At 54.1% G+C, this 122,650-nt stretch overlaps 8 protein-coding genes across 9 annotated transcripts; 3 read left to right on the forward strand and 5 right to left on the reverse strand.

Annotated features, from left to right (window-relative positions):
• Window positions 1-14,815: 14,815 nt before the first annotated feature.
• On the forward strand, window positions 14,816-31,471 carry FOXN4 (forkhead box N4; the record flags this gene model as incomplete). Its single annotated transcript, XM_084272158.1, has 9 exons — window positions 14,816-14,898; window positions 26,715-26,878; window positions 27,713-27,828; window positions 27,926-28,039; window positions 28,477-28,604; window positions 29,231-29,327; window positions 29,433-29,640; window positions 30,294-30,677; window positions 31,221-31,471. 9 exons carry the CDS (start codon window positions 14,816-14,818, stop codon window positions 31,469-31,471), a joined length of 1,545 nt encoding a protein of 514 aa, XP_084128284.1.
• Window positions 31,472-33,740: 2,269 nt separating this feature from the next.
• Window positions 33,741-58,559, reverse strand: ACACB (acetyl-CoA carboxylase beta). Its single transcript, XM_084271827.1, has 53 exons — window positions 58,493-58,559; window positions 57,711-58,120; window positions 54,913-55,045; window positions 54,337-54,475; window positions 54,066-54,175; window positions 53,805-53,886; window positions 53,394-53,492; window positions 52,987-53,096; window positions 52,616-52,726; window positions 52,239-52,448; window positions 51,894-52,064; window positions 51,446-51,607; window positions 51,163-51,326; window positions 50,567-50,717; window positions 50,381-50,484; window positions 49,749-49,830; window positions 49,112-49,257; window positions 48,884-49,034; window positions 48,599-48,733; window positions 47,993-48,139; window positions 47,537-47,725; window positions 47,059-47,159; window positions 46,895-46,983; window positions 46,689-46,813; window positions 45,850-45,963; window positions 45,656-45,769; window positions 45,159-45,248; window positions 44,936-45,054; window positions 44,566-44,703; window positions 44,078-44,177; window positions 43,874-43,981; window positions 43,651-43,707; window positions 43,206-43,247; window positions 42,906-43,121; window positions 42,643-42,798; window positions 41,859-42,062; window positions 41,157-41,312; window positions 40,867-40,989; window positions 40,421-40,690; window positions 39,983-40,080; window positions 39,693-39,813; window positions 39,395-39,505; window positions 39,110-39,253; window positions 38,905-39,025; window positions 38,667-38,763; window positions 38,381-38,477; window positions 38,010-38,145; window positions 37,503-37,680; window positions 36,961-37,073; window positions 36,247-36,401; window positions 35,859-36,029; window positions 35,075-35,211; window positions 33,741-34,947 (listed from the first exon to the last, which is right to left on the reverse strand). The coding sequence occupies exons 2-53, from the start codon at window positions 58,109-58,111 to the stop codon at window positions 34,821-34,823; spliced, it is 7,125 nt and encodes a 2,374-aa protein (XP_084127953.1). The 5' UTR covers window positions 58,112-58,120; window positions 58,493-58,559; the 3' UTR covers window positions 33,741-34,820.
• A 422-nt stretch (window positions 58,560-58,981) lies between these two features.
• On the reverse strand, window positions 58,982-62,761 carry UNG (uracil DNA glycosylase). The gene is made up of 6 exons (XM_084271812.1): window positions 62,444-62,761; window positions 62,255-62,350; window positions 61,473-61,570; window positions 61,008-61,096; window positions 60,642-60,820; window positions 58,982-60,110 (listed from the first exon to the last, which is right to left on the reverse strand). The coding sequence occupies exons 1-6, from the start codon at window positions 62,729-62,731 to the stop codon at window positions 59,970-59,972; spliced, it is 891 nt and encodes a 296-aa protein (XP_084127938.1). The 5' UTR covers window positions 62,732-62,761; the 3' UTR covers window positions 58,982-59,969.
• Window positions 62,762-63,608: 847 nt separating this feature from the next.
• Window positions 63,609-65,428, forward strand: ALKBH2 (alkB homolog 2, alpha-ketoglutarate dependent dioxygenase; the record flags this gene model as incomplete). Its single annotated transcript, XM_084272103.1, has 3 exons — window positions 63,609-63,819; window positions 64,311-64,509; window positions 64,635-65,428. The coding sequence occupies 3 exons, from the start codon at window positions 63,609-63,611 to the stop codon at window positions 64,942-64,944; spliced, it is 720 nt and encodes a 239-aa protein (XP_084128229.1). The 3' UTR covers window positions 64,945-65,428.
• Window positions 65,429-68,419: 2,991 nt separating this feature from the next.
• USP30 (ubiquitin specific peptidase 30) lies at window positions 68,420-78,984 on the reverse strand. The gene is made up of 12 exons (XM_084272093.1): window positions 78,875-78,984; window positions 77,781-77,963; window positions 76,490-76,593; window positions 75,568-75,666; window positions 74,828-74,870; window positions 74,455-74,549; window positions 73,679-73,738; window positions 72,589-72,675; window positions 71,933-72,013; window positions 70,785-71,004; window positions 70,086-70,194; window positions 68,420-69,121 (listed from the first exon to the last, which is right to left on the reverse strand). Exons 1-12 carry the CDS (start codon window positions 78,972-78,974, stop codon window positions 68,857-68,859), a joined length of 1,446 nt encoding a protein of 481 aa, XP_084128219.1. The 5' UTR covers window positions 78,975-78,984; the 3' UTR covers window positions 68,420-68,856.
• A 2,995-nt stretch (window positions 78,985-81,979) lies between these two features.
• SVOP (SV2 related protein) lies at window positions 81,980-100,511 on the forward strand (the record flags this gene model as incomplete). Its single annotated transcript, XM_084272167.1, has 16 exons — window positions 81,980-82,014; window positions 85,160-85,320; window positions 86,823-86,908; window positions 88,028-88,126; window positions 90,088-90,159; window positions 90,372-90,496; window positions 92,734-92,797; window positions 93,948-94,073; window positions 94,617-94,745; window positions 95,332-95,405; window positions 95,726-95,802; window positions 96,841-96,948; window positions 97,891-98,002; window positions 99,053-99,134; window positions 99,365-99,454; window positions 100,038-100,511. 16 exons carry the CDS (start codon window positions 81,980-81,982, stop codon window positions 100,242-100,244), a joined length of 1,647 nt encoding a protein of 548 aa, XP_084128293.1. The 3' UTR covers window positions 100,245-100,511.
• A 2,590-nt stretch (window positions 100,512-103,101) lies between these two features.
• DAO (D-amino acid oxidase) lies at window positions 103,102-109,628 on the reverse strand. Its single transcript, XM_084271846.1, has 11 exons — window positions 109,568-109,628; window positions 108,495-108,700; window positions 108,266-108,380; window positions 107,880-107,956; window positions 107,444-107,509; window positions 106,891-106,945; window positions 106,481-106,585; window positions 105,891-105,973; window positions 104,617-104,734; window positions 104,031-104,129; window positions 103,102-103,518 (listed from the first exon to the last, which is right to left on the reverse strand). The coding sequence occupies exons 2-11, from the start codon at window positions 108,686-108,688 to the stop codon at window positions 103,387-103,389; spliced, it is 1,044 nt and encodes a 347-aa protein (XP_084127972.1). The 5' UTR covers window positions 108,689-108,700; window positions 109,568-109,628; the 3' UTR covers window positions 103,102-103,386.
• A 2,577-nt stretch (window positions 109,629-112,205) lies between these two features.
• PUS1 (pseudouridine synthase 1) lies at window positions 112,206-119,864 on the reverse strand. Of its 2 annotated transcripts, none has more exons than XM_084272204.1 (6): window positions 119,767-119,864; window positions 118,718-118,945; window positions 117,271-117,408; window positions 116,220-116,322; window positions 115,244-115,941; window positions 112,206-112,640 (listed from the first exon to the last, which is right to left on the reverse strand). In XM_084272204.1, the coding sequence occupies exons 2-6, from the start codon at window positions 118,934-118,936 to the stop codon at window positions 112,590-112,592; spliced, it is 1,209 nt and encodes a 402-aa protein (XP_084128330.1). In that variant the 5' UTR covers window positions 118,937-118,945; window positions 119,767-119,864; the 3' UTR covers window positions 112,206-112,589. The 2 variants fall into 2 exon arrangements, with proteins under 2 accessions (XP_084128330.1, XP_084128329.1); XM_084272203.1 differs by lacking the exon at window positions 119,767-119,864 and adding an exon at window positions 119,166-119,277.
• Between the last annotated feature and the right edge of the window lie 2,786 nt (window positions 119,865-122,650).

The raw sequence follows: 122,650 nt of genomic DNA on the forward strand, positions 1-122,650 counted from the left end.
TAGCCTGTCACAGCAGGGACCTCCTGCAGTGCCAGGAAAAGAGGGTTTTCTGCTGGCCAAGCTAAAGCTAACAAAAATACCTAATGAGTAGAGGAGCTGAGGGGCTCGTGCATTGAGCTACGTCTAAAGTAGCATGTGCACACTGAATGCAGGCATGAAAAATTCATCCCAGAGATGCTATCGGATGTACCTTCAAGTGGCTGGGACTGAAAATAACCACCCAGCTGCTTTTGGTAACTGGTTTTACTTCAATTAAAAATCTTTGAGGGAGAAACTGTACCACTCCCCCTCCCTCCCCCGTTCTAGAGAGAGAACAGGGAAAAGGAATTCTGCCCGACAGCCTGAACGCTGCCTGTGGCTTGTGTCCTGTGAGGTTGGCTCTTCCCATCCCCTCTCTAGCACCGGTGTCTCTCCCAGCTAACCTCCATCCCTCCAACTCTCACCACGGTTTCCCACCTGAGCTGCTCCCCCTGAGAATTCATCAGGAAGATGAAGAGGTCTGGGGAGCTCTGTGCAACTACACCTCTGGAGAAGGATGCAGTGAGGTAGAGAAGCTCTGCCCTGTGCTGGGAGCAGAGGAACTGCACATGCTGGGAACGAGGATGAGGATGATGGACATGAGGACACACACCATACTGCAGCCACAACATGCTGCAGGAGAACCCTGAGCAGTGAGGCACAACTGATGTCTGGTCTGGAAAAGGATGCCAGCACCCAGGCCAAGGAAAGCAGTTAGAAAGGCAGAGAGCCTCCATAAACATTGGGTAAGCCTTGTTCTTTTTCTCCAGGACAATCCTCGCCCGTAGGCTTGATGACATCTAATTTCCATGCTTAAGTACCTGTTAATTAAACACACAATGTACAGTTACTAAATGCAAGCTGTTTGAGGTCTTAAAAAGGTGACAGCTCTGGTTGTTCCAAACAGCAGGACACTTGCCTGGGATTCCTAAGCTTGTGTTTTGTGAAAAAATGCCCAGTTTGATTATGTGTGTCACATCTCCTTCGGGAAGGGCTGTGCTTCTATTTATCCAGCAAAGCTGAAGAGGGAGCTGCAGCTGATGCAAACGCCTTAAAGGAGATGCCCTTTGAAAGGAGTATTTGTCACCCTTACCAGAGCAAAGGGAAACCTCCTTCTCAACAGCCAACATTCAATCAAAGCCTTTGGTAATTGGGAATCTCGGTTCTGTGATCTTTCATCCAAAGAGGAGTGTAGCTGATGGATCACCTGCCTGGAGAACTCTGGCAAAGCTCAAGATTTGAGAAAAATTGACTTTGCCTTGCAGCCCACAGCTGACTTGCTACCTGCTGCAAAGGCAGAGCACAGGGAGGGGTTTACAAACTGCTGGAGGAGGGTGGGACACTGTCCCCTTCATCAGCACAGATCAGCGTGCTCTGTCCCTGTGTGGATTCAGCACGTGGCCACTGACAGCACGTAGAGCTTCACGCACAGGATGGGCTGATTCCTTCTTGATTTGGAGGCATCTTTACAGCAAAGCACAGAAATGTGCCCAAAATGGGCGCTTCTGCACTGGAGGCAGCCAGATGCTCTGTCACAGAGCAGCGACAACGCCCTTGCTGGAGTACCCAGGGGTACCTGCACCTTCAAGTGAGGAAGAAAACTTCCACCAGGGAGTTTTGGGGGAACTCTCAGGAGTTTCTTATGTCTGCCCAGCCGCTGACTGCAAATCTGTTTAAACCCACCGTAAGCACCGCGCGAGAACCTGTCACGGACAGTCTGAGCTCGTTAGCGAACGGAGAGCTGCTCATCACCACCTCACCCCTACATCAGGGCTGCTCAGTGGAGAAGGGGACGCGGTGAAAAGGTTCACCAGATGCACGATCAGGTCAGATTCCAATTAACGCTCGTCTCATCACGCAACAGGCGAGTTTTAAACAACACAGAGCTCAAAGCAGCAAAACCCTGCAAAAGCAAAGCCTGGAAACAAAAACTGTTGTTTCATTAAACTTAAAATACAATTTGACTCTGTCATACCGATGTACATGAGCTATCTGCATTAAATTGTGTTTAATTTAACTCTAGAACTATAGGGCCCAATTAAAAATAATGAGGCCTGTCTCCAACTGTCAGGCTCAATTAGAGATAATGGGAACTGATAGCTCCTGGAATAGATTCATTTTTGTCTGATAGACGAACTGGGGCAGGGGTCTTGGCAGGGGTCAGTGGAATAGACCCGGCAACAAAACATGGGTCATTCAAGCTTAAGGAGTCTTAAGGAACCTAGTTATTAAATAAGGAAGTAGGAAGTAAATCAAATCCAAAAGCACATGAATAACCCCAAGAGATTCTTTTTTTTTCGCTGTTGCACACCCATATATCACAATCCACCTCACCATTAAGCTGCCCGTTCTAAGCCAGCAGGATATATATATAATGTGTAAAGGTTGGACCTATTTGACAGCACAAAACTAGGAAGATAAGTGTCTGACTTCATATTCCAGCACCAATCTTGGGGAGTTTAGTAGGCTTGGCATTTTTTCTCAGGTAATGCTCCAAAGAGAGGAGCGAAATAGCATCTTAAGTGTGTGCTCTAAAAAAAAATCAATCCAGGAAAGATAATTTGAAGGCATTAAGAAACCTGCCCCAACAGATGCTACAAACACTGAATGGATTATTTCCTATTCAGCCACAGCAAGGAAAAGGGGAGAAATCCATCAGCTTTGGCTAAGTGCCTTCAAAGATGTAATCGAAGAGCCGGGCACATTCAGGAACGCGCCCGAGAGCAACGAAGCCGCCTGTCCTTGAGGAGACATGAATGGGCCACACGGCGCCCGACAACCCTGCAGGCGTGAGACAGTAGCTGTCATCTTAGATGAGTAATTAATCTTGAACAGGGAGGGAGACGTGGAGCCCTGTTGACTGTTTATTGGGCTGGCGTGACAGTCGGTGCCTGCCAGCGCCGCTCGGACCCTGCCTGGAGCTGGTAACCTCTCCAAAGCTTGCCCGTGCACCCATTGTCAGCAGCAATGACTCTGAAGCTCGTGTTGGGCAACCCTGACGTGCTGTGCCTTGGCTGGCCTTTTGTTTCTCTGGGAAGACACTTTCTTAATCTAATGATCTCTTTCTCAATGCCTAACGATGCTCGCGCAACGTGCTGCCCGCCGGCAGCATTTTATCCTCAGCGCCCCTCCCCTGCCATACACATCCAGGCCTGCAGAGTCATGCTCTGCATCCCCAACCTGTTCTCAGGGACTTCCAAGGGAAGAAGGAACAGCTGAGTGTTTGAGCCCCTCCAGGGTGGGGTTTATTCTGAAATAACGTGGGATTTTATAATCTGGACCATTCTTTTTCTCTGTAATCCCCTTGTCTTAGACCAAGAGCCTCACGGGGGGACCCTCAACAGCCACATGAGACCACCACAAACTCATCACTGCTAAAATACAACATAGCATCACTGGCCATACAAAGGAACAGCTTTGTTCCTTTCCCCCAGTGCCTTCCCATGGCCAAATGTGCTGGGATTCAGGCAGTCACCCAGGCTCTGGGGACAATCCACTTGGGCTTGGCCCATACCTCTGCTTCCTGCTCAATGGTCACACTGGATGGGAATCAACATGGGCAGAGACCTTCAGAGCCTGAGCCACGACTGTCTCTAGGTCAGTGCAACAAGCAGGAAAACGGGGCAGAGATTTGCATCAGGGGCAGTTTAGGTTGGATATCAGGAACTATTTCTGTACTTGGTGACATGGTGTTGTACCTAGTAGGGCTGGACAGATAGTTGGACTCTATCTTGAAGGTCTTTTCCAACCAAAACCATCCTGTGATGGTTTCAATGACAATCCTCAGCAATGACAGAGTTAAATAACACAGGGATAGGTGTATGGGCCCATACTGACACGAAGTCTCGACTGGGGAAGGTTACTGATCACTTACAGAGATTTCTGTGGCCTTGCACTCACACACATGTATACATATATATACACACACATGCATGTACTTCATCCTCCCCAAAGCACTAGGAATACATTAACTGTCACACCATTCAGCTGGATGAATCAAATGTTTCCCCAGGTTCATTCTCACTTGAGCCCCATGACTTTGGTCAGTGCCAGGAGTTCTGTTCTGTCCCTTCTAGTCTTGTTTCTACTTTACGTGGGGCTCAGTTCAGGGCTTGGAACTCAGCAGTTCTTGCAACGTGCTGAAAAAATGAGTTACTGACTTACTTAGCAAAGACATCCAGCACTAGTAAATGCTTTGGAAAACATGGATGTCTGTACTCTGCAAGACCACAGGCACAGTCAGCGAGAGCACGAGGAAAAGAGATGTTATTTCCCAACCCCCAGTTTACATCCATGACTGGTATTCCTGCTACGCTGCTCATAGTCATTTAAATAAGATTTCTACTTTTGTTTCCAGCTCAATCTTTGCTCTTTAATTCACAGCTTGTTTCCTTTCCCACTCACCAGCTTGTCCCAGCTCTCTGGAGTTCCCCTTGCAGCAGGTTCCCACAGGAGGTATGCAGAGCATCGGCCTGGAGTGGGGGCATCGGAGCAGGCAGTGCAGGCAGGATGTGGAGAGGCTTCTGAAATTGCTTCAAAATGGCTTTGAAATTCCCTTCAAAATTGCTTTTCCCATCCAGGAGAGAGAAACCATGAGAGAGAATAAATCAGCCCATTCCCTCAGCTGCTCCAGAACGCTCCTCTGCTGTGTGTGTTGGGAGGGAATGAGAACCTCTGGCATTAGTTCCTGATATTCAAGGGAAATGCTGGGGAAAAAAAGAATGAAAAAGGATGAGGAAAAAAGGCATTTGGACCAGATATCTTGTTTTATATCATAACTTGAAAGGAAGGCAATAACCCCCAATTTTACACACTAGAAGACATCCTGTAAACATCACAATATTTGTTAGCTTTTAGTGAACACTGAAATGTACCTATTTTTCAGTTTAAAGAAACCTTTTTTTTGCTACATTCCTACATCCCTGGGTAAAATCCAACCATGCACCTTCCAGTCAGAGCCCTGGGTAAGAAACTGAACCGCTTCAGACAACAGCAGGCACTGTGACAACCCAAGTCCTGACCACGGATACAGGTCTGTGCTCACAAAACACTGCTTGAGCAAACCCTCATGATTACCTCATCTACTAAAACGTTAAGTATTTTAAAATAGATGTTTAGCTTCACAGGGGGACACACAGCAATCAAAGTCATGTGTAGGAAGGCACTGAAATAACCCACACAACCAGTGAAGATGAGACATCGAAACCCATCTGCCAGGCTGGCCAGTCATAACATTCCAAGGCTGAGGAAAAGGAAAAAAATAAACAAACAGTAATTCCCCTCTCCCCACAGCTTGCAAAAGGTGCTACAGCCCTGTTTGTAGAGCAAAGGCAAACCCCAGCTGCTAGATTTCGATTTCCACCTGTGGAATCCTGCACAGAAGATAACGTTATTTATGGGTAGCTCTGCCTCCTGTGTGAAACCTGAGACTCTTTTGGCTTCAATGGCCAGGACCAGAGCTGTGGTTTCTTTTCAGTTTCACAATAAAATCAGCTCACTGTAGCCTGACGGTGTAATCTTTCTTAAAGGGCTGGGAACGGGGCTGCCTGGCTTTCTGCAGCAGGTGCCTCCCCAGAGTCGGCTTCTATCGCTCCACAGAACGCCCTTAATTTGGAATAAAGAGTGAGATGCTGCTGCTATCACTTAAATCTGAAGACTGCCACTGCTAGAATAATCAGACATTTATCTTACACCACCGTTTGAAGAGAATTCAAAACACAAAGCAGCTCAGCAGGCGGCCGATGAATTCCCCCCGGCCCCTTCTTAAAAAAAAACCCCAACCCAACAAAAAAAAACCTTATGGAGGGAAGAGAAAGGGACACATCATTCATCTTGAAGATGCCAGGGATTTATTTTTCTTTCCTTCTTTTTTTTTTTACCCCCCCCCCCTTGCTGTTGAGTGGTCCCAGTTTTGAACAGGCTGTATCTGGGAGCGCACCGGGGCGCTTTCCATGGTGGTTGAGCCGGTCACCTCCGTACTGTAGCAGAAACCACCCAAACAATTGGTGTATTTATTCCCCTTGTGATAGTAACCCAGGAAACAAATCTATGATGACACTGTTACATGCGTTCGTGAACTTCGTGGCCTTGTAGGTCACTGGACAAATCTCTCCAAACTGAACTGTTGACAGTTCTTTGCAGGGTTCCCCACAGGAAACTGAAGGTTAATTGACCATTCTTTCAAACCATGAAATGCTTTTGAAAATGTTAGTTTTAAGGCTCGTAGCCTAAAAAAATCTGATGAAACAGCGTGTCTGCGCCGTGGTGTCTTCTAAGCACTGAAATGAGGAGTTTGGGTCAGGGGAGGTGCAGATATCTCCTGTAAATGCTAAACAACGCTCATCTAAATTGAGATATTGCTTAGGAGAGAGATGCTGAGGTGACAGGATACCTGCTAGAGAAGCTGTTTGCAGCAGAACTGCCTCCTTCTTCAATACACCCGCTTGACGATGACCTTGTTAAGAGAAGGGATCTTAAATCTGCAGGCTTGGATCCTTGGAAGACTATGCACACGCTTATCTTGGCTCACAAGAACAGTCTCACTGTCCAAAGGAATTATCACAGGGATACTTCCACCTGTAAAGCCAGAGGAATGCAAACAACTTGAATCCTCAGAACCAGAAAACACTCGGAGTTCTCCAGCAACAGGCAGGAGAAGGAGATTTGCTTTTATGAGGTGTGCTACATGTGTAAAGCGAGCTGCATATCCACCTAAGATTTACAGCAGCTAGGAAGAGAATGGGAATCAATCGTTCTGTCACAGCTTAGGAAAATCCTTTATCATACTGTGCTGGGGCTTTGCACGTTTAGAGCATTACCCTGACATCCCTGGGGTGTTATTCCTCATTTGAGATAAAATGCAGCAGTGCTGAAAACATCACAGAAACAGAAAGCAAGAGAAAACAACAACAAAAAGAGGTTTTAGAGTAGCTTTTCTCCAGAAACCTTGAAGAATATTTGAGTATTTCTAGGGGTAAGATAAATGATTGAGATTTCAGTTCTGCAAAACTTCAAATCCCCTGCTAGACTCTGGCCTCTCTCCAGCTGTTGCCTCATCCCTGGATTTCTACGTAAGAAACCTCAGTTTAAGCGTGGCCAGACTGTGATCTTCAGGTGATGCTGTCTCCCTGTGCAGCTCAGAGTGTAACACACTGGGCAAACTTAATTCCAGGCTGCCCAGGTCGACTGTTACAGCAGCCATGCTGGGGAGCAAGGTGGCCTGGACCAGGCTCTCTGACACAACTGTTACACTCTGGGTGTCCACCACTGTGCAAAGCGACCGACTCTTACTCTTTAGAGACCAAGACTCCCAAGTCTCTCAAGAATCCCAGGCTAAGATTCAGCTGTGGCTGCAACAGAGGCAATGAATAACCCCTCAGTGATAAACGTCCCCATGTACTTACATAGTCAATATTCACTGCTTCTGTGCCAAAAAGTCATGTGTCCCCCCAGAGCTGGTCACTGTAAAGTCTTCCTTCTTTCTTCTTTCCCAGTTCTTCACCCACAGAAAGGGAAAACCTGATGTGAGCACAGGTATAGATAAAAGCATTGTCATTACCTCACAGCACAACCCCCAGAGACCTGCTGAAAACAAGGAGGAGTATTACTTTAGGCGAGGCTTGTTGGTATAGAAATAGAGACCTACAAGTGATTCTCTCTCTGCAGTCTTCTTCAGCTGTAAATAAGCTGGCTCCAAATACAGCTGTAAATAAAAGGCTCCAAAAGAGCAATAAAGAGATCAAAACAGACAGTTTTGTCTGGGGTGCATGCTGCTGCTGAGATAGTCTGTTGCAATGACAAACTCCACTGTAAATTATATCCATCAGCCATTGATTTCTTCTACACTTAAAAGAAAAAGGGCAAGTTTAAAAGCATGCATTTTATCCCCAAAATGCAAGCCAAAAGCATTCATATCATGTTTCCATAGCACAAGGATTTGCTCTAACTTCAGTGCCTAAGTTTAGGACACTCAAAATTCAGGGTGATGACCAGTTTTTACTCCAACCCTTTACACCAACAGGCCCAGAGAAGGGGAATTACCTTCCCCAAAGGCTGATAGCAATTGTCACCCAGGGCACAACAGCTACAGCCAGCAGAACGGTGTGAGGAAGCAGCTTCAGCTTCAGTCCCCATCTTTCTCATCTCACACCAGGAGCTGTACTTCTCAAAGTAGCTGTTTTGCCACTGGCTAAGTAAAAATACACTAAGCCTGCCTTTCTCAGGGATGGCTTCCTTGTTAATGACATTCTGAGGGTTACAATTTGCTAATGCTCTGCGATAAGAGCAATTATGTTGGGCATCTGAAGCAGTGGGAAACATGCCAGCCAACCAGGTTCCTGCTGTCCTAACACTCACTTCATGGTACCGTGCACAGGAGAGCGCTGCACCACGCCGTCAGGCTATCTACAGACCAGGGCTTGCCCCAAAATAGACATGCATGGAGGCAAAATACTCTTGTAGCCCACTCACAGAGATAAAATTGTGCTGTGCTTAGCTTTAAGTGGCTAAATTACCATCAGGCTGCCAGGTTTGTGTGTCTGAGGGGGTCTGGTTCTGTGGTGCTGCCGCCTCTTAAAGCACATACAATGATGGCTCTGTGTTAGTGCTGTTCCAGGGGCATTTAGGAGCCCCAGGCCCATTTTTTCCAGGCACTCTGCAAACATACAGTAGTGAGATGGTTTCAGAAAGAAACTGCATATCAAATACAGACTTTTATTTAGCATTTTAGAGAAATTCTAAGGTGGATGTAACGAGACCTGTTGAGGTAAACAGAGCAGCCAGCCCCAACTATTTCTTTTCCTCATTCATTTCCAGAATTACTCAGTAAGGCTGCAAGCTACATCTTAACGCAAACTAAAATTAAGCTGGGGTACCAGCAAAGAGGCTTCTCCTCCTTCTGACACCCCTTACCTTCCTGAGCCCAGGCACACCACAACGGATTACAGACCGTGATGGATTTTGTTCCCGAGCATGTATAGTTTCCCAGCAGTTTCATCTTCACAGCTCTACAGGGCAGCAGTGTCATCATCTTCACGAGGATGATGATGAATTTCTTACAAGCCAGACCCACAGCATTTTACCCAGAGCAAGCTGAGCTTCTTCCTGCTGAGAAGAGAATGGGAGACGTTAGTTGGTGTAAGGAGGATGGGGATAGACAGAAGCTGCCTAACTCCTCCTAAAGGAATTGCTGTTTGTCTGTGGCTGGGAATCATAAAATCACAGGGCTTGGAAAGGGACCTCGAGAACTCATCGTGTCCAACCCCCTGCCAAAGCAGCTCCCTAGGACAGGGCACACAGGTCGGTGTCCAGATGGGGCTGGAATCTCTCCAGAGAAGGAGACTCCACACCCCCTGGGCAGCCTGTCCCAGGGCTCCCTCACCCTCACTGGGTAAAAGTTCTTCCTATAGTCCAACTTGCAGCCATTGCCCCTTGTCCTGTCCCCACAGACACTGAAAAGGGGCTACCCATTTCCCCCTGCATCCCATACTTCAGATATTGATAAACATTAATAAGGTCCCCCCTTAGTCTTCTTTTCCCCAGGCTGAACAGCCCCAGCTCACTCAGCCCTTCCTCACAGGGGAGATGCTCCAGGCCCTTCAGCATCTCCATAGCCAACAACAACAGCAGCAACAGAGTAAGAAAAGTAGGGATTGCCTTAGAAAGCCAAAGCAGGAACCCTGAAGGGAGCTAAAAGCAGGTTTCCCTTTGCTTCTCCTACAGACTACCCACGTTTCCAACAGCAAAGGCATCTTTAGAAGGCAGCTTCACCCAGCTAGCCAGGCACTAGGACCTCCAGCAGGCTCCCCTCACCTTCGCCCTGAGGAAGGCCTTTCTGTCCGTTACATCCACGCATGTGATCAGCCTCTGTGCCTTTTGTGACACTCAGCCCCACCATCTGCACGCTCCCCAGCGAGCACTAAACCCCGTCCCTCTGGGATTCATCTGCAGTTCCACACCAAACGATCTCTAGGTATAATTCGTTACGATACAGTACTCCCAAATAATTAAAAACAAACCCCAAAACACAAAGAAAAAAACCACCCCAGAAAAGAACAGTCGGTGCTTTTGCATTGTAATAAATGGAAGAGACTTGTAAAGTTTCCTGTATGTGGAATGGGTTGTACAAGAAGCTGCTCAGACATCAGTTTAATTCGGATACAAACGTGCACCCCAGGAAAAGAACCTTTAGGTGATAGGAATAGTGGCTTTTTATTTCTAAGGGAATGGATTCAAAGGCAAGCTGAGGCTCTGGGTGCTGGGAGGGGGATGCAGTGTAACTCGCTCCCCGTCTCCCTCGGGGAGGACAGAGCATTTGCATGATGAAGTTGCAGTTTAAAATGTAAATAGAGCATTTCACTTTTGTACAGAGGGGAAGGGAGGGATGAATTGTAAAGGCGCTGGGTAAATAAAGGAGGAGCTAAGGAATCCACTCTTTCACATAAAACAAAGCTGGCTTGAAGTGTGCAAGGAAATTATTCCTTTTTAAGGAGCACTAACTGCTTTTAGAAGCTCCCTGTTTGGCTGAGCACAGGGCACAGCTCTTCACTCACATCACTTTCTCCCCACGTCTCAGACACTCAGCTGAAGATGGGTGCAAACTGAAAATCAGAACACACGCTGAGTGAGGAGTCAGAAGGTGGAGGGTCAGGACACGCTGAGGTCCTTCCACAGAAAAAGATGGTGAGCAAACCCCAAGCTGCTTTTCAGCCGTGCCAGGTTCAACACAGGCACCCCGAGTCCCAGTCCAGCCCAAACTGAGCCAAGGTGGGGGAAATGTTTTGCTTATACAGCCTGTCCAGATGGAGCACAGAGGTAACCAAAGCCTTCAAAGAGTTTGCAGAAATCCCTGCATTTCAGGGCTCCTCCACTCCCCCTTACTATTTTACATTTAACTTACCTCCCAACGCACACATGGGAGTGTGGAAAAGAAAATAAAGCTGTTTTATGATGACCTCAGCTGGTAGAGAAATTAATTCAGTCCCAGAAGAAGCTACTGCAGTTTCAGGGACAGTCTGTAGAACTTCAGGTTAGTATTAGGAGAAATCCACACAGAAGGAAGCCGATGCCTTCGCCAAGCAAATCCCTCTGCTGCCTCCCTTGGTTTACTGTGTTATGTTTTTGCTACAGACCAGTCGTTCCTAAGAAAGGAAGAATTCAATTGCTGAACATTAGGTCATTTTAAAGGTGATTTTATATGCTGGCACAATAAATCAGATGGAAACTGGATGACCAGAAATACCTCATACTCATTTCTCTCCTAATATTCCCTGTAAAAACAACTTCAGCTGTGTCAGGTGAACTTGCCCTATTCCTTAATGTAGACAAGACTATAAATTAAAAGAGCAACTGCCTGTATCATCTCTTTTCAAATCATATAAAGGAAACCAGCTTACCTACATAAGAAAACACTGCACATCAATGTTCCTTTCCTCCTGGACAGCATTGTGGCTCCAGCATAACATTAACTGGTGAGAAAACACCTAAACCAAGGAAAAACTCACTACCATCAGTCTCTCCAAACCCATATATCCACTTGCAGTTTACCTGCCTGCAGGTAAACAGAGCAGCCACAGAGTTTCTGGCAAAACATATGGAAGTGACAGCAAAAACAGGCACAGTAACTTCTAAGGGCAGCTGCTTACTGAGGAAACTCTGCTTTTAAATCTGTGTGATAATTCTAACAGTGCTTTTTAGCTGGTAACTGCCAGGCACCACCACCCTCCCACCTCAGCAGGCACAAAAACCCAGCCTTCAGATACTTTCCTGCATGTCTCCTAAGGAGCACTACACACCACCCTTATGGAGTCAGAGCTGTTGAGGTGGGAAGGGACTTCGAGAGGTCCCTTCTCCAAACCCCTGCTCAAAGCAACACCGAAGCAGATGGATCTACCCAGAGTAGATTTGCCCAGAGCTCTGCCCAGGTAAATTCTGAGCATCTCCAAGGGCAGACTCCCCATCCCTCTGTGCCCCACTGAGATATTGGTCTACCCTCTTTGTGAGAGCTTTCTTTGTAATACTGAGCTAGACCTTTCCTTGTTGCAACTTGCTTCACACTCTCTGAAGTCACTGAGGACAAAGCTCTTTATCCCCACATGCTCCAGCTCCACTACTGAGCAAGGTGGGTATAAGCCCCCCTCATACTCCTCACCTGTTCTAATCTGGCCCTTCCAAGCAGGAGTCATGCAAACCACCTGGGAAAGGAAACGTAGTGCTACAAGGAACCCAGTGAAGCGAAAAGTTCAACACAATGGCTGGAGCAGATTCCAGGAGAGACTAAAAGAAATGGCATGGCTTATCCTCAGCCCTCCTGGAAATACTGTGCTACAGGAATGCAGTAAAACACAACAAGAGAAGCAGTTTTTAAATTACCAGGTAGGTATGTAACAGGTGTAAGTGGGCCTTGCAGTGAGTTCTGGCCCAGCCCATCACTGCAAGGAAGGGAACGTTTGCAGCTGTGCCAAACCCCAGGCTGTAGGCTCCAGCAGGACTGTGACTTTTCCTTTTATTCTGCTTTTCAGTTCTCCAGATGTGCCTGGTAGAGGCCTTGATGCTGAGAAGTATTGATTACTCCCCATTTCTATTGGCAGTAATTAATGGAGAGAGTCTTGATGAGGGTCTGTTCACTTTGGTGAGCATCAAGGGCAGAAAAGATCCCCCACCTTCCCCTTCCGTTCCCTCTACAGCCGTGCAGCAAAGCCTCAGGCACAAGGCCATACGTTTCCCCTGAGCCTCCTGGGTGTTCACTCCACAGGTACTCCTGCAGTATGCCCACGCTGAAGCTGTGCCACGCAGAGCCCCAGGGATCTGATCACAAAGTGCTGCTACACAAGGGGCACCTTCCACTGCCAGCGAGGCTGGCGCCTGGTCTGGCCATGGGCTTACAGGAGGGAAAGCCCGGCCAAGGAAAGTCCTGACCGAATGTTTCTGGGGCTGATCCTCCACCGACACGGGCTCTGAGCCTGGCTCTGTGGCTTCACCACCTCCTCTCAGGCACCGGGAGCTTCACCACCCCCAACTCACCCCTGTGCTGCCAGCCCTCCCTGCCTGAGGGGCACCTAAAAACTCCCTGGCGAGCGAGGCAGCAGACATACGGCTGTCGGAAGGAATTCTTCCACCTCTTATTCATATTTTATGTACGAAACAAAGGTCCCCAGGCCTTCCAGGCACCCCTCTGCCTCACCACACACAATCCCCTGGGCACCCTCACCCTGCCCGGGAGAGAAGCGCTTCGCTCCCCCTTCCCCGCAGCGGGGAAGGCCCCTCTCCCTGCCCCGGCCCGGGAAGCCATCTTCTCCCCTCGCCCCGGCAGCCGGCCGGCCCTTGGCTGCGAGGACGCGCTGCCCGCCGCCGGGCCCGCCTCAAGGAAGAGCTGCCGGCCGCTCCCGGGCACCTTCCCGCGGAGGGACAGCGGGGGGAGGCCGAGCCCGGCCGCGGCGGGCCCGGCGGCGGGGAAAGCGAGCGCGGGCGGGCGGGCGGGGAGAGGCGGCCCCGGGCGCTGCCTCCCCACCCCTTACCCGAGCGGGGTCGGCGGGCGCAGGGCTCCCTCCGAGGAGCCCGGGGCGGCTCCAGCCCGCTCCTCCCCGCACCTTTATTCCCCCTCGCCCGCGCAAGCCGCCGGTGCTCGTTTGACCGCGCTGGGTGGGTCCTGTCCCCTCCCTCCCCCCCCGCCTTTCCCCTCTCAGGAAAGTTGCGAGAAGTTGCGCTGGGGTTGGGTTTTTTTCCCTTTTCCCCCCTTTTTTTTAAGCCCTCCCCTCCCGTCCATCCCGCTGTCCCTCCCTCCTTCCCTCCCTCCCTCCCTCCCTCCCCGTAACCGGGTCCCCCGGGCGCTTGGCGGGGCGGGTCCGGGGGGCGCCGGGCGCTGCGGCGGCTGCCGGGAAACGCGGAGCTCCCCCGGCCCTGCCCCGGCCCTGACCCTGCGGGCGGCCCCGGCCGCGCATGCTCCAGGCTGGACAGCTCCTGAGAGGGAAATTTAAAAACGGGCTGGAGCCCGGCCCCGCCGCCGACTCGCCGCGGCTCCGAGCCGCCGCTGGCTCCGTCCCCGTCCCCCGCCGGGCCGGCTCCGGCTCTGCCTTCCCCCGCCCGCGTCCTTCCCCCCTCGCACCCCGCAGAGGGACGCCTCGCCTCGCCTCGCCTCGCCGGGCCGCGGCTGCGGAGCTCCGGCCGGGCCCCCCCCGGGCCCCGGCCCGCCAGGTTTGTGGAAGGAGCAGGCAGCGCTCGGCCGGGGAGGCGCGGGGCGGCGGGGATCCTCCTTCGCTGCCGGGATGCCGCCGCGAAGGGCTCGGCAGCATCCTCGGGCAGCTCGGCGGGTACCGGGGCTCGGTTTCCCCCGGGGTCCCCCCTTTTCTTGCCTTGGGGGCAGCCTGGGCGGGCCGAGGCCGTCGCACCCTGCCGCTGTCCCTGCTCGCGGGGGTTGTGTGGGAGCTCCAGGGCGGCTCCGGGCCGGGCGTGCTGCCCGGCCGGCTCCCGGCACCCCGCTGCCCCGCAGGCAGCCGGTGCTCCCTCTCTCAGGGGCCAGGTTCCCATCCCGAGCTTTCTGGGGGGTCGGTGTGGGGTTTTGGTTGGTGGTTTCGTGGTTTTGGTGTTGGTTTGGGGGGTTTATTTTGCCCCCGTAAAGCGTTTTACTGCGTTGCCTGATCCCAACAGAGCCAGGGAGCTGAAGGTGACTCAAGCCGGGCTTTACCTTCCCATCATCCCGGGTCTCGGTTGGGATTTTGTTGCCTCCTGGCCGCTGCTGAAGTGCTGGATAGCTACCCCTGCCTGAACGGCTTCTTTCTGCTCTCTTCTCTTCCCCAAGGAGATGATAGAAAGCGATATCCCGTCCATAATGTCAGGAGTCGTTAGGAGCTCAGGGCACAGCCACCACCCCGCGCAGGAGTACAGGTGAGGCATCTCTCCCTCTCAGGCTGCTCACCGATGAGTTCTCACTCTTTCCCCCCCCAAAACCCCACCCCCAACCCTTAGAAATCAACTTTTAAACTATTATCTGGAGAAGGCGACTCAATTACCTCTCCACTCCAGGTTTCTAAGCCAGCGACTGGCTACCAATGATGCTTTACTTATCTAGAAGGGCTCCTGTAGAAAGTGTTCTGATACTAAATATGTTTGATAAAACCCCCTTTGGAGTCCCGGCTTGACCTCCCAGTCAACTCTCTCTGCTGCGTGAGTGTTGCCAGAGGAGGATATTCTTGTTAAATGGTAATTATTGAGGAGTTCCCTTTCAGACTGCGATTTGCATTGTTATGAAGCAGACTAAATCAAGCGCAGGAGAGGCTAAAAGAGCTTTTAATTAAAGCAAGTGCTTATGTGCTACTGCTCCAAAGCACTGGCAAGTCAAAGGGCTTCTAATATGAGTGGGAAGAGACCTGGGTTTGCCTTTGAGAATTTACCTATAGCACTCTGCAGGCATTTATCCTTCTGAAGTGGTGTTAGAAGTCGTGGGGTATCTCCTGCACGAGCCACAGTGCGCTGGGTTACGTTAGGTTACATCTCATCACATGATGCAGAGCTTCATGAGACACAGAGCCGCAGAGCACGACCCAGCCCTCACAGCAAGAAGGCACTGAGTCAATACATTGCTTGCATCTTTTCAGATGGGGGACCAGAGGCTGCATCTCCTCCCTCCTCCCAGCCTGAGGGTGCTTTTCACCCCTTTCTGTGGTGGGAGAAGGGCTCTGCTGCAGGTATTCTTCCATCAGCCTGCCCCTGTTCAAAATGCAAACGCTGCCCCGCAGCCGCTCACAGCTCGACAAGTGATTTGTTAGACTCCCCTGAAGCCCCCGTGGAAAGAGGTTTGGGGAGCTCTGTTTTGCTGTTTCTCAAAGTCCTGTTTACTCTGGGTGGTTTTGTTGGCCAGGTAAATATTTGTAAAGAAATAACTGGGTTTTTAATGAAGGCTGTGTGAGAGAGAGAGACTTCTGGGCACTTTAAGCCTGAATCTTCAGTGCCCTGAAGAACACACCACCTTAACAAAGACCCTTTTTATGGAGAGAACTATTCTTTAACTGATAGCTGCAGGGGAAAAAAAAAACCCCACTCTCTTTTTTTTTTGGGGGGGGGGGGTGGTGGGGGAGAAAGATAGGGTTTATCTTACTGCCAGTAAAGGAATTGTAAGAGTTTCTTCTTTTATTCAGAAGTCAGCTGCCTTTCAAAAAAACTACTTGCAATCCTCTCCCAGACATTTTGAACTCAGAGATCCCAGCTTGCTAAAGTCTCCCTACCCCACTTGTTGATTTCTTGAAGGCAGCTTTCAAATGAAGTGGTTTTGCCTCATTTAATAGAGGCAAATTCGGGTAAAAAATGCATAAAATCTGAACTGCACCATAAATGCAGAGCAGTATTTGTCCTACTTCATGAGAAAACACTTTGGATTATGTAAAAGAAAATCTTTTAGACTGAATGATTTTAAGAAAAGAATAGACCTGTCAAATTCTATCAGCTCTGTTTACTCTCCTGCTGTCACCACAGTCCAGGACTGGAACCCACAGTCCCGAGTTCTCCATGGGGGAGCATCAAGGCTCTGCAAAATGGGGAATGGCCTCCAATTAGTGAGTGGGAGGCTGGGGCTTGTGCTGAGAATACTCTTCTGTCTCACTTGGAATCTTTCAATGGGACAGTTGGACTTGGAGGAGACCGGGGCTTTCCTGCAAGAGCACAGGGGGAAAGGCTGCAAGGGGAGGGGAGGGTTTGGGGGTGTGAGCAGGGGGCTGATACATTTTCCTGCACTTTGTGCTTTTGGGTCTTTTTTTTCCTTTGATTTGTTTTTATTTTTTTTAAAGGATGGGAGGGGGGAAATCCCTGATTTTAGTAAATCTTTGAAATCTGGGGATCTGAAGCATCTATAGTAAACACGATGTAGCAGGGATGGGGATTAGGCTGTGAGGCAAAGAGTGAGGACTATTTGCACTGTAGCAAAATGATTTTAGACAAATATCTCTCCCACTGATGCAGCTGTGGGATATGAAACATCCTGCTGCCCAGGAGTGATTATGGCCCATCAGATCTTCTCTGATTCCTATGACTTTATGGTGCTGCTGCTGCCCTGCTCCCAGTGCAAAGTGACACTTCACATCAGCAGATGCTCCCCCAAAAAACCACCACTGCCTGCAATATTTTCATCAGGCAAATATTTCTATAGAGTTGGTTAGAACTCAATTTACCTTTCAGGGAATAAAAGCAGAGAGTCATAACACGCTGGGGTTTTTAACCCTGGTCACTCTACTCCTGTTAATTATAATTAATAATCTATCGCTTTGGTTTAGTGCAAATATTTTGATGTTTAAATCAAAGCAATGGGCAGGCTAGAAGTTGGCTCTGCAGAGGTGCTGGGGGCTGTGTCAGCACAAAGCTGTGTGAATCACACAGACCCAAAGGCCACCAAACTGGTGGAGAGCTCCCATGGCCTTTATTGGGCTGGTCTCTTGAGAAACCAGGTTCTTCAGCTCATGAACGCTGTGGTCTTCAAGCAGTTGAAATCTGCAATCTGTCCAATTTAATCTGGTTGTGAAAATCCACATTTAAGGAATCAAATCATCACTCTAGGCAACAATGTGGCATCTGTATTCAGAAAGAAAGAACTAAAATGTGTGATTCTGTTCGAAGAAATAGCACAATTCAGATTTAAAGCTGACACTAGATCAACAAGATAAATTAGCTTCATGTTTTGCAGCTCAACTTTTATTTAATGGCCATGTTTCTTCTTCTTTTGTACCACCTTGCTGTGTATTTCCAGCTGACAGAAGCTTTGCATGGTGTCCTGAAGGCCTTGCAGTGCCTTTTCTGTCAGTGTGAAACAGGAATCCAGCTTCAAGTAGGGATCTTTATGATCAAAACCCTTTAGCCAATTGTTAACCAGGCTGGGGAAGGGGCTGGAGGGCGAATGATATGAGGGAGCTGGGGATGTTGAGCCTGGAGAAGAGGAGGCTGAGGGGAGACCTTCTCCCCACCTCCCCTGCCCTGCCAGGAGGGTGCAGAGAGGTGGGCGATGGTCTCTGCAGCCAGGGGACAGGAGATGGGACAAGGGGCAATGGGCTCAAGCTGCCCCAGGGCAGGGTCAGCTCAGCTGGGAGGGCAAAGTTCTTCCCTGGCAGAGTTGTGGGGCTGTGGCACAGGCTGCCCAGGGAGGGGCTGAGTCCCCAGCCCTGGGGGTGTTTAAAAAAAGAGTAGATGAGGTGCTCAGGGAGCTGGTTTAGCACAGGACAGGAGCAGTTGGACTCGATGATCTTAAAGGGCTTTTCCAACCCTGTGATTCTGGAGAGTGAGGCAGAGCTCAGGGCTCCTGTCCATCACCGCTGGGGACAGATGGATGGACAGACAGAGCCTGGGAGTTTGCACCAAGGAAATTTCTGCAGACAAAAGGTTATAGATGCATAACTAACGGAACCTAATCGTCCCCCAGGAAAATGTCAGTGCCCATTCCCTTGACACCATGTGTGTCTGACAGGGAGTGAGATAATGACTCCATGTGTCGGAGGGATTTCATCACAGGAGCTGCTTCATTCTTCCCCAAAAATGTGAGAAACCTCCTAGGAATCAGCCAGACTCAGGCTGCTGGGCATTGATTTAAGTGGATTAGCTCAGCAGTTTCCTATGCAGCCCCCGAAATGGGGTAATCAGTATTAATAAAAAATTGTGGCCCTTGTTCCTCAGATTGTCTGGCAGCTACAGGCAGAGATCAGAGTCACAGGGGTGGGAAGGGACCCCCAGAGCCCATGGGGTCCAACCCCCTGCCCAAGCAGGGTCCCTAGCACAGGTCACACAGGTCGGTGTCCAGACGGGGCTGGAATCTCTCCAGAGAAGGAGACTCCACACCCCCTGGGCAGCCTGTCCCAGGGCTCCCTCACCCTCACTGGGAAGAACTTCTTCCCCACATTGGGGGGAACTCCCTGTGCTCCAACTTGAGCCCATCGCCCCTTGTCCTGTCCCCACAGACACTGAGAAGAGGCTGCCCATGTCCCCCTGTGTCCCACCCTTCAGACATTGATCCCCATTGATCAGATCCCCTCTCAGGCTTCTTCTCTCCAGGCTTAACAGCCCCAGATGGGAAGGATGGGTTTGTATGCAGGTGGCACCTTGCAGGTGAAACCAGCACCAGGTCCCAATCTTACCTCAAAGAAGGTGCTTGACCTCCCCTTTCAAACAAGGGGGAAGCTCTTTGCAGAGAGAGTGGTGAGGGGCTGGAAGGGGCTGCCCAGAGAGGGGGTGGGTGCCCCATCCCTGGAGGTGTTCAAGGCCAGGTTGGCTGGGGCCCTGGGCAACCTTGTGTAGCTCCAGGCCTGGAGGTTGGTGTCCCTGCCTGTGGCAGGGGGTTGGAGCTCTGTGATCCTTGGGGTCCCTTCCAACCCAGACCAGTCTGGGATTCTGTGATTCTAATAAACCGCAGCTGAAGTGATGTTGGAGGGAGGGAGACAGCTCCTGGGTTTTATGGAAAGCCCTTGTGCAGTGCCTGGTACTTCAACATGTTTTTGGGTGGAGGAGAAGCTGGTTTTGACATTGGTCCCAGGTTTGGCGTTTGGGGATGGGTTTGGGTTGGTTTATTTTTAACACAACAGGCTGTGGAGTCAGACACTGGTTGTGAGTCCAAACATAGGGATGGTTGTGTGGGTGACACACAGCAGGGACTGAGCTGGGTGCTGACGGTGCTGCTGACTTCCTCTTGGGCTTTGGCAAATCACACAGGTCACTTGTAACTCAGTCTCCCTCCATCCCATACTGGAATGATGTAAGGAGGCGTTGTGAAACCCAGCACTGGGACATATAAAAGTCTCTGGGAGCACATCTGCAGCCTGTCTCTGAAGGAGGGTTGTGAAGAATCCTCTTCCCTCCTGAACCATGGTGTAAGAAAAGGAGAGCAGCAGCACCTGACAGGGTAATCGTGTCATTTGCTTTTCCCTCCCTGGGTTTGGTTCCTATGATCCAAAGTTTCTTGAGCTGTAGCTGAGGTGGGACCGAGGGATGTGCCTGGAAAGCTGCTGCATTTTGGTTCAAGGTCAGAAATTGCTCAAGGAACTTGAAGACAGGGAGGAGAGAGGTGGGATGGTGGTTTGGGACTGGGTGGGTGGAGGAATGAGAGCTGCTGGCCAGAGCAGGAGAGGGGCTGATGTGGAAACAGGGAGGAGAGAGGCAGGTGGCTGTGAGCGTGGAAAACAGGAGCTGGAGCAGGGAAAAGCACCTGCAAGGGAGGAAGGTGGGAAGAGGAGTGTGCAGGGGGAAGGAGCAGAGCAGATAGAGTGAGGAGCAAAGGGAGGTGGGGATCTTGTCAGTGAAGCAGAGAGTGCTTCTCACCAAGCAGCCAGCCAGGAGCCACAGAACACAGGTGTATTGTCATGACGTTTGGTGTATGAGAAATCACCCTGCTTGTCCTGGGCACATTACATAATCCTGGGCAAAAGAAAACAGATTCTCATCCCCACCTGGAGAAGAGATTTCTTGGGAGTCTTCCTGTTCAGTCCTCACACTGGATAAGCCATTGCAAACAGCTAATTAAGGATCTGTCAGCCCTGATGGCTCCTACTCATGGAAGAGTTGTATTACTTAAGCACAGGCAGGAGGCTCAGGTGTCAGTGCTGGTGATGGTAATAAAAATGGTCCATAGAGTGAGAGGTGGGGGTTGAAGCTGTGGAGTTAGCCTTGCCCACAAGCTGCTTGATGTGGGGCTTTAGATCTTTCAGGGACAGACTCCACACAAGCAGCCAGAGTCCTCTGGGGTGTGAAGGGTGCAGCCTGCATAGAAACACGTGACTCTGCACATCACATCGTGCTCTGAAACACCCAGGTACTGGCTGAGCTGTCTGGGGATGAAACCCCTCAAGGTCTGCTTGTGGCTGCTGAGCTTTGCTTTAGTCTCAAGAGGTGGCTCAGGCAGGCTGCCCTGTGATGCTGCTGAAGTGGTCCTTCCACGTGATGGCCTGTGCAGATGTACAAGAGGAGAGTTCACCTCCACGGTGGTTTCTGTGCTGATGAAGTACTGCAGGTCTGGCTCCTTAGGACAGCGCAGTGTGGGGAAGATGGTAAGGTTAAACCCACAGGCAGGGACACCCCCCCAGCCCAGGGTGCCCCCAGCCCCATCCAACCCGGCCCTGAGCCCTGCCAGGGGTCCCAGGGCAGCCCCAGCTGCTCTGGGCACCCTGTGCCAGGGCCTCCCCCCTCCCCAGGAAGGATTTCTGCCTCCCAGCCCCTCTCCATCCCCCTCCTGCAGCTGAAAGCCAATCCCCTGAGCCTGGCCCTCCCTGCCTTGGGCACCAGCCCCTCTCCAGCTCTCCTGGAGCCCCTCAAGGGCTGGGAAGGGGCTCGGAGCTCTCCCCAGCAGCAGCCTTCTCTTCTCCAGGCTGAGCCAGCCCAGCTCTCCCAGCCTGGCTCCAGAGCAGAGGGGCTCCAGCCCTCCCATCATCTCTGTGGTTCCTTGGGACTCTCTCCAATGAGCCAGTAAACTTTGTGTGGGCTAGCCAGTGCCCAAGATCTACATCCCTGGTTAGATAAGTATACTGGGCAGTGCATGGTAGAGCAGACACCAAAGACTAATGCTACCACTGAGCAGCACACCCACCAGAGCTCTCAGGGCACTCCTCACAGCATCCTCTGATGCATGGAGGAGCACTGGGCCTGAAACCCTCAGCATCACCTGGGTTCTTACCAGTGCAGGTGCCTTTCTGGGATAGAAATGGGTAGGAAGAGAGGGGTGTTTTCCTGCAGAGGTTTGAGAGGAGAAAGCTATAAATAGATTTGCATGATTTCACGATTTCAGCACCCCTTTACAAAGCATACTGTACCTGCAGCACAGTCAGGGTGACTGTCCTGCTTCTTCCTGGGGTTCAGTGGTGGCTCAGTGCATAAAGCAGACAGCCCCAGGGAATGTGCAGCTGGGGACACTTTCAGTAGGGTGCATTAATTGCAGCCTATCACTATTTATTTCATTTACATGCATTGAAAGGAAATGGCTGCGTTTACCACAGTGCCCCATTGTGCCAGGGGTTGGGAACACCCACCCCAAGGCTGGATCTCTGACTCCTGAGCTTTACCCTCAAACGTGAGGTGAAAAGGGTGATGGAGGGGAAGGCAATCCAAGTGCACACTGCACTGCAGTATGGACTTGTATATATTTGGAGTTGGCTTGGCCCAGGTGCTTTTCCAGGTCAGGAAAAGTGAAGCCTGGGAGATGAAAATGTGAGGTGTTAGTGTGCCTGTCTCTCTTCCCAGAGGCAGCTGGATTAGTGTGTTTTCAGGAAAAGCAGGACACATGTTGAGCCTGTGTCCTGGGAGACGGGGTGGGTTTATCCTGCAGAACACATCTGGGCACCCAGAACACCTCAGCCAGGCAGTGACGGGCATCCCACAGCCAGGCAGCGACGGGCATCCCATGGCCAGGCAGTGACAGGCATCCCATGGCCAGGCAGTGACGGGCATCCCTTGGCCAGGCAGTGACGGGCATCCCATGGCCAGGCAGTGACGGGCATCCCATGGCCAGGCAGTGACGGGCATCCCACGGCCAGTCAGTGACGGGCATCCCATGGCCAGGCAGTGACGGGCATCCCACGGCCAGGCAGCGATGGGCATCCCTTGGCCAGGCAGCGATGGGCATCCCTTGGCCAGGCAGTGACGGGCATCCCACGGCCAGGCAGTGACGGGCATCCCACGGCCAGGCAGTGACGGGCATCCCATGGCCAGGCAGTGACAGGCATCCCACAGCCAGGCAGTGACAGGCATCCCCTCAGCAGTTTCACCTTCATTACAACGTCTGAAATTGCATCGGTGTTTGAAGCCAACCTGGAGAATAACCCTTTAGTGTGAAGTGTTCTACTCTGATTCAATGTACTTCTCTCCCTGTCAGTAATGAAACTGTTATTCTGACCAGTGCCAAGTGGGTAAGAAAAAGGGATGAGCCAGAGGTGGCTTTAAAAGAACTGTAAATGCAGATTCAGAGAGCTGTGCCGTGCTGGGAGAGGGAAGGGGCTTCTCTGTCTGGGAAGGGAGCTGCTCTGCACACTTGTCCTGTCATTTTACATCTCCCACCCTGTTTAACAAGGAGCCTAAGGGCTGTTCTGTCAACTTACGAGTTCAGTCACCTGCCTCGGCCCTGCTGGGGCCCAAAGTGTTTGTGCAAGAGGGAGGGGGTGTGGGGGTCTGGGTGAGGAGGGTGCTGAGAGGGGTCTGGGTGAGGAGGGTGCTGAGGGGGGTCTGGGTGAGGAGGGTGCTGAGGGGGGTCTGCCTAGGGAAGGTGCTAAGGAGGGGGGGGGTCTGTGTAGGTGGGTGCTGCGAGAGGTCTGCATGGGGAGGGTGCTGAAGGGGTCTGTGTGGGGATGGTGCTGAGGGGGATCTGCACAGGGAGGGTGCTAAGAGGGGTCAGGGTGAGGAAGGTGCTAAGGGGGGTCTGCCTGGGGAGGGTGCTGAAGGGATCTATGTGGGGACGGTGCTGAGGGGTGTCTATACAAGGAGGGTGCTGAGGGGGTGTCTGCCTAGGGAGGGTGCTGAGGGGGGGGTCTTCCTAGGGAGGGTGCTGAGAGGGGTCTGCGTGGGGACGGTGCTGAGGGGGGTCTGCCTAGGGAGGGTGCTGAGGGGGGTCTGCACAAGGAGGGTGCTGAGGGGGGTCTGCCTAGGGAGGGTGCTGAGGGGGTGTCTGCCTAGGGAGGGTGCTAAGGGGGGATCTGCACAGGGAGGATGCTGAGAGGGGTCAGGGTGAGGAGGGTGCTGAGGGGGGTCTGCCTAGGGAGGGTGCTGAGGGGGGTCTGCCTAGGGAGGGTGCTGAGGGGGGTCTGCACAAGGAGAGTGCTGAGGGGGGTCTGCCTAGGGAGGGTGCTGAGGGGGTGTCTGCCTAGGGAGGGTGCTAAGGGGGGATCTGCACAGGGAGGATGCTGAGAGGGGTCAGGGTGAGGAGGGTGCTGAGGGGGGTCTGCCTAGGGAGGGTGCTGAGGGGGGTCTGCCTAGGGAGGGTGCTGAGGGGGGTCTGCACAAGGAGAGTGCTGAGGGGTGTCTGCCTAGGGAGGGTGCTGAGGGGGGGGTCTTCCTAGGGAGGGTGCTAAGGGGGGGTCTTCCTAGGGAGGGTGCTGAGAGGGGTCTGCGTGGGGACGGTGCTGAGGGGGGTCTGCCTAGGGAGGGTGCTGAGGGGGGTCTTCCTAGGGAGGGTGCTAAGGGGGGGTCTGCACAGGGAGGGTGCTGAGAGGGGTCTGCCTAGGGAGGGTGTTAAGGGGGGGGTCTGTGTAGGTGGCTGCTAAGGAGGGGTCTGCACGGGGAGGGTGCTGAGAGGGGTCAGGGTGAGGAGGGTGCTGAGGGGGGTCTGCATGAGGAGGGTGCTGAGAGGGGTCTGCACAAGGAGGGTGCTGAGAGGGCTCTGCTGCGTGACAGAGGGTGTCAGTTGAAGCTTCTGATGCATCCAACCATGCCCAGGCCTCACCGGCCATCCCCACGCCCCGCAAGATCAGGCCGTGAGTGCGCCTCAGGTGTGTGCGAGGCCGAGACAGAGAGGCCTTTGCTTCCTGACAAGCCAAACCCGGGCAGGGTGCTGAGCACCACTGCAGCTCCCGCCGTCCTCGGGTGCAGAGATGGGGGTCCCAGGCAGAGGAGCGGCGAGGGCCTGTGGCGGGTTCATCGTGACAGGAGGCGTGTGCGCTGGGCGCTGACCCTCGCTGCCCGTCTGACCCCGCTGTTTGTTGAAGGGGCTGACTCGCCCGGGAGGACTGGCAGGGCCCGGGGTGCCAGATGGCATGTGGGTGTGTGTTGTGTGTCGCCTGTCAGTCACCCAGATTAATGGGCAGTTGCTAAAAAGGAGGAAAAGGAAAAAAAAAAAAGGGTGGGGGTGGGGGTGGAGGGATGGGGGAAGGAAAGGGGGGGGTGGGAGGGGGATGGGGAGGAAAAACAATTAAGCAAGAATCCCAAAAACAATGGAGGCCACGTGCCGGCGGGCAGCGTTCGTTGGCGGCACAATGGGTTATCGGCCTCCCCCGTGAATGGGCCCAACTGTTGCAAACGCCATGAGCCTGCCCAGTTTTCAAATCATCTCATGCCCCCTGTTTACTTCCAATCCAGCCAATCTCCAGGCCGGCAGGGCCGTCACCTGATGGGCTTTCTTAGGGAGTGAAGCCCCAGGCCCCACAAACTAACTGCGCAGCGGTAACCATGGCGATGCTAATTATTGCACTATAACTACAGTAGGAGAAAGAAAACAGGGTAGAGGCTGGGAGAGAGGTTTGAAGAGGGGTTGGGGTGGTGGTTTTTTTGGCCAGGATTTGAGCTTTTGGCTCCCGGTCATGTGTTGTGGGGTTTGGGTTTGTTCTGTTGGGGTTGGTTTTTTTCCTCCTTTCTTCTTCTCAGAATCTTTCTACAAACAAATAAAGTGCATTCTGCTCTAAAGGTCTCCCAGAGAATAGTTTAGGGAACTTGGATACGTGTTTCTGGAAAACATGAATAGAGGGAGCTGAAAGCTCCCGGGCAGGCAGGCACTGGAGCTCTGCCTTGCTCTTTTAAGCTGATTTAGCATCATGTAAAACATAAAAGATGCTTCAGCAAGAGACCAGCTTTATTTAAGGCTCCTGCACCCTCATTTGGCAGCGAACACACGTTGGTACCACACAGCTGGCTTTCACACATCTCCCAGAGAGCTCTTTAAAAACCTTTGTTTTGGGAGCAAAATCAACTACATCCAAATAAACTACGTTCTTCTGAAAGACCAAGATGTTTTCCTGGACCTGAATCCCTTTGGATTTACCCTGGGTACCTAATGATAACTCTCTGATGTGTTCTAATTACTGCTTAACTCCTCCAGATACCCGTGAATACTGTTTAAAAGTAGCGTGGCCCTTGGTTTACAAAGGTTCTTCTATTGATTTTAACAGGAGGTTTGACCACCTGTGAACTTTTATGTGACTATATGTCAATGTTTCAGGTTTGCCCCTCACCCTCTGTCAGATGCAAAAGAAAACGGGGGGGATGTGGCACCTGGAGCATGTCAAGAGGGAGATTTAACCCAAAAGCAGACTGTTGTGTCTTGGTTTTATGAGCTGAAGGCAGGCTGGCTGTTACTGTGCATTCAGTCACCAGCTCATTGGTCTGACCCTTTGGTACATCCCAAATGCCTAAGAAACCATTTGGTACCCTTCATGGGCCCTCACCAAGTATGGATAGCTCCCTGTGTCTGAGTGGAGGAGGTCTCCACTCCAGTTCATTCCATAAAGTTTTGCTTGTGCAATAACTCTGTGCTGATCTGTCCCAGGGAGTGGGGGCTGGAAAAAGCTCTCTCCAGGTCCTTGGGGATCTGGGCACAGAGACACCTCCTGAGGCTGGCTGCTCACTGGATTTCAAGGTTAATGGAAGAATATCAGCTGCAAAGTCCTGATGGGTTTTCTTCTGCACCAAGGCCAAACAAGTGTGAATTTCTGGTGAAAACTGTGAATTTGGTTTGGTTTTGCTTCTAGGCAGTTTCTGTTCCAGGTTCTTATGCCTTCTCCCCCCACAAATAACTCTGAGAGAAGTTTTTCTTCACCAGAATGCTTCAAGTAGCAGGAAGGAACGTGTGATGGGGTAAAGGGCTGTGGTACCCAACCAGCCTTGAAACCAAAGGCTGCATCTGAGTTCTGCAGGTGGACGTCCAGCCTGAAGCCTTTTCCCTGCTGATGGTTCCTGAGCTTTGGCATTCCAGTCCTCTCCCCCTCTCTCCAGGGCTGCTGTAGCAGCATCCCTGCTCCCTGCTAACCTTCCATGCTCTTTTGCAGACTCTTAGCTTCTGACCCCTCCCAGCTGAGTGAAGATGACCTCCCCAGTGACTTGCAGTCCTTGTCGTGGCTGACATCTGTCGATGTCCCTCGGTTACAACAGATGGCCAGTGGAAGAATGGATTTTAGCCTTGCTGCCCAGAATGTGATGCTGCAGCAGACAGGTAAACTGTTAGGACGTTAAATAACTGCTCTTCAAACCACGCAGCCTGTCTTTCCCCCCCCCCACACACAGCCTGGCTCCCCTATCAGTAGATTCCCTTGGAGGGCATTACATTTCTCTTCCTGTCAGAGGACCTGGAGCCTGTGGTCCTCTGCTAAGGCTGTTGCTGATCCGTTTTCTTTACTCTGGGAGGCAGAGAGCCCCATTGTGGGGCAGAGATCTCAGGATCCCGCTGCCTTTTCCACCGGCTGCTGTAGCTGCCGGTGCCCTGTTGTGTGAACTGGGGCTGAGGTGGTTCAGACTGGCATTTCAGAGGTTTTCAACAGCTTTAAGTTAGGTAATTAGTTCTCCTCCTTCGTTTCAACACTGACAAAATGCAGAGTACCTCGTTTACCCCATAGCTATTTGCTTCACACAGGCTTACAGTGTGTGTTCACTGACCTCCTGCCTTTCCTCTGTGAACATCCCTTAGGTAAACAGGCCCGTTCCCTGAGGCTCCCTGGGAGGCAGCTCCCTGCATCACCTTGCTTGCTTTAGAGCAGAAATCCTCCTGGAGGACAGACAGTGCTGAATGTGTTTCTTTTGCTTTTGTAACACCTCTCTGGACTGTTAACCAGCTGGCAGCTGTCCCTCCCTGCCTAGCCAGTCCTCGGAGCAGCTGATGCTGCCTTTGGGAAATGCTCTAGGTGCTTTTGGGATGGAAAGCTGGAGAGAGGTGTGATCAGCCACTCTGGAGCTTCAGTGTGTTCAACTGTTAAAAACAAGCATCAGCTCTCTTCTGAAGAGCGATTTCCACACCCCCCAGCACTCACTGCCTTTGCTTTCACCACAGCAGGTCCCATCGCAGGCAACATCCACTCGACCGCCGCACCCGGAGCCATGATTCATGTCCAGGCCAGCCTGCCACAGGGGATCCTGGGACTGAATGCTGTTTCCACACATGGAGCAAGCGTAAGGCCAGGCCTCTGTGCCTTGTTACTGCAACACCTCTTAGGAAAAGGTGGTGGTAGTTTCGAGGCTGACACGCCTGTGGTCTTTATCCCAGCAGATGAGCCAGTACGCTGTGGGTGGGCAGCCGTCTCCCAGCTTACAGACGCAGCCACAGCTCTTTCCTCCTCCTCACTCACAGCAGGTGTTTGCCCTAGCACAGAACACACAACAGGTACTGTTATTTGCTGGCCCCTGAAGCACTTGCCAAGATCATTGTGTGGGACACAGGGGGACATGGGCAGCCTCTTCTCAGTGTCTGTGGGGACAGGACAAGGGGCGATGGGCTCAAGTTGGAGCACGGGGAATTTCACACCGATCTGGGGAAGAACTTCTTCCCAGTGAGGGTGAGGGAGCCCTGGGACAGGCTGCCCAGGGGGTGTGGAGTCTCCTTCTCTGGAGAGATTCCAGCCGCGTCTGGACACCGACCTGTGTGCCCTGTCCCAGGGACCCTGCTTGGGCAGGGGGTTGGACCCCATGGGCTCTGGAGGGCCTTTCCAAGCCCTGTGATTCTGTGATCACTTCTAGAACTCTTTTAAAAGAAAAAGCCAGACCTACATGCCCAGGGACTTCCACATCCCAACATGTTCCTCCTTTCCCTCCCACACACAGTGTAACCCAGCAGCAATCTACAACGCACCCTTCGGGCCCCAGCCACACTACCCTCAGCCACGCCTGGCCCCCCACTCTGCCCAAGAAATGCATCCGAAGCACTACCCCAAGCCCATCTACTCATACAGGTGAGTGGGGAGCAGAGCAGTGTGCTGCCTGCAGCCTGCATGGGGATGGCTGCAGCGCTGCAAGCGTGGCAGCACGAGAGCATCCCTGTCCTTTGGAAGGGAACAAACATCTAATTTAGATTAGATATTAGGGGGAAGTTCTTTCCAGAGAGAGTGGTGAGGGGCTGGAAGGGGCTGCCCAGAGAGGGGGTGGGTGCCCCATCCCTGGGGGTGTTCAAGGCCGGGTTGGATGGGGCCCTGGGCAACCTTGTGTAGCTCCAGGCCTGGAGGTTGGTGTCCCTGCCTGTGGCAGGGGGTTGGAGCTCTGTGCTCCCTTCCAACCCAGACCAGTCTGGGATTCAATGATTCTCTGAATCCCCCCATCCACCCAGGAGCTCTGTGGAAGCTGCATCTGGGGGGGCAGCACAAACAAACAAGCAAATTACTTCCCCTCCATCCACATAAAGGCAGAGTAACAGCACGGAGGAGTAAAACCTGCAGGATGATCCCTGGGTGACTTCTGAGCAGCGATCAGCCAGCAATTTGTGTCTTAGGATGCAGGTCCAAGGTTGCCAGAGCAGACAGCAGCGCATGCCAGTGAAACACGTGCAATCTCTTGCTCTCCCCTGTACTTCTCTGTCCTGCAGCTGCCTGATTGCCATGGCGCTGAAGAACAGCAAGACCGGCAGCCTCCCCGTGAGCGAGATCTACAGCTTCATGAAGGAGCACTTCCCCTACTTCAAGGTAGGCTGTGTGCCTGCGAGCTGGGAGCCAGAGCATCACAAATCCTTTGTGTGGGGGCTTGTTTTCACTGTCATCCCCCCCCCACCCCTTCCCTGCATCTCCCAGACAGCCCCCGACGGCTGGAAGAACTCCGTGCGGCACAACCTGTCCCTGAACAAGTGTTTCGAGAAGGTGGAGAACAAGCTGAGCGGCACCTCTCGCAAGGGCTGCCTCTGGGCCCTCAACCCTGCCAAGATCGACAAGATGGAAGAGGAGATGCAGAAGTGGAAGAGGAAGGACCTGGCTGCTATTCACAGGAGCATGGCCAACCCAGGTAGGGCTCACGCTGTGCGTTCACAACCCACGGCTCTGTTTGGAGGTGCAGATTGCTGCCCAGCTTCCTTCCCCCCCACCCTGCACCCTGAGGTAACCTATCTAGCACATCCAAGGCCTTCTGAGGAGTTATGCTGCCTCCAGCGTTAGTACTGATCCTGCCACGTTTAAAGCAGAGCTTTACTCTGCAAAACTCTCCTTTAAGACTTTCTCATTCCTGTTTATAAAGACACACATTACAGAAGTGTTCAGGAGCTTGGGATGAGCTGGGGGGGTTTTGGCTGCAAAATCTGTAACATACAATGAAGGATTCACTAGGTTCTTCTTTGCTTGAACACAAAACATCATGGAAACTGTTTGGAGTCTTGTTTAAGATACAAGTGGAACTTGGGGTATCCCTACCAGTGGGGGACCTCCTGAGGACGCTCAGTCCTGCAGCCACAGCTCAGCTGCCATCGGTGGGGGCTCAGGTGGCCTGTGAATGTCTCTGGCTCAGTGAGGTGACCCTGGGAGCTGGCTGGGGTAAGGGTGCAGGGGTTGTTTCTTTGTGCCACAGCTCGTCCAGCAGCACCATTCGGTTTCCCACTTGGGAAACACTTTGTCCTGGGTTAAACTGTCTCTTCTCTTCCCTGGGAACGGGTCTGGCTCGTGCAGAGGAGCTGGACAAGCTGATCACCGACAGACCCGAGACCTGCAGGCGGCCCAGCAAACAGGCGGAGCCGGAGGTCTCTGCGCTGAACCCCATGGCAGCCGCCCAAGGCCGAGTCTCCATCTCCCAGCTGCAGCCTCAGCCCATCATGACGCTCTCCCTGCAGTCCATCCCCCTCCATCACCAGCTCCAGACACAGGCCCGCATCGCCCCCGACTCGCCGGCGCCTGCACAAACGCCTCCGCTCCACACTCTGCCTGACGTGAGCCACAGTCCCCTTGCCCAGCACCCCCTGGGCCGTGCCCCTCCGGACTTCCTCAGCGTGCCAGCAGACATCAGCACGGAGGTGGATGCTCTGGACCCGAGCATTATGGATTTTGCATTGCAAGGTATGGGAGAAGGAAGCAGGGGTAGGGGACAGGGGGGGTTCACCTGGGGTTTTGTAGGCACCGAACACACAACTGGGGGCCTCAGGAAGGTGCTCTGGGGTGGGGTTAACTGGGCTAAAAGCTTGTGCTGGGTGCTGGCCTCTGCTGTGTGACATCCTTGGTGCATTGCTGCCCTGTACTAGATGGGACAGCAAACTAGCTTCATGGGTGAAGCTCAGGCACTGCAGCAGACGTAAGCAGGGATGCCCAGCTAGCTGGATCAGGGTCACTGCATCTCGCTCCCCACAGGAAGCTGTAGCTCTGCCCATGCCTTGCTTTTCCCCTTCTGTAAAAGGAGAACTTGGCTTGTGACATGTGGTTCTGGTTAGCACGTGGCAGGTCGATGCTGCCCAGAAAGCTCTGGGCTCCTGCAGGATTTGGGGGATCTAGGGGTGGGGAACAGATTCTCTTCCCACCTTTGCACTACAACTAGCAGCACAGGTCTGGGAGGTAAAGCCCTCTCCTTGGGCTGAGCTGCTGTGACTGGAGTTCCATCTCTTAAAGGTAACATCTGGGAGGAAATGAAAGACGAGAGCTTCAGCCTGGACACCCTGGGTGCCTTCAGCAACTCCCCGCTGCACCTCTCAGACTGTGAGCTGGGCACCCCCGGCCTCACCCCGGTCTCCAGCGGCAGCGACCGCTCCTGCCCAGACCTGCAGGTCACCGGCCTCTACACCACCTACACCACGCTGGACAACGTCGCGGCGGCGCCGTACGTGAACCCCCAGGGCAACAAACCCATCGCTCTGCTCTAGGCTTGGCACCCTTCCACACACCCCCACCTCGGACTGCCCAGGGGCCAGTCCCAACCCTCATACCCAGACCTGGACGTGATGAAAGAGCTCCTCCTGCAGACGCAGCGACGCCGACGTACACCAGACCCTTAGGGCAGGACCACCTCCACCCGTGGAGGGACTGGGGAAGGGGGAACAGCCCCTCCTCTTGCAGGGCTGGTGAGCTCCTGCCAGGGACCTGGAAGGCATCAGGACTTCCCCACACCTCAGCCAAGAGCAGGCTGGTTAAGGTAGAAACATGTAACCAGCGTGGTGATCTGGGTTTACACATGGACCCTGTTTGGTCACCACAACAACACCAGCCAAGGGGCCATTCAGTCCAGAACAGTTGATGGTTTAACCACCTGTATCTCTCTCTTGATGGTGTTTCAATTCAACCTGCACATCAGCAGCGAAGACCACAGCGGTTTCTGGAGCTGCTCTCACCACTAACCCTTTTCTGATGTAATGATCATTAATTTATTGTGAGGAGGTAGGAAAAAGAGGAGCAAAAGTACTCAAGGTGAGAAAACAAACCCCCAGCAGAGCTCTGTGCTCTCTAGATGTAAAAACCAAGTCCCTCCCCACACCGTGAAGGAACCACTGAACTATGAAACTGATGGCTGGCTAGAAGATTTTAGGAATTATGTCTATTTTTTAGGGTTTTTTAAAGAAAAAAAGAGAAAAGATTAGCTTTGTGTAGCCTTGTGCATTGTGCCTCTGTCTGTCCCTGTGCTAGGCAGTATTACTGTTTGTAAATTTATTTATATTTATTGTTATGAAAAGAAATTATGTAAACTGGGCACTGTTGGACTGTTTGAAATGCTGCAGGAACCTGTCTCACACCCACTAAGTTATTCATGGTCAAAAAGGCAACAGCTTCAGTCCCTGCTGTTACACTGTGTTCCCTTTAAATAAGCACTTTGGAAACTGTGCAACTCCCAGGGGGGGTAAAAATATTTCAGAGACCAAATACTGTAACGTCCCTACTGCTGTGTGACTGTCTGTCCTTCCTCATTAACCTGTCAAACTGACTCTAACAGAGTGTTCTTATATTGTCACCCCCTCCCACATCCCTGGTACCAAACTCACCTTGCAGAAAATGGGGCTGAAACACTGGAAAACACAAAAAGTGAAGTGTGAATGTGGAGTTGAGTGTTCAGGCTCCTCCCAGCTCCCTGGCCACGATCTGTACCCCGTGTTCAGCCTGTCCCTGTGTGTCTGTGGGGCTCCCCAGCCTGTCAGGGCCTGGTGATGTATCCATGAGCTCACAGGCTCCTCAGTCCCACACTGAAAACACAGAGGGGGCTGGGGGCCACATCACTGCAAAGTCCAGGGGTTAGAAAAACCTCTGTGCCTGTATCCAACCCCCCTGGGGATGTGCCCACCTCAGCCTCTTCAGGCAGGGCACGGTGTTCCATGTCATAATTTATTGCTGCAGAACCAATGTGCTTGAGGATCAGTGGCTGTGACCAGCATCATCACCATGTCTTTGTTTGTTTTTAAATAAATCTTTCTTAGCACTGAGCCTGGGCTGTTCTACACTGTGCAGCACTGTCCCTGCTCTGGGGCCGGGCACTGAAGAGGGGTTCTGGGGCGTCTGCTCCTGGAAATCCAGCCCAGGGAGGAAATAAACTTCATACAGCTTATGGCTGGGGACAAAGCTCAGCCCCAGCTGACCCCAGCCACAGTGTCACAGACCCTTCTCCCGAACCCAAGTGACAGAACAACCTCTCCTCCCTGCACAAAGCATGTCCCAGCTACAGGTGGAAGTGAGGGCTGATCTCTGGGAGCAGCTTGGCCAGGCGCTGCTGCCTCTACAGGCACAGTCCTGTGGCCAAGGGGTCTGTCTGTCCCTGGCTCCGGGAGGGGGAAGGTTCACAGGGATTCACTGTGTGAAACCCTTCTCCTGGCTGGCAGCTGCAGCCTGAAAACCTTGGTGCCCAAAGGCGCAGAGAGCTGGGGTTAAGAGACAGGTGCCCAGGGGAGGGATGGGAGGAGCTGCTCTGCACCCACACAGCAGCTGTGCTGCACGTGGCAGAGCACCAGCCCCTGCTCAGATCAGAGAACCATGGATCATAGAATCAGATCCACTGTGTTTATCCAATGACAAGAGAAAGCTCAGGAAAACTCTGTGAGAACTCTGCTCCTTTTATTGGCAGTGGTTCGGCTCCTGCACAGCATCAGCACCCCCTTCCCAGCATCAGCACCCCCTTCCCTGACACTTTTCAAAGCAGCAAGCGTCCCCAAAGTCCCTTCCCACCTCCAGCCCCAGGACAGACCCCTCCACAGAGCCTGGTGGGACCCCCCAGCAGAGGAGGTGTCCAACACCTCCACAATCCCTGCACTCCACTTGAACCAGGTGTCCCACCCTCCACCACCATCGTGCCTCCCCCTTCACCAGCCAAAGCCAAACCCATGGTGGTGACAGGACAGAGGAGAAAACTCGTGTTCAAACTGCCCCCACCATGAACCAAGCCAGCTGGAGCCACCCAAGGAGGGGGGTACAGGTCTGAGGAGACCAGAGCTCACCCTGGTCCTGTGCTTCAGCGGAGGAACCGGGTGGCTGGGGCAGGAGCCCCCGTAGCTGTGTCCTCCCTCCTCTCTGTTCTCTGCAGGCTGAAGGCACCTGGAGGAGCTGTGGTGGGAGTGGAAAGAGGAACCATCAGGTCAGCCAAACACTGGTGGGTCCATTGGCATTCCCACTGCAGCAGCACCCAGCACGGCTCAATGACGTCTGGTCTGGGGCACCAGCTCCTCATAGTCACAGCTACTGGTCGCTCCCCACCCAGGGGAAGGATGAGACAAATTGCTCCTCACAGTTCCTGAGTTTATTATAACATAACACCAGTTTGAAACTGGTTCTTAAGCAGGGTTTAGGTTTCTTCGTGCTGGTGCCCAGCCACTCGGAGACCTCCTGCTTCATCCCGCTCCCTGTGGTGCCTGTGCTGTGGGTTTGCACTTCCAGCTCCGCCCGGTCTCACGAGACATGTCCAACACTGGTGCTTGTTTTGAAGACCAAGGCCAGGGCTTGCAACTCCACAGCAATAAAAGACTTCAGATCATTTTTAAAACCAGTTTCTGTACCAGGCTCCAGGCTCAGGGCAAGTTTCTCTTCTGCCAGGCTGCACCTCTGTTGAAGCGCCAGAGGGAACCTTGCATGGATGGAGAGCCCATCTTCATGGCTTAAAATACAAACACCAGCATCCTTTATCTAGGCACATGGGTAAGAGTCCCAGGCTCCAGTTTGGGGGCTGATGGACGGGGTGGGGCGGGGAGGTTTGGCCTCTGAGCAGCAGCGTGTCCCCCTCCAGCCCCACAGGCCGCCAGCTCAGGAGGGGCTGTCGTTATCCACCCGCGAGAGGAGATGGGCGACCTGGGCCTTCTGCGCCCGCGTGATGTGCTGAGCCATCTGGACGATGCAGTCCACGGCCACCTCGGGGTTGGCTTGCACCAAGCTGCAAGGCAGAGGGGAGAGGACAGCTGCCTCAGGGGCGAAGCAGGAACTGCCCTGTCCCCACCAGCCACCGTCCCTGACCCAGGGGACCCCCTGTCCTGGGCAGCCCAGCTCCTGCAGCCGCTCACCTCCGGATGTGCTTGAGCAGGTAGTCCCGCCTCAGGTACTTGATGTTCTCCCGGATGGCCGACTGGGCGCTGTCGTCCTCTTGCATGTGCTTCTCCAGCCACTCCACCACCGCCTGGTTGTTGTCCCAGAGGTAGCCCTGGGGAGGGAAGCTCCGTGGGCTGGGGGTCTTGCTGCCTGCACAGCCTGATTCCTCCCCACATCCTTCTGCTGCATCCTTGGGCTGTGTTCCTCCCGTGACACAAAGGGATTTCTCTTCTCTGTCCTGCACAGTGCAGCACACTCCCCCCTCCCCAACAGCTGCTAGAGGTTCAGTCTAGAAGGAGAACCTGAGGAAAGCTTGGTGGGGTGTGTAAAGTGCAGAAAGCCAGGGCAGAGGAGGTTTCCTTTGCATGGCCTCACTGTGCAGCTCTGCTTGCATGTGGCACTATGTGTGTGTGTGTGTGGTGCTTGCACTTGAGAGCAGCTCAAAGGGAAAGACCCCCAATCTCTCCTCTGCCCTGGGGAGCCCTGTCTGATGGTAGAAAACAAGGAGGCCCATGTTTATTCAGGGGCCACCTCACTACCACTGAGCTCCAGCACCCAACTGAGGTCACCGTGCTGGGGAGCCAGCCCCAGGCTCAGTGCTGCTCAGCCACCCACCCCAGCACAGGCTGCAGAGAGGTAATTCCCACCACGTGTTTCATCCCTCAGGGAGGCACCAAGGAAAGGGCTGAGCAACAGGAGAGCAAAGGGACAGTCCTTGGGTCCCCTGGGTGCAGGGGTGCCTTGGGAAGCCAGGGATACCTTCACAGCTCCCTCGGTCTCCATGAACCAGCGCCGCAGCATGGACTGGATGTGGATGTGGCTCAGCTCGCTGTTCGCCTTCAGGACCTCCACCTTCACCATCTCCTCCAGCAGCAGCCGCCGCAGCCGCCAGTAGAGGAAGGAGCGGGCGTTCTTCCACTCCAGGATGTCCTGCAGAAAGGGGGGCACAGCCCTGGCTCAGCTTTGCCCCAAGAAGAGGGGCTGATGTGGAGCAACTCACCGCTCGCCCCGGCGGGTTTGAAGGCAGCTCTGGAGCAGAGAGCAGCACCCAGGGCAGGAACGGTGCTTTAAGCTGAGCCCAGAGCCCTGGGAAAGGACTCTGCCCCCCACCTTCCCAGCACCAGCCCCCACCGATGCCCTGGCTCACCGTGATGACTCCTTTCTCCTGCATGCGGCCCGGGGTGTCGTGCAGGTCGGCGAAGTGCACGGCCACCTGGTAGTACATGGGCAGCAGGAGCTCCTCCCGGGCCTTGAGCTGCTTCTCCAGCTCCTTGCGCTGTGCCTCGGGCAGCTCCGGGGTCCCTGCGGGGGACACGGTGCTGAGGAGCCCACCCACCACCCCTCTGATGGGGTCCACAGCCCGCTGGGGGTCTGGGCTCCTACATCAGGCACCCCTGCCAGGAAATGGGGTGCCCTGTGTCACACCCCTTTGCTTCAGGATGTCTGTACCCCCCTGCCCCAAGAGAGGCAGGAGGTGGCATTTACAGGGACTTTGTGGGACCGTGTTGTAGCAGGGTGGAGGGGTCTGGGGCCAAGGACCTCCCAGCACAGCCCCACCAGGAGAGCCAGGCCTTAAGGGCAGCTCTGTAACGACCACGTGCCACCTCGTTGGGCGCTGGCTCAGCATGGCCATGGCCACCCTTCATCTCAAAGCGTGGGAGAAGAGTCCAGCACCATTTATGGACCCCTCAAGAGATGTGGGTGTTTTGGAGTACCCCCCCAGCCCCTTGGCAAAGAAGCCATGAGGAATTGCCATGGAGGAACACAGAAGGATTTCCTGATGGTTCCCACCATGGTGTTTGAGGGCTGTGTTTTAACATGCTGATGATGATGCCCCCAAGCCAAAACGCCCTTCCCTTACCCAGCTGCTCTACGAGCTTGGCATAGACAGTGTCAATCCTCCTCATGGTCTTCACCAGATCTTTCTTCCTGAACTTGATCTCCACTGTTCCTCCAGGCTCCAAAATGCCTCCCCTGGAAGGAAACTTTGGTCAAGCAGACAAATAAATTCTGGGACACGAGGCCCAGGGAACACTCTTGTCTGAGAATTAGAGAGAGAAGAAACCTGAAAGTGTTTGGTTTCCAGCCTGGGATTCTTGCCTACCCTCCCACTCCTTCCAGCTTGCTCCAACATGCCTTAATCCAGAGAAAACGCCTCCTGCCCCCCTCAAAACAACCTTCTACTTGCTCCCAGCCTTCACTGGACACAGGAGGACATCCCCAAGGACATACCTGCTGTGCTGCTCTGTGAGAGCCCTGGAACTTTTAGCTGGTGGCTTTGATTAATTCAAGGGTAAAAAATACACATCTCAAGCGAGTGGAGGTGTCTGCCAGTGGGACTGTGACCCCGCAGACCCCAGGCACACAGGCTATGGAGGATGCACGAGTGTTTGGGGTGCTGACCTGCTCTCCTTGTCCGCGTAGAGCTCCACGTACAGGGGGTTGATGGTGGAGTCGATGACCACCCAGGAGCCTCCCCGCAGCTCCGCGTGGGGCGGGATGTAGACCAGGACGGGCTGCTTGAAGTCCCGCAGGCTGTCGACAATGAAGGCGCCGAACTTCAGCATTTGGTCGTACATGTCTGAAAGCCAGAGGGACTCAGTGCCCGGGTGTGCCGACACCCCGGGCCAGGCTGTTGTCCCTTGCCTCCTCCTAGCTTCCCAAAGCCACCTTCTCCACTGGAAAGACCAAGACAAGCACCCCAAAACCCACCCAGCAGGAAGCCACCAAGCCCTGGGAGCTGGGACCTGGTGATGCCCCGTCACCTCCCCAGCCAAACCCCATGTCTCAGAGCGGTGCAGGCAGGATCCTGGCAAGCTGGGTCATGCCAGGACCTGTGGGCTGGCAGGGGTGCCAGTGGCATGGCACACCCCAACACGGGGATCCAGGTGCCCTGAGATGTCCAGGTACCTTTCATGCCGCTGGAGAAGCCTCGCCAGTTGGCAAAGATGATGAGCGGGAGATGCTCCCGGTTGAAGTCCCGAATAGCCTGGGCTGTTTTAAAGGCAGAATCAGGAAACCAGACCTGCCCAGCCTGCTGGAGGATCTGCAAGAGATGGGGAGCAGCAGGGCTGAGACCGGTCAGCATCCCACCGGTGCCTCCTCACACACCGTGCTGGCACGCTGGTGCGAGAGCTGGAAGAACACACACTGGCCAAGCGCTCTTGGTGCCACCGGTCCTTATGGAAAATCAGGAATGCCAAAGAACTATGGGAAGCTCTTCCCCTGCCTCCCCCCTGGCTGCTGCTTGCCCACACTCAGGTCTCCCCCCACACACACACCTTTGCCTCCGAGTCCAGGTTGGCGGGGTCTGCAGGGATCGTCACCTCCACAGTGCGGGTCTCGACGGCGATGACACCCACCGGGAGACCTCCCAGCCTGCAGAGAGACAGGGGGGCCTCAGCCGGGGCTGGTTCCCCTCCACGCTGCACCCCAATCCCACCAGAGAGGTTTTCCCCCCGTCCCCATCCCAAAACCAGTGCCAGGGCTTGAGTGCACTGGACAATGCAACGCAGCCCCCTGGCATTGCTCTCCACCCTGGGGTCCATCCCCTGCCCCCAGCAGCACCTCGCTCTGCCAACCACAACCGTCTGAGCCCACGGCCTCATGATCTCCTGGAAGCTGCCCTGGTCGAAGAAGCCACTCTGCCAGGTCCCCTTGAGAGCTGCAGAGCAGAGGGGAAACCAGTGAGCGCTGAAGGGTCCCTGTGCACCAACCCCTGACAGAAAGCACTGGGATGGGGGGCTGCAGCCACGAGACGCGTGCAGGAGCGTTGCTGCACAGGGTTTGGGCCACTCTTGCTTACTGGGATGGGGCCTTCCTGCCAGCATCCACCTGGGGTCGTAGGGCACTTTGGAAGGGACAAAATCGATCTCTCTTTCGATGGGGTCAGTCACAGCTGTGACAGGCACCGGGCTCAGGTTGTCCTGCAAGGGAGAGCCCCACGGGGCAGGTCACCAGGCAGGTGCAGGGTACCACCCCACGCTGCCATCCCGCAGCACCCTCCTAACCTTGGGCATGTAGGAGAGCCACCTCAGGATGGTGTAGACCCCCTCAAAGTCATCAGGGACGGTGATGTGGGAGACGCCGTTATTGTGCATGATCTGCACCCCTCCCAGCTGGTTGTTGGAGGTGTAAACTTCCCGTCCCAACACCTGGAATCATGAACAGACACACAGATGGTCCCTGCTAACCCAGGAGCTGCTGCTCCTCGCTCTGTTGGTTGTCAGAGCTCTGTGTGGGCACGTTCCCTCTGGTCTGAGGTGCCAGGGGGGACACGTGGCTGGTGGTGGTACCTTATTGAGAGCCGTGACGCCGGTGAGGATGATGTGGGAGTTCTCCACCTGGATGACACGCTGGCCCAGCCTCACCAGGTAGGCGCCGATCCCGATGGCACGGCAAGTGACCTGGACACGTGCACAAGGACACAGGGGGTTACTGGGAAGACTGGGCTGCAGCAGAGTCTGTGAGTGCCAGGAGAATGATGCTCCCTGGCTCCACAGGAGTTACACCTAGGAGTTATTCCTCCCAAGGGTGATGTTAAAGCAAGGAGAGAGGGGAGGAGTGTAGCAGGGGAAGGGGTCACAGCTGTACCATGCTGATGGTCACTATTTCATCATAAGCACGAGAGGACTCCCCAGCGATGGTACCAGCAGCTCGCAGGTTTTCCACCCCAAATCCGTTGTCCTTGCCAATGATGTCCAGGAGGACATACCTGTGGATAAAGCAGAGCCACGGTGGGGTGGGCAGGATGGAGGGAAGTGCTCACTTGTGCGGTGTGTCTGGCAGGATGCTGAGCCAGGATGCGGGAGCTGGATCCTGGGGGGGGGTGTAAGCCTGGGTTTGGGGTGGCTCTGTGCACCCCATGGGACAGCAGGGCTCACCTGGACTCACCCCCTTCCTCCACGTGCTCACAGTGCACCGAGTTCATGGCGCTGATCCTTGTGTAGTCCTGGGGAGTCAGGTACAGGTACTTGAACCCCTGAAATCAAAGAGGAGGCGGATGAATTACGGAGCCACCTGTGCACATGCCCATGTGGGACATCGCCCCTCTCCAAACCCACCCTGAGCATCCACAGCAGCTCCAGGATGAGGACCAGAGGGACCAGCCATGCCAGCACAGGCACCTTTATCTCCACCCCACTGGGGAAAGCAGAAGGAACCATCCCTGTGGTGCTGGGGGCAGCTGTGGGCTCCCCCCCAACCAGCACCGATCCCACACATTCATCTCCCACTTCCAGATTTATCTCACTCCTTCCTTCCCCAAATCAGTCCCCTGTGGTTTGTTGTTGCAGGAGGAGAGGAGGGAGGTGCCCACACACCTTGTAGGGGTCTGCAGGGTCCACCCAGGCCACCTGGAACATGTGCTTTATCTCATCAGCGAAGCCGATGCGGGCCCCGCTGTTGGCAGCGATGTAGATGCGGGGGATGCCCTCAGCCCGCGCCAGCTCTGAGGCCCTCAGGAAGACCAGGTCCTCCTCAGGCCCAAAGGAGCCAATCTTGTGTGTGATGTCATTGCAGATGAGGATGATGTCACGCCCCTTCGGATACTCGGGGGTCTTCAGCTTCATTTTGAAAGCAACCATCCCCACCTGCCCCAAAACAGGGATGGAGCCTGAGCTGCAGGCGGCATCAACCGACAGACAAAGTGCTTGAGTGAGGAGCATCTCCTGGGCGTTAGGCACAGCTGGACCAGGGCAGCTGGACCAGATCAGCCATTCCCTGCAGTGCTTCCCCTCACCCCATTCCCAAATCGCCCCCCCGCTACCTCGTTCCCTCCAGGGACCCTGTTCATCTGCACGAGGTGCCCCTGCGAGTCCAGCACCAGCTCAGTGTACGTCAGGACATCCTTAGGGTACAGATCCGAGGAGCCCCACAGCTTGAAGAGAGCCTGCAGAGAGAGACACGGTGAGCAGCAGGAGCTGAAAGCATGGCCACACTCCTTTTGATGCCCCCCAGGATCCCGCTGGTCTTCTTGGCTTGGGACACACTGCTGGCTCATGGGGAAGAAAAGCAAAGGCAATAGTTTGGAGCCTCTTTGTGCTCTGCTGGACTCACCTGCCTGATCATCTCGGGGAAGTCGTACACGTAGGTGGTGCCCAAGGACTGTGCCTGGAACCGCTTGGCCTGCAGCAGGTCCTTGGTGACGTAGGGGGTGTTGATCAGCATCCCGTGCTGCGGGCCTTGCTTGTCCCCGTAGGACTGGAACATGATCTGGAGAGAAGGGCAGAGGGTCAGCTGCCTGCCCTCCCTGGCTGCCTGCCCCCTCCCTGGCTGCCTGCCCCCTCCCTGGCTGCAGCTGCAACCTGGAGGTGCCAGAGCCTGCGGGGCAGAGCAGAGCTTTGCCTGGCCAAGATGCTCGTGCCTGGGGCTCTACTCAAGTGAACCCCATGATTTTCCACCCCGTTCTTTGGCGTTGAGAGGACAGAGCACAAAGCTGCTGTGCTGCAAGTACTGGTAAGACCCTAACACTGACCTCGCCTCTGAGTCCAAACTCTGCCTGACTACAGACCAGCAGCACCCCTGGGACTCAGCGTGATGTTGGAGCATCACCCCGAGGGTCCCAACTGGATGCAGCAATGGGGGGGGGAGTTGAACTGGGACGGCCCTGGGAATGCTGCCACACAGTCCTGGGAGCTCTGGGATGGATCAGCATCGCAGGGGCATGAGGATTTTTGTGGAAACCAGCTCAAAGCTGCTCCAGAGCTGCTCGAGCAGTCGTGGTTCCCCCGCTCGCCACCGCTGCCTGCGGTTACTCACGCTGCCGGTGCTGGGGTCCCGCACTTCCTTGTAGAGGCTGATGTCCAGGTAGTAGCCGGACTCGGTGATGAGGAAGAGGCGGATGGGGATGGCGGTGCTGGTGGGCGTCAGGCGGATGTTGATCTTCACCTCGGCCTGCAGGACCCGCAGCTTCCAGAGGCGGCTGCCGTAGCGCATCACCATGGACCGCACCGACTCCTCGATCTGGGCACGGGACAGCACGCGGCTGGGTCCGTGGCTCTGGGGACACCGCTGTCCCCAAAGCCAAGGCTGGAGCAGCCCTGGTGCATCTCCACCCCAAACAGCCATTTCAGATTTGCTTTGGGCAACCCCTTCTCCCCATCCACTCCTCCATCCCCAGGGAGTGGCGCTGCCATCCAGACTCTCCACCAGGAAGAGGGAAGATGGTGCTGTGCATCCTCCCGAATGGACACAGCCCCGCTCCTTCAGACCACAGGGAAGAGCTGCCACCCACCCTCGTGCCCTCCAGTGAACCCCCTGGTCGGCCAAAAGGTCACAGCAAAGGGTGAAACCTCAGCACTTCCCCAGCAATCAGCCCACAGCGAAGGTCTGGCACAGAAATTAAGCTGCAGGAGGCCCTGGGGCTGCCGAATCCATCCCCCAGCTGGGGTTTGGGTGGGCACTGGATGGGACTGGGTCAGAAAGCTGGCATGGGGGGTGCCAGTACCGAGCATGGGGCAGTACCAAGCACAGGTACAACACATCCTCCACCCCCAGATCAGCACCACACCGACAGCAGGAAGCAGGACACCGAGAAACCCACCTTGGAAGGGTCCATGACCACGGTGGGGACGAAGTTGAGGAAGATGTGGTTGCAGTCGGTGCGGACGGTGGTGTTGTTGAAGGCCACCTCCAGCTCATCCATCGCTTCCAGGAGCAGCCGCTCGCCCTCGTTCTGCAGATACTCAAAGGAAGCCTCCTGTGGGGTGCACGGGGCGGCTCAGGGGTGGCCAGCGCAACCCTGGCACCCCAAATACCCACGCAGCTGGGGGGTGTGTGTGGGGGGAGCTGCCAGCACCGCCTTGCCTTGGTGATGAGGTCGGAGTGGCGCACGATGGCGCGGATGAAGAAGCGGTAGTCGGTGGCCTCGGCGCCCGCCTGCACCTTGGCAGCCCCCAGGTAGAGATGCATCTTGTGGTTGGCGCAGGGAATGGCCGTCAGGTCGAAGTTGCGCATGCGGCTCAGCTCCAGCTGGAAGGCCAGTGCTGGCTCCAGGTGCCGGTAGATCCGGTCCTCAGCAAACTGGTGGGGTGCAGGGTGGGGGGCGGTGAGCAGGCAGCCGACCAGCCCGCATCAGCCAGCCCCTCCTTTTACTGCAGCTCTTACCTCGTCCCTCGCTCGGAAGGTGAAGAACTTGGGGAATTCCCTCTGGAGCAAAGGGGGAGAGAGAGCTCACAGTGAGTAATCCTGGCACATGGAGGGTTTTCCTGCTTTTCCGTGAATTTGCTAGAAAGGAAAAGGCTTGCAGGGTTCCCCCTCCCCAAAAGGAAAGGAGCTGGGAGTGACACACAGCTTTTAAAGGCATCTTAAAGCTGTGGAGTGGTCACACAGGAGCCAAAAGCTATGGAGTGGTCACACAGGACCCCTGCTTTAGTGGAGACTTTAGCCTAACACAGATGAATCACTCCTTGAATCCCTCATTAATTAACTCCCAGCACGCAGTAGGTGCATCCCCCCCACGCAATGCTGTGCCTATAAGGTACTTCTAGATGTTTCCAGGGGTTTGGGGAGGTGGAAGCACGATGTGAGACCTGGTGGAGGCTGCACTCACTTGCTGGGCAATGAGAAACGTGATTCTTCGGAGACCACAGTCAACCAGGATGTTTCTCTGTGGGGAAACAGAAGGTTCCACCAGTCGTGAGAGATTTGAGTCTCCACTGAGGGAGTGCAGGGTTTTGGGGAGCACTGCACAGCGGGGATGAGGCAGCTCCTTGGGATATGGTGCCCTGGCTTGCAGGGTCTGCAATGAGGTGGGGTCCAGCCCCAGAACAGACCTTGGACTGGGCAAAGGCTCTGAAGATGGGCACCAGCATCTCATCCTCTGCGTGCTCAGCCCAGCGCAGCGCGATGTTGAGGATGTGGATCGGCTCTTCACGGATGTTCTGGCAACAAAACTCCCCAGTCAAACCTGACCAGCAGTCCCACTGCCACCCCAGCACCACCCAGCGTGGGGACAGCAGCAGCAGCAGCACACCCACCTTGGCATCCTCCTCCTCGTAGACGGTGGCGCGTGCCTCGCTGAAGAGCGCGCTCTCCGAAGGTGGGTCGGTGAAGCACGAGATCACTTCATCAAAGTTCCTGCCCAAACAGTGGGGATGGGGAGACAGGTCAGCCCCTCATGCCCACCCCCTGGCCGATGGTGCCATGGTCCCAGGACATGGGTACCAGCATGGTGGCCTGGGGACATGTGCCAGCTTGGCTGGGCAAAGCCACAGTTCAGGAAACGCAGCTCTGAGCTGCGTTTAAGGACAGAGATGTTTAATCTGTGCCAGACAAGCTCCCACCAGGCTCCACGTGTCCCCAGATGACATGTCCTGTCCCCACCGTGTAACTGAGACCACCCCTGGCCCGAGCACTGCCTAACCACCACCAGCTTTGGCTCTTCCACCTGCTTTTGCTCTCTAATGACTGCAGCAGCACCCAAAAAGCACCCATGTGAGCAGCCAGGCACATCCCTGCATCCCACCTCGTGAAGTCCTCGAATCTGTCGAAGGCCACCATAGCTCCCATCCGCTGGCTCAGGGGAGAAAAGCCACTGTCCATGAAGAGCTCGGTGCTGTGCCGGGCCAGGTCAGGGTTGGAGATGCTGATGGGGACAGACATCCTGCACGGGGGAGCAAGGCAGCCACATCAGCAGTGGGTGGAGGCATGGCTGCTGGGGCCCACACGGGACCCTCACCTGGAGAGGCCTCATCCTGCTCTGCTGGCAAAGGCAGCAGGCAGCAGGCAGCTCCCTCTGAGGGTCCCTGTGCTTTGCAGGGAGATTACAAACCCAACAGCTTTGCCAAAAGGACCGTGTCCAGGGGAGCAGGGCAGGCGTGTGGGGACCCCCGTACCGGTTTGGGTGGGAGGAGGGCAGCATGAACTGGAACTCCACCAGGCAGGTGCCATCCGAGAGCTGCCGGTGCTGCAGGCTGTTCAGCTCGTAGGCGATGTACCCGCGGCGCACGTACACCTGGGAGGGGGAGCAGGAGGCAGCACCTCATCCCTGCTCCCACCTCACACGTCCATCCCACCCCTCGGGGCTCACGTGCCCCCCGCTGCCCCCCCAGCCCTCACCTCCAGCGCCGCCATGCGCACCACCTGGTTGGTGTGGTAGAAGAAGACAGGAAGCACGTCGAAGATGGTGGTTTCTGAGAGGATCAGTTTCTGGGGGGAGAAAGGAAACTTTAGGGCAAGGATGAAACGGGACCCCCTTGTCCCATCGCAGGATGGCAGAGGCATGTTCCAGAGGGGTTCCTCAATGTGGGGCCATGCAGGACTGGTCACTGGGGTGCCATGGGACACCAGCACACCATGGGACACCCAGTTCCACCATGGGACACCCCCAGATCCAGATGTGGAGCCAGATGCCAGTGCCAGGAGCGGCAGAAGGGGACTGGCAGCACCAGGGTGCAACCCCTGCTCTGCTCCACCCTGGCAGTGCAGCAAGGCTTTTACTGCTCCTGCGACTGTTTTTGAGACTAAGCCACCTGCAGCCAGACCTCCCCACCACAGCCAGACCTCCCCACCACAGCCCCCCCAGTTCCCCTGTGGAAAAAGGGGCGATTCCCAACCTTGAGGTTTTCAGGGCAGTACTCGTGTCCGTACATGTCGATAGCGGAGAGGAAGATGGACTCCACCTGGTTGTGCCGCAGCTCGTAGGAGGGCAGGTGAGAAGCAATGAGCACCTGCAAGGGGAGAGGCAGCTGGAAGCGTGGGGACAGGGTGGGGACAGGGTGGGCACAGGGATGGGGTGGCTGTTGCTGACCTGCCGGGCTCTCAGCGCCACTTTGGAGTGCTCGGTCTTGCTGAGCTGTGTCAGCTCGTGCAGGATGGCTGTCAGCTCGTCTGTCAGCGTGGGGTCACGGCCACACAACTGGTCCTGCAACACACACACTGCCCTGGCTCAGCTCGAGCCCCCTCACAGATCCTTGGAGGGACCTCTGGAGATCCCCCAGTCCCACCCCCCCAGAGCAGGGTCCCCTCCAGCAGGCTGCACAGGACAGCACCCAGCATCACAGGGTTGGAATGTCTCCAGAGATGGAGGGAGAGTCCCCAGCCTCTCTGGGCAGCCTGGCCCAGGGCTCTGACACCCTCCTAGCAAAGAAGTTCCTTCTCAGAGTCAGGGGGAACTTCTAGTTTGTGCCCACAGCCCCTTGCCCTGTCCCTGGGCACCCTGAACACAGACTGACCCCTCCTCCTGAGCCCACCCCCCACAGGTTTCTCAGCACTGAGAAGATTCCCCTCAGTCTTCTCTTCTCCAGGCTGACCAGCCCCGAGTCCCTCAGCCTCTCTGCATAGAGAGATGTTCTGGTCCCCTCAGCATCTCCACAGCCCTTTGTAGCTTTGTCCCACGTCCCCATGTCCCCTGCATTGAGCAACAGGGATGAGACCCAGGAGAAATGCCCTGCTCTGAACCAAGTGCAGCAACGTGATGAGGTGGGGACAGGTGCTCAAACACAAAGCCCAAACCCTGGGGTGTGCTGAGCAGAGGAGCAGTTCCTCAGGGATGGGAAAGCAGGGCTGTGATGGCCCTGCAGCCACACAGAGAGCTCTTTGGCTCCAGGGCTGTTCCCCACAGTGTCTCAGGGTGCAGGTGGGACTCACGATTAGCATGGTCACCAGCAGGTTCTTCTTGGCCACCTGGGCGTGGGAGAAGATGCTCTCCAGCACGGGGGTCATGTCGGGTTTGCACTTCTCCCGCAGGCTGATCACACACTTGTCGTAGTGAGCTGTGGGGCAGAGCATGCTGAGCCCCACTGACCCCCCCAAGACCCCTCCCAACCCCTCTGAGAGCCCCCCAAAGCCCTCACCATGCTGGAACTGCGTCTCCACTTGCAGGTAGCGTCGCAGCAGGTCCAGCACCACTGCCTTCATGTAGCCCCGGATGCCGCTGCGGTACCTGGGGAGCCGAGAGCCCAGCGTGCTGCGAGGCAGTGGGGAAGGGACTCGGGGGGTGGGGGGATCCTGGGCTCACCTCTGCACCAGCTGCACCACGCTCTGTGTGTTCATGAAGAAGACCTCCCTCTCGGCCTTCCTCTGCAGTGTGGCTGCATGGGTGTCCAGCACGTTGGCGATCTGCAGGGATGGGACATGGCTTGGGGTCAGCACAGCTGCAGGGCTGCCAGCTCCCCCCCCAGCCCCATACAGAAGGGGGGAAAGAAGAAAGGAGAAGGAGGAAAGAAGAAAGAAGGAGGAGGGAAGAAAGGGAAAGGGAAAGGGAAAGGGAAAGGGAAAGGGAAAGGGAAAGGGAAAGGGAAAGGGAAAGGGAAAGGGAAAGGGAAAGGGAAAGGGAAAGGGAAAGGGAAAGGGAAAGGGAAAGGGAAAGGGAAAGGGAAAGGGAAAGGGAAAGGGAAAGGGAAAGGGAAAGGGAAAGGGAAAGGGAAAGGGAAAGGGAAAGGGAAAGGGAAAGGGAAAGGGAAGGCCGAGCTGCGGGGTGCAGCCCTGCCCCTCACCTGCTGGCTGGGGAAGCGGCAGAGCACGGAGGTGATGTTGCTGGCGTACTGCGCCATCACCTTCCGTATGGACTTCTCCACGGACAGCGGGATCCTTCCCGAGATGCTCGTCATGATCTCCTGCAGCTCCAGGAGCGGCAGGGAGGGGTCCCTCAGGGTCTTCATCAGTTGTGCCACCCACTCCTTCACCTGCCAGGAGCAGAAGCTGGCACTGCCTGTATCCCCTGGTGCTCCTTGCACCCCCTGGCACTCCCTGCATTGCCATCATGGCAAAAACGAGGCAGGAGGGCAGGACCAGAGAGGGGGAGGGTGCCCCATCCCTGGGGGTGTTCAGTGCCAGGGTGGATGGGGCCCTGGGCAACCTTGTGTAGCTCCAGGCCTGGAGGTTGGTGACCCAACCCAGATCAGTCTGTGATTCTATGACCCCCCTGGTCCACCTCTGCCCCCAGCACCCACCTTGGTGCTGAAGTAGGGCTCAGGCAGGCAGTAACCATTCATGACATTGGTGAGATTGTCCAGCACGTTGCGGAGCACCTGGTGCTGCTTCTCTCCAGTGATGGGAAGGGTCTGGTGTGCCGGGAGCCCCCCTGTGAACAGCTGTGCCTGGAGAGAGCGGAGGGAGGTGGGCTGGCCAAGGTCCTTACTGAGATGGGATGTGGCCCCCACCAAGAGCCCTGACAGCCCCAGAGAATCTGGCACAGCCCCTCCAGTGCCCACTTTGGTTCGGCACAGAGGAAGGACGTTCAGCTTCATGTCTCTGTCAGTGCCCTGACATGACAGCGCAGAGAAACTGGAGATATAGAGAAGGTGCTATGAACAACACTAAGGATTTTCTTGTGAGCTTCTGCCCACTGAGCAAGCGTGCATGGGATGCTCACCCCAAGTGACACCGCAGCGCACGGAGCAGCTGCTGGAGCCCCAGAACAACCGGGCGGAAGATATGGCATGGTCACACAAGTGCCACCCCGTGCCAGCACGGGACACGTGCCTGTGGGTGCCCCAGCAGTGGGAGCTCCTCCGCTTCTCCCCCCAGCAAACATCCCCAGCCCCCAGCAGACTCACAGGCTTCACTTTGGTGGGATCATCCAGCTCGAGCCGGGCTATGACGCAGCCCGCCTCCAGCAGCGCGCCCGGCCGCTTGACGTAGTGCAGCCTCCCCGCCTCCTCCACCGCCAGCGTCATGATGATCTTCATCACCTGGTTGAGGATGGGCCAAACAGTCACTGAATGAGCAGCTCCCACGCGCTGCAGCACCTCAGGCACCACGGCAGCGCCGGTGGGGTTGGTCCTAGCCACGTGCCCGTGCCGTGGGAGTGGGGTTTCTCAGGGCTCCCCTGTAAAACTCACCTCAATCTCTGCGAAGACGCTGCCCTCGGCTACGTGGCCACCGTCATCCACCGTGTACTGCAGCAGCTTCCCCGCGGAGGGTGAGCGCAGCACCGTGGGGTCCTTCTCCTTCTCGAAATCACACGTCTTGTTGCCGATGGTGATCCGGTACCTGGAGGAGAGGGAAAGGTCTCACTGACCAGCCGCTGGCCGGCAATGGGGGGTTAGTGGGGGCCCATGAGAAGGCACCTGTCAATCTCCTCCTTCATGTAGGTGGTGTAGCTGTTGCCGTGGTAGGAGAGCAGCAGCCCGCCGTCGTTCAGCCGGTGCACATCTATCTCTATGTGAGTGCGGTTCATGATGATGACGTACGTCGTCAGGGACTGGCGGGCAACCTGCAGGCAGCAGAACCCTCAGTGTGACCCCCCCACAACTCCTGCTGTGACCTTCCTGGGGGCTGGTGGGAAGGGTTGGGGGGTGAAGAGTATCTCCCACAGGAGTGGCGTGCTGTCACGGGACGCGGCTGTGCTGGGGATGGGGACAGACAAGAGGCAGCAACCTCAGGCCACCCCAAAGAGCCGGTCCAACTCACAGCCCAGAGCTGGTTTAACTCATGGCTCACCTGAGCAGGGAGTTTTTCACATGAAGTTCAACTAATTGGGTTTAAAAGCCAAAAAAAAAAAAGGAGGTCCTTGATAAAACTTGGACCAACAGGATGTATGAAAACATCTGTCTCATTAAAGTGAGGTTAACGACCTCGTTTGTGTGTTACATGTTTCTGAAGGACATCCTTGCCTTCCTTGAGCCTTTCTCCTTTGGGATGGGAGTGTGTGTCCCTGTCCCTGGGAGAAGCGCTGGTTCGGGAGGACCATGGCCCAGCCCTCACCTGGAGAACGTACTTCACGCCCTCGTAGATGAGCTCCACGTCGACGATGTTGAGCAAGGAGGCTGCTGGCAGCACCTGTCCCCTGGAACACAAGGGCCGGGTCAGGCAGCACAAGCGCCGCTGGGCTGGCACGCCGGCACGGAGCCAAGTGTGCGAGGTGTCAGCAGCGCTGCTGGAGCTCCCAGCTGGCTGCAGGAGGGGACAAGGATCTGCTTTAAAGGACCCCCGTGTAACAATGCACCCAGAGGCAGCCAGGCACTGGCACAACCCACCCAGATAAGGGTGAGGGGAGAGCGCCGGGCGTCCTCCAAGGCTGGAGGAATAACCTTGATGTTCAGGTGTGGAAACAAAAGCCAGCTGTGCTCAGCCAAGCTGCTGCCCTTCCAAAGTGTGAAAGGTTTTCCCCTCTCCAGATAAAGCAACAGCCAGAGCTGTGGCACGGCAGATACCCGCTCCCCAGCTCTCACAGTGCTTCTGCCTCCAGATTTGCAATGGGAAGGGGCCCAGGGAGTGAGAGACAGATCTCCATGCCCATAGGAGATGCACAGGCTGCTGGGGGTTCAGGACACGCTCCCTGCACCCACCATGCCCACGGCACAGCCGAGCCCCCAAGGGGCAGCCCCTGCTCACACCTCTCCAGCGAGTGCAGGAAGTCGGTCATGCAGGTTCTGAAGGCAGCATCAGCGACGTTCAGGGCACCACAGATGACACCCAGCATCGTGTCCGGCTTCTCAGCCTGGGGAGGGGGGGAAATGTTTGGCTCTTACACCAGAAGGGGAGCAGAGACAGCCCCCCCAGGGCAGCTGGTCCCACCCAACCTGCACTTTCTCAGCGATCAGATGGTCCAGCCAGCCTGTGTCAATCTCGTTGTTCTGGAAGCTCTCTGTCTCCAGCAGCTTTATCAGATACTCCACTGTGGTCCGGAAATCCCCACGGATAGACAGCTCCTTCAGGGCCACCACCATGTTCCTTTGAGGGAGCAAAACCCACCGTGAACGACTGACGAGGCAGCACTCAGCTTTCAGCTGAGGGAATCCGGGATCTGCAGGGACCGGGGTGAGGAGCTCTGGGTGCCCTGGGTGCCCTCAGGGCTGGATGAAACAGCCCCACGGTCAGTATTAACTGAGTAAAGCACTGAAAATGCCAAGGCAGGTGCCTGACGTGTTCCTTGGCTGCAGAACGAGCGCTGATGTCAGTGGCTCTAAGCCTGGGCTTAGCAGGTCCCTGCAATGATCCTGCTGATGAACCGGGGCTGTGGCACCACTCCAGCCTGAAAACTTTGTCCAGCTGTCCTCTGCAGCAAAAACAAGCCCTGCTCCAGACCTCTCAGGTAAAAGCCCCTTTTCCCAGCCTGGACATGGATTGTGAGTCTTCCCAAGGACACCCACCCTCCACCCTGTCCTGCCACACTCACGAGATGGCCTCTTCCCGGTTCTCTCCCCAGGAGAAGCAGTGCCCGAACTGGGAATCTGCAAACTCATGCAGCCCCCCGGTCGCCGCCACGCTGAAGTACCCCCAGACGTTCTTGCTGCTGCGGAAGTTCAGCTCCTGCACCGTCCCCGAGCTGGGCTTGAAGCCCTGAGCAAAGACAGAGCAGAAGACATGGAGAAACCAAGCTTGAGACTCATGTGGTGGGACAGGGGAGGGCAAAGCCTGGTATCCCTTGGCGTGAGAGCCCATCCCACCCGCTGGCTCACCTCCTCGGGGTTCTCACTGGTGATCCTGGCGGCGATGACGTGGCCCCTGGGCACAGGGGGGTTGGTGGGGCTGTGGAAGCAGATGGGTGTATCGCCCCAGGGGCTCTCCCCGTACAGCACCCGGATGTCTTTTATCCTGTGCAAGGGGACGCCCATCGCGATCTGCATTAGAAGCAGGGGGGGTTTAGCTGCCAGAAGAGGACTTTAGGGTCAGAGCTACAGCCTGGAGACATCGACAGATGATCTGAAGAGTGAGGGGAAGAGGCACCACGCCGCAGGCCTCAGCTCCCAGCGAGGAGCCGGGGATGAAGGAGGGATGCTGCATTGCTTCCACTGGCACCCTACACCCTGGGAGATGAGAGCCCTTCCCTCTGCCAGGCTCCAGCCCAGCACCTCTCCCTAAACGACACCAGGGCTTCATCAAAGCCGCGTGTGAGCGCTCAGGTACCTGGAGCTGGGCAGCAGGGAGGTTCACGTCCGCGATCATCTCCGTGCACGGGTGCTCCACCTGCAGCCGCGGGTTCAGCTCGAGGAAGTGGAAGCTCCCGTCCTCGCCGTAGAGGTACTCGACGGTGCCCGTGCTCACGTAACCCACCATCTGCGCCAGGCGGACCGCGCACTGCGGGGAACGGCGGCAGCGTCACTGCGCAGGCCCAGGGAGACCAGCAAGGCTAGGGGGGGGCTCCCCGCTCAGCTCAGGGGTCCCTCCCTTCCTTATGGAGTCTCAGATAAACCCCCAATCAATACACCCAGGCCAGGTTCTCACAAACCCCCTAAGAACGGGGTCACCCACCTGCTCCATCACCTCGATGACGGAGGGCGCTGCGATGGTGGTGGGCGCCTCCTCGATGATCTTCTGGTGCCGGCGCTGGATGGAGCAGTCGCGGCCGAAGAGGGAGATGGCGTTGCCGTACTCGTCGGCCAGCACCTGCACCTCCAGGTGCCGCGCGTGCTGCGCCAGCTTCATCAGGAAGATGGGGGACCCGGGAGCCTCTGCCTGGACCTGCAGCAGGGGAGAGGGTTGTACTCTGGCATCATCCCCCAAAAAACTCATCCCAGCACAGAGGCAGGTCCCCTGCTGAGCCCAGGAGGGAAGCGTGAGAGACCCAGGGTGGGAGCAGGACCCAGGGTGGGATGGGGACAGGGATGGGGGCTCCGGGCACCGCTCACCTGCCGGAAACTGGCACCAAATTCCTCCGCTGCCTCCACTTTTCGGATGCCTTTGCCCCCGCCGCCTTCTGCTGCCTTGATCATCAGCGGGTAGCCGATTGTCTTGGCCACCTGAGAGGGGACAAGGACTGAAATGACCCAAGTGCTCTGGATCCCAACCCATCGCCCCAACAGTCCACCCTACCCCAGTAACGTGCACCCCCCGAGCAGGATTGCCCTGAGCTGTGTCGATGCAGGGGGACAAACGGCTGCTGCAACAGCCCTGCCATCACTGTGGTGTGCTGGGAGGCCAAAAGGGCCGGGCCATGCAGGCTCCGAGGAGGAATAATGGTGGGCAAGGGAGAACCAGTTGCCCCTGGGTGCAGTTTTACCTCCAGGCCTTCCTCCACATCCTTCACGCAGCCCTGTGCGTATGTCTCAAGGGGGATACTGATCATCTGCTGATTCTTCTGGTCCTCCTCAGACCACTGGGCCACCAGACCTGCAGGCATGGGCAGGGCTATGGTCACTGCCAGGGTGGCATGGCATCCTGGCTGTGCCTGGGGACCCCACGTTGGCACACACCATTTTCCCTGTTTCTATGCCCCCCATCTCCAAACCCCCCCAACCTGAACCAGCAGCCGCTCAGCTGCTGCGGGGTCCCAATGCCTGCAGCCCCTCTGCAGCAAGCCGGGCTGAGGACCCCAACCCTGGTGCTTGCTTTAGGGGAGAAGGAAAGGCAGGGAGGAGGGAAGTGGGGTGCAGGGTCGGTTCGCAGGGCTGGGGAGGAGAGGCTTACCGCTCCCGCTCCACGGCAGTGTGGGGATCTGGACTGTCTGAGCCACGATGGTGGAGGCGACTTTGTCACCCAGCGCCCACATGGCATCGCTGGGGGGACCTTCAGACAGGGAGGGAAGGGGGGAGCTGAGCCAGCCCTGCCCCATCACATGGGTGCTGCAGAGAGCTGCTCCCCACTGAGCCAGCACCACCAGCCCTTCTGCAGAGTGGGGGCACAGGAAGCCCCCTGCAAACCCACTGCCTGGTTTGGGATGGAGCTTGACTCTTCTCCAGGGGAAGCCCAAGCTGTCCCCTAGCTGGGCAGCCCACGGGGTCTGCTCCCACCCAGCGTCCCTCCGTGAATGCTGCGACAGCGTGAGCATGACAGGGGAAACCCAGGAAACGGGGGAGTCCTGGGGGCAGCCAGACTTACCCAGGAAAGCTATCCCATTTTTCTGCAGCAGCTCTGGCAGCTTGGGGTTTTCTGAGGCATGTCCCCAGCCAGCCCACACCGCCTGCCATGAGAGAAGCAGCAGCACGAGCCGTTACCTCCCCATGCTGCCCTTCTCCCATCACCCACAGCATCCTGACTGGCTTCTCCACACGGGAGGGACATCACCCCATTTCTGTGGGACACTCTTTCCCCATCTGCGTTCCTTGGCAAAGAGGTGGGAGGCCCCTGTGGGCCTGCTACCTGCACTGGGATCCGTTTGGAAATGTCCACGATGAGCTCCACGTTGGCGTAGTTGTTGTTGTTGGCCCCCCCAGGGACGGGCACGTAGTGATCTGCCATCTTGATGTACTCTGAAAGACGGCACGGGGGAAACGTCTTACTCCTGGACACACAGGAGGGACGTGTGTGACCCCTGTGCTGTGCAGACACCCCCCCTCCTGCCCCCCTGTCAGTGCAGGGAGGAGGAAGGGGCTGCCCCTGCCCAGCACTCCCCTCGCTGGGATGCTTTTACCTGCGTTGGCCTTGAGGTCTTCAGGGGTGACCATGACCACGAAGCGAATGGCGCGCTCATTGCGGAACATCTCGTAGGCCCAGCGGCGGATGGAGCGCATGCACTTCACCGCCGCGATGCCGTTGTTGGCGATCAGGACCTGGGGTAGAGGGGGGACAGGGGCATCAGGCTGAAGCCTCTCCTTGCTGCTGGGGCATGGGGTTGAGGGACAGCAGCGTGGAGGGGAGGGCTGGGTGTGCTGAGTGAAGCAGGGGGGGCGGAGAGAGCTGGTTGTACGTGCCGGCAGCGCAGGAGGCTCCTCAGCAGCAGCCTTGATGCCTGAGGCTAATGAAGGACGGGACTTTGGCCTTCATTTGTGCCTGCCAGCAGCCACCAGGCAAGGGCAGTGCCGGGAGGGTTTCCCTCTCCCAGCTTGCTATGGCAGGGAACGCTGGGTGACACGCTGCCCGGGGCTGCCATCAGCCTGAGGCAGATGGGCACTGGAGCCTTCAGCATCACCTGAGGACGCTGCCATGGAGAGCCATGACCCACTGCCCAGGGCAAAGGCAGGGGCGTGCGGGGTGAGGGGGTAGAGACCTTCTCAATGACGCGGTTGCCCCCGAAGCGGGTGATGAACTCCGCCGGCGAGGCGACGGTGAAGTCCCGCTGCAGGTCCATCTTCCTGTGCTCGCGGCCCCTCTTGGCCAGGTGCAGCCCGGACATGCTGGGCCTGCAGCAGGACACGGCAGCGCTCAGCGAGCCCGCAGGAAGGTGAGCACACCCTCCTCTGGCGCGGCTGCCGGCTGAGGATCCCCCCCAGGGACGTCAGCTCTGCCCGCAGCAGGGACCAGCCTTTGCCCCTGCCTCAGTTTCTCCCAAGGAAAGCAGTAAAGCCCTTGGCCCTGTGGACACACGCAGGGATCATCAGCATTCACCTCCCTGTCACCCACCCAGACCGCTCCGGGGGCATTTAACAGCCACTGCAACCCTGCGGAGCTGAACTGGCTTTGGCTGAGTTACAAGGGGCAAGTGATTCGGGGGGGACAGAGTGTGTTTTGCAATTAACACACCCCCTTCCCCAGCAGCCACAGGGCCACGCTGATTCCAGCACTGCAAGGAGTAGACTTGCAGCCACAGGGACGGACTGAGACCCTGCTGCACCAGACAAGCATCCTGGGGTATCAGTGTCAGGGAGCAGAGAGCTGCCCAGGCTGGGTGGAAGCATCCCTGTGTCTGGTGGCACGGCCAGACCTGCTTCTGCACTGCTAACAGCTGCCAGCCCACTGCAGCTGGAAATGCACCACAACTCCACTCTGAGGCATGAGGAATGGGGACACTCTCATGGGGCTGAAAGGCAGCCCCAGCACAGACCCACTCCCACTCCTAACACCGTGACACGCAGCCAAGGTGCACTGCAGAGCCCCTGCAGCTCCCAGCTCACCCTGTCTCAGAGCAGCATCAGTCCCCCCACACCCCCCAAGGGCACCCAGAGCAGCCCAGCTGCGCGCAGGGGGGTGGCAGGAGAAACAGTGGGTGCATGGGATGACACAGAGCATCCCTTCCTTGGGGTCCTACCGGGCTTGCTGCCTCCAAACCCAATGGCCAGACTCACCCTTACCATGCTTTCCCACCGAAGGCATTTCCGTGCCCTCCGGAGCCTGTTCCTGGTTTCAGAGCCCATTGCACGTCCCCAAAGTGGGCAAGTCGGAGCAGGCTGCAGCAGTGGCCAGACAGACAGACCAGCCCCCAGCACAGCTCCAGCCCCAGCAGCTATAAGGCAGCCTCGCGCCTCCCACCTCCTGGCACGGGTGCAGCGGGTGCCAAAGGGTCTGGCAGCACCCACAGCCCATCGTGGGCAGGCTGGGTCCTCCCCAGCAGCCAGGACCGTGCCTTCCCACAGCTCTGCCCAGAGCTTTAAGCTACTTTATGTTTTAATTAGCAGGTTCACATCCCCCCCTCATGGCTCAGCCAGGTTTTGAGCAGTTGTTTGACATTCCACGGGTGAGCTATGAAACAGCAGAGGAAGGAGGACCAGTGTCCCCCACCTTTCCCCCAGAAAGAGCTGATTTCACACAAGAAGCACTTGGCACGCTGGTTATAAGGGGAAATGTGCTGAACCCCCCTGGGAGGCTGGGATATGTCCCAATCTCTCCACACACACAGGGAGTAGCTGGAGCAGCGCATCACTCAGCGCTGGGTTTATCACACATCCCCTGGCTCTGGCTCTGCCTGCTTCCCTCTCACCTCCCCAGATCCCTCCACAGAGCCTGTCCCAGCACACCCATCCCAGCCTGCAAACAGCAATGGCCACATCCACAACCCAACCCAAGGAAATCCCTCCTGTGCTCACACACGGATGAGCAGCACCGATAACCCACCAGCAGTGCGGTGTGTGAAACCACCCCAAACCCCGGCTAGGCAAGAAGGCACCGTGGGGCTGTCAAGTGTCATACACATCCCTGCAGCCAAAGGGCTGTTATTTTTAACTGGGAGCACTGGAGTCGGGAGGAGCCGGGCAGCAGCGCTTTGTTTCCAGTTATTTATAGCAGCCGTCAGCTGCTCTCGCAGGGGAAGCCGCCCAGCACAAGTGGCCAGGCAGCAGTGAGCTGCCCCACAGCCCTGCTGACACCAGGTTAAAGTCACAGTGAAGCTCCCCATGGAGCAAAGCTCATCTGCTTTTATTGACTCCACGCAAAACCAGCTACTTTTCCACCTTCAGTCACTTATCTGCAATAGTTGCGTGGGCAGGGGAAGGGCAGGAGGGGCGAGGGAGCACCCTGCGTAACCCCATCCTCTTGGGATGCTGTGCAATACCAGGGGTGTGTTAGCATCCCCCCCAGTGTGGAAGCAGTGAGCCTGTGAGCGGGTCCTTGGGGGCACAGGGCAACCTTTGTGTGTGCAAGTGGAAGTGCAAATGGATGTGCAAGTGTGTGTGCAAGCACATAGCCCCCGTCAGAAGGCTTGGCTCAGCTCACGGCACCCCAGGAAACACCCCCAGCAATGCCCACACACAGAACGTGTCCCTGACAGGACAGCAAGCACAGGGCAAACACCAGATGCTCCCAACCACTGCAACCAGATCTTGTCTTGCCGCACAAGAAAACCCCCACGCCCATGCCCACCGTGGCCAGTGCATCATCCCGGCCTTTTCCAGCCCCAGGAGGTGGTGCAGGGATGGAGAGATGCAGCAAAATGAGCAGGAAAGCCATGGAAAAACAGGAGCAATGGGGTTTTTTCATGCTGCACCAAGCGAACAGGGGCAGGACGGGGGGGCATTGAGAAGTACCCACACCCACACCCCAAGTTTAGCAACAGGGTCCCCAAGAAACGCACCCACCCGCCCCCCAAACGGGGTATTTCTGCCCTACCGCCGCTCCCGACCCCTCATGCCGTACCTCATGCCAGCGGTGGGCTCCAGCGGGGCAGCCGCAACGGGGGGCTCGGTGCCGGGCCCCCCCGCCGTGGCCAGGCTGCTGCGGCGGCTGCCCACCCTGAAGGCCGTGGCCACCAGCTCATCGTCAGAGGAGTTGTCCTCAAAGGAGCCCAGCACGAACTTGGCCAGGGCCGGCCGGCGGAGAGCAGCAGGGTTGTACACCGCGATCTGCTCCTGCTCCCCGGCCCGGGGCGGGTTGGGGTCCGGGGGTCTTGGCTGGGCCAGGGGTTTGGCTGTGGTGGGAGCTGCCGGCTGCTCTGCCGGGCTCCGTGGCGGCTTCTCCTCATCCCCGGGCTGAGGGTTGGACATCTTGGCACAGATGAGCAGCAGGAGCAGCAGCAGGAGTACAGCAGCCAGCAGCATTCACTGGCCCTGGGGACACATGTGGAGACGCTGTCAGCGAGGACCCATTGCCTGGGGACACAGCCACAGCCCCCCAAACACGGCAACCTCTTCCCCCTTGCACCTCCCCACCCAGGCTCAGCCAGGCTGTCTTTACTCCCCAGAACAGGAGCTGTGCTGCCAGGGGGTATGGTGGGAGCACAGGGTGGGGGGGCACAGCTTTGCTCCACCTTCACACAGCCCTAAGGGGGTGACATGAGCCCCCACCTCCCCAGCAGCAGACGGGCGCAAGGGGAGCTCATCCCACCAAGCCCCCCACATCCCCACAGGCAGTAAAACCTGGTTTCCCCCACAGCCCCGCTCCCCCCAGCCCCTTCTTCCTGCTGGGTGGGGGTCACTCACCATCAGTGCTGAGCCTCACCCGTGTCCCCTCACCCCCACCAAAGGGGACAAGCACCGGCCCTGCCTGCCCACACCCCAGCTCCCAGCCACGCTGGTCTCCAGCGGTGTCTCAGGCCACGCCAGGCCCGAGGCCGGCACAGAGCTGTGGCGTGGGGGGAGCGCAGGCCCGTCCCCCCCTCCCCGTTGCTCAGGGTCACGCTGGTGCACGTGACGGTAACGTCAAGCAGAAAGACTCCCCTGCCAACGCGCCTGGAAAACTTCTGCTGGAGACACAGGGGGTGGAAAGCCAGGAGGGAAGGCTGGGCCTGTCCAGGGACACCCGATCCTTGGGGGACAAAGGTGTCCTGGCCCCGCGCCCGGGCATGGGAGGGGGGGGAAGGAAGGGGAAGGTCTTGCGGCTTCACCTCCCTGAGGGGAGCAGGGTCCCCCCCAAGGCCTCACCCCGGGCACCCTTCTTTCCCTCCCTCAGACCATACCACAGCATCAACAAAGTCATTTTTATTTAAAAAACAAACCAGGAGGACAAAACACACACCCAAAATGAAACAAACCAGCCTCACACTAGTGTTACCAACAGCAGAGAAAGCTTTCCTGCTATCAACCCTGAGGCACTTTGACAGCCAAGGCACATCACTGAAGGGGTTATGACACTGAATATGGACTGGAAACCCCCAAGCCCGAAACCCAACCTTGTCTTCACCTGGGGAAGTCCCAACAGTTAATTTTCCACAGGGGCCAGAACCTCATTTTGCTCCTGTGCTGGCAAAGCACAGAACTCGGGTCTTACAGACCATCAGTAACTTGCAGCCATCAGCCCCTCAACAGGCAGATCCCAGGGAACAAACCTGTAGCAGGGTCTGTGCTCTGTGGGTGCCACAGCTCACCCAGCACCCCTGTGATCAATACACCCAGCAAGAAGCTAAAAGCCGATGGTTTTCCTCTCAAAATAAACCTCAGAGCATGGGCACAGCCTTGGCCAGGGTGGGATTTGCCCTGAAATCTTGAGAGCATGGATGAGTAGCTTTTGTGAGTCTGTACAGTGCCAAGAAACCTCAGTGCCTGGAGCCAGAAGCTAAAAGCAAAAGCCTTTTCTCCCATGGGATCAGCACCCCCAACCCCACCCCAAATACGAAATCTGGATTTGCACAGCAGCATTTTTACTAAAGCCAAACAGCTGCAGCTGTGAGAGCTGAAACCCCTCCCCAGGAGCAGGGAAACACAACCCCATCACAACCAGGAACCCAAAACTCACACAGAACTTCAGGGGGGGTTTGTCTCAAACTAGGCTGAGACCCGTTCAGACGGCACAGACACTGTCCATGGCAGCTCTGCAGAAAAGCTTTAGGGAAGAAAACCCCAATATAATGTCTCTGAAGGTTTGGTCCTTCGCTCAACACCCAAAGAGCAATTCTCAGGTCAGACCGGACAACCCCCCGTTACTGGGGGGGCCCCTTCCCAGCCACTGGCCCCCCCAGGCTCAGAGTGCTCGCCAGTCAACGGGCTTCTTGCCGGATTTCTTGAGCAGTTCGTTGGTCTTGGAGAAATGCCGACAGCCGAAAAAGCCCCTGTTGACCGAGAGGGGCGAGGGGTGAACCGTCTGCAGGACGTGGTGGCGTTTCTGCAAAGGGTTAGAGGAAGCTGCCCGTTAGATTTGCATGTCTGCGGCTCTCCGGACAAGGCTGGGTGCTTCTGCCCTGACAAGCAGGTGTCATTTCCTCTCTCCACCTCCTCAGCCACCCGCCCAGGGACTCAAAGACCCGGCCATGGAGCCAAAGACCCGCCCCTGAGGACCGAGCCTTTTGTCCCACTGCACAGGGGAGGATGGGCTACACGAAGCAGCAGCTGCATCCCTCCAGTTTTTCAATGGCTGTTCCCCAAAATGTGACTTTTACACTTATTTGTGAGCCTGTTCCCAGAAAAGCCAAAATAAAAACCGCTGTGTCCTCAGCTGGAGGCTTTTCTGACAACAAAAAGTCACTCTTTCTCCACTTCTGTTGCTCAATTCTGGCAAAGGCCAAGTGGACAAAGACGGGTAAGGGAATTCCACACAGGGTTCATCCCAGAGCAAACCCTGACTATGGAAGGGACCTGCCCTCTAGTGTCTGCACAGCCCCAGGAAATAAGGATTAACGAGCAGAGCGACCCATACCCGGTCAATGGAGCTGCCTTTCTTCTGGGCATAGGCTCCCCAGAGCATGAAGACAACCCCGTGCAAGTTCTTGTTGAGCCAGGACACCACGACGTCGGTGAACTGCTCCCAGCCCCTCTCCTTGTGGGACGTGGCCTGGTGAGCCCGCACCGTCAGGACAGCGTTCAGCAGGAGCACTCCTGGTGAGCAGAGCAGAGATGCAGGGGATGAAGCACCCATCAGGCACTAATAGCTTTGTCCTGCTTCCCCCCAACAAAGGGGAAATCTCATTTCCCTGCTGAGGTACCTGCTAGGCAATGGAATTGATCCCCTCTCACACACCCAGGCTACTTCCAGCCAGGGATCCCAGATCACCCACTAACCCACCTTGCTTGGCCCAGCCAGAGAGATCGCCGTGACCAGGGTGAGTGAAGTCCTCAATATCTGTAGACAGCTCTTTGTAAATATTTTCCAAACTGCAAGCAAAAACCAGGAGGAGATTTTAAAGAGGCACATTTAAAGGCAAGAGCAGAGTGGCTCTTACACTGGAGGAGAAGAGCGACAATTTTAATCTTATTGGTTCAGATAACGCCATTTGTAGGAGCAAGGTGCCTGGAGAGAAGCTTCAGGAGAAGGTATTTGCACAACTGGAAATACAAACACACAGCCAGCATCCTCCTCAGAACATCCAGCTCCCCAGAATTTTGCACCAGTGTTCTTCTCCAGGCAAGGCACAACTCAAGACTCCAGCAGCTCCCACATGGTTCCCATCACTTGCCCAACTCTCAGCCGTAAGTTAACTCAGAGCTGCTGTGACTTGTAAACAAAAGGGATTTCAGAACCTGAGCATACCTGGGGGGAGGTGGGACAGGCTTCTGGACACTGAAACAGAGCCCATGGGCTTGGTTAGGTCCATGATACGGATCTTGTCCCAAAATGACCACTTTTACCTGCAAGCAGACCTTCGTTAGCACTGAACCATAAACAACGTTATTCCCAAAAAGCAGGAGGGGAAAAAAAACTAAAGAAAAAGCTCATTGATAGGCTTTTCTCTATCCTAAAACAAACACAGCAGCAAATCAAACCCCAAAGCCCGGGAACTGAAGCTAAATCACCGCCCCCTCATTATACAGCAGCTGAAGAGCACAGTCCCCACCTAACGTTGAGGACAAACATCACAGTTAAGGCTGTGCAGATGCCTGGAGTGCAGAAGACCAACGTTTTTGCAGAGCCCCAGTAAACCCCCTGTCTTTGCTTTTTTAAATTACAGTTCATTATGCATCAATTAAAAAAAGACCCAAACAACACAGGTGTATGGGAGCCATAAATCGAGCACCTGTGAAGTCAGTACCGCTGGAAAACAGGTCAAAAGTCCAATGACAGTTGGGAAGGAAGCTGTACAGCAGGGCAACAAACAATAGAACCACGTTTCCATATCAGAGATGAAATGGGATGCCAGGATGTAGATGCTACATGAGGAACGACAGCACCCACATCATGGGGCTGGAGCTGAGCAGACTGAACACCAACCGAAGGCGCTTGCGGGTCCAACCCCACGTTTTCACCCTTATAACCCCCCCCCCAGCACCCGGAGCGATGCCCCGCCTCTCCCCAGCGCCCGCAGCGGTACTCACATCCCTGATGTCGCACATCTGCGTCCAGGTGAAGACTTGCTCGGGGGGCGGATACACCGTGTAGCGCTTCCTCTCCTCGGCGACAAACGCCATGAGCTGAGGAGAGCGAGCAAAGAGGAAACGGGGCTCAGCGCGGGGACAGAGGGGACCCAACGGCCACACCAGCCGGGACGGGCCCTCCTCACCCACCTCCACGAAGTAGGGCTTCGAGAACTCGCCGGCCAGCTGCCGCCGCCAGCTCTCCCCGAAGCCCGGGGGCACGTTCCGCTCGGCCAAACGCTGCAGCGCCGCCTCCTTGTTCTTGCGGATCCGCTCCAGCTGCTCCGGGCTCAGCGGCGAGCCCTTGCCCGGCTCATCTCCTTCAGCCTTCGCTTTCTTCGCGGCGCTGACCTGGTAAGGGCGAAGGGAGAGGCGGCTGCAGAGCGGCCGGGCAAGGCCCAGCCGCGGCCCGAGCAGCGGGACCCAGGCGACCGCCATGGCCCGGCCATACACCGCCCCACGCGGGTATTTCGCGGCAAAACAACAGCAGCCTCGCCCCCATTGGCCCCTACGCCAAGAGCGGGTCCCGCCCACGAAGCCGTAGCCCAAATTCCCGCTCTCTATTGGCCGACGGGAAAGCGGCCGCTCTTCCCTATTGGTTCGCCGCGGAGGACGGAGAGAACTTCTACCTAGCAACCGTGACGGAGTGGCAGCTCTCAGCGGCCATTGGGCAGGGGCGGAGCGCGGCCTGGATTGGCAGCTCAGTCAAGCGTGCGAGGAGCGCGGGGTTTTTGGAAGCGGCGTGTGGTTCCCCCCATCCTCCCAACGGCCACCGGCGCCACCACCGCTACCCCCAGCCAGCGGCTCCCGGCGCCGGCAGCCCTCCAGAGCCGGCAGCACCCCCTCCGCCCCCCAAAAGCCGGCAGCCCCCACAGCTACCCCGCCCCGACCCCGCAGCCCCCGCAGCCGGCAGCCCCCGCTCGCTACCTCAGCACCGCCACCCGGCTCCGGGGAGCGGCTGCGCTTCTTCGCCGGCGCGGCGCTGAAGAAGGAGTGCAGCGTCTTCTGCCCGATCATTGCGGCGGGACGGGCGAGGGGCAGCCGGGGCGCTGAATGAGAGTCAGGGAGTTTCGCGCCAAAAGCGCGCGCGTACGCCGGGGGGGCGGGGCCCGCCGGGGGAGGGAGGGGCGTGAGCCGCCTCGCCTCGGCGCATGCGCAGTCGTGTCGCTCTCGCTCTGCCTCGGTCCCGCCTCAGGGGCTCGGTCCCGCCTCAGGGGCCGGGGGCTGCCTCAGGCGCTCGGTTGTGTTACGGGCCGGGCTGGCTGGCGGGGGGAGGTCCCCGCATCCCCTCCCCGGTGCCTCTGAGCGGGCGCGAATGGACAGATACGTGGTGAAACGCCCCTGCGGGGAGGCGGGTGGCGGCGGCGGGGGGAAGAGGCCCCGTCCGGAGCAGCCCGCCCAGGAGCAGCCCCCTGGGCAGGAGATCCGCGCGGAGGGCCTGAGCTGTGACTACCGGCTCCTCTTCAGCAGAGCCGAGGCGGACGAGATTTTCCAGCAGCTGGAGGAGCAGGTGGAGTACTTCGAAGGTAACGGCCCTGGGGGGGGGACCCGCTTCCAGCTGCGGGGCCCGCCCGGGCGGAGCACGGAGGGTTCTGCGGGCTCGGGGGTGCCGGGCGCGGCCCTGCAGAGCGCAGTGCCAGCTCTCTTCTCTCGGGGCTGGCTCGCCTGGTGTGCTGCCTCTGCCGGGCCGCCTCATTCGCCTCAGTGTTGCCGGAGAGCCGGGGCAGGCCCGGAGTGTCTGGGAGATCCCTGGTCTCGCCGGTTTAGTCGCAGAGTGCAGGGGGGGTGCTTGGTCCCCTTCCCCCCGCTCAGGGAGAGCAGCAAAGCGGTGCCAGGCATGGGCACTGAGTACTTAGCTGGGAGAGAACTCGCACAGGAGTGATGGCTTTTGGGTTGTCAGGAGCATCCTCCGTTCTGTTCCCCCGCAGAAGCTCCTAAGCAAGGGCACTGTTGGAATGGAGAACTGCAGGGGTAGAAGGGAGTTGGTTTTAATCCTTCCCCTTTCTTGTTTCAACAGGTGAAAAGACAAAACTACACGTGTTTGGCAAATGGCACGACATTCCAAGGAGGCAGGTGACCTACGGAGACCCCGAGTTAACATACACTTACTCTGGTGTTACCTTCTCTCCTAAGCCGTGGATCCCAGTTCTCAGCCGCATCAGAGACCGCGTCACTCTGGACACAGGACATACTTTTAATTTTGTTCTCATTAACAGGTATGCCTGACTGCCAGCTGCATTGAGCAGCTCGCTGCTGCTTCTGCAGGCAGCCCCCTGAGGAGCTGTCTGATGCTCCTTCAGTTGCATCACTCAGAGAACTAACTACTCCCTTCTGTGTGCAGGTACAAGGATGGTGGGGACCACATCGGTGAACATCGAGACGACGAGAGAGAGCTGGTTCCACGCAGCCCCATTGCATCTGTGTCCTTTGGAGCTTGCAGGGACTTTGTCTTCAGGCACTGTGATTCCAGAGGGAAACACGCCACGCGCCACATCAAGCCCATCAAGCTGCAGCTCGCCCACGGCAGCCTGCTGCTGATGAAGTACCCCACCAACGTGTACTGGTACCACAGCCTGCCCATCCGCAGGAGAGTGCTTGCCCCGAGAATCAACCTCACGTTTCGGAAGGTGATCCCTCTAGCCAAGAAGTGAAACACTCTGCAGTCAAACATCGTGTCTTTTCTCTCTGAAAATAGAAGCTTTCTTCCCTGGCACAGCTGCCAGTTTCTTTGTTCAAACGCTGTCTTTGATGATCAAGGATGAACAAATAAACCCAGGAGAAGAGACAGCGTACTTGGTAACTTGCTAATAAACACTGTGACTCCTGATCTTAAAATGCCAAGAAGGCTTTCCCTCTGTGAAGCGTTGCTGTACATATTTCTGTTGAGCAGTACCCTTGTTCTGCCCAGGAGGAACTTTGTGCTTGAGTGATTTTAATCTAGATAGTTTTCCAGAAAGATCAGAATACTCAATGACATCCTCCAGAGAGCAGTGCATCCGTCTATAAATACTATAAAGTACAAGATGTAATCATCTAGAGTGAGCCTGGAAGCTGATACTGTTCAGCAGGTGACTCTTTCTTGTACACTGTCAATAAGCTACGGGCTGTTTTATTGCTTTAAAAATAAAATACAAGTCAGACTGACATGAAAAAGAGGAGTGCTGAGATACAGGTACAGTGAGTGCACATGGCTGGCTGCACGTTTTACAGCCACTGTGACTTCTCTGCCTGCTTGTGTTCCTCTGCTGATGTGGGAGATGTGGTTCTTTTGGTCAGAAGTGTGGTGGGGAGGAGGGAGGAGGAGGTGCTGCTGCATGGGGAGAGGGTTTTGCCTTCCTCCCAGCTTCTGTACAGAAGCCAGTGGGCATAAGAAGAGCTCTGGGGAAAACCCGGGGTGTACTGTTAACACAGACAGCGCAGTGTGGAAAGCTCGAACTTCTGAGAGTGTCTCTTTCTCTAAATAATTACCCTTAGGGAATCCATTCTGCCTACCTGACAGCCACCACCTTCCATGCTGGCAGAGAATCCTGCTGAGAGCACCCAAAGTCACCAACAGCTCCTGTGGAACCGAGCAAGGGTAAGTACTGAGCAGGAACGTGAACCGAGCCCCACGTAACCAGGCTCTGAGCATCTGCAGACACACGGGCTCTGTCCTTCACTGGTAGCTCCACTGGGGCTGTGGAGTTAACCTGTTCTAGACAGTTTGGAGTTGGTACTTCCCACCCCCTGCCCCTGCCAGCTCCTGCATGAATGCTTCTTACCCACAGACTGATACACCAAACACAGTTTGGCTTACGGCTTGGTCTTTGTCTCAAGACATTACCACACACACAGAGCTCCTTTTCCTGTAAGTTTGTTCTTTTATTGCTACTGTACAGTTACAAAAATACCCTGAAGTGAAAATGCAACTTCAAACAGCAGTGCAGTGGTTTGACTACCATATCATATGTTTTTAAATAATGCACAAAATAAGACAAGAATAATCCAAACACAGAGATGGCATCTTGGAGGTCTTACCTGATGGGTTCTTTTTTAGCTTTTCACATTTTATTAACACCTTTTCCACCATGGAAGCTTCTGAGTAACAAAACCAGCGTTTGATGAGCCTTGTGTGCCTGCACAGAGCCCAGCAACTTCAGAAGTTGAGGACTGGGTGGCAAACATCTGCAGGGGGCTTTGATGCTCACAGTAGGCTGGGAGGATCACACAGCTCAGGACCAGGATTGAGGTGCTGACACTCTGCTTCCTTTCCTCACACTGAGGGCTAAGCCAAGACTCTACTCCTTCCTACCAGTGAAAGCTAGAACACAGGCTGACTACTCAACCTTCCCCTCAGCAGCCCTTGAGGCAGCTTTTGGAGTAAATCTGTGGCTGAGTGAAGCCAAGCAGTTTGTCACACAGCCACTGTGCTTTTGTTCTCACCACACTGGCCCTGTGGAAAGCAGCTCTGCACAAGAGGAAGAGAAAATGACCTTGAATGTGCAAGCCTGCAGTAACAAGTGGCTGGCTGTCCTGTTGCAAGCCGATGAGTTTAAGACTTAGTCCAGCACGTTCTGACCCACCTCCAGCTTTGCTGCTTTCTAAATCAAGTGACCTGTTCAGATGAACTTCGCAGAAATTCATAGTTTAACAACTCTGAACAGACCATGTTGGGAAGAGGTATTGCAGAACACACACTGCTGGCAGTGGAAATGTTTTGAAGTTCAGCAGGTAGGCCTGCTGCAGCCAAATGCTTTGCACTGTGTTTTCTCCTTGGGAGCCTCAACTGCTCCTCTGCAGCCCCAAGCAAAGGGCTTTCACCGTCTCCCAAGTCTGTTAGGTCTTTGTTCAGTGGCCAGGCTGTTTCTGACACTTTGGAACCTTCTGGGGTTTGTTTTCCTTGTTGTTTTTCCACAACTTGAAAGGTTAGCCACGCTACTGCTGGCCTAGCACAGGCAGGGGGTCTTCTCAAGAACTGGTACATGGCTGGGATCATAAAGACTCTTACTTACTGTGAGCATTACTTGGAGCAGGAATTGTGATCCACACAATGCTGAGTTGTGTAAATAGTTTTTCATCTACACCCATTCCATTCCCACGCTGTTTGCCTGGTTTTGAGCCTCCCATGAAGGAGCTCTGGGTGCCTACAAGCTTGGGGCAGCAGTGTGAACACAGGAGGTGCCCTGAAAAGCTGTTCAGGCAGTTGATGCCATTTGCAAACTTAGTTCCTGTTCTACAGTGAAAAAACTTGTCTGATGAATTAAGTCTTTTTTTTCCCCTCCAAGGTCATAAGGATAGAAAAGAGCTAAAAATCACCTACATACTTTATTCCTGGTAATTTAAAAGCAATCAAAAGGGTAATTTGTGCAGCTTCTCCCCCCCATTGTTTGGGATTTGGGTTTTTTACATGCCAAACACTCTAGAGCAGCAAAGTACACCTCACTTCTGTTTGCAGTGTGTACCTAGGGCAGGGACACCAGCCTTTTTACAGCCTCTTCAGACCTGGCAGGACAAGGCAGTGCCCACCCATCCCATCTTACTTAACAAGGATGCTGGGATTGCTACACACCTCAGCTCACATCTCTAGATAGACGCTCTACAGCTCAGCTGCAAGCCAGGCAGAAAGGAGCTGAATGGTTGATGAGAAATGGCAGTGGTCAGCATTAAAACAGGAAGGGTGAGTCTAGAACACCAATTACAGTAGCCTTGAAATCACAGCATTAAAAGTTGTAGTCGATGCTACAAGCAACCGTATTCAACAGTTTCAGAGTGACAAAGGAAATGACAATACTGATGGCTGGGAAATGCTTCTGTCTCTCGATTTCAGCTATAGATCCAAAGATCCAGGGCAATAAATCAGGGTCCTGGCTCTTAATAGATTAAAAAGGATTAGGTTTTTTTTTTTCTCCTGGGAAAAGGAAACCATGTTGACTCAGCAGAAGTACCTCTGTGATGTACAAAGGAATAAAACATTAGGAAAGTGATGTGAACTGGGAGCTTGATTTGTGGATGGTGTGTGTGCACTATGTGGAGATGCCTCACTCTCTTGATTAGCTGGGATATCAAATCTGATTCCATTAGTTCATCCCATCATCTTGAGACATTGGTCAGAACACAACTGACGTGCAGCAGACTCAGACAGTGGTGATGTAGCTGTTCAGATAAGCTCAAGGCACTTTGTTTCTTAAACCTTTGCCTTTGCTAACAGTAGCTTCTGGGGCTCCCCTGCTCAGAAACGTCCGCAGTGAAATGTACAGGATTCAGCATCTCCCTTGGAAAAAATTACCTGTGGGTCAGAATATGGAATACAGCCTTGGGAAGTCAGTTGGAAATGTCTGTTTCAGAGCTCTGATGACCAAATTATTAGCTACCAGCATAAATACTTCTCTAATACAGATAGACTTCAGACTGTGCGACGTTAGCAGACCAGCTTTGGGCAGCGTCATTTTGGTACAAAACACAACTCCCAGCAGGAGCCAGCCATTGCCACAGAGGGAGGGGAAGGTTAAAGGGCCTGTGGTGGGTTGTTTGCATAACAGACAGGAGGAATTCTGTCAGTTTGTGTCATCCTTCTGCTCTCTTCATCACTCTTTAGCCCTCAGCTCGGAGCTCTGGTGCTGCCCCCGCGAGTGGACGCGCTCGTAGAAGAGCAGGTAAGCGCTGGAGGAAAGGACTTCTTGCCAGCTGGCCCTGCGAACCGTGTCATCTGAGATCCACAGCCACTGGCTGCTGAAGGCCAGGGGGCTCTTGGGAGAAGGGGGAGAGCGGCGGTAAGTCACAAAGTGTCCCGAGTGCATGTCCCCGTGGTGCACCACAACTGCCATCAGACGGTACAGGTACACGGGGGGGCTGAAGGACAGAGGAGAAAGGAGAGGGTCAGCGGTCTGTGGGGATCACGCACATACCAGAAGCAGCCCTGCTTGCTTTGTCTTCAGTCTCATTTCCTTTTTAGAGCAAGCAGATGGCTCTAAAAACAAGCCATTAATTTGCACCTTATCCTACAGAGGGCTGCTACCTCTTGTACATTGAATTCTGCAACAGCATTTTCTGTCCAGCCTACCCCTGTGCCAGTATTTCATTCTTAAAGCACCATTCCTGGACAGAAAAGCTATTCTAGAAGAACATGCTTGCAAACTGAAAGGGGTAGAATTGCAGCTAATAATCCACACATAAAGATGGACACACTTCCAAGGATTTGTTCTACAATTGTCTTAGCAAACATTGGGCACAAAACGTTTCCAAGCTCCTCACTTTAAACAGAGATTGTGGGAATTGGCTTTTCCATGGGGAAAATACACAATGGCATTTAGAAGAACTAACTGTTGGTCGCTGGTGTGAAAGTAGTTGAATGATCTCAAAGGCTGAGAAGCAGGAGTAGCATCAAGGCTGATTTAGTAAGCAGAATCATGGCAGCTGCAACTTAAATAAAGCTTGTTAAATAGTGACGTTTGGGGAGAAAAGTAATCTGAGAGATTTATGGATTTCTTGCAGTAATTTTAAAGTCAGAGTAAGAGACAAAATGAAAGGAAGGGGTAGAAGAAAACAGCAATAATAAATTATGGCTAATCAGAAGGATGATTTACTGTGCCCTGAATCAGAGAAAGGAGATTCCAGTTGTGTTTCTGATATGCTCTGCTCCTTTTTCTAGGGGAGAAATGGAGCCAAAGAACCACTAAAACTCAGCCAAGAGAAAAGCAATAAATTTCTACATGTGAGCTGGGATCGATGTTAAATGCTGTGACTGGGCAGCCTCAGAATAAAAGGAAGAGGGGTTGAAGAGACAGAAATGACAAGACAAAACCCTCCAACTTACCTGCACTCAGGGAATGCAGCGAGTGGAAACGTTCCTGAGGACATTAACAGTGAGGAGGAGCGGGCGCCGTTCACGAAGAGGGGCTTAGTGCCAGGTGACTGCTCTGCCTCTGCAAGAGAACGCAGGCATTGAGGGACTTGAATGCTGCTATTAGTACTGCTAAGGACAGCAGTTCTGTTCCTGCAGCACAGAACAGGAAGGTGATTTACTTGTAGTTCATGACATGTCACAGGCCCTGAGGAGGAGCAGAACACCCAAAGGCAGCGTGATTGTTCCTACGTGACACCAGCCGTGTACAGAATCTCTCAGCTGCCTACACCAGACCCACTACAGCTAACTTTCTAACTGTGTTTTAAGCAGCCAGCATTCTTTCTATGCTTGTCCTGAAGCTTTAGAAGAGATCACTGAGGTGATAATCCACAGGACTTCTCCAGTTCAACATCCCTTCATCCTTTGGACATAAAACATGCACATTCTACACTATCTCAGAGTTAGCTTCTGGGCGAACTCAAGCCCAACGAGGAAGCCTACAGAGGCTGGAAGCCAGGGCAGGTAGCCTGGGAGGAATACAGAGAAATGGTCCAAGCAGCTATTTGACACACTGGAGGGAAGGGATGCCATCCAGAGAGGTGGAACTTGAGGTCCCTTCCATCCCAAACCGTTCCATGATTCTGGGATCACTGTTTTCAAAATAAATACCTGAAGGTTTTCCTGCTACCCCATCCTTTGTCCCTGGAGCTGTCTCTTCAGGGCGTTTCTGATTCAGCTCATTCTGGCTTGATTTATGCACAGGAACACGGTATTTGTAGATGTCCATGATCAGGAACTCATTGAACTGTACATGCTCATGACGTTTCAGAGGAGTGCCTTGGTTGGACCAGCTCAGCCTTTGCAGATGGATACACAAACACTGAGGGAGCTTCAGCAATATTCCAGAGAAAAGGAGAGACAAAATACATTTTAAATGAAGAGAAACAGCTATTCAAGTTAAAAGCATGCTACTGGAGACCGCAGATCTTGTGGGTAAGAAAATACATCACTGAACTGACCCCTCAGGTGCTACTGTGTCTGTGTGTTAGTTTATCCATACAAATCCACAGCCATCCATGTGTGTTCCTAAAAAGCCCACCCATCAGTCTCATCCAGCATGTTGGGCTGCTGGAAAATAATTCTATGATTCTATGAAAGGGGGGCTGGAATTTGTTGGAGTGTGTTGTTCCAGGACATTTGTGAATACTCTATAAGTAATGGTTTGGCACAGCAAGAGTACCAGGGGAAGAGGTGAAGTGGTTAAAAATACCTGACATTAACATCCTGCCAGGGTTAACCTCTACCAGTATTATTAGTGGTGGCACCTCAGGCTCTTAATTACAGAGCAGTGCCCTCTTGTCCTCTGCATTACACAATTACAGAGCACAAATAATAAGAGCTTCTCATACAAATTAGACGTGATGTTTAGCACCACATTCACTTGTTTAAACCAGCTATATTTAGAACATGTCACTTCCCTGAAACATGCAGTTGCTAAAGATCCTGCCACCACTGTAGGATGCATCACCTCATTTACCAAAGAAATCAAAAATTAATACAGGACAGATGAACTGCCACTGAGCCAAACCCACATTTAAGTGTTTTGTGGAATAACAGCAGAATACTTGCATTCTTTAAGCTACAGAGTTTGGTGTTTTGCTGAATTGAGACCTTGGTGCCAACAAATGTGTGACAAGTGTGCTTACTTTTGTACATAGTGTGTCCACAAGAAGTAAACATTGAGCAAAGAGATCAAAACAAAGGAATTACTGTATGACAGGGTTTAAAAATAGATTTAGAAGGTTGGCTTGCCTCACCTTTCCTAATTTTAACTGTTTAACAAATGTTGTTCTCTGGTTTTCTATGCTCTGTCCGTTCAGAGTGCCTTCTGCCTGAATCTGAAATGAAAGGGGAAAGGATAAAGCTGTTTGATTACAGATGAGTATCAGATTGCACATAGCAGTGCAGGTCTCCACACTGCAGACAAACCCAATTATCTCTCTAGAACTGTGCCCAGAACATTAATTACACCTACAGGTTTCTAGGAATTCTAAGAATCATTGGCCCATCCTAATAGATCAGAAGCCTAAACCAAAATCAAGCAGAAGCTTGTCACAGAACAAGCCCAGTCTCCAGGTCTGGGTGTAATCATACACTTTCTGTTGGTTTTCAAACAAGCCACCTTGGCTCTGTGCTATCATCAAGTTAAAATGCCAGAACAAGCAAGTTACACCAAATATTATCTAAATAACACCTGGTAATTAGAGAATAACACACATGTAGATTTTGTAATATTAGTAATAAAGCAAGTTTAAGTACTCTGAGAGATAAAACTCCTTTTCAAATGTAAGGAATCCCAGGCAGGCTAGAGGCTTTCCTGAAGTCATGAAGCAAGCAGTAGAAAATCAAAGCCACAATTCTGTCAGCAGGCTTACCACTGAGCTGGAATGAGACATAAATGAAAAGGACTTACTTTAGTGCAGTTGTCACACACAACATCCTTCACGGACTCAGAGGAGATGAAGTGATGGAGGCAGTGGTCCAGCGTCATAGGACGACCCTTGGTATGAGAAACCAAGTTACTCTCCATGATCTCAGGATCACTTAACTGTGCAAGGGTTTGTCACTATTTCTTCCACAGAAACTACAGAATCACAGGCTTTATTCTTGAGAAACCTGACTACATGGCTTCAGAACAGGGCTGATGTAGCTGTGGGGATTCTGTGCACTGCAGCCTGTGGAGAAGGACATTAAGAGTCCCCATGTGGGCACTTCAGTGGGGTTTTCCCTCTGAAGTGCCAGCACTTCACAGGGCACTCCTCTACAGAGGAGAAACAGCATTTACTTGAATTTAGACACCCCTTCCTATCTCTCCTTGTAGGCTGTACTCCATACTGCCAAGTATGAAAGGTATAACCTTCAATGGTGGTATAAAGTAAAACAAATAGCAGAAGATGTGTCCAAATCCCAACCCCAGCTGTCCAGGACTGTGTTCTGTAGGAACTTCCACAAGTACAAGCATGAGAAACAACTGTTTCTTGTCTAGGAAGACCAACCTATAGCAGGCATTAAGTAACAAACAGTTACACCTAAATAAGATCCCATGCATTCTGCCCCCCAAAAATGTACAGTGCCAGAAAAAAAACAATTTGAAGGTTTCAAACAGCCAAAAAGAAACAGAAATAAAACCCTACTCAATCCAAAAGCCTGTACAGGGTAAGTAGTGTACTACCACCAGAGACAGAGCCCCCAAGGTCACCTTCCAAGGCCACCAGAGACACACAGCCCTCGGGACACCCTCTGGTCTGTTCAGGTGACACAGAAAGGACCAAATACTCCATGAGGAGACACAGGAAACTCTGCTGGTGTCACAGTCACGCTTGTTGTACTAATGGTGATCTGCACCAGCACGTTAGTGATAAGGTGCTGTGTTACCACAACAGGATCATTTATGAAAAGGCAAGAAAATCAAATGCATTCATGCTGCAGCAGCTTAAAAAGGCACCAGTGAAGATAAAGCTATGGCAGACTGGGTGGGTCACACATCAGTGAGGGATACGTACCCACAGAGCTGCTGGAATGCTCAGTGACAGGCTGTCGAAGGTGTCATACCTCACAGGACTCTGCAAGAAAACATTTCCACAGCCAGTGAGCTCAAACTTATGGAAGTCCAAAAATAAAACCCCCAACCCACCTCACACACAGGGAACATATGCTCTCTGCTGTCCACGATTAACTGGTGGAACAGGGTGAAACCCAGCCGAGTCCCCACGCAGAGATGTGGTACACAAGGTGCTACCCTGCCTCTTGCAAACAAATTTACAGGGGCAGCTTCAGCAGCAAGTGTTGGAAAAGCAAAAGTATAAAACACAGTCTTACAGTCTGATCTACAAAGGAGATTTACTTCCTGTCATTTCTCTTTTCCCAGGTTACTTCATCTCTTCCCTCTGGATAACCAGACTGGCACTTCGTTTGGTTTTCCATGTGTAACCTTACCAGTGTGTGTGGAATGGACAGCTCCTCCTGAGGTGCTACCCATGTGAGTGGATTTTCAGTATATGATAGCTGTAAATATAACAAGACAGCTGTTGCTCTGGTAAGACAGCTGTCATCCCCACAAAGTGGACCACACTTCATTTTCATCAGTACATTTAGTGATACGTTCCTGTTCAGCACCAACACTGTACCTGGAAAGGTATCAGTCTGAGCTGCCAGTCCTGCAAACCTTTGGGGCTTAAACCAGCTATGCCAGAAACAAGGGAGGATGGTTTCAGAACACCCTCCAAGTGTTGGGCATCCTTCTTCACATACACATACCACAAAGCAAGCATTCTTATACCTGGTGTTCACAGTGTTTGCAAACCATGTTGCTGGTCAGCCTCCCATGAAAAGGATGCTGAGATTTCCAGTGGTTTGACACAGGGGGGAGAGGCCCTGAAACACAGAGTTGAAATTCTCCTTTTATTTTCAGTGCAGCTGTGTTCATTGCTGTAGTTCTATGAAGTAACAAAGGGAACTGCTCTGAAACATGTTCCATCCCACTGACAAATAATTCATGTTTGGGGTTGTGGGTTGGTTTTGAGTTTGTTGGGGGGGTTTTTTACAGCTAAAGAGAGATATTTCAGTCCAATACAAAGATTAATTAGTCTTATCCCTTAATAAAGCAACTACACTGTGAATATTCACATATCAGATGGAAAAAAAAATCATACCTCGTGTTCTGCAGCTTATTTGCTTTTGGGTTATTTCTGGCTGCTACAAAGGAAGAGCAAAGATTTCATTAACTCCACACCTTAGAAATCATTAAGTATTAAATATGTTCTTATTTCATCCCTAATAGGATTTTTTTGGAGTTTCAGTGTCTCTCTATATTTGAGGAACACCAAAAAAAACCCTGGTATGGGACAACTTTATAATTGAAAAAAGAACATTTCTAATGAAATGAAAAATGAATGCACAGAATTCCCTGCCTCACAGTGCTGAAATAGAAGCTTAACAGGTTTTAGAAACCTTCTGTATGTGTTTTAGACAAAAAGAGATAGAAACTTTCCCTGTGTGTTAAGTTTACAACTAAAGTGGAGGATTAGATAAGTTTTGCTATTCCACAAAGGTCCATTTTGCAGTTTTCAAACCTCTTTCATGTGCCTGCCCCAGCAGGTAAGAGTAACTGCTTAGATGGACTGCTGTTCCATGTCCCTGTATGCACTGGATTTAGGCCCTCATGAAAGCAGGATCACTGCAAATTCAAACACGTGCACTTAGAAACCCCTTTTCTCACTCTTTAGATTGCTTGACCTACCGATTCATTTCTATCGGTACTAAAGAACCTTTGTAGACATAATGAAGCCACCTTCAGCTTCTAAACAGACATTTTATACTTGACACTCTCAGGAATCTAGGCAGCCTGTGGAAACCTCTCCTGGCAGGGAAATGACACTGGTGAAGAAGTCACCTCCAGCGAGTGTACATCGAAGAGGTGTGTCACGCGGGGCTGCCGGTCCCGTTCGTCTTCTAGTGATGAGGTAAGGACATGGAACAGTTCATGGGCATCCTGTTAAAGAGAGGCATAGCACTTAGAGGAAGCAAAACCAAGGGGCATCAAAACACACTTAAGGAGTGCTGATGCACCTATGACTACATCGTTGCAGTTGGAAATGAATGGGAAAACTACCACTTAGCTATTGACAGTTGTCATTTGTGCATCTGCTGTGGTTTGGCCAAGAGGCTCTTTCTGTAAAGCTCAGCTTCATAACAGCATGAGTAATGAATAGGTCTGGGCCACAAACTCAAGAGAGACTAAAACACTTGGGGGAAAACTGATGAGAAATGAATGCACTGCCTCCTGATGGCTTGGAGGCAACACAAGCATGACCTGAATCTATGCTGTTTGCTTCGGCTCCGAAACAGAAAAAGTGGAACCATTATTCCATGAGTGAGATAACTGACTGAGCTCATCAGCCAGCTGCACTTAGGGGCTGAAAGAAGAATTAGAAATCTTGTATGTTATGTGTAACTGACTTTGGAAGTTTCAGTGAAGCAGATCCTGTCCCCCACAGCAGTGTGGCTCGTTAGCCCAGACCCATGGCCAATGTCCCTTCTGGTTTAATAGTACTGGCTCCATTGCTCCTAATCTGACAGCAGTGAAGTAGGTCTGGAAGCAGCTGGGGTTTCCATGATGAATATCTAAGCAAGCTGCAAACACCATTCATCAGTCACATGGTTGTTTTCCTTCGCTTTTTAAAGCTCATAGCTACAGCAAAGATTCAGGTTCAACACTCAGGGTACTGGTACCATAACTTCACCTTTCTGCTACTCCATATCTGAGCACTGAGACATTAATCAATCAGGCAGCCTAACTTGGGTTCTGTAATCACCTGCTCCTCAAACGAAGAGATCTGCCACCTGTACATCCTCAAAACTTCTAACAGGCAGCTCGCATCCAGGACATCATCTTCTGTTACCTCTTGGCAGGACAAGGCTGGGGACAGGGGGTTAAACACGTTAGCAGGAGCCACAAAGAGCAGTGACAACACAAATCTGTTTATTTTAGACTTTATGTTACTCAAGCATCATATAATTGATTAGATCAGTTATTCTCTGACTGCATACATTCTCCTCATCTAATGCACAGCAAATGTAAAAGTTTCTCAAAGAGCTGATAGAGAATAAGTCTAAATACAAACACTGTCTGGAAAGGCAATTTTTTACTAGCAGATTGGGTAAAATAATGGTACTTTACACATCCCCAGTATTAATGCCCCACCATCCCTACGGCAGGTAAAGATACATGGCTCCCTAGCACAGTATTAGTATGAGACAGGAGAACTTCCAACAGATTTCCTTTAAAACAAAGCCCTGTGAGGAAAAGCCAGGGGGAACCAATAAATCACTTAAACACTTGGAGTGCTTTAATAGGATGTAACTGGTGCACGAGTTCAGCACAGGGACAAGTGTGAAACAGGTGACCAAACTGGGCTTGGAAGCATTATCCTTTGTGTGTGACATCAAAGTCTCTCACCTAACAGTCTGCATTTTGGGTAAAATAGAAGCATTTCCCCCCCCCCCCAAGCTTAAAATTCTTTTATAATGCATTACTTTTATGTAGAATTCTCAGTGTCCAGGTAACTGTGATGACATTTTCCCAGCTTCTTCAATTAGACTGAGTCCATATTCATGCTCTTTTAACCATTAACACCCCATGAGCAGCAAACAGGCCTGGGACAGTAGGTTCCATAACCACATTTTCTTGCCCCTCCTGCCCTCCACCTTGATTTATTCAACCTGATTGCAAAGGGCTCCTTGGAGCAAGGTGCATGATGCCAACTGGGCTGCCTGCTGCCTCTTGACAAACAAAACCTGGAACCTTTCAGCTGTTGGCCAAGAAACAAACAGCTCTGGGGACACACACAGGGAAATAATACAACAGGTATTATTCAGGTATTGTTCAAGGCTCTGCACAGCAACTTAATACCTGTTGGATCTCTACCCCTCTGTGAAAGCTGGTTGAACTTGGCCAATGAGTTCAAAGGTAGTAGTGGGAAATGAAAGAGAGAAGGATGCAAGAGCACACGAGCTTGCTTTCTTTAGGAAAGGGGGCTGGAAATGGCACCATTGATACTAAGTATTTTCCTCTTGGTTTATCAGAACATGAAAAGGTTAAGGTACCTCTTAGGAGGCGCAGCAACGTGACTGACAGGTACTGATGCTCAGTGGGCTGGTTCTGCTCTGTCTTGTATTGTGCTGTAAACTCCTCCAGCCACTTGATGAAAGAGGGACAGGAAGATAAGCCTTGCAGCAAGGAGTTCATGAAACAGGTGTTCCCCAAGTTAAGGAGGCCAGGCACAAGCCCTACAAATGAAAGTGTAAGATTTCACACGTGAAGCCCAGGAAAACTGTAGTAGTTCCAGTAGGGAGTGCTGGGTTCTATCTGTCCCCTTGGTACCTGCACCCACTGGGAACCAGAAGACCCTGGTGTGTACACAGCATGCTGTGAGGTGTCTGTGCACACCGTGGTCTCTGACACTTGTTTTTTTGAAAAATACCTTTTTTTAATGATAGGAATAGATCCCATGACCACCAGTGAGGTTCAGGGTTCTCTGCAAGTCACTGTAAAATTCCTGGTTACAATACAGAGTGTGAGAGACCCTGGGTGAAGAGCCCACCTTTGTGTGCTCCAGCCTGGCTTGCTGAAACCCTGTCTTCTGCTCAGGTTAGCACCTTGGTACCAAAACCCTGGGTTGCCAAGGGGTAGTAAGAAGGGTTTCTCCTGACTCTGCTTGGTGAGACTTTAACTTCTCTTGTGCTAATGGCTCAGGGAGAAATTACAATGAAATGACAAGAAATTACAGTGGCTCAAGGAGAAACACAGAGTAGAGTGTGCTGATCTGCAGGGGTTCAGAGACAAACTCTTAACACGACATGAATACATCTAATAAATCATGATTTCAGAAGAATTCCAGGGAATATAATCACATGAGTAACAACCCCCCTTGTTCAGGGTTTGTGGGGTTTTTAAACTCCTATTTCTAGGCAGCACAGCCACCAAAACCTTCTCTTTTCTCAAGAGAAAGCCCCAGGCAGCAGCAGCCGCCAGCAGCCCACAGCCCGGGTGCTCTCCCAACGCCCAGGAGGGGCCGGGAGGCAGCCCAAGCGTGGAGTGAGCCCGGGGAAGCCCCCCGAGGCTGCTCCCCGGGCCCAGCCACCCCCCCGGGCCCAGCCAGCCCCCCCCCGGGCCCAGCCAGCCCCCCCCCCCCCAGTACCTTTCCTGCGCCGCTTCCTCTCGGTGATGGGCCCCCACAGCACGTACATCCCGGCCGCCAACGCGGCGGCCACCCCCCCGATAACGCCCCAGTTCTTCATCGCTTTGTACCTGAAACGGGGAAACAGAGCCCAAGGGAAGGGCCGGAGCCGGGCGCGGGTCCCGCTGGCTGCGCACACCCGCCTCCGCCGCGGGGCAGGGTACCGGTCGCCCGGGAGGCTCAGCCCCGCTCCCGCAGGCTGGAACGCCCTCCTCCCGGCACCGTTCCCGGCCCGCTGGGCCCCGCAGCGCCGCCCCCGCGGCCCCTGCCCGCCGCCCGGGCCGTCCCCACTGACCTGGCCGCGGCTCCGGCCCGCAACAACCTCCGCACCGCCCCGTCCGCCTCCGCTGCGCCGCCCGGCCGCATCCCCGCGCCGGAACCAGGGCCCCGCGGGCAGGCGGCGCGGCGGACGGGGCAGCGGAGCGCCGGAAGTGGCGTGGGGTGCCTGGTTAGCCAGCGGACCGCCCATAGCAACGGGCGGACCGCCCTTGGCAACGGGCGGCGGCGGGGCCTTGCTGCTGCGGGCCGGCCCCTCCGGGGGACGGCGGCGGTGCCGGGGCTCACCGCCCGGGTGTCAGATCCCTGGTGCAGAGCCCGAACACCCGCTCAGGGGCTGGTTCGGTGGTGGGACCCGGCAGTGCTAGGCTCCCGGTGGTCTTATTAAAGGCCTTTCCCAACCCAAGCGATGCCCTGAGTCTGTGAAACCGGCTGCACCCCACCGAGAGAGAGGGAATCTCCCGTACTGCGGGGACCCCTGTGCCTCATCCTTCAGCTCTGCCCATTGGTGCAACCCCTGTCTTGCTGGCTGAGTCCCTGTGTGCCAGACATGCCTGGGGAAGGCAGTTCAGAAGAGGACAGCAGGCTGGGCAGTACAGGAGTAGGCAGCCAGGGGCTGAGAGAAACAGGGCAGCGACCCACAGAAGGAGGGGGTGAAGAAATAGTGTCACCCTGACAGCTACAGCACCCATGTGCAACCTGGTGCTCTGGTACCTGTCTCACATGCATTAAATACGTGAGACAAAAGAACCAGCGTGCTTAGAGGCCAAATCTCACCCCCCTTACTGGGAAAGTTGGATCTTTTTTTAGGCAAAAAAAAAAGTAATTTAGCTGCTGTATTCTAGGAGGAATGTTGTGGCTCGTGCAGTGAACGTCTAAGCTAAAGCTCTGCTGGAGAAACGCCTTTTTCTAGCAAGTTTTGGGGAGGAGCAACCCAGAGTCCGTGGATGAACCTCACTGCGCAGCTGTGGCCACCCTGATAAAGGCTGGTGATGTGTGTTGTCCTCTGGAAGGCCTGGTTCAGTAACACTGCCAGCACCTGCAGTGACACAGAGCACGCTGCTTGGGTCATGTGTAGCAACTGTGGTTTCTTTAACCTGCATTTCATGAAGAGGAGACGTAAATCTTGCAGCCAGGAAGGTGGTGTCAACCAGTTTTGCCTACTGAGGCCTTTCCTTCTCTAACTGTGCCAGGCCAGGCTGCCTTTCACTGCCAGTGAACTCCTGGGATTACAAACAGCTGGAGCAACACCCGTCTGGAGACAAAGACTGAACGACCCAACAGCCACGTTGCTGATGGGAATCTGTGTGTCTGAGAAGGACAAGAGAGGTGACAGACTGGAGAGCAGAGGGACATCCCAAACACATCCTGAGCGAGTTCTCAAACCTTGCTCTCTGAAAAAGTCTCCTTTTTTAATGCCTCTGAGGCTGTATTACAGAGCAGGCATGCCTTTCCTGCAGCTAAACTCAGGGTTTATCCCACTCTTTGGGTAGTATTCCATTCCCTAAGTGCAGGCATCCTGGTCCATGGGAGAGACCCCCAAGGTGACCAAGACACCCTGTGTGATGCAGCACAGTGTCCTGCCCAAAGCCCACTGCTGGAAGCCACAGGAGATACCCAGTTGCCCACTGGGGAGCCCATGGCTCTCTGCAGGCACCCAGGTTCCACTCCCAGGCACAAACACTTCCTTACACAATCATTCTCACGATTTTTAAGGAACTGGCTACATCAGCTACAGGTTCTTTCTTATAAATACTAAAGCCTGTTAAGATTTTCAGTATTTAGCAGCACAAAGCCCGTGACAGTTGAACAACTCCTGCCCATGGACTGGGCTTCTCACAGCTAAGCCCAAGCCTCCTGCATCATCCATCCATTGTTCCCTGCCCTGCATTCACACAACTTAACTCTTCCACCTGGCCTCAACAAGATGATGGCAGCTGAAGACAATTCTTCAATTCCCACGTGTCTTTTAAATTCTCATCACATCAGCTGCCTCCTGGTCAGGCGTTTCCTCCTCATTTTCTCCCCCAGGCCTTTCTCTGTGGAGGCTCCTCAGTGAATGCAGGTGTGTGCAGGCTGGCTCTTCCTGTTGAAGGAGAAGGGGTCTGTCAGGGCTCGATGTGCCAGGGTGACTGTGCTAATCCTTTTCAGGTAAGGGACTGAGAGTTTGTACCATCTCCTCTCCCCCTGCACCCGAGCAGAGTGTGCCCAGGCGCTGGGTCCCTACAGGGATGCCATACAGCAGCTTCCCTTGGGGCCCTGAAGCACCCTTTGCTCCAAGGACATAATTCTCTGCGAAGCCCCTCGCTGAAGCTACAGCTCGGCAGCCACGTTCCCCACGAGCCCCTCTGCTCTCCTGGGAGCTGCAGCATCCCAACCAGCCCGGCTCTGCCCTCCGTGGGGACCTCTCCATCCTGCGCGCTTCACCCGCTCCTCGGCAGCGATGCTCCCCGCGGCTGCCCCCCGCCCGGACCGCTCAGCGGACAGCGAGTCCCGGCGGTGACCGAGGGGCCGAGCCCCGGCCCCGGCCAGCCCGGCCGGTAGCACCCGCAGAGCGGGGACGGGAAGGGGAGGGAGCCGCCGGCCGCCGGGACGCGGCCGCCCCGCCGCCTCTGCCCGCCCCGCCGAGCCGAGCGGAACCGAGCCGAACCGAGTGGAGCCGAGCCAAGCCGAGCCCATCCCATCCCTTCCCCTGCCGCCCGGTGCGGGGTACCGTCCGCCACCGGAGCTGTCCAGCCATCCCCGCCATGCGGGAGCGATGAGAGCAGCTCCTCCAGACGCAGCCCGGCAATGGAGGATGATTTATTCCAGCTGAGACAGCTGCCGTGAGTAGCACCGATAGGGAGCGGGGATGCGCAGGGCTTCTCCTCCACGGGCTGCGGGGGTATTGGGAATCGTTCCTGGGGATTTGGAAGGGAATCGTTCCTGGGAAGTGGCTTAGGCCCCGGGAAGCAGGCCATTTTCCTTGATTAGCTGCCTGGGTTCAGCATCCAAGGGGTGTGCAGGGAGCTGGTTGTTATATAAATTCACTCAGGTTTGTATTTTCCCATTAACTCGGTGGTGGTGGGAATAGGAGAGCTGGGATAAAGCCATGGAAGTGCCAAAAGATTTTACTGGAAAGACTGCTGCTGTGTCTGCAAGGTGGGTTGCATCTGTAAATAACGCTGTGCTAGGGAGGGCATCTTCCCCAGCTTCCTCCTTCATGCTGCAAACTGGTTGCAGAGCAGAAGCCTTTTTGGCTAAAGGTGTTTGCAGCCAGTGTCACCAGTGTCTGCCAGCTCTGTGCTGTGGGGGAACACACACTGCTGCACCCCTGAGGAACCCCGTGCTGCTGGGATGGGGTTGCTGGGTCCGTGCAAAGAGGGGATGAAAGCATTCCTGCCTTGTAACACCAGCATTCCCCTTCCTTCTGGGGGATGTTTCCTTTAAAAACAACAGTGTTTCTGCTAATGCCCTGCTATCAGGTGCTTTGAAACGGCCCCCTGTTTATAAACCATTGACTCTGCAAGGCAGGGAATGAATGCTGAAAGTTGGTTTTAAATATTAATGAGCCCGTGTCAGTGACAGAGCAGACTGTCCCGTGGCATTTCTAGTAAGCTGGGGATATGGACATGGACTCTGGCTATTCTAAATACTCAGTTTGGATGCATGCAGCTTGTCAGTGAACAGAATGAGATGGTTTAATTCAGCCCCTTGTCCCAGTCTTTGGTTTTTTTCATTTTTTAATGAAACACAGAAACCTGTTCTAAAGTACCTCCCCATGTAGGTGTAGTTGGACTACTCAGCACTGAGATCTTGCAAACAGATGCAGCTCTCTGCTGTGTCTCACCTGCAAAGAACTTTGCAAGGAGGGAACAGCAGATACCACTTTGTGGGGTTTTTCCTTCATGTCAAGTTGTTTCATAGGTTCCTAAGCAATAAACATTTGGGCTTTTATAATCTATGCTGAGGACTGTGGCCAGGCAGCTCTCTGCTCAGCTTGCCAGTCGCTGTCTTTGCATGGCATCCAGAACCCTCATCTCCCAAACAGTCAGTTCTGAAAGTCCACCTCCCCAACCATGACCAAGTAAGAAGCAGTGACACAGGGCGTTGGGCTCAGGCACTTTAAAGTCAGCAAGGTTTTTATTGGCACATCTGTTTTGCCAGTGAGGACACCAAACAGGTATCAGCACAGGTTGTAGGAGGGATTTTCAGTCCCATCCCAGGGAGCATGGACACACTGCGGTGTCCATACACTTGGGTGAGCTTTGCACCAGGCTTTGGGACACCTGAAGTAATAGTAATAATCCTACTTTAAATAAATGCAGATATAAAGGTGTGCTTCCAGCACAGCTAAACCAGGTGCTTGTAAAACTTTTGTAAATGAGATATCAATGGTACTTTCCTGTTAATTACCCTTTGTAACAAAGGAGTCATCTTGTGGCACACTGATGGTGCAGGTAAAGTGAAGGGGACTGGAGGAATCATTGATTAGGGTAGATCTGTTTCCTCACCTTTTGGTGTAGTAGGAAATGTAACTGATGGCAGAGGGATCTGTGTGGAGATGAGTGATGGGCAACACACAATCTGATAGGAATTCAGGTGAAGCTGTTTATTGGGTGAAATCCCACAGATTATAGACATTTGTTACTGTCAACATGGCAAGCTAAAAACCTGCTAATTGGTTACACACACTGTTCACACCAAGCTGATTAGTTAGTTAATGGGTTCTGATAAGCTGTTAGCTTACTTGTGATGTCTGGAAGTATCTGCACACCTGCTGTGTTGACCATTGACTATGGCTGGTTCATGACATGTTCCCTTACTCCCAAATCTCTTCCCACAGCTTCTTGGGTTAGGCCAGTCTGTACCCCTGGCTTCCAGATCGCTGTGTTTTGAGACTGTGATTACCAGAAACCTCTCAGCATGAGGAACTTCCCTGCCTCACAGGGATGTGAGGCTGCTGGCAGGGCCTGTGTGTGCTGTAGGGAGGGTCAGGCTGCTGGCAGGCCCACTGCCCTCCCTGACAGATCCCCTCTGCATACAGGAACCAAAATTAGTTGGTTAGAGTGATTTTGTGCAAGTTAGTGAAAAGTTGGGTCAGGTTTAGCAGAGTTGTGGCTCTGTGTCTTGTTCTCTCCTGGCCTTGCTGCAGAGATGAGATGAGATGCTGGTCTCTGAGCCAGTGCCAGAAGTGATACTCAATACCCACAGTTGTGAGCATGACACACATGTGACACTTGTCATCTCATGTGCCAGGCAGGCACATGCTTCAGTCCTGACTCCAACCTTGATTCACTTTCTCATTCTGTCCCACCTCTTTACCTAAGTGATTCCAAAAATGAACTGAGTACTGGGAATCAGAGAGTTTCTTAAAATACAGGTGTTGGATTAATTACATGATATTCAATACTTCTGATTAAGACAAGGGAGGGAAGGAATCAGCTCTGTGGTCACGGACTCATCTCTGTAATGGAAAAACCCCAGTCCATTCACTGAATTCTCTCATGAATCCTGCTTCACTAATTAATGGGGAAAAATCTGGCAAACTTCAGGACTTTCACTTCTCTTAGACACAAATGGTTCTTATGACATCAACGTGGAAAATTGAATTTGGGGTCTTCCTGTGAGGCCAGAGCATTTGAAATTCAGTGATGCCTGTGCACACAAAACATGGCTATCATTAAATACAGATCATTTAATCAGATTTCTACAACCTGTATGCTTTTATAACTCTGTATGTTAGCACAATAACATCCTCTTTGTGCAGGAATGATGAGTGTATCACATCACAAGGTACCTCAGCAGTAACAACCAAGGGGATACTGTCTCTAAAAGCATACAAATTAATGTCACAGCCTTCCCTCTGAGTGTGGAGACAGGAGAGTGGGGAGGAACTTGGCTGCTGGTTGACCAAATGGGGCTTGGAGCCTAACCAGAGACACCTCTGCCCTTGAGAAGACCCACTGATCCCTGTCCCTGTGTTCCTAGGGTGGTGAAGTTTCGCCGCACGGGAGAAAGCTCAAGGTCAGATGAGGATGTCATTTCAGGAGAACACGAAATCCAGATTGAGGGTGTTCGGACAGAGCTGGAGCCTATTGAGCTAGAGGATGGAGCTGCAGTGCCAAAAGAATTTGCCAACCCAACTGATGGTGAGTAGGTTTCTTTTTCTGTGTGGCCTCTTCGTTTCAGTCACGATGCAGCCAGGCTGAATGCATCAGGTGTAGAGAAGGTGAAGATTCCCAAATAAAAGAAGGAAACAATAACACAGGCAAGTTATTTTACAGCTGAAAATCATGATTTAGTTACCTTGTTCTCTGAGGGATGCTCTGTGGTTTTATGTTACTGGCAATAGGACCTTTTAAGGAGTTGTGTATCCAAGTCGAACAGGAGGCTTGACTTGGTTTCCTTTAGAACTGATCAGTGCTCCTGCTGGAGCAGTTACACTTGGCTCACCTGCAAGGAAGCCCCTGCAGTGTTCCTCTCTCCTGCTTGCCCAGAGGACAAGAGGGACAGAATGCCAGGCTCTGCTCTCTGCCCCACAGAGAAGTGCTGGCTGCCCTGAAGGCAGCACTGGTGCAGCAGGTATGAGAAGCATTGGGTTTGTCTTAGCATGTAAAATGTTGTGGGATGGCTGTTTCCCAGGGACTTATTTATTAACATACTGATGCAATAGGAAGCCAGAATACTGTGGAGGGAGCTGGGTGAGTTCCTCAGAAGGCTCAGAGCAGCTGTGCCAGCCTGCAGAGATATATATATATATATATGTACACCTTCAGTTGGCACGTTGCCCAAAAAAGTGTGTGATGCACCAGCCCAGTACGCTGACCTTGAGTGCTGTCACACCAAGTGCCTGGGTTGAAGTCACAAACAGAGGTCTTACAGCATCTCTGCTTCATTTTAGCAGTTAGATTTTCTGTGATTTCCTTTTATTTTGTGGTTTTTGCCTTTTGCTTTGGGAGGATGTTGAACCCCTAGCTAGATAAAACTCTTCCATGGCAAATGTACTTTTCAAACTGCTGGAAGTGTTAAAACTTTGAGGCTTAAATCAGTATTATCAATATCAAAGTGCATTTTTTGTTGCTTTTTTCATTTTCCACTGGAGGAACTCAGGGGTGTGAGATATTGAGAGAGAACAAATTAACGAGGTTGTGACAACGTGGGGGAAACAACAACCACCAGCATTCTTAACAAACATATGGTTTAAGATATGCATGAGTTGGGCAAATTCTTCATTCAAAATGCAGTTTGACTCTCCAGGCAATAGAATATTCCTCTGCAGTTTCCATAGTGTTGCTGTGTGCTGTGGAACAGCTCACACCCTCCTCACCAGAGGAAGCTGCAAGTCGCCTGGTGGAGTCACTCCCAGGAGTAACAGGCTGAACGTGTGCTGGAGTCACTGGTGCAGTGCTGGTTTCCTTCTACAGGAGTAAAATATGCTAGGAATATTTAGAATATTTAGAATGATTTAGGCTTTAGCCCAGTTCCTGAAGAATATGGACTTTCCCAAGTAGGAAATGTATACAAGCCATGTAGCTCTCTGTTACTTAGTTTAGATCTTGGTGGATCACCCAGCTAATAAGTGGTTGCACTCACAGAATGCCTCTCACTGGGAAAGGAACACACTTCTGCACTAGAATCCTTTTCTTTCCAGATACTTTCATGGTGGAAGATGCGGTGGAAGCCATTGGATTTGGGAAGTTCCAGTGGAAGCTCTCTGTTATTACTGGATTAGCATGGGCAAGTAACTCTGTGTCGAGGTCAATTGCATGGTCATCAGTTGGAGAATCTCAGGGATTTCAAATAATGTTACTGTTCTCAGCTGGACAAAATGTCTCCAAACAGATAACTGTGCCAGAAAGAAGGGGTTTTACATGGAATTCTAAACTGGCAGCTGGACTCAGACATGTCTATGTGAGGGTGCTGAGTCACTGATTGATCTCTCTGTCTCCAAAGTTCCTCTAAATCAGGGTTTGAAAAATAAATTTCAATTCTCTATTCCAAATGCTTGTTTCAAATGGGAAGGGTACTGGGCTTTTCCTGCAGAATCACAAGGTTGGAAAAGACTTTAAGATCATCGAGTCCAACTGTTCCTGTCCTCTACTAGGAGCAGATCCTGGTTTTCCTGCAGGGATTTTACCACATTCATCCCCTTAGCTACAATCTCCGTTGTCCATATTAGTCACTCCTATTGTCATCTCTGTTTCAGGTGAACAGCAACCCAGTACTTGTAGTTTTAACCCTGATACCAAGAACAGAAAGTCTGGGTTTGTTTTCACTTCTCTGCTGTTTCCAGAGCACTTTGTTACATCTACTGGGGTGTATTGTAGGGAACCTGTATGTACTGACTGTCATCTACTGTCATCTACGGCTGTGGATTAGAGCCTAAGGCAGTAGTGGAATTCAATCTACAGGTGATACATTGATACATTTGATACAAAATCGTGTATAAGGGGGGAAAGGGAGTAAGTTATAAGGCAGCAGCCAGTTTTGAGTGAGTCTGTGTGTAAAGGAGTTTAAAGCTCATCCTGTAATATGCAGTATGGAAGTGAATGAGCCTGGATCGCTGACCAGACAAGCCTCCTCAAAACCACCCAGCCTAACGTGATTTGGCTCTTTGAATCCTCTCTGCCAGTGTTACAAACATTATGACAACTAGAAATCAGTTCCAGAGTGTACCTGTTGCTTTTCTTTTCCCTACACTGTGTAAATCCCTTGTACCCTGCAAGTGTAACTGCTCCGTTTCACCCACGGAGCGGGACTGGCACAAGGTTGATTTCATGCAGGTATATTACTGACTGCTCTGTCAATCTAATTTTCAAGGAGTTACTGATTTTTGTTTCTTCTTTACCTTTCTAGATGGCAGATGCTATGGAAATGATGATTTTAAGTATCCTAGCTCCTCAGCTTCATTGTGAGTGGCGATTACCAAGCTGGCAGGTTGCATTGCTCACATCGGTAGGAAAAATAACTGACAGCTCCTCTGTTCTGTAAGGTTTTTCCACTTGTTGTTATCCAGACTTTATGCTTCAGATCCCAGAGTTGAATCTCTTCAAGGCCTTTGCAGATTGCCTGTGGCTTGGAAGAATATAGGAGTCATTTTTTTAAATGCCAGAGCTTGAAGAAGTGAAGCTGGATGAGGCCTGAGGAAGTTTTGCAAGTTTCTGGTTCAAAGGTTCATGGAATTTCCAGGAAAATTAATGAATTGACTCAGACTTGTCCTAAAATCCAAACCATATTTGAAAACAAGGATTCTGACTCTCTCTCTCACCACATTTAAGCTCTCTTGTACGTAGACAGACCAGGAGCTGTGTGAGAGAGCAAGAGATTGCTTTTTGAGATGGCTCTTCAGTGATCTTTGCAAGCAGCACTCTTACAATGCCACCTCTAAGGACACTGCTGGAAACATGCAAAGCATTTAGGGATAAGAAAATGAGTTTTGGGACCCTTCTCTCAGCATATGCCACTGCTGCAATGCAATTTAACTCCTGTCTCTTTTTACCTTTAGCTTTTGATGCCATTTGTCCTGTTGTGTAGATTGGTCAAAATGCTGAGTAGATTTAAAGGGGTTAAGATCATGTCCTGTCCTGTACCTGAAGGCAGCTAGCCCACCTGAAGGAGGGTCTTGTTCCTTCTTTCAGCTCAGCACAGTTTGATTCTTGGTGAGGACAGCCAGGAGGAGAAGGGCTCAGTGGACATGAGACAAACAGCTTCTTACCCCTCTTATTACTTGAGTGGCACATTCTCAGACAAAGATGTGCTGATGGAGGAAACATGCTTGGGTTTGGCATCACCTTCATTGAGCAGGATTTCATTTCTCTCTCCATTCACAAAATAAACTATACTTTTTGGTGCCACCTCTGAAAAGGGTATGATATCTTTTTCTTGACACCCAAGTCTTTTTTTTTTCCCAGACTTTTCTAAAGATGTAACTTTATCTCTGCTCAAATGTGAGACAACCTACTGAGAACAGAGGTGAGCTGGCTGAGGGGCACTGTGCAGCACTGGGCTCCTAGAAGAGCTCTGACTTGCAGGTCTCTGGCAGCTCTGATCAGCTTTTATTCATGAACATGCTCACTGGAACTGGGGACCTCAGCATCTCCCAGGGCTGGACTCACAGTGTGGGTAATGCCACATTCCAGTGTCCAACTGGTTTGTCACTGGAGGGACCTCGTAATGGCAAAGCTGGTTCCAGGGCTGCCTGGTTGCTTCCCCTCTCCAGGACACTTGCTCCTCTCTCCTGTCCCCTCAGGAATGTTAATGGAACTCTCAGTGGGGCCCTGCTGGGGAGCAGATGAAAGATGATTTTGTGGGTTATGAAAACCTTTTTCAGCATTATAAAAACCAACCCAGAAACAAGACACAGCCACTTCCATTTAGTGGCAAACTGGGCTCTCCAGTCATCTCTCATCATTTCTTTTCTAACATTTATCAAAAGCTCAGCACTCTTCAGCTCTGGTCTAATCCAGTAGTTCCCAGCTTAGCAGGTAAGGGAAGGGTGAGGTGAGGAAGGTAGCCTGGCAGAGATTCAGTTCATGTATGTTGTGTTTAGGTTCCTGACCTCAACAAAAGCAAGGAAGGTACTGGAAATGAGCTCACTGCTGGAAAAAGCTGAGGGACCTCAGCTTGAACAGTCTCCTGACACTCAACCCTGTTCCTGGTGGTAGTAAACTCCCTTTCAAGTCAAAGGAAGTGAACTTAATGACTTTTGCAAAATCCCCCTGTACAAATAGTCATCTCCAGTAGTCTCTGCTGCAAAGAACTCTACCCAGAGCACCTGGCCATCTTTGCTCTGTTATTACAGATGAAATTCTCTAGTTTCACTGCAGAATTGTGTTGTCTTTGCTGTCATATGTTACTTTGCTTAAATGTTACTTTGTCTCATTAAGGGTAAGACTTTTTTTTCTGGTGTTTCACAGGTGGTGTTTGTGGGAATGATGTCCAGCTCCACCCTCTGGGGAAACATTTCAGACCAGTATGGGAGAAAAACAGTAAGTCCTCAGCTCCTACTGAAATATACTCTGGTATTTCTACAGTGGGGAGGTTTCAGTGCATGAGGCTCACCAATGTCATAGCCCACGTGTGTGAAGCAGAATTAAACAGAGCCAGAATTGAGGTAAAAGGAGCTTGAAGCTCTAATTTACTCTTTGTTAATTGGTGTTAGAGCAGAGACTTTTGTTTCCCTTGTGCTTGTTAAATACAGGGCCTGAAGATCAGCGTGTTGTGGACTCTCTACTATGGGATCCTCAGTGGGTTTGCACCAGTGTACAGCTGGATCTTGGTGCTGAGGGGCCTGGTGGGCTTTGGGATTGGAGGAGTGCCTCAGTCGTAAGTAAATATGCGCAGGTCCAACCTTCCTCTTGTCTGTTTATATTCTGAAATGCTCCTGTCAGACTGCAGACAGGCCTCTCTCTTCAGTTGTCCCATTGTCTGCACGTGTCTTGGAGCTAACCTGTAAGACTCTGAGCACCTGAGTTGGAATTCCAGACCTGGAGCACTGGGGAACTCCTGATGCTCAGACACATTGCCAATGGGAAAGCAGGGTCAGGGTATTTCTCTCTCACTGTGTTGTTCCATTCACTGAAGAGGAAGACCTCTAAATTTGCCATCTGGAGTAAATAACTCTGCTCTAGGCTTTTAATTATAAATGTAGAGGGAAGAGTACAGCCCTTCTCTCTCTCTGTTGTCTTTTATCCCCATTAATAATTGATGTTTTGCCCCATGGAGGTGCTATTTTGGAGTAATCAGAGTGTAACTTTGATGGCTCACATGCTTCTTCTCCAGGCAAGTCAATATCCTGTCTCTTCTATTGCCATTCCCAGATAAAAGATTCAGAGCTGAGATGGAACATGGCAGTATTATTAATTTCCTTGTACTGCTCTCCTGCCTGCCTTGAGAAGCTGCACCTAAGTGTAACGTGTGTGTAAAATAGGAGAGGCCTTATCCTGCTGTGTGTGGACCAACAGTGAGGCAGCTTCAGCTGAGCACAACTGGGATGAGGCAGGAGAACCCCAAAGCATCAGAGTTCATCATGCCTTGTGCTCAAACACACATCAGTGATCCCCACAGGAGCAGCCACAGCTCAGCCAGAGCAGTTTCACAGAGGGATGGGTACTGTGCAAGGGCTGCAGGGCTTCATGAGAGACAAAGAAGGGCCAGACACAGGACTCAGAGTGGGTGCCATCACTGCTGAGTCAGGAATCTGTGTGTGTGGAGGAGAAGTAGCTCCTTTCTTACTAACTTTGGGTCAGAGTGGCTGAACTCCACTGGAATGACATGAGTATCTTTCTAGTTGTGGTGGTGTATTCTGTAGTGGGCATGGGAGAGGTATTTTTAAGAAAGGGGCTATTAAAAAGGAAGCACCCAGCAGTAATAAATGAACTGCCTAGGTCAGATATCCCTCTGTCTGTGTAGGAGCTGCTCCAGAGAAGCTGTGCCCCCCCAGGATTGTCTGCAAGATATTGTTTAACACTTGAATGTGCCCCTTCATTCAGAGTGCCAACACCCAGACTCACAGAAATACGGTGTCTTCTCTTCAGAAAGCTGTTCTGCACAGCATTAACCAGCTCCTGATTTCTGCTGTGATGTGCAGGGGGTGCTCTGCATCTCCTGTCCTGTGATTGTGCTCCCTCCTCCTCTTAATTACTGATTTAATAGAATACTGTGTGAGACACTGAGTTGAATGAGTTGGGTTCTGGGAACCTACTTGGAGATCAATCCACTGGTTGTCAAGCTGTTAGGAGTTTTGTCACAGGCATCAAAGAAAGCCTGAGGAGTTCAGAAGCAGAAGCAGGGCTAGTCAACAGGATGCAGAGTAGCAGCAAGGAACAACAAGGGTTGTTTGAGAACAACCAGAGGGTTTGAAGAACAGGAGAGAGCCTTGTGTGGGTGCTGGCCCTTGCATGCATCCTCAGGAAGTACTCACAGAGGAGCTGTACCATTACTCTGGCACAGTCATGAAACAAAGACTCTTGCAGAGTTAGATATTCTTTAATAAAAGAATGCAAATTGTTTCCTGCCAGTAACAGAAGCAGCCCTTGAAAGCATCCACCTCTTGGAGAACTGGAACCTGGCAGAGTAGACTGATGGGGAATTCTCTGAAGAAATACTTCACCCAGCAGCAGAGTCTGTGTGTGGTGAATGCTGACAGCCCCACACCATGAGTAGTAACAGGCATAACTCCTGTCCCAGCCCAGAGCAGGCTGTGAAAACATACACTAGGAAATGCTACATGCAGCAAACAACTACAGGGTTACAGTCACCCTGAGAGAGCAAATTCCATCCTCCACTGCAATGAGGGACTAGAGGGGGGTGGTTCTGATGCAGAAGGGGTGTTGGAACTGCTGTGCACAGCCCTGCTGACTCTGGGGGCTGGGAAGGGCAGCTGGAACCAGTGTCCAGCCCTGCTGACTCTGAGGGCTGGGAAGGGTTTTGTGTTACTCCTGTGGGTTTGGCAGTCTTCCTAAGAGGCAGAGGAGCTGTTTGACCCACTCTCACTGTGGTAATGTGGTGTTTTCCTCTCAGTGTGCTAACAGGATGTGTTTCTCCATGTTCACTCTTCACAGGGTAACTTTATATGCTGAGTTCCTCCCAATGAAAGCCAGAGCAAAATGCATTTTGCTAATAGAGGTGAGCAGAGCCACTGTGCAGACTGTTGGTGACACCCATCAGTCTGACTGACCAGGGATCTCCCACATAGCTGCAGTCAGATCCCCATTGTCCAAGTCAGTGTGGAGCTGAGCTTACCCCATGCAGCAGTGTGAGCTCAGGTCCCAAAGCAGCACAAGCCATTCATGTAACACTCCACTTTTAGCTGAATCTTCCTATTTTCCAGATGAACTTGCACCCAGTGCTGTGTGAGTGATTGCTGTGAGCACAAGGGTGTCACCATTTGGGTGTCACCTCGTTTCTTCATGGTGTTAATCCACAACTCAGTCATGGGAGTCATGGGTAGTGGAGAACTGACTGTTTGGTAAATGTGGGGCTAAATTCAGCTCCCCACAATCAATCCAAAAGTATCAAAGTCACCAAGAGCAGAATTTCACCCTGTAAATGCTGTACAGCAGGATTCACAGCCCTTTAGTGGGTGTTTGAAGGATCAGAGAGCTGTTGACTGCATCAGTCAGTTGGGAAGGAGCATCCTTGTGGAACAGCTCACTGAATTGAGTGAGAGAGCTTCTCCTTGCAAAACCAGCCCTCTGAGATAACTGCTGGTTAGTCCTGCTGGTTGATCTTGTGCAGAGAGAGTTCAGTGGGGGAATTGCTCCTCCCTGTCACTTCTGTTCTACTGCAGTTCAGCTGCATCTGGGCAACCCTGGGTTAGAAAGATCTTCTGAGCATAAAATAATGAGCTAAATGGATTTGTGATCTACAGGAGAATAATCCTGCCTGGGGAGGCTGTGTGGGAGGATGCTGGGTCCATTGTTTGCTGGGAAGGTATCAATCCCTTCTCATCCACTGGCCAAACCCCGTGGCTCTGGTAGCCTGGACACATGAATAGTCATTTTGCTTAAGAAACTTGGACACATTGATGGTCATTTTGCTTATGAAGCACCATGCCAGGAGTGTGGTGCCTGGGAGAAGCTGCCTGCAGTTAAACATCCCTGTCTGGAGAAAGCCAGTGCTCAGCTCTGAGCTGAACATTCCACCTTCCTCCACGTTTGCTGCACATCGGAAATGCCTCTGGCGTTCCCCTCCCCAGCTGTCCCTAGAGAGCAGAGAAGGAGGCCTGGAGAGCTCCTCTGTTCTCACTTGTGACTCTTCCTGTTCCCTCTGGCAGGTCTTTTGGGCCATTGGGACGGTGTTTGAAGTCCTCCTGGCAGTGCTGGTGATGCCCACTCTGGGCTGGCGGTGGCTCCTCATCCTTTCTGCCCTCCCGCTCCTGCTCTTCGCTGTCCTGTGTTTTGTAGGTATTCTTTCAAAGAGGAAAAGCATGTTCCACCTCTCTGAGGGAAATCATGCCAGTTTTGGGCTCTCTGTTGAAGTCTTCTTTGGGGCATCTGAAATAATGACCATTGTTTCAGCAGGGTGGTGGTAAAAACAGCCCAGTGAGAGCTGTGTTTATATAGAGCTGTGACTCTAATTGCTGGAGGACAAGGGTGAGCTGGAATTTTGGGAAACCAAACCAGGCTGGGAAATCTCTCCAATCTAATGGCTTTATTTCCATTAAAGAACCTGCAAAAACACTTACAGTTTCTCAAGGATAAACCCAGGGTGACAGAGGGGGAAGGTTTCAGGCTGGAGTTGTGGTGACACTGGGGTTTTTCAGTTAAATTAGTCTTAAGGCCTGATTTTTGGCAGATGCTCCTCTGAGTTGTTCCAAGATTGGTTCTGTAATCCTTACCCCAGCAGTGTGCTGGGGTCGCTGAGCTGCCCCACTGTGCCCCCCCAGTCTGTCCAGTGCCCCGCTTTGCTGTAACACTGCCTGTGATCTGCTCTGCTCCCACAGTGGCTGCCCGAAAGCGCCAGGTACGATGTGTTATCTGGGAACCAGGAGAAAGCGATCGCCACCCTGAGGCGGATCGCGACAGACAACGGGGCTCCCATGCCCCTGGGCAAGTTGATTATCTCCAGACAGGTATGTCCAGGGAACAGCCGCAGCAGTAACCTGGGGTACAGTGCTGCAGCCACCTCTGTCTTTATAAGCAACTAATCAAAGGTCAGTTTAATGTCTCCCCCAGGAATACAAATGAGAGGAGATGGTATGTATTCACAGCCAGGGAGAGTTAGCTCCTTGTTTGTGTTTACATGAACATCCTGAATGTGAGAAGGGCCTTGACAGTGGGCATTAATGTTAATTAACCTCATCTTAACCACTTGAATGAGTGCAGGCTGGGGGTGACCTGCTGGAGAGGAGCTCTTTGGAGAAGGGGATGGGGGTGCTGGTGGGTGACAGGGTGGCTGTGAGCCAGCAGTGTGCCCTGGGGGCTGAGAGAGACAATGGGATCCTGGGGGCATCAGGAGGAGTGTGGGCAGCAGGTGACAGGAGGGGATCCTCCCCCTCTGCTCTGCCCTGCTCAGGCCCCACCTGGAGTGTTGTGTCCAGTGCTGGGCTCCCTGGGATCAAACAGTACTGGGTGCTGCATTATCCTTCCCCCCTGCACACCCTCCAGGCCAGGACCAGTGAGTGTCCTGATCATCTGATTCCTGCTTCTTTCCAACAGGAAGACCGAGGGAAGATGAGGGACCTTTTTACCCCCCATTTCCGATGGACCACACTGTTACTCTGGTTTATATGGTAAGAGGAAATAGCACTGGTTCTGTGCCAGCAGAATGCTAAATGGGTTTTAATGGGGGTGTTTTACAGTGTCACTAAAATGCAGCAACTTCCTCCTCAAAAAACCCCCCCAAACCCCAACCTGTATTGATCTGTAATTTATTAAACCACCAATCGCTGGTGTTCTCAGTCTAATTGCCCTTTCATTTGCTAATGCTGATAGGAAATAGCCTTGAGTAGGTAGCACTTAGCAGAGCTCCTCACACACTGGGTTCAGTTTTGATTCACACTGTTTACTACAGGTCTGGCTGAGGCTTCCTCTCTTCTTTTCTTCCTTGCAGGTTTTCCAATGCTTTTTCATATTATGGGTTAGTTTTATTAACTACAGAGTTCTTCCAAGCAGGAGATGTCTGCAGCAGTGAGTACTGGTCCATCTCTTTTTAATTCTCCTCATTAAGTGGTGGAATATCTTTCATTACATCACCTTCTGCTGGTAGTTTGGAAGTGCCTGTGCCTGCCAGCCTGAATTTTAAGGCATCCACTGATGGGGTTACTTATTTAAACACTTCTCATAGACTATTCCTCATTCCCTGCACAATGCAGAGAGGTCCCATGGTGTCTCTGAGCCCAAAATGTAAACCAGCAGGACAACCTTCAAGGGGAGACCTGTTAGCAAAACCCTCCCTCCTTCCTGAGAAAAAAGTGATTGAGTAAATGTGAGTTTCCAGATCTGACAGGACTAATTAGTTATGAGACAGAGAGGTGGAGCTCCCAGGTTCTCAGGGAGAATGCTGGGAAACCATCACCCCTTTTTTATCTTCAGGTTTCTGTTTTAAATAAGTCTTTTGATTGCATTAAGAAAAGGCTTGAAAAGTTTGGTACCCCAGGGGAGGCCTGATTGCATCCAGAACACTTTCTAATTAGTGAAAGCTGCCTTATAGTCAGAAAATTACAGGGAGGGGATGGGTGCTGTTGGAAGAAGACACAGATCCCAGGCTTGTACAATAGTGCCTAAGCTGTCTGAGAGGTCTGGCTCTGATTAGCCTCCACGAAGGAGCATGCATCCTCTAGAAATACTGCTTTTTACAAAGGCATAGGATTCTTCAGGCTTCTCAAAGTGTAGATGAAGTGTTAATATGCAAGGAGAAACTGCATTAGCAATGTTAATTCTGCCCTGGACTGAACATAACTAAGCCTTTGTAGCTGATAAGCAGGTGTAAGTTTTCCCTCTGCTAGTGATGGTTGCAGGGCTAAGACATCCTGCCACAGATAGGATTATAAACTGGTCAGTCCTGGGTGTGTCTTTGAGGTAGGACACACCTGCTGTGCAGCAGGGTCTTTTCAGCACAGCCCTTCAATCAGTTTCAGGGGTAAGAGTGGTAAAGGCAGAGCAGGGCAAAGGCAGGGAAGGGATTACTTAAGATCTGTTCATGTTTATTTTCTTTTTCCTCCCCAGTATCCAGCAGAAGGAAAGAAGTTAAAGCAAAGTGCAGCCTGACCTGTGAGTACCTGACAGAGGAAGATTACACTGATCTGCTCTGGACAACCCTGTCAGAATTCCCTGGTAAGTGGCAATAGGCAGGTTGGTGTGGTTGAAACAGGCTCTGGTGCAGCAGCAGAGTGGCTCTTCCATCTGCCCTCCTGCCAGGCATTTCCCACAGCTCTGGAGCTCCTTGCTTGGATGATGGGATGTATGTGGTACACACAGTCACTGTAGCTCTCTTCACTGCCCAAGTGATCTCCACAGAGAAAATCACTAGTAATCACTTTGGGAAGCTATTAGGGCCCATCTGACTGTGGATTCTATCCAGGCAATGTATTAGCCATGCAGAGGAAGGGGAACAATTAAATCAAAGGGGCAGAAGCACTTGAACTTTTATCCATAAATGACTTTCCAGAACTATTTTAAAAGGCTGGTGGGTAGTGAATTAGTGGAGAACTTGCTCCCTGAAGCTCTGTGCCCAGCCTCAGTCATGATTTTCAGTCATCTCCAGAGAATGTCAGGGAACAGTCAGATGTAGGAGAAGCAAGGTAGTTTGTGTTTAATAGCCCTTGTTGCTTCAGATGCAGGAGATGAGCTCTCAGGGTTAATCTGTTTGAGATAATAGCATGAGGCAGTGGTCAGGTTGTTCTGTTCTAGGTGATAGTTTCAGGGACAGATGCTGAAAGAGAAGGAATTGGATGGTGAAAGGTTGTAGGTCTGTGCCTGATCCATATGGATAGTCACTACCCCATGGGAGGACGGTCCTGCAGGTCAGCCTGGAGAAGAGAAGGCTGTGGGGGGACCTCATTGCAGCCTCCCAGTCCCTGAAGGGAGCAGAGGAACAGGAGGGGAATCAGCTTGTTAAAGGGCAGAGACTGGCAGGACAATGCCCCTGCCAGAAAGGTACTTGAGAGAGGGAGACCACCATTCCCAATCCAAATGAACCAGCCTGTGTTAAAGCCTCCTGCTGCTGCAGCCTCCACTGGGGGGAACGGAGCAGAGCTGAACTTGTCTCCTCCTCAGGTGTGCTGGTGACACTGTGGATTATTGATCGGATAGGCCGCAAGAAAACCATGGCCCTGTCCTTTTTTGTCTTCTCACTGTGCAGCCTTCTGCTGTTTCTCTGCGTTGGAAGGTAAGGAAAACACTGTGGACAGCTGCTATGGCTGGTTCATCCATGTTCAGTCTTGATTAGGGCAGAAAACTGGGAGTGGTGGTTTGAAAAGCCATGAGAGGGTTGTGCTCAGTTGGGAATAAAAATCAGGGTGGTGTGAGGGTCTGTCAGCAGAGTCTGGAGGAGAATGGAAGGAGGCAGGAGAGGAGAAGTCCTTCACTACAGTCCTGAGGACAGAGCAGTCCAAGGGAGAACACAGGAGCTTGTGTCTGAGCAGGAGGTGATTGTTGGACAGTTCTAAAATCAGATCTGATGTGGCGAGCCTGGGGAGCTGGTATGTGTCCTGTTCTGTGCTGCTCATGGCCTGTTTCCCCAGCCCAGCTGTGCCAGGGCAGCCCAGCCCCTGCCCCCCGTGCAGCTGCCCCAGTTACGGGCTCTCTGTGGTGCAGGTGCCACCCCACACTGCCACGAGGAGCAGTAGACACAGCCTGGCACAGCCTCAGGTCCTACAGCAGGGCTGGTGGAGCTTGATGCTGTGCAGGTTCAGGGGACCCAACTCCCAAAAGAACTTGGGGCTGAGCAAGGAACTGACCCATCAGCCAGCAGAGAGCTCCCTCACTTTGCTCTCTGAATTTAGACCCTTCCAGGGACCCTACAAAACCTCATAGTACAGAACCCTGGCAGTAAGGAACCTTATGAAGCTGCAAATACCCAGGTGGTGTGTAGGGCTGTGTCTTTCAGCTGGGGAAGCTGCACCCCTGTCTCCTTCTCATCTGTGCCAGCACCATTCATAACAGGGTGTATATTCTTCTTACTCAGATCAAGCTCAGTTATCCACTGCTTCTCCCAGTTACAGCTGTCAGATAGAAAAACACACTCAAAAACTGATGTGATGGTGGGAATGCAGGTTGGTTGGCATCACTGTTTTATTAAAGGTCCAGAAAAACTACAAAATTTAAAAAGAGAGAAATCCTTCTGATGAATTAACATTTTTATTGCACTTGCCTCCAAGTTGAATGAACGTTGTGTACAGAACCATCCCCAACACTGCTCTCCTCTTTGTTCCCACAGAAATGTTCTTACTGTGCTGCTCTTCATTGCAAGAGCTTTTATTTCAGGAGGATTTCAGGCTGCTTATGTTTACACTCCTGAGGTAAGGAGGTTGGTTTTGTCATGAGACTCTTTAAGGGAGTGAGAACGTGGTGGGAAAGTCATTTTTATGACCTTTCCACAACGGACCTTACCCCAGATGAGAGTTGATGATCTCATTGTCATTGCCCAGCAGAACTTGCTGTAGTGCCACTTATTAATTTGCACTGATTTAGGAGACTGGAGGGAAGAGAACTTCCCAGTAGCATTGATGGGCTGCTGCTCTGTTCACAGGTCTATCCGACGGCCACGCGTGCTTTGGGCCTGGGAACATGCAGTGGGATGGCTCGAGTGGGAGCCCTCATCACCCCCTTCATTGCACAGGTAAAACCCCTCCTCCTGAGACTGGAGGCACAGGGAGGTGATGGAGAACCTGCTCTGGGGGCTAAACCAGGGGCAGTCTGTGCACCAGGTGCTGAGGGAGGGGTGTTGGTGGCTGTGCCTTGCCCAGAGTCCAGGCTCCTCTCTGAGTCCACCTCCAGAGCTCCCCATGCTGGGGGATCACAGAATCACACGGGTGGAAAAGGCCTTTGCAGATTATGAAGTCTGACCATTCCCATCCTAAACTAAACCATATCCATAAACAACTGGGAAGCAGGCTGCTGGGTAGGAGCAAGGGCACCTCTACCTGGGGGTGGGATCTGAGGGAGGCAGGGAGTGTCTCTGCATGGCATGGGGCAACCTTTCTCTTGAGATCCCAGGCTGAGCTCCTGGAGGATACAAACCTTGTGGGCAAGAGCTGGGCAGGGAGGTTGTGAGAGCCAGGCTCTGCAGGGACAGGACTCTGAAGCAGTGGTGGTTTTTCCACTCCTGTACTTACCACGTGTGCTGCTACACCAGCACCAGTACTGCTGCCTGTGACAGGCCCAGGGATCCCAGTTCCTGTTTTCTGCCTCTCCTCCTGCAGGTGATGTTGGAATCTTCAGTCTATTTAACTCTGGTGGTTTACAGTGGGTGTTGCCTTCTGGCTGCTGTGGCTTCCTGCTTCTTGCCCATCGAGACCAAAGGCCGCGGCTTACAGGAGTCCAGCCACCGCGAATGGGGACAGGAGATGGTTGGGAGAGGATCTCACTCCCCAGGGGTCACCAGGTCAAACTCTGGCTCGCAGGAATGATGGGACACAGAAAACCCACTGCAAGATCTTTCACACACAAGAACCCAGAACAACCCTGAAGCATAGCAAGCTGACCATACCGTCACTGCCAGCGCCACGGGTCGAACCGCAGGACCCTTTGGGTTGACCCCAAGCAACTTGTGTCTCTGCTGCTCTTCGCTCACACTCATCCAACCTCCACTTCTGTGTTGAGAGGCGTTTGATCCAGATGTCACTTGAAGTTTAGCAGGAAGGGGGTTTTTCTTAAGTCTGTTGTGCTTGCATGGTCAGCTACTCAGCTTCAAACGTCCCGTGTCAGGCAAATAGCTAACTGAATGCACCTTGGTATAAGCTGTAATTCAAATAATGTACTCTTGATGCCTAAAAACAAAAGGTCAGTATTTATTGTGTACCTGGCATAGCACACAGTGGATTCCATACACTACAGAATAGATTTTATGAGTTAGATGCCTGCCTTGCACTTTTTAACCACCACCAACACCACCACAACGTGGCAACGGTGAACCAGCCCCTGCTTTTGGGTTCCCTTGCCCACAGGCTCTGATCCCTGAGGATTAGTGGGCACTGATTGCTTGGGAACTGCTTTCTGAATGCTTCTCCCACCCAAGGCAGGTGGCTTGAGCACCTGAGGAGCTGAGTTTGTTGCAGAAATGGGAATCCTCATGGTTTGGAGCAGAATTTGACTTCTCTAACGTTGCTGGAGACCTTGGGCGCTCCGTCTGGTGTGTGGTGAAGGCAGCTGCAGCTGAGCCAGGGCCTCTGTGTGTGGGGACACACACTGTGGAGCTCTGCATGGGTCCAGGTACCTCTGCTCACCGTGCCTGAGTTTGTTCTCCTTGACAGAGAAGCCTTGCTGCAAAGGGCTGTGTGTAGCAGTTTGGATGGAGCTGCTTTGGAGTGTCTCCCAACAGAAGCTGGTTTCCCAACGGCTGGGCAGAACCTCTCCAGAGCTGCTGGTCATTCGTGGAGCTGGTGCTGAAGGAATGTAGCTGGTGGCACGTCACAGAGGAGCAGGAGTCATGGGAAGAGCCGAGCTGTGGTCATCCTCAGGTGAGGAACTTCACTGTTGGACGTCGCTCCTCCAGGCTGATGGTTCTGTTCTGCCAGGAACGTAGCAGAGTTCAGGTGAGGATACGTTTGTCTGGCTGGCCAGGGCTCTGTGGCTCTGTGGGAAGACAGATCACAGCCTGGGGATGCCTGAGGAAGCTGAGACATGTCTCAGCCTGTTTCCAGGATTCCTCACAGCCACATGGAGAAGGACCCAAAGTCACCACTGGGGTGGGGGAAGCAATACGTGTGTCTGGTCACTCAGCTCACGATGGGCTTTTGACAGCAGGAGATTGTAAGGATTCTGGGAGCCAGGCCCTGTTTGTGTGGGGTGCAGATGGGTGCCTGAGGGCGTGTTTGGGGGCAATACTGATGGGGGTTCAGCTTCCATGATGTGTTTTACAGCTGTCGTGCAATGTAACGCCCCAAGACATGTGCAGCTGTTTCTTGTGGCACTGAAGGAAGTTCAGGGGTGGATAATTCCTGAAAGAGACCGGGAAATCTCAGGCTAAGGAAGACAGGCCAAAGAGGTTATGGGAATTCTGGGTGTGGTATCTTCTGCTGAGGGAAGGTGAAGTTGGACGAGGCACCGACGTGTCTGTCCTTTCGCTTACCACCCGGCCTTGGTGCCTGCAGCCAGGGACTCCAGGAGGGGGTTGGTCTGTGATGTTCCTTGTCACAGTCACGTGAAGATGCCACTCAGGTCCCAGGGGCTCCCACCCCAGCTGTGGCTGCTGAGACAGGAACACGCTGTCTGTGCCTGGGGCTCTGGGCCAGGTCGGGTATTTGGCTGTCTCTGCTCTCTGGATCCTGTGTGCTCCATCTCCAGCAAGCTGAAGTTCCAGTGGAGCCCATAACAGGCTGATGGTGCCAACAATTTGTTTTCCTCTCCTTGTGTCAGGCTGTAGTTGGAGAATTGCCCTGAATGTGCTGGGGTGGAACTGGGGGGGGCCTCAGTGCTGCAGATTTCCCTTGGAGCATCCGTCCCACGGGGGCCAGGATGGCAGCAGTGAGGAAGCAGCTCCTGGCTGGGGTTAGCTCCGACCCTGTGCACAGACTGTTAACTCCCTAAGGACAGCTCTGAGAACCATCATCTTCCTCCTAACTGCTTGCTGGAAGAACACTGAATGTTTTCCTGTGGCTGAATGTACAGTTTCTAAGCTGGATCCATTTTAATGTTGAAAAACTTTGTGTACACCGAGCTTGTTGTAAAATACTCCTCCTGTTCCCGATGCGCCACTGGACGGTTGAACTCCACAGTAGGTATTTTATGTTGAACAAATAAAGAGTTTTTTCAGTAAGAATGCTGCTGGCTGTTGTGTTTTACCCCTTGTTCCTCAGAGCTGGGAGACTCCTGCTGCTGCAGGGACGGAGCTGGCTTCACCCTCTGGGACCCAACTCGTTCTCAGTGTGTTTGGATGTCAAGAGCGGTCACAGGATTCATGTTCTGAGAAGCTCCAGAGGTGTAACTGTGTCATTCTGAGACTTCCAGGGGAACTGGTGCCCTTCCAGGGTGGTTCCTGGGCTGTTCAGGCTGTAGCTGTGGTAAGAGACAAGAAAAGGTCCCTCCCATTGAGGTGTTAAGAAGTTTCTTTCCAGGTCTTGATCAGGACTTTGTCACCCGGTTGGTTGGGTGTTGCCACATCCCGGGGTGTTGTGCCAATACCCCTTTTCTCACCAACTCCTTGCTGCTTGGCAGTAGCTGTGGGACAGGCGTCTCCACTGGGAATCCTCCAGGGGCAGTGATGCCCGGGTCACTCATGTCCTGGGGCATCCCCCAGAACGTTCCCGAGGGAGAAACCCCAGCAGTGCCTGGCTGGGTGCGAAGAGGAACCAGAGACCCTGGGCAGACCCAGCCCTGGGAGAGCCGTGCACAGTTAGTCGGTGCTTCAGAGCGCTGAAGAGGGGGGAGCAGGTTGGGCAAGGCCGGGGTGGAGGGAACGCAGCCCCCCGGCCGGCGGCGGGACTGGCAGCAGCCTGAAGAGACACTAGGGAGCGGTGTTGGAGCTGGTGGGGGGTGAGTGCTGCGGTGTGGCGCTGGGTTAGTGGCATCCTTGGGCTGTGATCTCTAAGCTACCCTGGCTGAGCCGGCAGCTCACAGGCGGGGCAGGGGCGGGCTGAGCTGCTGCTTCTCCTGGAGGATGCTGCCGAAGAGCCTGGCCGCGGCCATGGCGCAGCCCCAGTGGATGGTGATGCCGAACCCGCCGTGGCCGTAGTTGTGGATGACCTGGGGGAGGAGAGAAGGGATCAGCGCTGGGGAAGCTGCACTGGAGCCCTGTGGGACCACGGGCAGGGAGGAGCCATGGCAGTGGCTGGGGATGTCCTCAGTGTCTTCAGACGGGGAGCTCCAGGCTGAGTGACCTGCTGCTCCACCCCTCCCTCCAAAGGCTGCTGCCTACATGGGGCAGCTGACTGTCGGAGCCCCACAGTGGGTCCAGCCCCACCAGTGTCCCTCTGTGCCCCCACCACGCTGCACTTGGTGCTGTTTCAGTTCTGCTCCAGCTGCAGGTTTTCCTCTGGCAGGAGCATTCCCCAGCACCCACCCCAACTCTGTCTCTCTGACACTGGCCTGAAGCTGGCTCATGGGTTCCCCCATTACTGGAGGGGTGATGGGGTGAGGGGGCTGAAGACCCCCAGCATCAGCTGGATGTGGGTGCTGCAAAGCCAAGGCCATGGTGACAGAGGTGTGATTAGCAGGGTGGTTAATTGGGGTCAGGATCTGGGGGCTGCACACAGTACCTCTGCCTGGGAGTGGCCGTGGCGGATGGTCTCCCTCTCCAGGCGAACCCTGGGCCGTGCTGGTCTCAAGCCGCTCCACTCCTCTACGATCTTGGCATTCTGGAAGCAACAGCCCATCAGTGCCCACACAGCATTGCCCTGAAGTCAGATGTCACCCCCAAAACAGCCCCCAGCAAGCTGTGAGAGGGGAGGGGCCCTCTGCAGCGAGCAGGGATGGAGCCTCCCCCACCCATCCCCACACCAGCTCCCATGATGCTGCAGAGGGGCTGAAGGATGTCAGAGCACAGCCTGCAGCACAGCAGGTGAGGCCAGCGCAGTGCCCAGCCCCACACTTGTGTTTTACCCTCTCTGTGCACACCCAGAGCCCTGGTGACCCCACGTGCTCACCCCACCCATCACCACTGTGGCTCTCAGCCCAGCAGCTGACCTTGCAGGGAGCCCTCTGGCTCTCCCAGCTCGCTGAAGGCGACGTGTTTACTCACAGGAAGAGCCAGGTTTCGGGGTCTGTCCTTGGCACCTGCCCACCCCCCTCTCCCTCAGCCACCTCCCCACGTCCCAGAGGTGGGTGCTGGGATGGGTCACTCACCTGGAGAGCTGGGAGCAGCCTGCAGCAGCTCTCCCAGATGGTTTTGTGGTCCTGGGCGCTGTTCTCTTCACTCCAGTTGCCGTGCTGGTAGATCCCTCCCAAGACAGTGAACTCACTCCTGCACCCAAAGGAGACAGATGGCAGTGAGGGGCCCCCAGCTGTCCCAAAGCCCCAAAGGCCCCTCCCAGGGCAAAACCAAGCTGCTGCTTTCAGCCCAAAGCAGCTGGGAGGAGTAGGGTGCTGGCAGCGGGGGACACAGAGGAACACAGGTTCCTCCTGCTACCACCCCAAAGCTCCAGCCGACTGATGGAGAGCAAGAGGCAGGATGAGGCTGGGGGTGCTGGGGGCACCTGTACCCACTGGGGGCTTCTTAAACCTCGTGCCAGCCCTGGGGGGGGCACAGAGACCAAGGGGCTGAATGCTGGGGGGGCAGGATGGAGCCCCCAATGCTGAGGAGGGGTGAGGTTTGCTTTCAGGAGCCAGCCCAGCGCCCAGGTCAAGGTACAACAGGCACAGGCAGAGGGATCCCTGACTACATGGGGTGGTCAGGAGCAGCTGGGTTGCTCAGGAGCTGGGAGCATTCAAAGTTCCTGTTTACCTAAGGGCTCGTTGCCCAAGCCTGGAGTCTGAACATCAGGGGAAGGGCCAGCTTAAAGTTACAGCTTCAAGCCCCCTCGCTGTGGTGGGAGTGGGGTAGATGGATGCTCTCCAGAGGAAACAGAGGCATGGGATTATTTATCCTGCTCCCTGGGTACCCAACTGCCCTAAGAAAGCTGCTGGTGGGAAGAGAGAGGTGCTGGGAGCTGATCTCTGCCCTGGCACAGCCGCTGCTGCTTGTGAGATGGTGCTTTGCTCTGGGCTGGGCTCTTGTCTGAGCCCTTCTCACCCCTCTGGGGACACAGAAATCAGGGTTCTCCCCTGGGGCTGCTCCTGGGTTCGTGTGGGGTGGTGACAGGGAGCTGAATGATGACCTTGGAGGCATTTTCCAACCTTACTGATCCTGTGGGTCTATGAAAAGGGACAGGACTGGGGCCACTGAAGCCCTGTGGCTCTGCCTGATCTGAGAAACCAGGAGCAGCCCAGCCCCTCCTCGCAGCCGAGCGCCAACTGGGGTCCCTGTGCCCACCGCAGGAGCCCCCTGGCTTTGCCTCCCACAGCAGCAGGGAGGGTCCCGACCCAGCCCCGGGGGGCTGCAGGAGTGGGGCTGTGGGCAGAGGGCAGCAGGGACCTGCATCCTGGCAGCTGACAGCACCCAGCCCCCAGCTGGCACCTACCCCGGGATGACGTACGGCGAGTTGTAGATCCCAGACTCCATGTCGTGGGTGATGATGAAATGCTTCACCCAGGGGGCCAGGACCTGGGAGACCAAAGGGAGAGGGTGAGGGAGAGCTGGAGTGTGGGATCCCCAGCTCGGGGGCACAGGGGGAGGGCTGTGGGTCTGCAGGTGCTGCCCCCCCCTCTGCTCTGGCTCTGGGTGCAGCGCTGCCTTCCCTGCACTGCCACAGGGAGATGGCAGGGCAGGCTGGCAAGCAGAGAGCTTCCCCCCTGACCTGAGTCTGCATTTCCCCACCCACCCTCCTCTCCCAAGGATTTGAGGCCTTTCATCACTGGCATCACGCCTCTGGCCTCCCCCTACCCTCACCCCACACAGAAACGGGCTGGAGCCCAGGGGGTCCCCATGGCTGAACCAGGTTTCCTGCTCCAGCCTCCACAAACACGAGGGTGTGACCTGAGCAGCGTTTCTGGGAGACAGGACCTGGTCCCAGTGTGGGGCTGGGCCACGAGCCTGTGGTTTGCCCCAGGTGGCTGTTGAAGGGCTCCTCCAGAACCACAACAGGGGACACAAGCCCCGCACCCACCTCACCTTTATGACCTGTCCGCGGCCGGGCTGTAGCTCTGGGTCGGGCTGCAGCTCCCCTGCACGCACCCCAGTGCAGTTCACTACAACATCCACTCCCTGGGCAAACACCTAACGAGACACAGACACAGTGTGGGGAGAAAGCTGCAGAAAGGAAAGTCACAGTGCCCATGCCTGGCTGCTCCATCACTCAGTGCTGGCCAGGTGTGCCACCCTGGCCCCTCTCCACCCTCTCGTGGTGCCCAAGAGCCTCTATCCTGCCCAGCACACCTTGGCATAGCCTTGTCTCTGTCCCCATTGCTTGTGCCAAGGGACATCCTGGAGCAGCACGTGCTGGCTGGAGGTCTCTTCTCTGCTCCAGGACAGAGCCAAGCCCTCTCTGCCCTGCTCTGCCCCAGCTCGATCGCCCCACTCACCTCCTGGAAAGACTTGACCTTCTTGTGGAAGAACTTCACCCCTCTCTCTGTTAACCTGGGAACAAGAAGTTCATGTGTTAGCAGCACTGAGAAGCAGATGCACCATTGGAATCAGTGCCTGTGACTGATGCCCTGGGTGGGAACAGCTTGTTGGGCCTTGTAAGGAGCATCTGGGGTCTTCTTGGTGACTCCTGATGGTCTCCAGCCTCTCCCCAGGGGTGCATTCCTGCCTCCCTCTTTGGCTCATCACACCGTGCTGCAGTGAGCAGAGTGCTCAGCACCCCGTGGGTGCTGTCCTGGGGAAGGCACCAGCACCAGCATTTTCAGGCTGAGGGGGTCAGAACTGCAGCAGGACACGGGGTGCCCACCTAAGCTCAGCCCCACCTGACTCAGCTGCCAGCTCAGCACGGGAGAAGGACCTGGAATAACACCTGATGTGTGGGATGAAAAGCCACAGCTGCCCCCCACATCCCCCACTGGCTGGAGGAACTGGGGGGAGAGGCAGCTCTTCTGCACAGACCCCAGCACAGCCCCAGCCCAGCTCTGCACTCACCTGTTGGTGAGCCATGGCAGGTAGGTCCTGCACTCCAGCATCAGCGCCGTGTTGAACCAGCCATAGCTGAAACCAGAGGAGGGGAGGAGGCCCTGAGCACCCACAGCAGCTTCACACCAGCACCCACCTCATGCCCCAGGACCCCAACTGCCCCTTTTCCCCTCCTCTGTTTACAGCACAAAACACCTTCTGCTGATTTTCTTCCCCCAGAAGAAAGAGGAGCTGGATGGTTTCCCAGCTGAGCTGCCACTTCTTCAGTCTGCCCTGTACCCCTTATTTAAGGGAAGTGGCTGTAACCAGCCAAGGCCCCTTCTGCACCCACGTTTCTCCCCCTCACTGCCCCTGGACAGGGACCACGTCAGGGACTGTCCAGCTGTACCCTCCCTGCCTGGGGGAAGCACATCAGGGGCTGTCCAGAAACAGGACTGCAAAATACCTGTAGCCAGGGAAGAGCTCAAGCTCTTTCGGTGTCAAGTTCCTGAATCCCAGGACAATATTCTTCCAGGATGGGTCCTGCAGTAGGGAAAGAGGTCTGAGCTCAGCAATGAGCCCAAATTGCTGTGCCACCAGGGGATGGGAGCTCTGGGGGGGGCACAGCCCACCCCCAAAGGAGCATGGTGGGTGGGCAGTGGTGGTCAGGGGGCATCCAAACCACCGTGTCCCAGGCAAATCATCCCACATCCTGGGCAAAGTGTCCCAAGACAAACTCGGAAGGGTTTGGGAGCATTTGGAGCATCGCCTGGGAAGACCAACAGCCCTGCCCACCCCCCTCCAGCTCCCAGCTGGAGCCCGTCCCAGCCCTGGCTGCGACCTGCTTCTTACCGGCACGGGCTGCGTGAACAGGTTGTACCCCGAGAGGAGGAAGAGCCCCATCTCCTTGGCTGCTGCCGAGCCCAGGTGCCCCAGGAGGTGATGGAACGTCTCCTGGTTCCAGAGCCTGCGGTGGGAACAGGGCAGCGGTGGCTCCACCAGCCCCGCGGGCACGGCGGGGAGAGGGGGGGGGATGACACATGGCACCAGGGTCCTCCTCCTCCTCCTCCTCCTCACTTACGTCTCCTGCAGGTTGCCGTGGTCGCTCAGGTAGGGCTGCCAGAGCCCGGCGGCCCCGTCGCTGGTGGTGTGGGGGGTGTAGCGGTCAGCGTACACCTCCAGCTCCAGCGCGGGCAGCAGGCTGTGGAACTGCTCGTGGATGCACAGGGCGCTGGAGAGCCCGATCACCCCGGCCCCGAGGACGGCCACACGCATGGCTGCGGCTCCCTGCAGGGGAGGAGCAGCCCTGGCTCTAGTCCTTGGGCAAAGCTGCAGCTCAGCTGCCCAGGGGAGAGCGGCACAGCCATCAGCAGCCTCCTCACTCTCCCTTCCAGCAGCCAGCGTGTCCCCAGTGAGCAGCTGCAGGGAGGTGGGTGCACCCCCCCCCACCTTCCATTCTCCCCCACGGGATGGTGGGACCCCTCCATGCCCTGCTACAGGGTGCTGCTCAATCTCCCCAGCCCCTGGCACAGCCCATGGGCTTGGATGAAAGACGTGGGAAACAGCAGGTGCTCTGCAGGGAGCAAGGCAGGTGTGAGAAATGCAAGGACAGCCACCTCAGGGCTGCCTGGAGCTGTGCCATAACCCAAAACCCTCCCAGCACTGCCCTGAGGACTGCTGCTGGCAAATGCTGGCTGCAAAGAGGCTCCACACCCCCCACCTCAGCCCCTGACTCATCCCTCTGGATGGAGCATTCCCATCTTGCAGCCTGGGAAGAGTCCCATGTCACTGTCTGGGCAGCCAGTGGGTGAGGATGGATTTGATGGAGGGCTGGGGGTACAGAGGACACCTTGGGATGGGTGCTGGGTACACCGGCAGCGTGCTGGACCTGGCTCTGGGCAGCACGAGTGAATCCCAGCCCAGGGTTTTATGGGGTCAGACAAAGCACAGTGTCCCTGCTGCGGAAGGCAGCGGGACTGGCATTTGGTGGGACAGAGGGATGAGTCACAGGGATGGCAGCAGGAGAGCCCTGCTGCTCCCCATCTGCCGCGGAACCGGGGCTGCCAGCTCTACCTGTGGCCACGGGCAGCACCGGGCAAAGGAGGCACCTGCCTCGCTGGGCAATAAACAGCAGCACAGGTTTTACCAGCTTACCTGCGGGTCTCACGGTCCTCAGGGCAGCTGCTGTGGTTTTCAGGGGCTTCAGCAGAGGCACTTTTTCTCCAGGCAGCTTGTTTACAGCCCAGCAAACCGCCGGCAGTGCAAGGTCTAAGCGCCAAGGGCAGCGGGATCACCGCCCGTCCCCCCGCAACGGGGCCGAAGTCTGCGCCCGGGGAGGTGGAGGCCCCGCGGTGCTGGCAGCCGGCCCCAGAGGGGCAGCTCTGAAAGGAAAACGGGGCCACCACCACCCTCCTTGGCAATCACCCCGTCACTGACGCTCGTCACCATGGTGAGTCCTGGCTGGCCCATGGGGACAGGGGAAGGGGACTCCCCAGTCTCCGGATCCCAGCAGAGGTGGGAGGATTGGATGCCTCGCTGATGGTTTCACACAGTAAGAGGGAAATGGCATCACCCTCCCTCCTGCCAGGCGCAGGAGCTGTGCTGCCCAGCTCGCCCCTCTCCGGGGTTGGGGCGGCTTTGTTTCCTGTTTCAAATCACAGGTTGGAAAAGACCTTTAAGATCATCAAGTCCAACCGTTCCCCTCCTGTGCTAAATACCTCATCTCCCCTCTGTTAAACACCCCCAGGGCTGGGGACTCAGCCCCTCCCTGGGCAGCCTGTGCCACAGCCCCACAACTCTGCCAGGGAAGAACTTTTCCCTCCCAGCTGAGCTGACCCTGCCCTGGGGCAGCTTGAGCCCATTGCCCCTTGTCCCATCTCCCGTCACCTTCCAGCTCTGGGCTGAGAAGCCGGGTTTGCACTGGTACAGGCACCATCACTGGAGTGACAGCCTGGCAGGCTCAGGCGGTGCTTGGGCTGGGAGAGGCCCCACATGGCTCGACTCGGCCCAGTTCGGCCTGGCTCTCTTTGGCACAGCTGGGCCCGGCCAGACCCAGCTCTGTTCAGCTCAGCCTGGCTCAGCCTGGCTCTGGGCAGCCCAGCTCTATTCACACCAGATCTGTTCAGTCTGGCCTGGCTCTGTTCAGCCTGGCTCAGCTGGCAGGGCCTGGCCGGCTTCAGGCATCGAGGAGCAGCCGCAGCCCCGGCCTGCCGCCCCCTCAGCCTCTGCCGTCCTCCCCCTTTCAAGGAGCCTGTTTTAAACTTTAACCCACCTGTATTTAAGTTACTTTTTCACTCAGCTCCTGCACTGAAAGCAGGGCTGCAACACCCAGCTAGCCACCCCCACAGAACACACCAGCACACATACCCAGAGGGCTTTTAATCCTCGCTTTCTTTCCTCCACAGGCTGCAAACAGAAGTTCTCCATTTCAGCTGGTACATGTCAGTTTTGCAGCCTTCATTATAAGCAAATAAAGGTATTTTTCCTCAGACTGAGAAGGATAAAGCATTGGATAGAAGACTAATGCAGATTAGGTCAGTAGTATGAACCAGCAACGGAGATAAATGAGTAACCAGGTGGAGTCCCTCTCCAGAACCCTCCTACACTGAGCTCTGATAAAACACAGCAAGGCCTTCACAATAAAAGAAAAAGCACTAAGTAAAACCCAGATAAAAGAAGCAAATCCCTTTTTAAGGGACAGCTGTGCAAAAAAACCCCAAAACCAAACAAAAAACAATCAGCAAAACTCCCCAACTTCCAGAAGGAGCCATAAAATCAGAGGCTTTGGCCAGAAACCAAAGGAGCGAAGGGCCTGACTCCTTGTGTTCCTGCAACAACCACATTCCAAAGCAAGTTTCCATAGGGACTCAGGTAGGGAAGTACATGAAATGCTCATACTAATACCCAAATTCCTCCAGAGTCTTGTTCCACCCCTTCCAGAAGTGTTCTACAAGCAGGGAGGGCAGGAAGGCTGCTGCCTTTACTTTCTACTTTAGCCACCTCTCCAGAGAGGATTTGAAACAGAAGCAGAAATTACATCACTGCTGGGGAAAGGAGAGCAAGAGCTCCAGGGACTGCAGGGCATTCCCCTGAAGGCAGAACAGGAGAATTCATTCCCAGAGCCAGTCCTGAGATGTGTCCTCCCTGCACCCTTGCACACATTCCCCTGTTCTGAGCAGCTTGATGGGAGGTAAGGGTTGGCACACACAGAGTGTGTGCAGTCAGCACCAGTCCTTTAACATGTGCTAAGCTGATCCAACCTGGGATCTAATAGATGGCCAGACAGCTTCCACTAAACCCAGAAACACTCAACCAGCAGCCACACATCTAGTGATCCACCACAGGCAATGTCACAGGTTCATGGCTGCACACTCTGAATCCTAACAGCTCACTGACATGTTCTCCTCATGTCTCAACCACAGGTCTGTGAACCACACCTCAGGCAGCAGAAGGCCCAGTCACACCCACAGCACACCAATTACACAAGGGTAACACTGTGAGGAAGATGTCTCCCAAAGAAACAGTCCCATCTTTAGAGACATGGTTCAGTCCAGGCTCCAGGATTCAGCCCTCTCACTGAGTCAGGAAGGAATCATTTCTTTCAGACTTGCAGAGCTTAAGAAAACACAGAACATTTGTTTTGATACCAAAAGAGTTCACAGTAGCAATGATGAGCTCCTCACCCACACATGTCATTCCACAGGGAAGCTGCAGATGACATGGAAAATCAGTAAAGGTGAAGAGAAGAATTTAACAAAAAGTCCAGAGTCAGAACACTGTCAAGTAATTCTTTTAAAAAGTATATATTGAAATTCTTTGCCCCATCTTTATGTAGAGATTATACATATTTAAAATACTATTTCCCAGGTAAACAGATAATAAAACCATGAGTCAAACAGCAGTCAAGATATCCTGCATCACAAGATTTCTTTTGGAAAGCTGCTTTCTCATCACACTATTTTCAAGTCTACCAGTCAGCTGAATCAGTCAGTTGTATAAAAAGCTTCCTCAGCTTTTCCCTACTGTCTTCCCCATCCAGTTTCTCCTGAGAAACCTTTCTGGTTCTCCAAGTACACAAAGCCCTGGTTTGCTGGATTCCTGGTTTTAGAAAGGCCACTTTTTTGCAGACAAAGGGAACTGCAAACAGGAAGGGTTCCATGGCCAGCCACTTACTGGCTCAGTCGGAGTCATCATCACAACCATCACTGCCTTCAAGATCACTGCTGTTCTGCAAAGTGAAATGGAAAATGGGTTGTCAGTATTTTCATTTACATCCAGACACTGAGCTCAGTCAGAGACATTGACTTTAAACTTCTGTAAAAGTATAAGAAAATGAGGCCAGACCCCAACTTTGTGTCTTAAACCCACCTGTTGTACAAACATCTGTGATGGTTAAGGACACTTCTTACAGGAAGACAAAACAAAACACCCAAACCAAACTCTGGATTATACTCCCCAGCAGAAGAAATCTCCTCTCATTTATATTTACAGCTTCATGATTAGACCTTGCAGCATGCAGGAAACTTACAAGTGGGCTAACAGCATGAAATGACATTTAGAAATGCAGGTGGCCAGTGAACATGTGCTGCTTTGTGCAAGTTCCTCAAAAGTGAGGTTTGTTATGCTGTCTAAAGCCAGATTTGAGGACTTGTGACCAAAATCTAAGAGATCATAGAGTCCCAGACTGGGCTGGGCTGGAAGGGACCCCAAGGGTCACAGAGCTCCAACCCCCTGTCACAGGCAGGGACACCAACCTCCAGGCCTGGAGCTACACAAGGTTGCCCAGGGCCCCAGCCAACCTGGCCTTGAACACCCCCAGGGATGGGGCACCCACCCCCTCTCTGGGCAGCCTGTTCCAGCCCCTCACCACTCTCTCTGGGAAGAACTTCCCCCCAATCCCTCCTCTCCCCCTTCCCTGCTCCAGCTTCACTCCATCCCCCTTGTCCTGCCAGTCTCTGCCCTTTAACAAGCTGATTCCCCTCCTGTTCCTCTTCTCCCTTCAGGGACTGGGAGGCTGCAGTGAGGTCCCCCAAGACATGCAAGAGCTCACTAATACATGTCTAAAAAGAAGTCAGTTGTGCAAAGCAGCACGAGGGAAATAAAACAAGTGTTAGGAACAAACAGGGAAACTGAAGGCTGAGTTCCACACTGGGAGCCAGCCCTCCAGGAGTGTGATCAACCTGGGAGCTCTACATAATTTTTGAAGCAAGCAGTTTGATGGAGATGATTGGCATCAGATTATTTTACAAAGAAAGGTTAACATGACAATGTGCCTGTAGCTGCTCCTTCTGTTCCTTACCATCACTTGCTGAAAAACACAGAAACCCCCAAATCCCATGAATTTAACACTGACAAATTAATACCCTGCTACAAAACAAGTTCTGAAAGACTCAGACAGGTGCCTTCATAGCAGCAAGCACAGCTCATTGCAGAGCAAACAGCCTGCAGAACCTCAAAGGAGCCTGTCCTACCATCCCTCATGTATCCTTCTCCAGACAGCTTGTGCTAACTACCATGCCAAAGCTCAATTTGCTGGCTTTCATCTACTGTGAGCAGCCCTGCCTCCTGCCAGCAACACATCAGGGCTGGCAGCACCCAGTCCTGTCAGCATCTCCAGCGAGCCCCCTCAGCCTGTGGGGACTCTCTGGGGCCCACTTAACCAAACTAACGTGGCATTTGTCATGAGCTCCTGTCACAAACATCCTTGTACAGCCCTGTACCTCAGACAGACACTTACCACAGGCACAAAAGCAACCCTGGGAAACGTCTGCTATCTTGCCTGTACTGTTCAGTGAGGCTGTACACTTTATTTTCTATGTTGAAACTCTCTCTCATACTCAAACAAAGGCAGAGGCAGGATTACACCTGACATTCTTCAGAGCAGGGACCATTATGGACCCAAAATAAAGCTAATTTTAAGGGCTTAACAGTAAGAAAAGAGGGCATTATTTTCTTCTGAGTTGCACCACACAGAAGTTTTAGCCCTGCCCATCAGTCATCCCCCAAGGATTTCTGGAGAAGCAAATCTGAATTCCCTACAGAACAGTAGGTAATCTTTAGGTGACCAAGTCCAACCCCCAACTCAAGCAGGGCTGGCTTCCAGGTTAGGTCAGGTTGATCATGGCCTTGTCCAGCCAAGCACTGTTGTGTTTTAAGTCACTACAGTGGTTGTCAGTTTAAACAAATACTTTGTGAGTCGGACTCAAGCTCCCTCCTGTGGTTTCCCATTAAATTCTAGCATGCCCCAAACATCTCCCCACTTTCTCTTTGACACTACCCTGCATCTCACCCAGAGAAAATCTTCAAAGCTCCTGATGCCAGAAATCAGATCCCACAATATCCCTGTTTGCTCAGCAGTTGCTCTGATGACCCATTAAGCTCATGGCAGATTTACTTAAAAAAAAACCCCTTGTCCTAAATATCCCCAATTCCAAACCTTACCCAGTGCAGAGGGTATTGCACAACGTGAGAACGAGCCCAAAGTCAGCGAGCACCAAAAGCCAGCAGGTGTTTAAAGGGCACCTGTGTTCCTGAAAACCAGCCTCTCAAAAAGCTCCCCAATAGCAAAGGCTGGTAATGGGGTCCAGAATCCCTGGTGCCACTTTGTGACTGTGCCAACTGACCTGTGCAGGAGTGACCCCCCCTCACCTGCACCACGTTGACACCCTGCAGAACCAGCACCCGGGCTAGTTCACTCCACCACCACCACGTGCACAAAGGGGTAACACACATCTCGTGCCCCATCATGGAAAGGGGAAGTGCTCCTAAGGGAAGCAGCACTTCACCCTGGCAGCTGCTGTGTGACACAGCCCGGGCTGTGGCACTCTTTACCTTTGCATTTCCGTCGTTCGCTTGAGCCCCGACAGCAGAGGAGCTGAAGTCGTGGATGGGGAGGGTGCTCAGCCAGTTCACCATAGACTTCTCCTCCCTCTCCGTGTCGACGATGGTGGGGTAGATAAACTGCTCCTTGAAGCCAGCGATCTCCTCCTCCTGCTCTGCCCACTCCAGGGGCTCGTGCAGCCCGTCGCTGCCGAAGCGCCGGTTGTACTTCTCGAAGTGGACCCTCTCCAGGACCAGCCCCAGCCCCGGCGCCTTGGGGACATCCACCTTCTCCTCTCCCCAGCTGCGCTGCAGGACGGCCTCGGCAGCGTAGCCCTTCACGATGGCGATCACCAGCCCGACCATCTTCCTTATCTGGTGCATCATGAAGCTCTGCCCCTTCACCCTGATGACGGCGAACTCCACGCCGCCCCTCAGGAAGGGCTCCCCGCAGGACACCTCCATGATGTACCGCTTGGCGCTGGGGTCCCGGGGCCCCTTCTGGGAGGTGAAGTTGTGGAAGTTGTGTGTCCCTTTGTAGCACCCAAGCAGCTTGTTGACTTTCTCAAGGGTGTCTCTGTCCAGCCTGTAGGCATCTTCCTGCACGGGGTGGTCTTTGTGGGCGAAGGCAAACGTCGGCAGCATGTAGGAGTAGGTTCTGGCATCGCACTTGTTCTTGGAGTTGAACCCCCCAGTGACTCTCTTCAGACCTTGTTTAAAAAGGGACAGTGGGGTTTTTTTTTTTAGTCAGTAGGCTACAGACCTGACTGTGATCTGGCTCCTACCACGGGCATATTTTTCAAACAAAATACCCTCAAAAGGCAGAAAAACAAAATTACAGAACCCAAATTTCAAACTAACAGAAACATCCAGGGTCCCATTCAAACAAAACCACTTCTGGGCCAAACCTCAATGGTAAGGAAGAGACCTTCTGCATGAGAAAGCTCCTCTCTGAAAAGGTTTTCTCTGCCCACTCCAGTATCCTTACCCAGAATCCTGATGTGAGAAGGAAGATGGTTATTGATCTTTTCTAAGATGTCATCTATTAGCCTGACCTTTAGCGACACAATCTGTCCAGCTGCAGACACACCCTATGGAACCACAAAACACACACACACAGTAAGAATGTACCTGGGGAGCTCCTGGATGGCACCTGCAGAACTGAAATAGCTGAAGAACAAGTTTATTCTTTTTTTTTTTTTCCTCCCTGGTCATTTCAGGCTGAAGTGAGGCAAAGGCAGGGCTGCAGGCAGAAACCCAAGTGCTGGAAGACCTGCTGGTGCTGCAGAGCCACAGAGCACCTCAGCAATCGCAGCAGAACACTGCATTCCCCTCCACCACACCTCACTGCACCTGACCAGGATTAAGTAAAGCACCAACTGGGAAGAAATTACTTGTAGAGAAGCTCAGCCATGAACTCCAGCTGATGGCAGGTGTAAAAACAACTGAGATGCAGCTCGACTCCAGCACTGCATCAGCCAGGCAGCAGCGAGGAGGTCGGGAGGCTGCAGCAGATGCTTGTGACAGCCACACCAAGCTTCACTGTGAAGCACCAGCTTTACAAGCACAATCAATATCCTGTGCTTACTAAGTGTTTGCTTGTACTTAAGTTTAGTAGCAGATCATAGAATCATAGAATCACAGCCTGGTCTGGGCTGGAAGGGACCCCAAGGGTCACAGAGCTCCAACCCCCTGCCACAGGCAGGGACACCAACCTCCAGGCCTGGAGCTACACAAGGTTGCCCAGGGCCCCAGCCAACCTGGCCTTGAACACCCCCAGGGATGGGGCACCCACCCCCTCTCTGGGCAGCCCCTTCCAGCCCCTCACCACTCTCTCTGGAAAGAACTTCCCCCTAATATCCAATTCACACCTTCCCTCCTCCAGCTTCACCCCATCCCCCTTGTCCCGAAAGGCCACGTTTCAAGCAGCACTCACTGTCAATAGTCACTTGCTGCTGGGTCTCACTCCAGAGATCACTCCAGCAGTCAGTGCCAGGGGCACCAGAGAGTTTTTGGAGCACAGGCCCCAGGCAACACACCTTGTCCGTGCGGGCGCAGCGCTGGAAGGACATCTTCCTCATGTCCTGGCCGTGGCTCTCCGGGATGCAGCCCGACCGCACCAGGGCAGACACCAGCTCATCCTCAATGGTCCTGAACTGTGACGACCCCACGTTCCTCTGGAACAGGGTGTGAGGAACAGGAAGAAATTAGAGGTCAGGAGGACTGAAGCTGATAGCCAGAGACCACTGAGCGCTGTGGAGGCCTCTCAAAGCCGTCCCTTCACAGCCACACACCCTCTCACAACACTAGGTGTGCTTTGCCTCCAGCAGGGCTTCTGCAGGGGAGTTTTTCTGACAATTCCTTCAGCTGCATGAAGCAGCCCCTGTGAGTCGCTGCCCCAGTGCTGGGCCAAACCCAGCCCCTGCAGACTGCTTCAGGAAATCAGGCTGGGTTCTCCTGCTCCCTCCACCTGAGCCACGGTGTAACACAGGCTGTGGTTCCTCCACTGACTCCTGTGCTCCTCTCCCAGATGAGCTGTTAGGGACAAGCAGGAGGCTGCAGGGCATACACACCCACAGCACAGCACAGTTCCATCCCAGGGGCAGGAAAGCTGACAGGCACTGACACAAACACACCCACAAGAAGCAGGTTTCCTGCTGCTGAACAGAGCTGTTCTATTGCACAAGAGAATCCCTTCCTCCCTGTGTGCAACCTTATCCACTACCCTGTGGAGCTTTTAAAGCATGCCCCAAGAGCAGGTACAGGGCTTGCATGTGCTGAGAGGGGCAGCAGATGGAGCAACATCATCCCCCTGCTGCTATATTGTGTGCACAAGGCAGGGGTCTGCTGCTGGGGCACTGCTCAGGTGCTGTAACAAAGCCACTTCCCTTTCCTCCTGCAGGCCAACACAGAAGCCTCACAGCAGTTCTCCTCTTTCTGAACTGCTATGAGCCAGGACATTAGGAAAAATGAGAATACACAATGTCTTCAGGTGCAGTTAATCTGTTCAGAAGGCCAAGAGACAGCAGCACAGAGCCAAATTTGTTTCCTTTAAACTGCAGCTCGGTTCTCTGGGACCTGCAGGTAGCAGCACTGCTTGAGGTCTAACCTGAAGCAACCTTCACCCAGCTGCTCTGCAATGCAAAGCCTCAGCCAGAAGCTGGAGTGCTGGTCGGGGGGGATCACCAAGCAGCACCTCAGGTTCTGACAGAGCCACAGTGCCTGTGTCCTCAGCCTCCTCAGGAGCCTTGTCTGCAGCAGCTTCTGAAAGGTCTGCTGCTCATGCTCCATGCTACAGGCAGACTCACTACAGTCACCCAGTATCATGGGTGTACCACTGGGGTTTTTATTGGAGCTCCCAGCAAGCCACCTGAACACAGGCACAGCTCCTGCCCTGGCTCTGTGAGCTGGGATCCCTTCCCCCTCAGTCAGCACAGCCATAAACCAGGCACAAACCCCCCAGAAAGCCCAAGGCAAAGCCCCTACCTGCATCCCATGGTAGCCCTTCCCCGAATAGGCCATCAGCAGCACAATCTTCCTCTTGGGTGTCTTCTTGCTCTGATCCTCCGCCTCCTCCTGCTCGCCCGGGTCTCTCTTCAGCCGTTTGCTCTGGTGCCCGTTTTCCCCCAGGCTCCCGGCCGCCTCGCAGCCGCCGCTCAGCCTCTTGGTCTGCCCGGCAACCCCCGCCCGCCGCTCCTCAGCCATGGCCGGGACCTGCGCGGGGCAGAGCAGCGGCCGGGACTCAGCAACGAGCCCCGCGGGGCGGCCGGGGCCGCTTGCCCAGCCGGAGGCAGGAAGGGCGCCCGGCCCTGCCCCCCCCCCCCCCCCCCCGGGGCCGCGGGGCCTGCGCAGCCCGGCGGGGCGAGGAGCGGCCGAGCCCGGGCGGTTCGGGCCCCTCCCCGGCCCCGAGCGCGGCGGCCCGGCGAGTACGTACGCTGCGCCCGCCGCAGGCCGCGCTCGGCGGGGCGGGGAGGCCGCGGCTCACGCCCCTCAGCCCCCGCAGCAGCCGCAGCATCCCCGGGCGGCTCCGGGGGCCCCGCAGGCCGCCGCAGCCCGGCCCCCGCCGCCACTTACACGGCCGCTGCCGAGACGCCACCGCGCAGGCGCGGCGAGAGCGAACCACGTGTCGCCCCCTACGGCGGCCGTGCGGGATCAAGCCGAGCCGAGCGCTGGGTCTACGGGAGCCGAGCTGGGTCGCTCCGCAGCGCTTCGCCGTCAGCGGCTCCGGCTGTGCCGGGGAGCGGGGCTGGCCCTGAGCGGCGGCCGGGGTCCCGTCCCGGCGGCCGGGCTCGGCGGGCTGGCGGCCAGACCAGCCCCTGGGGCCGGGGCAGCGGGACAGGCGTGGGGCTGAAAGCCGGGGCCGTAACGCTGGCCCCTGTCCCCCTCCCGTCCCCCCGTCCCACCCAGCTGCCGAGCACAGGCACCTGCCCGCAGCTCTGCTCCCCCCCCAGCTGCCTCTGCCCCGCAGCCATGGCAGGACGCACGGAGGGGCAAGCTGAGTGCCACAGGCACCCCAAGCAGGCAGCAGCACCCACCTCCCCACAGCCCAGGGAGCGGCTCCATCGCGCTACGAGCTTCACAGGGGCTGGAAGGTTCCCCCAGAGCCCGCGGGTCCTGCCCCTGCCCAAGCAGCGTCCCTGGGACGGGGCGCACAGGTGCCGCTGGTTTTTAGGACGGAGCCGCCCACCCAGGGAGGGCGTGGGCTGCTCGGCAGCCGCGAGGGTAACGCGAAAGAGCTCCTGTCACTCACTCAGCTGGCAAATGGAAGGCTTGGCTCGTCCCAGCAGCTTAACAAACGTGGGATCGTTACTTCTGCTGATGAGGGGAAGAAGCGCAGCACTGCCGGGTTGTTTCAGCAGAGACACGGGGCAGGGGGGGATGTACCGCACGGGGCAGGGGGGGATGTACCGCACGGGGCAGGGGGGGATGTACCGCACGGGGCAGGGGGGATGTACCGCACGGGGCAGGGGGAGAGGTACCACGCGGGGCAGGGGGGGATGTACCGCACGGGGCAGGGGGGATGTACCGCACGGGGCAGGGGGGGATGTACCGCACGGGGCAGGGGGAGAGGTACCGCACGGGGCAGGGGGGATGTACCGCACGGGGCAGGGGGGGATGTACCGCACGGGGCAGGGGGGATGTACCGCACGGGGCAGGGGGAGAGGTACCACGCGGTCCCAGCTGCACTTTGTTTAGAGAAGCGATGGAGCCTGTCAGGGTGCAGCCCGGCTGCCAGGGCAGACAGAGATACAGATCTCTCTGTTGCTTTGCCCAGGGCGCCTGAGGCTCTTATTTTGCCTCTTTTCCTGAGGAGGTGAAGCTTAGGGAGGCACAGCGCTTGTCTGTCCATCGCGACAGGCACGGTGCCGGGGAGAGCAGTGCCAGGGAGCCCAGGGAACACGATGCTGGGGAGCGCGGTGCCGGGGATCTGAGGGTGGGGGTCCCGGGGAGCTGAGGGTGGGGGTCCCGGGGAGCTGAGGGTGGGGGTCCCGGGGAGCCCAGGGTGGGGGTCCCGGGAGCTCAGGGTGGGGGTCCCGGGGAGCCCAGGGTGGGGGTCCCGGGGAGCACGGTGCCAGGGAGCTCGGGATGGGGTTCCCGGGGACCTCAGGGTGGGGTCCCGGGGAGCTGAGGGTGGGGGTCCCGAGGAGCGCGGTGCCCCGGCAGCCGCCTGCAGATGGGGCTCTGGCAGCACGAAGCGCCGCCGCCTCCTCCCCGTCTCCCGCTGCCCGGGTGCCGCCTCCGCCCTGCGCTTCGCCCCGGCGGAGCCCCGCGGCCACCGCAGGTTCGGGCCCCGCGCGGGTGTTGGGCGCTCGGGGCGTGTGACCCGCCCAGCCTGCCGGAGCGCCGACCGCCCAGCCGGACGGGGCTGGGCTACAACGCGCCTCGAAGGGGTTAACTGCTCGTGCAACGGGGCGTTAGACGAGCTGGCGGCTCCAGGAGGAAGAAGTCGATCCCTTATCGCCTTGGTTCCACACCCCCCACCCGATTCTGCTGCCCTGATGTCACCGAGGCACCTCTGATCTCTCAGAGGGTTTTGCTGACGTGCTTACCAGCGACTACACACAAACGCAGGAGCAGAGCCGGCTGCCCGGGAGGAATCGCTGGGGGTCCCGTGCTCCCCCAGCCGCAGCAGCCCAACGTCACAGCCCAGGGCCAGGATGCTGTGCGGTTCCCACGGGTGTTTTCAGACCATCCAGGCCCCGTGGTTTGGTGCTTTCAGAAGAGACTCGTGTGTATGTCTGTTGTTTAGATCTTCCCAGCTAGAGCTCCCCACCTGCCTTTGCCCTGCTGCCTGTGGAAAGCCCTACGGATTCAGCAGAGCAGCCTCGGTCTGTCTGGCTCTGGCTGTAGGTTTTCCACCTGGACCTTTAAACTTCTCCACAGGCAGCTTCAAAAGCAGCCCCATCCCTTACCCTCAGCACATACATACCACAACCCAACGCTGCAGGGAACACACACAAGGTTTGTCCACAAAAGGGGCTTTATCTGGTAGAAATCCCCCCCCAAATCCCAGGATCCAAGCGTGCCGAGCTGCTGGGCTTCAGGCAACCCCGGCATCCACACGTCTCTGGGTCTGAGCAGCTTCCCAAGGGCTGCTGTAGGGTCTGGCCCAGGCTGTACCACCACGATGGTTTCACCATGTTGAGGTGAGGCCTCTCCGAGCTGTCCCCAACGCTGCTGCTCCTGTGGGGCAGCTCCACAGGAAAAGGCATCAGCTCTCCCTGAGGAAGCGATATGGGACCAGAGCCCAGCGTTCCGGGCAGGAGCGTCCTCATGGAGCAAACACGTGCTGTCCAGTTCCCCGTGGTGGGAAAGGCAGGGGCAGGAAACTGGTTATTAATAGGGCTGAGCCAGAATAAACCCCACAAGTCCAGCTTGTGGTACATTAAGCTCTTGAAGTAGGGTCTTTTCTTGCAGGGAAACAATACAGTGACTGTGTGGTGTGGTGCTGAGCCACAGCGGGGCTGCTGGGCAGGACTCTCCCTGGGGATGCTCAGCACCAACAGCAGTGTGCACGGCCCAGGGGAGGCATTTGGTGGAATTGCAGTATTTGGCTTCTGGAGGTTTAAACCTCTGCTGCCCAAGCTTCTGCTGGACTGATTAACTCAGGCCCTCTCATGCCCCAGAGGCAGAGCTCTGCTTTCCATCCTACAGTATTCTGACTGGCGCCCAATGAGGTGCCTTGCACCTGAAGCCAGGACCAACACTCACAGCACCCTCATTGTGCTTTGTGCTGCCTTCAGGGGCTTTCTGCACAGCTATGTGGGCAAGAGCAGACTAAACCAAGCACCCTTCTCCCCCAACAGTGAACAGCAACGAGTGCAAACATGGCAGGAAAACATTTAACCTTAATTAGAAATACCCCAATCTCACCACTCAGGCTTCATCTTCCGGTACCTCCTTGTACTGCAGCACACT

The sequence above is a fragment of the Gallinula chloropus genome (assembly GCF_964237585.1).
Source record: "Gallinula chloropus genome assembly, chromosome: 17".
Taxonomy (NCBI): Eukaryota; Metazoa; Chordata; class Aves; order Gruiformes; family Rallidae; genus Gallinula; species Gallinula chloropus.

Excerpts from the sequence above, each read along its gene's own strand:
- PUS1 (XM_084272203.1), bottom strand. The coding sequence starts at position 119,246 with ATGCTGCGGCTGCTGCGGGGGCTGAGGGGCGTGAGCCGCGGCCTCCCC. Across the intron at positions 118,946-119,165 it reads CGGCCTGCGGCGGGCGCAGC|GTCCCGGCCATGGCTGAGGA; the intron begins GTACGTACTCGC and ends TGCCCCGCGCAG. Across the intron at positions 116,323-117,270 it reads GCTGCGCCCGCACGGACAAG|GGTGTGTCTGCAGCTGGACA; the intron begins GTGTGTTGCCTG and ends GTGGTTCCATAG.
- UNG (XM_084271812.1), bottom strand. The coding sequence starts at position 62,731 with ATGGCGGTCGCCTGGGTCCCGCTGCTCGGGCCGCGGCTGGGCCTTGCC. Across the intron at positions 61,571-62,254 it reads AGATGTGCGACATCAGGGAT|GTAAAAGTGGTCATTTTGGG; the intron begins GTGAGTACCGCT and ends GTCTGCTTGCAG. Across the intron at positions 60,111-60,641 it reads AAGGCAGCTCCATTGACCGG|AAACGCCACCACGTCCTGCA; the intron begins GTATGGGTCGCT and ends AACCCTTTGCAG.
- DAO (XM_084271846.1), bottom strand. The coding sequence starts at position 108,688 with ATGCGTGTGGCCGTCCTCGGGGCCGGGGTGATCGGGCTCTCCAGCGCC. Across the intron at positions 104,735-105,890 it reads TCGCCGTACGTCATCCCGGG|GAGTGAGTTCACTGTCTTGG; the intron begins GTAGGTGCCAGC and ends CTTTGGGTGCAG. Across the intron at positions 103,519-104,030 it reads ACGGCCACTCCCAGGCAGAG|GTCATCCACAACTACGGCCA; the intron begins GTACTGTGTGCA and ends CTCCTCCCCCAG.
- ACACB (XM_084271827.1), bottom strand. The coding sequence starts at position 58,111 with ATGCTGCTGGCTGCTGTACTCCTGCTGCTGCTCCTGCTGCTCATCTGT. Across the intron at positions 45,249-45,655 it reads ACTGCCCTGAAAACCTCAAG|AAACTGATCCTCTCAGAAAC; the intron begins GTTGGGAATCGC and ends TTCTCCCCCCAG. Across the intron at positions 39,814-39,982 it reads GAGGAAGGGGGTGAGTCCAG|GTATGTCCTCCTGGACATCA; the intron begins GTGAGCCCTGCT and ends CTTTATCCACAG.
- USP30 (XM_084272093.1), bottom strand. The coding sequence starts at position 78,974 with ATGAAGAACTGGGGCGTTATCGGGGGGGTGGCCGCCGCGTTGGCGGCC. Across the intron at positions 72,676-73,678 it reads GCATTCCAGCAGCTCTGTGG|GGTCGTCCTATGACGCTGGA; the intron begins GTACGTATCCCT and ends TCTCATACCAAG. Across the intron at positions 70,195-70,784 it reads GGTAGCAGGAAAACCTTCAG|AGGCAGAGCAGTCACCTGGC; the intron begins GTATTTATTTTG and ends GTTCTCTTGCAG.